We start from the raw sequence: 139,311 nt of genomic DNA, 5'->3' as shown, positions 1-139,311 counted from the left end.
TTGAGCATGCGCACTGAGTAGCTGCCCCCACACTAAAGGCTGGAGCGCCACCCAGAGGCCTCAGGGCTGAGTGGTTTACCAGCTTTCCGGCCCAAGGCGGAGCTGACTTAGAGGGCCCAGACCACGTGGGTGGGCGTCTTCGTACGAGCACTGGGGCTACGTGGTGAGTGAATGCATGAGGCTTCAGTAGGGCCATTGTCAGTGGGAACCAATCGTGAGGCAGGACCAGGGTGCATTTGCACAGGCGCTCTGCTGATGCTGAACTGCAAATTTCACTACAGGGATAGGATCTGTAGGGACTGTTCAGTCTCTCCCACCGTGGAGGGGGGGAGAGAGTGGTTCAAGATAGAGTATGCGGCACACAGTGAAGGAGTCACGAGGGCAGCCGATGAAGACGCAGGTGCCATGGCCTTTGCAGTGGGCACAGAACATGGTGGTCACAGAGTGCCAGGTGGTGCTGGTGGCCCAGATGGCCATCATGACCCAGCTGGCCCTGGTGATGCCATCAGTCCTGGAGTCCCTGGCGGCTCCGGCCACCTGGCTGATCCCAGGGCCCCAACACTGCAGTAGAGTCAGGTGGCACAGCCAGTGCCATTCTGCAGATCCCAGGGGCCTCCCAAGCACCAGGGCCTGGTGGAGACGCTGCACCCAGAGCTGGAGTTCTGAGTAACCAAGCCCTCCAGTCGTATCCTATTCCAGGAACCCCAGTGGGCTGGGCAGCCTGGGGAGTCGAGGTGCAGGCTAGGGGTGGTTTAGGGGGTTGCAGGTGGTTGGGACTAAACTGTAGGAGGAGGGTACTCTGGGGGGCTGCAGGGTATGGGTCAGGGGTGGTCTGGCTGTCAGGGGAAGGTAGTGAAGAAAAGCAACCTGAAGGGAACCAGAGGGTCGGGTGGTGATATCCAGGGTGTCCAGCAGCAGCCTTGTGGGAGAAGGTGGGTCTCCGTGAGCAGGGAGCCTGATGTACGGGAAAAATGACTAGTGAGGATGATGGTGAGGAAAAGCAACCTGAAGGGATCTAGAGGGTCAGAGTGGTGATATCCAGGGTGTCCTCAGGGTATAAGCTGGGAGGTCCGGACAGCCCAGGCGGCAGCCTTGTAAAAAAAGGCAGGTCTCAGTGTGCAGGGAGCCTGACAGACAGGCAAAATGAGTGATGTGGATGGTGCCTTAACCATATCTCCACCAGCAGCCTCACCATGCCTTTCTCATCGCTCGTGCAAGTGGAAATCGCTGGCCTCTTCCTGTCTTGAAGAACTCCACTGCGAGGGCAGATTTGGAAGGAGCTCAATGTTAATGGCCGCATGCTGGTTCTGTCAGTTCTAAAGGGGGCCGGGGCCGGGGAGGGAGTGGAGGGCGGTGACCAGTCTCAGCCCAGGAGGAGCCATAATAGAGCGTTAAGCCTAGAGGAGAAGTGTGGTGCTCCGGGCTTGTCAGTGTGCGGGGACAGAGGGAGGACATGCTCCTCTTCCTCTGTCTCAGTGGGAATTTGAATTTCGTTTTCCCTCCCTTTTAGCCAATTGACTACTGAAGACCCTGGCTTGTTCCAGACGTCCATTGCCTTTTGTCTGGAGCAGCTTTCCCTGGTGATCCGGATCTTGCAGCACTTTGTGCTCCCCGTTTTTGCTAAGTCTCAGAACAGAAGAGGGGCTTAAACCCAGCCTATCTGCCCTAACTTCAAGTGATCTTCCCCAGGGCATTGCTTTCTACGGTAGTTTGATCAGGCTTCATGTTGTGCCTGTGGTGTTGCTTGGGGGCTCAGGATCCACATAGCTTGTTTGGTGATTGTTAACTGCAGAAAATAAAACTGAGCTACTGTGCTGTCTCTGACTTTGTTTTTAGTGTGTTCACTTCCTAATACTGCATTTGTCTTTTAGTTGGAGGGGAGGTTCTGAGATCCAAATATTCAAGGAGTACAACATAAGTGAAGACAATGTAAGAAATGGGAGAATAAGAATGTTGTGTACTGCCATTCAGTATTGATTTTGGAATATTTTGTCAGTTTTATAGTTACATTTATATATAAAACACCAGAATGTTGTTGTTGTTGTTCAGTCTCTTAAGTTGTGTCCAGATGATTCTTTGCGATCCCATGGACTGTAGCACACCAGGCTCTGGGTCCCCGCTGTCTCCTGGAATTTGCTCAGATTCATGTCCATTGAGTCGGTGGTGCTATCTAACCATCTCTTCTGTGGCCCCTTCTCCTTTTGCCTTCAATCTTTTCCAGCATCACAGTCTTTTCCAGTGAGTCAGCTTTTGGCATCTGCTGGCCAAAGTATTGAAGCTCTGGCTTCAGCACCAGTCCTTCCACTGAATATTCAGGACTGATTTCCTTTAGGATTGTCTAGTTTGATCTCCTTGCAGTTCAAGGCACTCTCAAGAGTATCCTTGTATCATGAAACCTTGCTAAATACACTAATAATTGTAATAGCTCTTTTTTAGATCCCATTGAACTCCCTCTTAGACAATCCTTTTGTCTGTAAATACATGCACATTTGTTTCTTCCTTTCCAGTTAATGGATTTTAACTGATTTCTGTTAAAATGAAATCTCCCAACACTTTGGCCTCCTGATATGAAGAGCCAACTCATTGGCAAAGACGCTGATGCTGGGAAATATTGAAGGCAGGAGGAGAAGGGAATGACAGAAGATGAGATGGTTGGATGGCATCACAACAACGGACATGAGTTTGAGCAAGTTCTGGGAGATAGTGAAGGACAGGGAAGCCTGGCCTGCTGCAATTAATGGGGTCAAAAATAGTTAGACATGACTGAGCGACTGAACAACAACAACACACTGATTTCTGTCTTAATGGATCTGACTTTCCTGCTTCTTTGCCTCCTGGTAATTTTAGATTGGATGCCAAGCAATATCAAATTTCCCTTGCATGCTTAATATTTTTCTATGCCTAAACTTATTCCTGAGCTTTATTCTGGAATCCTGTTAAGTTGCTTGGAAACAGTTTGATCTTTGGGGGTCTTACTTTTTAAGATTGACTCTATAGGACTAGAGCAGATCTTAGTGTAGGATGAACTTAACTGAAATTTTCACTGTCCAAGAAGGCTATGGCTGGTAACGGGGACTCTTTTTAAAAGTTTTTATTTATGAAAATTCTTTATTTTTGGCTGTGCTGCGTCTTGTTAAGTGTGTGCAGGTTTTCTGTTCTTGCAGCCAGCAGGGGCTACTCTCTAATTGCTGTTCTCAGGCTTCTCACTGCAGAGGTTTCTCTTGTCGAGGAGCACAGACTTTAGATAGTGGTGAGCTCAGTTGTTGTGGCACACGAGCTTGGCTGCCCCAGGCATGTGGGATATTCCTAGCCCAGGGATTGAACCATGTGCCCTGCATTAGCAGGCAGAATCTTTACCACTGGACCACCAGGGAAGCCAAAACAAGGACCCTTATACAGTATCAGAGTGCTAGTAAAATCTATCTGGACATTTCTTTGGCACTTTCTATTACATGTAAGATGCACATATCCTTTGACCCACTTTTGGAGTCTATCATAGGAAAATTCTTGTATATGTGAACAAGGCAGAATCGACCATAGTATTAATTACTGCATTGTTTGTCATTGTGAAAATTTGGTAGAATGTAAATCCAGGGGGAAATGTTGAGTAAATCAGGGGAAGTCAAGCCTGCTGGAATAACATGTGGCAATCAGAGAGCAAATCAGATAGCTGGGAACTAATATGGAAAAATATGAAAGCAAATTGCAGAATTCTGGGTCTTGCATATTTCTGTCTTTCAGTACATTCTGACCATATGAACATGCGGGATAATGCTGAGTACAACCACCCAGCATGAATCCCCCTCAACTGTCAATGTCATCACTGGACATTAGGGAAAAACATTTAAGTATTTAGGTTTCCATGTTGATTAAATAACTTCATAAGCAATCATGACTTTTGAAATGATGTTGCTTTGGAAAATAATGGTCTGCTCCATTTCCCTGTTGAAAAAAAAACCTCTTCCTTAGAAACTTTAATTCAGCAAAGGTCTGTGAGGGAGCATTGGGAAGATGACACCCCCAAGAAGTGGATGTGGACCCCCAGCATCAGGGAACGGAAGCTGATGGGAGGGCCTGTAGCAGGGCCCATGCTTGCATTAATGAAGAATCTTTCCTATCTCACTTAAAAAAAATAAAATTGATTTTTGAATTTGAGGAAAAGTCTATACCAACTTCGAGCACATCTATGGGTTTTGTCACTTGGCATCCATTTTCCTTCTCTTGGTTCTGGTATCCTCCTGTCACCCTGGGAAATCACTCCTTTCCTTTTCTCTCACCCATTATGATTATCATAGAGTTGACTTCACCCCTGATTCCAGGAGTGGGCAGGTGGCTCATCAGAGCGCTGCTTTCCTCCAGCCATGGTGATAACATCCAACCAGTGACAATTTTGGGAGCTGTAGGGGAGGCAGGCTGGCAAGGGACAGAAGGGGAGCTGAAACAAGAAGGCAGATCTCAGAGAACCAAATGGTGGATCCAGCCTTGCCTGAACCTTGCCTGAAGACAGAAACTACCTCTGTACCTTGTAGTTACATAGACCCAGAAATTCTTCCTTTGGCTTAAACCAAGGTAGTTATTTTTTATTGATTTCTTCCTTTTTTTGTAATAGCAAAGTCTTCACTATTATTGAATTGAGGTACCACAGTTTTATGTATTAATTTTCTTGCTAAGGGACTCGCTCTCTCTCTCTCTTGCTAATAGGATCTCACTAAGGCATAGCTAAGAGACCACCAAGCCATATGGTAAAAAAGGAGACAAATGAGAGTTTTTGTTGGTAAATCGCCAACGGGGGAGGGAAGTATTTACAATGGGCAGATGGAGGAAAGAGCAAAAATTGGAGAAGGGGCACTGGGGACAGCCCTTTATAGACAATGCTCCCCAAAATGGCCCAGAATGGTGAAGTCAGTTCACCAGGGGGATGGGACTCTCTGTCTGATTCTCCCTTCTTCTGTCAGCAAACTTGGAATCATTCAGCTAAATTTGACCCCATACATGGACTACTGAAGCTGCTAGGTTGCTTTAAAACCTGTCAGGTCCTGTAATTACTCAGTTCCAAATCCTCCAGTAGGCTCCCTCTCAGAGTTCAAGCCACAGCCTTTCAGTGGCCTGTTAAGTCCTATGTGCTCCAGCCTGCATCTTCTCTGGCTTCATAACTTCCCTTCCTCATACCCCGTTGCCTACTTGGATCCAGACACACAGGGCTCCTTTCCCTTTATGAAACATTAAGGTCCATTTAAGAAAATTGGTCACACACAAATTTTCGTGTGAAAACCATGGGAGAAATTGAAGAAAACCTAAAAATACAGAGATGTATCACATTCATGTTCTTCAATAATGTCTGATGAGAAGAATTGATATTGTTCAGGCCTCAGTTTCCCCCAAACTCATCTGTAGACTCCCTCAAAATGCCAGCAAATATTTTTGTAGAAATTGATGAGCTGATTTCTTAAACAAATATTTTAGTTTTTTATTTCTCTGCATTGGGTCTTACTTGGGGGATGTGGAAACTTCATTGTGTCACACAGGATCTCTTGTTGAAATGCACAGGCACTCCAGTCGAGATGCTGTCTCAGTAGTTGCTCCACCGCATGTAGGATCTTAGTTCTCCGACCAGAGATTGAAGCATTGTCCCCCACATTGCAAGCAGATTGTTTTTTAAAAGAAGTCATTTGTTTGTTTGTTTTTGCAATTTTGTTTGGGCTGGGTCTTTGCTACTGTACACATGGGGCTTTTCTAGTTGTGGTGAGTGGGGGCTATGCTCTAGTTGCAGCAGATAAGCTTCTCATTGTGATGACTTCTCTTGTTGCAGAGCACAGGCTCTAGGTGCTCCAGCTGAGTAATTGCAGCTCCCAGGCTCTAGAGCACAGGCTCAGCAGTTGTGTTGCTCAGGGTTAGTGGCCTTGTAGCTTTTGGGCTCTTCCCAGCTCAGGGATTGAACCCGTGTCTCCTGCATCGGCAGGTAGAATCTCAACCAGTGGACAACTGGAGAAGTCCCTCATGAGCTGATACTGCAATTTATGTGAGATCAGAAGCCCGACGATAGCCTAAAGAATTGTGACTATGCACAAAGTGAAAAGACTAACACAGCCTAATTTCATAGCTTACTCTACATGTCCAGTACTGGAGCTGTGGATCCATGGGACAGGACTGACAGTCCAGAAGCATTTCCAGACATATGTATGTGGTCAATGGATACTTGGCAGAGGAGTCTAGATAATTCAATGGAGGGGGGATAGCCTTTTGTTGAACAAATGGTTGTGGAATATCCATATGGGAGGAAGCAAACCTCCATTTCCTTGTGTACTTACCTTGCATCACTCACAAAGATTACATTCAAATGCTCAGAGATCTACATGCAAGATCTAAAAGTATAAAAAATCAAAGACTCAGATGAGAACTTTGTGACCTTTCAGCAGGCAAGTCTTTCACGTTTGAAGGTAATATCAATAAGCATGAAGAACAAAAAGAACAATATGAACCCAGACATCACCAATCAAAAATATCAGTCAGATTATATCACTCTATACTACTATTATATATATATATATATATATATATATATATATATATATATATATATACACACACACCACTCTATACTACCATTATAACACTCTATACTAATAGAGTATCACTCTATACTCTATTGATAATTGTATGAGGTTCCTAGGGCTTCCATCATAAAGTACCACAAAGGAGATGCCTTCAGACAAGAGAAATGTATTCTCTCACAGTTCAGGAGGCCAGGAGTCTGAGACTGTGAGGTTGGCGGGGCTGATTCCCTCTGATGGTTCCTACGGAGAGTCAGTTCCAGGCCTCTCTCGTAGATTCTGGTGGTGGCCTGCAGCACCTGGCCTTCTCTGCCTTGTAGAGGCTTCACTCCAACTCTTCCTCTATCTTCACATGGCCTCTCTGTGTGTGTGTTCACATGGCTCTTTTATAAGCATACCAGTCATTTGATTAGGTCCACCATAACACAGTGTGACCTCATCTTAACTAATTATATTTGCAAAACCATATTTCCAAAGCAAGTCACATCCACAGGCTCCAGGGGTTGGGATTTCAACATTTTTCTGGGGGTCACAATCCAACCCACAGCCACCCTCCACCACCTCCCACTTCACTCTGAGCACAAGCCCTCAGCATGTCTCCTGAGGCCTCCACATCCAGTCCCTGTCAGCTCTCAGCCCCCTGTCCTGCTGCTCTCCTCTTCACCCACTCTGCTCCAGCCACACTGGTCTCCTCACGCTCCCAAACCTCCCTCAAGTCTTCACTCAGTCTCTGATTCACAACAGAGCCGACACTGACCACCCGGTTGAAAATGGAAAACTACTCCTCCAAGCGCTCCCTCTCCCTCTCCTGCTGCAATTCCAGCCAGACTTCTCACCACCTTCCCATAGGTTACATAGTGTAGTTACTGTTTTCATTTGTTTTCCTTTCACATTTTAAAAAAATGTTATGTATTCTTCTTGAAGGATAATTGCTTTATAGAATTTTGTTGTTTTCTATCAAACCTCAACATGAATCAGCCATAGGTATACATATATATCCCCTCCCTTTTGAACCTCCCTCCCATCTCCCTCCCCATCCCACCCCTCTAGGTTGATACAGAGCCCCTGTTTGAGTTTCCTGAGCCATACAGCAAATTCCCATTGGCTATCTATTTTACATATGGTAATGTAAGTTTCCATGTTACTCTTTCCATACATCTCACCCTCTCTCCCCCTTCTCCCCATGTCCATGAGTCTATTCTCTGTCTGTTTCTCCACTGCTGTCCTGTAAGTAAACTCTTCAGTACCATTTTCCTAGATTCCGTATATATAAATATAAATATGTTAGAATATGATATTTCTCTTTCTCTTTCTGACTTACTTCACTCTGTATGATAGGCTCTAGGTTCATCCACCAAATTAGAACTGACTCAAAGGCATTCCTTTTAATGACTGAGTAATATTCCATTGTGTATATTTACCACAACTTCTTTATCCATTCATCTGTTGATGGATATCTAGGTTCCTTCTATGTTCCGGCTATTGTAAATGGTGCCTGCAATGAACAATGGGGTACGTGTGTCTTTTTCAATTTTGGTTTCTTCAGGGTATATGCCTAGCAGTGGGATTGCTGGGTCATATGGTGGTTTTATTCCTAGTTTTTTAAGGAATCTCCATACCGTCTTCCATAGTAGCTGTATCAATTTACATTCCCACCAACAGTGCAAGAGCATTCCCTTTTCTCCACACCCTCTCCACCATTTATTGTCTGTAGACTTTTTGATGATGACCATTCTGACTGGTATGAGGTGATATCTCATTGTAGTGTTGATTTGCATTTCTCAGATAATGAGCAATGTTGAGCATCTTTTCATGTGTTTGTTAGCCATCTGTATGTCTTCTTTGGAGAAAGGTCTGTTAAGCTCTTTCCCCACTTTTTGATTGGGTTGTTTGCTGTTTGCTTTTTTGGTATTGAGTTGTATAAGCACCTTGTATATTTGGGAAATTAATCCTTTGTTGGTGGTTTCATTTGCTATTATTTTCTCCCATTCTGAGGGTTGTCTTTTCACCTTGCTTAGTGTTTCCTTTGCTGTGCAAAAGTTTTTAAGTTTAATCAGGTCCCACTTGTTTACTTTGTTTTTAGTTCCATTACTCTAGGAGGTGGGTCATAGATGATCTTGCTTTGATATATGTCATCGGGTGTTCTGCCTATGTTTTCCTCTAAGAGTTTTATACTTTCTGATATTCCATTGTCTTGCAAGTGATTTCTGCTCTTGAATCCATTTTGAGTTTATCTTTCTGTATGGTGTTAGGAAGTGTTATAATTTCATTCTTTTACATGTAGCTGTCGTTTTCCCAGCAACATTTATTGAAGAGGCTGTCTTTGCCCCATTGTATATTCTTGCCTCCTTTGTCAAAAAATAAGGTACTCATAGGTGCATGGGCTTATTTCTGGGCGTTTTATCATGTTCCATTGGTCTATATTTCCGTTTTTGTGCAAGTACCATACTTTCTTGATGACTGTAGCTTTGTAGTATAATCTGAAATCAAGAAGGTTGATTCCTGCACCTCCACTCTTCTTTCTCAAGACTGCTTTGGCTATTTTGGGTCTTTTGTGCTTTCATATGAATTTTGAAATTTTTTGTTCTAGTTCTGTGAAAAAATGTCATTGATAATTTGATAAGAATCATGTTGAATCTGTAGATTGTGTTTGGTAGTATAGTATAGCATTTTCACAATATTTATTCTTCCTACCCAGGAACATGGAATATCTCTCCATCTGTTTATGTCATCTTTGATTTCTTTCATTAGTGTCTTAAAATTTTCTGTGTACAGTTCTTTTTTCTCCTTATGAAGTCTACTCCTAGACATTCAATTCTTTCTGTTGCAGTGGTGAAAGGGATTGATTCCTTAATTTCTCTTTGTGATTATTTCTTGTTAGTATATAGAAATGCAAGTGGTTTCTGTGTATTGATTTTGTATCTTGCTACTTTGCTAAATTCACTGATTAACTCTGATACTCTCTTTAGGGTTTTCTATGTACAGTATCATGTCATCAGCAAGCAGTGAGAGCTTTACTTCTTCTTTTCCAATCTGGATTCCTTTTATTTCTTTTTCTTCTCTGATTGCTGTATCTCAGACTTCCAGAACTATGTTGAATAATAGTGGTGAAAGTGGACACCCTTGTCTTGTTCCTGATCTTAGGGGGAATGCTTTCAGTTTTTCACCACTGAGAATAATGTTTGCTGTAGGCTTATCATATATGGCCTTTACTATGTTGAGGTAGGTTCCTTCTATGCCCATTTTTTAAGAGTTTTAATCATAAATGGGTGCTGAATTTTGACAAGGCTTTCATTGTGCATCTATTGAGATCATCATATGGTTTTTATCTTTCAAGTTGTTAATGTGGTATATCACATTGATTGATTTGTGTGTACTGAAGATTCCTTGCATCCCTGGAATAAACCCAACTTGATCATGGTGTATGAGCTTTTTGATGTGTTGCTGAATTCTATTTGCTAAAATTTTGCTGAGGATTTTTGCATCTACGTTCATTGGTGATATTGGCCTGCAGTTTTCTTTTTTTGTGTTGTCTTTGTCTGGTTTTGGTTTCAGGGTGATGGTGGCCTCGTAGAAGTGTTCCTTCGTCTGCAATTGTTTGAAAGAGTTTTAGAAGGATAGGCATTAGCTCTTCTCTAAACGTTTGATAGAATCCTCCTGTGAAGGCATCTGATCCTGGGATTTTGTTTTTTGTGAGACTTTTAATCACAGCTTCACTGTCAGTGCTTGTAAATGGGTTGTTCATAATTTATATTTCTTCCTGATTCAGTCTTGAAAGGTTGAACTTTTCTATGAATCTGCCCATTTCTTCCAGGTTATCCTGACTCTTTGCAACCCCATGGACGGTAGCCTGCCAGGCTCCCCCATCCATGGAATTTTCTAGGCAAGAATACTGGAGTGTGTTGCCATTTCCTTCTCCAGGGGATCTTCCCAACCCAGGGATCGAACCCAGGTCTCCCACATTGGAGGCAGATGCTTTACCATCTGAACCACCAGGAAAGCCTTATTACCATACAGTTGTTCATAATATTCTCTTATAATCCTTTGTATTTCTCCATTGTCTGTTGTAATGTCACCTTTTTCATTTCTAATTTTGTTGATTTGATTCTTCTCTCTTTTTTCTTGATGAGTCTGGCCAAAGGTTTGTCAATTGCTTTGTCTTCTCAAAGAACAAACTTTTAGTTTTATTAATCTTTACTATTGTTTCTTTCATTTCTTTTTCACTTATTTCTGCTCTGATCTTTATGATTTCTTTCCTTCTACTAATTTTGGGGGTTTTTTTCTTCTTTTTCCAGTTGTTTTAGGTGTAAAGTTAGGTTGTCTATTCGATATTTTTCTTGTTTCTTGAGGTAGGATTGTATTGCTATAAACTTCCCTCTTTGAACTGCTTTTGCTGCATCTCATAAGTTTTGAGTTGTCGTGTTTTCATTGTCATTTGTTTCATGAATTTTTTTTATTCCCCTTTTGATTTCTTCAGTAACCTGTTGCTTCTTTAGAAACGTAAAGCTTTAATCTCCATGTGTTTGTGTTTCTTACAGTTTTTTTTTCTTATAGTTGGTAACTAGTTCATAGCACTGTGGTCAGAGAATAGGCTTGATAGAATTTCAATTTTCTTAAATTTACTGAGGTTTGATTTGTGACCCAAGATGTGGTCTATCCTGGAGAATATTCCATGTGTACTTGAGAAGAATATTTATTCTCCTGCATTTGGATGGAATGTCCCAGAGATATCAATGAGATTCATCTCATGTAATGTATGATTTATGACTTGTGTTTCCTTATTAATTTTCTGTTTTGATGATCTGTGTGTTGGTGTGAGTGTGGTGTTAAAGTATCCTACTATTATTGTGTTACTGTCAATTTCTCCTTTTATGTCTGTTAGTGTTTGTCTTATGTATTGAGGTGCTCCTATATTGGGTGCATAGATATTTACAATCATTATGTCTTCCTCTTGGATTGATCCCTTGATCATTATGTAGTGTCCTTCCTTATCTCTTGTAATTTTCTTTTATTTTAAGGTCTATTTTGTCTGATATGAGGATTGCTACTCCAGCTTTCTTTTGCTTCCCATTTGCATGGAATATATTTTTCCATCCTCTCACTTTCAGTCTATATGTGTCTTTAGATCTGAAGTGGGTTTCTTGTAGACAGCATATATATGGGTCTTGTTTTTGTATCCATTCAGCCAGTCTGTGTCTTTTGGTTGGAGCATTTAATCCATTTACATTTAAAGTAATTTTTGATATATATGTTCCTATTGCCATTTTCTTAACTGATTTGGGTGGATTTTGTAGATCTTTTTCCTTCCCTTGTATTTCTTGACTATACAAGTCCCTTTAGCTTTTGTTGTCAAGCTGGTTTGGTGATACTGAATTCTCTTCACTATTGCTGGTCTGAAAAACTTTTGATTTCTCCATCAATTTTGAATGAGATCCTTGCCAGGTACAGTAAATTTGGTTGTCGGTTTTTCCCTTTCAGTACTTTAAATATATCCTGCCATTCCCTTCTGGGCCTGCAGAGTTTCTGCTGAAAGATCAGCTGTTAAACGTATGGGGTTTCCCTTGTATGTTACTTGCTGCTTTTAATATTCTTTCTTTGTCTTTGGTCTTTCTTAGTTTGATTAGTATGTGTCTCGGTGTGTTTCTGCTTGGGTTTATCCTGTATGGGGCTCTTTGCGCCTCTTGAACTTGATTGACAGTTTCCTTTTCCATGTTGGGGAAATTTTATAATCTTTTCAAAAATTTTCTCATACCCATTCTTTTTCTCTTCTTTTTCTGGGACCCCTCTAATTTGAATGTTGGTGCCTTTGATATTGTCTCAGAAGTCTCTGAGACTATCCTCAGTTCTTTTCATTCTTTTTACTTTATTCTGCTCTTCAGAAGTTATTTCCACCATTTGTCTTCCAGCTCACTGATTCGTTCTTTACTTCAGATATTCTGCTATTGATTCCTTCTGGAGTATTTTTAATTTCAGTAATTGTGTTGTTTGTCTCTGAATGTTTATTCTATAATTCTTCTAGGTCTTTGTTAAGTGATTCTTGCACTTTCTCCATTTTTTTTCAAAGTTGTCGATCATGATTACTATTATTATTCTGAATTTTTTTTCAGGTAGTTTGTCTATTTCCTCTTTATGTATTTGGACTTCTGTTTTTCTAATTTGTTCCTTCATTAGTGTAGTATTTCTCTGCCTTTTCATTATTTTTTTTTAACTTATTGTGTTTGAGGTCTCTTTTTCCCAGGCTTCAAGGTTGAATTCTTTCTTCCTTTTGGTTTCTGCCCTCCTAAGTTTGGTCCAGTGGTTTGTGTAAGCTTCATATAGGGTAAGATTTCTGCAGAATTTGTTTGTTTGTTTGTATGTTATTCATCTGATGGGCAAGGATGAGTGAGGTGGTAATCCTGTCTGCTTTGACTGGGTTTGTATTTTTGGTTTGTTTGCTGTTTACAGGGTGCTGCTGGTGGCTGGGTGATGCCAGGTCTTGTACTGAAGTGGTTTCCTTTCTGTGAGTTATTGCTATTTGATAACTACTAAGGTTAGTTCTCTGGTAGTCTAAGGTCTTGGTGTCAGTGCTCCCACTCCAAAGCCTCCGGGCTTTATCTCAGGTCAGGAGTGAAGATTCACACTTGGTTTGTTATGGCATTAAATGAGATTGAAACGAATACCCCAAAAGGAGAAGCCAAAGATGAACCCCAGATAAATGTCAGTTATAAAATCAGCAAGTAATATTTAAAATAATGGAATATACACATATACATATATACCCACAAGCAAAGTCAAAAGAGTCCAACAAAAATAAAGTACAGCAGATGGACCTGGCGAACAGAGGAAATCAAAATTATATCTACCAGTTAACAAAATTAACTAAAGCACAAACTGGAAAACAAAACTAAAGCAAGGTGCCAAGTGGTGAATAAAGCAATGAAAAAAAAAAAAAAACTAACAAATATTGAGAGAAAAGGAAAGAAAGAAAGAATAGATATGCCAAGTAAAATATAAGTAGAGAAAGAAAATTTATATACATTGAATTTTAACAGCAAGGGGAAAAGAAGAGTAAGAAAAACAAATAAAAGAATATGTGTAAAAAATAGGTTTAAAAATTAAATTAAAAAAAGAGAAAAGAATAAAAAGGCAAACTCCACAGAACTGCAAAAGCCCAACATACATGCAGAGCTTCTAACAACAATAAAAAGTGTGACTTAGTATACACATATACATATACACCCATAAGCAAAATCAAAACAGTCCAACAAAAATAAAGTACAATAGATTGACCCAGAAACAAAGGAAACCAAAAATTATATCTACCAGTTAAGAACAAAACTAACTAAAGCACAAACTGGAAAACAAAACTAAAGCAAGGTGCCAATTGGGGAATAAAGCAATGAAATGAAAGTAAAACTAACAAATTTGTTGAGAGGAAAGGAAAAAAAGTAAAGAAGGAAAGAATAGATATGCAAATTTAAATAGAGGTAGATAAAAAAGATTTATATACATTGAAGTTTAACTGCAAGGGGAAAAAAACAATGGAAAAAGCAAACAAAGGAATAAATGTAGAAAAACAGTAATAGGTTTAAAAAGTTAAAATTAAAAGAAGAAGAAAAAAAGGAAAACTCAACTGAACTGTAAAATCTGAACGTAGAGACAGAGGTTTATAACAATAAAAAATATGACTGAGGGGGAAAAAAAAACTCAAAAGCTTAATTAGATTCCATAGTGCCAATAAAATCGACAACTAAAACAAAGGGGGAGAAAAAAAGGAAAAAAAAAGAAAAAAAAAACCCTTAAGCATCCACAGAACAAGTGAAAAGATCCAGCTCTCACATCCATACATGACTACTGGAAAAACCAAAGCTTTGACTAGGTGGACCTTTGTTGGCAAAGCAATGTCTCCACTTTTTAATATGCTGTTTAGGTTGGTCATAGCTTTGCTTCCAAGGATCAAGTGTCTTTTAATTTCATGGCTGCAGTCACCATCTGCAGTTATTTTGGACGCCCCCCCCGCCAAGAAGTCTGTCAATGTTTCCACTGTTTCCCCATCTATTTGCCATGAAGTGATGGGACTCGATGCTGTAATTTTAGTTTTCTGAATATTGAGTTTTAAGACAACCTTTTTCACTCTCCTTTTTCATTTTGTTCAAGAGGGTCTTTAGTTCTTCACTTTCTACCATAAGGCTGGTGTCACTTGCATATCTGAAGTTATTGATATTTCTCCCAGTGATCTTGATTCCAGCTTGTGCTCATCCAACCTGGCATTTCTAATGATGTACTCTGCATATAAGTTAAACAAGCAGGGTGACAAAATACAGCCTTGATGTACTCCTTTCCCAATTTGGAACCAGTCCATTGTTCCATGTTCAGTTCTAATTGTTGCTTCTTAACCTGCATACAGATTTCTCAGGAGGCAGGTCAGGTGGTCACTTCCCATCTATTGAAGAATTTTCCACAGTTTGTTGTGATGCACACAGTCAAAGGTTTTGGCATAGTGAATAAAGCAGAAGCAAATGTTTCTATGGATCTCTCTTGCTTTGTCAATGATCCAATGGATGTGGGCAATTTGATCTCTGATTCCTCTGCCTTTTATAAATCCAGCTTGAACGTCTGGAAGTTCACAGTTCATGTACTGTTGAAGCCTGGTATCAGGAGCTGCCGGGACGTGCCCAGACCGTGACAAGGTCACGGGATGAGAGAGGAACCTGCAAGGCAGCTCTTCCCCTCGGGGTCGCCCCGGGGACCCAGTTTGTCCCCTTTCTCTTTCTGTCTTACTGTTATTGTGCTTTCTACTAAATCTTGGAAATGTAATATGTAGTAATCAGGCCTCCCCGGAATAGCCCAAGCTGAGGGTATGGCTATGGGCAGAAAAAGGAAAAGGCCACAGGCATAGTTTGGCTGCTTGCTTAGAAGATTATAATGTTCTAGATTAGAAAAGAGTAGAGACATTTAGATTCAGAAGTAGATGTACTGCTTCAGTTTACTTGCTCCTTGGTTGAGAGGGTTTTCATTGTTGCTATTTCAGTGCTGCTATTTGTCCACTGTTTCCATTCCCTTAATAAACATAGAATATTACGGGTATTTTTGTAGAGTTAGGAAATGTGTTACATAGGATTTCAATAGAAGATTTATATTAACCAGCCTCACTGCCATTACCTCACTATTAATAGAGGTGTTTTGCTGCTTCATAGTTAAAGATTGTAGACTGAGGTTTTGTGGTCTTAGACAAAGAAAAATATCAAGGTTTTCTCATGGTACTATTCTCAGAAATGTCAAACATGTTTTTCATAACCCTTCCCATGTATTGTTTTATTGTCCAAAGAATTCATACTATATCTGGAATCTATGGAACATTGTTTTTGTCAGAGTGAAAATGTTAGGCCATTGAGGCAAGAAGACTATGTACGGGACATTCAAGGAAAAAACCCTGTAATCGGGATTGTTCCAGATGAAGTCATTGGGAAAGATATGAGGGAAAATGTTGACGGAAGTATGAAACCAACATCTGATGTAACATGGGGTGATGGTAAGGGGGAGGCAAGAAAAACAATTCTATATAATCTGAGCTGTTAAAAAATAAACAGAGAGAGTTCTTGCATTGCAACCAGAGTCCGTGCACTTCTTTTCGCTGATGGCATTCAGCCCTTGGGTATTACTGTAGACCCCGGCAGCCTGGTTTGGAGAATTTTTAGCATTACTTTGCTAGCATGTGAGAGGTGTGCAATTGTGTAGTAGTTTGAAGATTCTTTCACATTGTCTTTGGGATTGTAAGGAAAACTGACCTTTTCCAGCCCTGTGGCCACCGTTAACTTTTCCAAATTTGCTGGCATATTGAGTGCAGCACTTTCCCAGCATCATCTTTTAGGACTGGAAATAGCTCAGCTGGAATTCCATGACCTCCACTAGTGTTTTTCTTAGTGATGCTTCCTAAGGGCCACCTGACTTCACATTCCAGGATGTCTGGTTCTAGGTGAGTGATCACACCATCGTGATTATCTGGGTCATGAAGATCTTTTTTAGATAGTTCTGTGTATTCTTTTTTTTTTTAATTTTTATTAGTTGGACCTTCTGTGTATTCTTGCCACCTCTTCTTAATATCTTCTGCTTCTCTTAGGTCCATATGATTTCTGTCCTTTATTTTCCCCATCTTTGCATATAATTTTACCTTGGTTTCTCGAATTTTCTTGAAGAGATCTCTAGTCTTTCTCATTCTATTGTTTTCCTCTATTTTCTTAGCACTGATCACTGAGGAAGGCTTTCTTATTTCTCCTTGCTATTCTTTGGAACTCTGTATTCAAATGGGTGTATCTTTTCTTTTCTCCTTTGTCTTTAACTTCTCTTCTTTTCTCAGCTATTTGTAAGGCCTTCTCAGAAAACCATTTTACCCTTTCGCATTTCTTTTTCTGGTGGATGGTCTTGATCCCTGCCTCCTGTACAATGTCACTAATGTCCATAGTTCTACAGGCACTCATCTATCAGATTTAATCCCTTAAATCGATTTGTCAATTCCACTGTATAATCGTAAGGGATTTGATTTAGGTCAAACCTGAATGGCCTTTTCCCTACTTTCTTCAACTGAAGTCTGAATTTGGCAATAAGGAGGTCATGATCTGAGCAACAGTCAGCTCACAGTCTTCTTTTTGCTGACTGTAGAGTGTTTCTCCATCTTTGGCTGCAAAGAATATAATCGGTCTGATTTCCGTATTGACCATCTGGTGATGTCCATGTGTAGTCTTCTTCTGTGTTGTTGGAAGAGGGTATCCACAATGACCAGTGCTTTTTCTTGGCAACACTCTGTTAGCCTTTGCCATGCTTCATTTTGTTTTTCACAGCCAAATTTGCCTGTTACTCCAGGTATCTCTTCACTTCCTACTTTTGCATTCCACACCCCTATCATGAAAAGGACATCTCATTTGGGTGTTAGTTCTGGAAGATCTTGTAGGTCTTCATAGAACCGTTTAGCTTCACCTTCTTCAGCATTACTAGTCGGGGCGTGGTTATGCCATCAATGGTTATGGCCTTTTCTGAGTCTTCTTTTGAGCTCTTGCAGCTGGTGATCAGAAGGCCTCTTTGGCCAGTCTTTCTCCATAGCCCTGCCTGTTCAGGCACTTAGTGCCCTCCCGTGCCTGGGGTCCTTCTCTGTTGTTTGGCCCGTCAGGCACATTGAGGGTCCCCACTGGCTGGAGTCCTACTCTGTAGATCAGTGCATCAGGCACTTAAAGGGGCACCCTGGGTGGGGTCCTACTCTGTAGTTCAGTGCATCAGGCATTTGATGGGCCAGCCTCTCTATTGTTCAGCTGCTGATGCTGGCATGTGGGGAGAGAGAGGCTATGGTGATGGCTCCACCCCATACCCATGACTCTGCAGTATCATCTTGCTTCCTTGGCTGCTCGACTTTCCTCCAGAGGTATTTCCCACCACAATCTCCTCCCTCACATCCCTTCAATTCGTCTCTCTGTAGTCAACAGCAGCCCTCGCCCTTGGATTATTCCACATTCCCTAAATTTCAGCTCTGAATGGCTATGCCTTCCAGGGAACCTGCATCCCAATCTGGGCTACCTATGGCGGCAGCAAGGACTGTCTGATTCTCATTCCATTTAGGCTGCAAAAGATCAGCTGTTTTACTCCCAGCCTTAGATGTTTCTCCCCTAACTCAGACAATTGCCTGGATATGGGGATTGGTCCCATGCATCCGTTCCCCCACCCACTGAGACCAGTTCTAATCCTACTAACACTCCTGTTTTCCCCCTAGTTCCTTTGTCCTACCAAGTTTTGCATGGTTCTATATACTCTTTTCTGCTGCTCAGGTACTTCTGTCTGTTCTCAGCCGGTGTTCTTCATGCACTTCTGTGTCTGAAAGTGTATTCCTGATGTATCCATGGGGAGAGATGTGCTCCGTGTCCACCTACCTCTCCACCATCTTGTTCTCCCAAGTTTTTTTGTTTCTTGACAGTCTCTCCCAGCTACACTGTAACCGCCATGGAGACCTGGAACGGTGTCTAACAAAAAATGTTCCTTGAGTTATCAAATAACTAAAGCTACTATAGAAAATGTAAGAAAATATCCTTGTGAGCTAGGAGTGGGGAAGTACTTCCTAAACATTGTTTTAAGCCCACAACAGAATAATATCAAGAATATACTGATATTTTTCATATCCTCTGATCATCAAGTAGATAAATGCAATTCTAATTTGTAGAAATGGGCAAAGGGTATAAATGGGTTAATTATAGAAGAGGACACCCCCAAAGGTCACAGGATATGGTAGGAGTGCAGAAGGGTGGCAGCCATTGCAGTGAGCAGCCTGGCACGACTGAATCCAGTGAAGCCTGCACATCCCTGAACCCCAGCATTTCTGGTCCTGGGAACTGTGACCAGTCCCCTCAGTGGGGGTGTATGAGGGTGTCCTCACAGTGTCACCTGTGGAGGCGGGAGTCAGTGCCACCTAGAGGTCCCACTGACTGTTCTTCTGCTCTAATGTCAGACCCTCAGGTGCATCTGGTTAATTCATGAGTTTCCACTTGTGTATGGATGACAGCAGAAGTCAACACGCTAGACCCTTGCTCAGTACGTTCTTTGGGCTTTCCTCCCACATGTCTGACCAGAGTGTCCACACCTACTCTATGTACCCATGTGAATCTGGTTCTGCCCTGACACAGTTTTCTCCAGGTATTGTGGTGATCCCTATTAATATCTGCTAAACCAACAACTAAAACTGTAACAATGCCTGCAAATGCTCCTGCTTTGCAGCACCCACAGAGGAACCTGGGATGGAAAGCTCATTTAGTCATCTGTAAGCGCCTGCAAGGCTGTACTTCACACTTGGCTTTTGTACAGGATCCCTAGTCCAACTCCGCACTGCCCTTTAGTCAGAGAAGCTGGCCTACTCTCTTCTCCTCGGGTTGATTTTATTTATTTTTGCCTGTGTTGGGTCTTCCTTGCTGCATACAAGCTTTCTCTAGTTGTAGGGAATGGAGGCTACTCTCTAGTTGCTGTGCACAGGCTTCTCATGACGGTCACTTCTCTTATCACAGAACATGGGCTCTAGAGCACATGCTCAGTAGTTGTGGGGCATGGGCTCAGGTGCTCCATGGCATGTTGGATCTTCCCCGACCAGGCATCGAAGCAATGTCCCTTGCATTGACACATGGATTCCTATGCACTGAACCCTTCAAGGAAGTCCTTCTCATGTTTTTTCTCACTCTGTCCTGAATTGTAACCACTTCTTTAACCTCTGCTTTCTCCTGGATTAGATATGTGTATATGTATATGTGTATAAGTATATGTGTATATGTATGTGTGGGCTTAATCGTATCTGACTCTTTGCAACCCATGGACTCTAGCCCACAAGGCTCCTCTCCTAGGAATTTTCCAGGCAAGAATACTGGAGTGGGTTCCCATTTCCTTCGCCAGGGGGTGTTGCCCACCTAGGGACTGAAACTCTGTCTGTTGCGTCTCTTTCTTGGGCAGGAGGATTCTTTACCACTAGCGCCACCTGTCTTTCAAAAGCCTGAACGAAAGTGTGGGGCTTTATAAATTGGACCACCTGAATCATTTCCTCTACAAGTTCACTGACACCATCCACTCATGCCTGCTGCCTGTCCTTTCCCACTCCTTTCAAACAGGTGGAGCTTAGCCTCTGCATCTTTTGACACATCCCCCTTGACATGTGTTTCAACCTAAATATCAGCTTTATTACTGATGAATCTGATCGGCAAGACCGTGGCTTGGGCAGTTTTTGTTGTTCAGTCGCCCAGTCATGTGTCGACTCTTTGCAACCCCATGGACTGCAGCACATCAGGCCTCCCTGTCCCTCACTATCTCCTGGAGTTTGCCCAAGTTCATGTTCATTGGATCCCTGATGCCATCCAGCCATCTCATCCCCTGATGCCCTCTTCTCCTTCTGCCCTCAAGCTTTCCCAATATCAGAGACTTTTACAGTGAGTCAACTGTTCCCATAAATGACCAAAATAATGGAGCTTCAGGTTCAGCATCCGTCCTTCCAGTGAATATTCAGGGTTGATTTCCCTTAATATTGATTGGTTTGATCTTCTTGCTGTCCAAGGGACTTTCAGGAGTCCTCTCCAGCACCACAGTTTGAAGGCCCAGATTCTTTGGGGCTCTGACTTCTTTATGGTCCAGCTCTCACAACCATATGTGATCACTGGGAAGACCATAGCCTTGACTCTATGAACCTTTGTCGCAGAGTGATGTCTCTGCTTTTCAACACCCTGTCTAGTTTTGTCATCGCTTTCCTGCCAAGAAGCAATCATCTTCTAATTTCATGGCTGCAGTCACCATCCACAGTGATTTTGGAGCCCAAGAAGAGGAAATCTGTCACTACTTCCACCTTTTCCCCTTCTATTTGCCATGCAGTAATGGGGCCAGATGCCATGATCTTAGTTTTTTAATATTTAGTCTTAAGCCAGCTCTTTCACTCTCCTCCTTCACCCTCATCAAGAGGCTCTTTAGTGCCTCTTTGCTTTCTGCCATTAGAGTGGTATCATCTGCATATCTGAGGTTGTTGATGTTTCTCCCACCTGTCTTGATCCTGCTTGTAACTCATCCAGCCTGGCATTTCTCATGATGTGCTCAGCATATAGATTAAACAAATAGGGTGACAGAAGACAGCCCTGTCATACTCCTTTCTCGATCTTGACCAATCAGTTTTCCCATACAGGGTTCTGTTCCTTTTTGACCCGCACACTGGGTTCTCAAGAGGCAGGTAGGATGGTCTGCTATTCCCATCTCTCTAAGAGCTTTCCACAGTTTGTCATGATCCACACAGTCAAAGGCTTTAGCCTAGTCAAGGAAACACTGTGAGGTGATTTTCTGAAATTCCATTGATTTCTATATAAGCCAGTGCATGTTGGCAATTTGATCTCTTGTTCCTCTTCCTTTTCTAAACCCAGCTTGGACATCTGGAAGTTCTTGGTTCACATAATGCTGAAGCCTAGCATGCAAGATTTTAAGCATGACCTTACTAGCATGGGAGATGAGTGCAATTTGTCTGATGGTTAGCACATTCTTTGGTACTACCCTTCTTGGGAATTGGGATGAGGATTGACCTTTTATTTATTTTTTTTTCCATTTATTTTTATTAGTTGGAGGCTAATCACTTTACATCATTACAGTAGTTTTTGTCATACATTGAAACGAATCAGAGGCTTGACCTTTTAGAGTCCTGTGGTCTTCCAGATTTGCTGACATAATGAACGCAAATCCCTGACGGCATCCTCCTTCAGGGATTTGCAAAGTTCTGCTGGAATTTCATATAGATATGAAATCATCTATAATTTCACTATAGATATGGAGTGGGTAGAGGGGGAATGCTGCTGGGTTGTGTGGCTTGGCCCCTTGCCCTCGACTCCCAACTTAATCTAGTAAGACCCTTCTGTGGCATATGTTCGAGAAATCAAAGATGCTTTGTGGAACTAGCTTTATGCCTTGAGACTGGAAAGCCGTCATTTGTGTCTTGGTGGTGTCTCTGTGGACACTTGGCAGGGTCCATTCCACACCGTCTGGACCAGCCCTGGAGGGGCTCTTGTGTGCAGGCGCATTGGGCCCAGCTGAGAGGAGCGTGGCTTCGCGAGCAAGCCGAGTCCCTCAAGTCCCACGGGGTCTGCATAGCAGCCTGGTGGAGGCCAGCAGGCTGGGCGGTAACCAATCCAGTGCAAGGAGGCACCCTGAAGGGTGTCTGCAAAAGCACACTATTGGCGTCCTTGCGCAGAGGGGGAGGGACTTGGTGAGCGGCTCAGTCTCTCCGCCCCTTCCGTTGGCGTCTGATCGAGACGGACGGCCGCCATGCGAACCACGGTTATTTCCACCCGTGGCGCACAGGCCCGAGATGACCAGCAGAGCGCCAGGACGCGTCCTTTCCGGAGGGGTTCAGGCAACGCTGAAGGTGAGGATGGTCACCGGGCCCCACAAGGCCAGGGTGGCCCTAACAGAGGAAGAGCCATGATGGAAGCTGCTAGAGCTCGTCCCCGAGGTGAACGGGCCCCACGTGCCCCAGGACCTGGTGGAGACGTAGCACCAGTGGCTGTAAGGCATAGACGTGGAGTGCTGGTGTTGTATCCTTTTCTTTAAAAAAAAAAAATTATTTTAATTGGAGGCTAATTACTTACAGTATTGTAGTGGTTTTTGCCATACATTGACATGAATCAGTCATGGGTGTACATGTGTTCCCCATCCTGAACCCCACTCCCACCTCCCTCCCCATCCCATCCCTCAGGGTCATCCCAGTGCACCAGCCCTGAGCACCCTGTCTCATGCATCGAACCTGGACTGGCAATCTATTTCACATATGATAATATACATGTTTCAATGCTATTCTCTCAAGTCATCCCACCCTTGCCTTCTCCCACAGAGTCCAAAAGTCTGTTCTTTACATCTGTGTCTCTTTTGCTGTCTCACATACAGGGTCATCATTACCATCTTTCTAAATTCCATATATATGTGCTAGTATACTGTATTGGTGTTTTTCTTTCTGGCTTACTTCACTCTGTATAATAGGCTCCAGTTTCATCCATCTCGTTACAACTGATTCAAATCCATTCTTTTTAATAGCTGAGTAATATTCTATTGTGTATATTTACCACAGCTTTCTTATCCATTTGTCTGGCATTGGACATCTAGGTTGTTTCCATGTCCTGGCTACTGTAAACAGTCCTGTGATGAACATTGGGGTACATGTGTCTCAATTCTGGTTTCCTCAGTGTATATGCCCAGCAGTGGGATTGCTGGGCCTTATGGCAGTTCTATTTCCAGTTTTTTAAGGAATCTCCACGCTGTTCACCATAGTGGCTGTACAAGTTTGCATTCCCACCAACAGTGTAAGAGGGTTCCTTTTTCTCCACACCCTCTCCAGCATTTATTGTTTGTAGACTTTTGGATAGCAGCCATTCTGACTGGCGTGAGATGGTACCTCATTGTGGTTTTTATTTGCATTTCTCTGATAATGAGTGATGTTGAGCATTTTTCATGTGTTTGTTAGCCATCTGTATAGTCTTCTTTGCAGAAATGTCTGTTTAGTTCTTTGGCCCATTTTTTTAGTGGGTTGCTTATTTTTCTGGAATTGAGCTGCATGCTGCTGCTGCTGCTGCTGCTAAGTTGCTTCAATCATGTCTGACTCTGTGCGACCCCATAGACAGCAGCCCACCAGGCTCCCCCATCCCTGGGATTCTCCAGGCAAGAACACTGGAGTGGATTGCCTTTTCCTTCTTCAATGCATGAAAGTGAAAAGTGAAAGTGAAGTCGCTTAGTCACGTCCCTCTTAGGGACCCCATGGACTGCAGTCTACCAGGCTCCTCTGTCCATGGGATTTTCCAGCTGCTTGTATATTTTTGAGATTAATTCTTTGTCAATTGCTTCACATGTTATTGTTTTCTCCCATTCTGAAGGCTGTCTTTTCACCTTGCTTATAGTTTCCTTTGTTGTGCAAAAGCTTTTAAGTTTAATTAGGTCCCATTTGTTTATTTTTGCTTTTATTTCCATTACTCTGGGAGGGTGGGTCATAGAGGATCCTGCTATGATTTACATCAGAGAGTGTTTTGCCTATGTTTTCCTCTAGGAGTTTTATAGTTTCTGGTCTTACATTTAGATCTTTAATCCATTTTGAGTTTATTTTTGTGTATGGTGTTAGGAAGTGTTCTAGTTTCATTCTTTTACAAGTGGTTGACCAGTTTTCCCAGCAGCACTTGTTAAAGAGATTGTCTTTTCTCCATTATATATTCTTGCCTCCTTTGTCAAAGATAAGGTGTCCATAGGTGCATGGATTTATCTCTGGGCTTTCTAGCTTGTTCCATTGATCTATATTTCTGTCTTTGTGCCAGTACCATACTGTCTTGATGACTGTAGCTTTGTAGTATAGTCTGAAGTCAGGCTTCTTTCTTAAGATTGCTTTGGCTATTCAATGGTTTTTTTTTTTGTATTTCCATACAAATTGTGAAATTATTTGTTCTAGTTCTGTGAAAAATACTGTTGGTAGCTTGATAGGGATTGCATTGAATCTATAGATTGCTTTGGGTAGTATACTCATTTTCACTATATTGATTCTTCTGATCCATGAACATGGTATATTTCTCCATCTATTTGTGTCATCTTTGATTTCTTTCATCAATGTTTTATAGTTTTCTATATATAGGTCTTTTGTTTCTTTCGGTAGATCTGTTGCTAAGTATTTTATTCTTTTCATGGAGCCTCCGTGGGCAGGGTTAGTGGTATGGTGGTGGGAAACATGCCGGGAGCCTGAGGAAGGGATAGAAGGGAGCACGGGGACGATCCGGGGCAGCAGGAGTAGGCAGCCTGGCAGGAAATGGGGTTGTCAAGGCCTGAGGAGCCTGGAGGGCGGGGAAGACGGACCGAAGGGTTAGGGAGGCAGCTCAGGGTGGTCTCAGGTTATGGTCGGGAGCATGGGCATTCTGGGATAAAAACAGGCCTCTGAGGTGTGAGGAAGCCTGAGATACCAGCAAATTCAGTAATGGACGGTGCCTTAACCGTGTCTCTCCCAGCAAAGTCAGAGTGCCTTTCCAATCCCCGCTGGAGGCATGCTTGGCTCGCAGGTCTCTGCTCCGAGATGTCCAGCGCCACCAAGGAATTACTCAGAAGGAATTTGTAGTGAATGGCAATGACCTGATTGTGTCAGTTCCAGATGAGTTTGCCTTGTGGAGTGGGGGGAGGGCAGCGGGTGCTGTTTTCTGAGCTCTCTCTTAAGAGTGCTATGATGGAGACACTGAGGGGATTGGTATAAGGAGGTGGGCTGGTACCCTGGACCTATAGGAACATCTCCCCTTAACCTTATTTTCCCCACTTTTAGTAGATGGACTGCTGAAGACCTTGCTTTCATCCGAATTCCCATCAACCTGTTCCTCGATCAGCTTTCCCAGGTGATTCAGAACATTCGGAGCCTTGGGATCCCACCTTTCCTAGGCTGAGGAAAGAGGGTGAAGCCTAACCTTGTGCCCCCTACTCGGCAATGCATAGGGCATTCAAACTTAAGAGTCATCACCACTTTGTTATTTGAGTGTAAGTTTTTGCCTTTACTGGCCTTTGGTATCTCTTGGTTCACTTTGTTTCCCTGCTACTTGAGGCATGGGATGCTTCAGTGTTTATTACAGCAGAAAATAAAACTAAGTCACTTTTTGTGCCTCAGTTTCTTTTCAGCTAATGTGCTTCTGGATTTAAAAAGAAAAACTTTTTGTCTTTGTTCTCGTGTTAGAGGGAAGGTTCTGAAATTCAGATATTCCAGTAGGACAAGGTAATTGAAAACAATTTAGGAAAATTAAAATCGAGCCCTATGTTCACTAAATACTGTCTACATTAAGAATATTTTCTAGTTGTACCTGCACATAAAATTTATAACAGCATGTAATGTTCAGTTCAGTCGCTCAGTCTTGTCCAACTCTTTGGAACCCCATGGACTGCAGCACACTAGGCCTCCCTGTCCATCACCACCTCCCTGAGCCTGCTCAAACTCATGTCCATTGAGTCGGTGATGCCATCCAACCATCTGATCCTCTGTCATCCCTTATTGCCATCTATCAAGTTTAGCATTAAAGATTTTCCTGACTTTTTTTCATTTAATATACTAACTTTTCCACTTTCTAAAAGCTCATCAAAAGTGTGTTATTGACTAGATATAAATGCATCATAATTAATTATTGGGGACTTCCCAAGAAGTCCAGTGGTTAAGACTTTGCATTTCCAGTGCAAGGGCTGTAGGTTCAATTCCTGGTAGTGGAACTAAGATCCACGTACCATGTGGCGTGGCGAAAAAATTAAAATTGGGTCTTTAAAATAAAAACAATAATAATGTAATTATTGAACATTTAAGCTGTTTACAATTTTTTCATTACTGTGGTTAATGATTCAGTGGAATTCATGTATATAATTCTTTCCGTTAATGGTTCTTTCCTTAGAGTATTAATATATTCCAAAAGCCAGAAATATTCACAGATGTTTACTTCTCCATTTCTTTTTTAAGAGCCTTGATCACAGGGAATTCCCTGGCTGTCCAGTGGTCAGGACTCCAGGCTTCCACTGCAGGAGGCATGGCTTTGGTCCCAGGTCAGGGAACTAAGATCCTACAAGCCATGAGATGCAGCAAAACAAAACAAAAGACAGAGAGGAAACAGATTCTCTTTAAAAAAAAAAAAACACAAAAACTCTTGATCACAATTTTTCTTCAGAAAATATACCTGCTACCAGATTTCTGGTTTCCCAACATCCTTGTCACAATAGACTTGGTTTCCTAATAAAATAAAACACTTACTTTGCATGAGGAGAGAAAACACCTAGGCACACTAAAATAAGAATTTTGTGGCTGACTGTACTTAAGTCAGTGAAGAAAAGTGTTGGGACAATTAGTTGAGTGATTGGGCATGGGGAGTTAGCTCTCTCTTAATATATCTTTTATTCTGCAAACTTGCTAAATTCACTGATTAGTTCTTGTCAATATTTTGTAGATTCCATTTGATTTTCTGCATAAACAAGCATGTCTGCAGATAGTTTCACTTTCCCCTGCCAATCAAATTAATCTCAAAAACATACAAGCAGCTCATGCAGCTCAATTCCAGAAAAATAAATGAACTGTTCAAAAAATGGGCCAATCTAGATGTCTTTTATCAATTGATTTCTCTCCTCATAATGGCTTGAATATTTCTCATTCTTGGCATACTCTTTTCCTTGGGTGCTGGGTATATTTTTCCCTAGGTATATTCCACAACTTTTAAAAATGTTTTAAAGCTTACTTACTGTTTACTTACTTAGAAACACTTTGATCCTGTTGAGTCTTGCCTTAAGGGTTGATCAGTGGGAGTTTGAGACAAGAGCCTTCTGAGTACTGTATATGATGTCACCTGAATGAAGAGTTTCTGCTATGGCTCCAGCAGACTCTCTGCCCACGTGCAGGGTTCTCTCCTCCCTCTGCCGCCCTCTTCTCTCTGGTCCACTGCCTGCCAGCTCCAATAGCCTGTGCTCTGCAATTCCCCCTTGACACCCAGGGGGACAGCTGGACATGGCCTGGGCAGTCTGTGTAGATAGCAAGCTGGGGCAGCTGCACAGCTCGTCTCTTCCGTGTTTCAGCTCCCAGAGATCACTGCTGATCCTCCCTGGCCTGATGCCCAGTTTTTTCACAGCCTGAGCTTCATATATTTTGGCCACTTTTAAGGGGATCTTTGAAGCCAGTGGCAGGGCACAACCTTTCCTGTTCCTCCATGTGCATGAATAGAGACTGCCGTGACAGAACCCAGAGAGCTCTGACCCTGTGCACTGGAGGGAGGCAGGTGCTGCTGCCAGGGATGGTGGCAATGGTCCTGGGGGTGACGGTGATGGAGTCTCTCACCCGCCAGCACCCAGCAGCTCTGGTGGGTGGCTACAATGATCCTTCCTTTCAAAGTGTGAGCCAGATGTGTCTCCCCTGTTCAGTTCCCTTCACTGGCTTTATTCTCGCTCAGAATATGAGCCAGAGGTCCTTCTAATGCCCAGAAAGGCCCCACATTCTCATCTGTGAAACCCCATTCCCTCCTTACCTCCTCTGCTGTGCACACTCTTGCTCACTCCATGCCAACCACACTGGCCTCTAGGCTGCACCCTCAACATTCCAGGTTTTCAGAGGACTTAGTGCTTTTGCATAGTCTGTTCTCCCTGCCTTGACTACACTCTCAAATATAGCTCCTGGTCACCCATCATTTCCGAGTCTGCCCAGGTCTCATCTTCTCACCCGACTTCCCCCTGCAGCCACCCTCCCCACAGCCCGGTGGGCAGTCAATCCTCTTCACGCTGTTCTTTGCTTTCCCACACCACTCATCACCTTCTATGATACAGTATAATTTACAAATGTGTTTTCCTTCCTGCTTCTTCCCAATAGAGAGAATCACTATTCTGACTTCTATCACCATAGAGTATGAAAATGAATTAAAAGTCTTATTGAAGACCAAAGAAATGGAAATATTTAAAATTTCAAGACAGATATAAAACAATTAGGTTGTGCTCCTTTGTGTGAAAGTAAACAGAGGCTAAAACTCATTCAAATAAGAGGTTTTGACCATGAAACACACCATGAGAACACAGTGCTGGACAGAAGCCAAATGGAGGGACACATCCCATGGATTGGCCTGCCTTCCCCACAGAGGTCTCCCAGGAAGCGATGTCTGTGTGTGGTGCCAGAGTGGGACTGGGTTCACGATCAGCCTCGTGGAGTTCCAATGACAGGCAGCCTTGATTGGAAAGGCCACCTGTCCATTAGGCTCTCCAGTGCCCCATCTGCCATCAGTGAGGTGCCCATGTGGGAGGGGTCTCTGTCTCAGCTGCTCTCTCCCATCGGGCCCCCTGCTCAGCCTGCACAGTGCCACTCTGTCTCAGAAAATAAAAACTAAATTTATAAAAACAAATGGCACAATTAAAATAAAGAAATAATAATAAATGCAATTTAAGAGCAAAGAAAATAAAGTAGAAAGCTGGAAACTTAGGAAGGTGCCTGGTGAAGTAAAGGGGCCTGTGTTCAAGGGGCCTGGGGCTCAGAGACCTTCAGGTTAGGTTTCCCAGCCCTAGCTTCTCAGGTGAGCCTTGTGGGCCAACATACCCTTCTTTAGATCAGGGGCTTGGTCTGGAGTGTCAGGAAAAACCATTCGTGGTAACTGGCCTGTTTCTTGACCAGGGTGAGGAAGTTCACTTGGCTTCTCCTCCTTTCTCTCAGCACCAGGATTCCCCTTGACTGTAGGGTCTGTGCCTTTGGCCTGGTTCCCTGAAACCTGAGCCCCAGCTACTCTGGTTGTCTCTGCCTTACATCATGGCATAGAGACGCTGCTGACCTGGCACCCAGGGCAGCTGGGAGCATCAACTGTGGGGAAAAGAGACGTGAGAGCACAAGAGGCCCCTGCTGTGGGAAAGCAGGCTGGGTTCTGTTGCCTTTTAATGTCAGTAGCGAAGTTCACCTTATCTGTGGTATCTGGCAGAGCCGTTGATTTTATTGTCAACTACTGAAGCTAGTTTCTGACCCAGAAAAAAGACGTGGTTTGGCTGACCAGGAGCAGTGCCTGTTACAGCCACCTGCTGAACTGCTTGCAGCAAAGTAACATGGATGTGGGGCATTCCATGTGAGTCAGGTTAGGCCTGTTGTACTTGATAACAGCAGGGAAGTCTATTTTCAACCCTCAGCTTTCAAAACGTGTTCCAAGGTCATTACTTAAATAAGAGGACGCTTAGGTCATGATTCTTCCTTGTAACTTTTATTAATGCCAGAAATGAAATAGTAAAAACAGTGAATTTTTCAAAGTGGCATCATTTTTTCACATTTCACAGGCTCCAGGGGTTAGGACTTCAACATCTTTTTCTGGGGCACACAATCCAATCCACAGCCACCATCCATCACCTACCCGCTTCACTCTGAGCACAAGCCCTCACCATGGGCCCTAAGGCCTATACATCCAGTCCCTGTCAGCTCTTGGCCCCCTGTCCTGCTGCTCTCCTCTTCACCCACTCTGCTCCAGCCACACGTCTCCTGACCCTCCCAAACCTCCTTCAAGTTTTCACTCCGCATCTACTTCACAACCCGACCACCCAGTTGAAAATGGAGAACCGCTCCTCGAAGCGCTCCCTCTCTTTTCTCCTACTGCAGTTCTGGCCAGAGTTCTCACCACATACCCAAAGGCTACCTAATGTAGTAGTTATTTCGTGTCTTGACAGTCTCTTCTGGCTATACGACTCACCACTCACCATACACGTTAAGTTATCATCTGTCATCTTGGGGGCTCGCTACCACTATCACTATCACTTGCAACTTGGTCGCTTCCCATCATATTCTGTCTTTTTAAACTCCTGTCCGAATCACACATTCAGTCTGTCACACTCACTCAAAACCATTCACCTGTCACAGTGGTAAAATCTCAAACTCATTCTATCACACACTGTCTTTTCTTCATACATCTGTCACTCTCTTGCCACACGTATTATTTGTCATTGTCATTATCATTTTCTGTTGCAGATCTCACAATTCAGACCCAACTTAGGTCCCATGCCTGATGGAGCACTGTAGTAATCAGACTTGAGAAATGGAGCAATCAAAATGCACAAGACTTTGAGCTGCTGGTGTTGGGGAGAGAGTGGGTTTATATGATTTGTTTGGAGAGCTGCATCATGGGAGACCAGAGACAAACATGGTAATACTGTCTGAAAACTGACCTGGTGGACCAACACATTGGAAAGCACCTAAAACAGTGCATGGACCATAGCAAGTGCTAGCTTTCACTACGGAAGAGCACAAGTATAGATGTGGTGTGGGCAGACGGGGCACACTGGTGGGTCTTATGTCTTGGCTCTTCACCCTCTAGTCCATCGTAGTCTAGTGAGCCCCCTTCTACAGCATGACTATTCGTACAAATGTCCCCCCAACCTGACAGTGAGGCCCTGAGGGAGAGATGTGTCCAGGCTCCCCACTGGGGTCCTCTTGGCCACAGAGCAGGGGACAGACACAGGCAGTAGACCAGGTCTACCAACACCCTAAAAATGGGAGCCAGAATCGACAGAAACTGGGAGGGTTGGAAGGTGGGAAAGGGATGCCCCACCCACAGGGAAGGGTCAGCCATTGCTGGTGCCTCCCTTCTCCAAGGGGGTGGGACGGAAGGCTGCTTGCCTTGGATCTGGAGGGCCGAGAGGATTCTCTGGCCAGGGTGTGGGGCTCAGGGGCCAGATTGAGTACAACTCCTGCTTCAGTCACCTTCTGTGCCAGCAGTGGCCCCTGGAAGATGCACCTCACACACAGGCAGTGCTGCTACAGCCTGGTCGTCACTCCCAGCTGTACCTTGCCTGTTGTCTTGAACCCCTTTCAGACACAGAGGTAAACAGCACCCAGCAGGCCAGCAGACACAGGATCACCTCCCATTTGAGGTCCCCCGGTACCTCCAGCCCTCCGGACAGCCTTAAGACATTGTTCCTGGGGAGGGAAAGGCCATGAGAGTTGTGCCAGCAGAGGGCAAGACACTGCGGGTGTCCAGGGCAACATGGCCCTTCCCTCTGCCCTTGAGTCTAGCTGGTTCCTCTGGTGCTTCTGAGGGGCCCAGGGCATGCCCACAGCCTGGAGTTCCTGCAGTCTCTGTGCCCGGACCCCAGGCGGCCCTGCACCGTGCCTTCCCCAGTGGGCCCAGCAGGAGTCCCCGCTTCCCTCTCCAGGTGGACAGGAACAGCCCACTCCACATCCCTGGTCTCGCACCCCCATATGCATGCACCTGCACATGCCCACATGCACAGAAAAGGACGCAGACTTGAGCTATGTGTGGGAGACAAATGGGATCGACCAGGCCTGGCCCTGGTGCTCGACTCCCTTCCAGAAGTTGAAGTCAGCAGGATGGTCACAATGTGAACATGGCAGCAGAGGTGTAAAGGGAAGGGGCTCAGTTGATGTTTCCACATTTGGCAGGAAACACTGACGTGCTCATAAACACTTAAGAGGGACATCCGGGGACCTGCGTCAGGGCCTGATTGCGCAGGTGTCCTCAGTGCCCATAGCGACGTCACCCGCCCAGGGGCATGGTTTCCTTTGGATACCTCAGACGGTCCAGGTGGCAGTGGTGGGCTGACCTGCAGCGTGAGTGGTCATGGAGGCCGCAGACCCAGGTGCTGGCAGGGGTGGTGTGGCGGGAGATGCTGAAGGCCAGGGAGGTCTGGATGGGCCTGGTGACCCAAATGGCCCTGAAGGGCACGAGGGCCTCGAAGGCGCGGGAGAGGCGGGTGCAGCCATAGCTGGAGCCCCAGAGCTGGTGCAGGCACCTCATGCTCCGGGACCTGGTGGAGACGCCATGCCAGTGCCGGGTGGTCACGCCGCTCCAGGACCAGGTGGACATGTGGCGCCAGGACCTGGTGGTACACCACCCTGGGGCCAGGAGGACACGTTGGTCCGTGGCCTGGTGGACATTCTGCATTGGGACTTGGTGGGCATGTGCCACCCGTGGCCGGAAGGCCAAGAAGCCACCTTCTCAGTTTGTATCCTATTTGAATAGAGGAGAGGGGTTGGACCGGGGAGGAACGGGCCTGCTATAGACATTGGAATGGAGAGAAAGTGGTCAGCCTGGGGATAGGAAAGGCTGTGGGGAGGGAGACCAAGAAGACGGCTGGAGGGTCTGGCCTCAGGAGGTATGGGTCAGGGGTGGCAGGGAGAGATGGAAAGGGGAGATGGCCTGAGGGACTGGAAGGGCTGGGAGCAGACTTGGAGTGGGGATAGAGACAAGTGAGAACTGCCAGAAGGAAACAGAAGAGTTCCCTTCAGAAGGCCTCCAAATGAAGAGTAGGCCTGAGGTACAGGCAAGGTTGATGTGAGATGGTCCCTTAACCTCGCCGTCACGAGCTCCAACATAGTGCTCTTCCTGTTACCCATGGAGGCAGAGATGGCCCGCTAGTTCCTGAGCCCACACGCCCAGCCCTACCACAGGGCAGTAAGGAAGGTGCTCACAGTGAACAGCAATATCCTGGCAATGTTAGCTTGCAAAGGGGCCTGGATGGGTGGCAGGTGTCTGGGGTCATTCTAATAGTCAACTGGAGACCCCTGAAAGGCGAAGTCTAAGGATGTAGATATGTGCACTGAGCCTGTCACCAGCTGAAGGGGCAGAGAGAGGAACAGTTCCCACATTTAATTTGATTTTCTTTTTCCCTCCCTTTTAGCCAGCTGGCTGCTAAAAAAGGTGGCCACCTCCAAATTTCTATCATCTCCTGTCTCAGGCAGCTTTTCCCGTTGGTTGAGATCAACCAACCAATTACAGGGTAGTTTGTGTCCCTGGTTATCCCTAAGCCTAGGCCAAGAAAGAGCGCCTAAGATTAACCTAGGCAGTGCATCCTTCCCCAGGGCATTGATTCCTACACTGGTTGCTGATTTATTAAGGGGGCCTAACTGTTTGCCTATATTGGCCTTTGGGCACTCTTGGCCCTGTTGTTTTCCTCTGGCTGGAGGAGGAGGGTGTTTCAATATTTCTTGTAGCATAAAATAAAGCCAAAGTATCATTCTGTGTCTGAATATATTTTCAAATACTGCACCTCCACAGTTTCTTGCCTTTGTCTTGGTTTCAAGGGAAGGGTCTGGGCTTCAGATAGTCTAGAAGTACAGTGTAACTGAAGACAATTTAAGAAATGAGAGAAAATTAAAATGTATTGTGACTTCTCATTCAGCATTAACTGTGGTCAGTACTTTGGAATATTTTCTTAGTTTTATACAGGCATTTATATGGCTCAGGTGGTAAAGAATATGCATGCAATGCAGGATACCTGGGTTCGATCCCTGGGTTGGGAAGATCCCCTGAGAAGGGAAAGGATATTCACTCCAGCATTCTGGCCTGAAGAATTCCATGGATTGTATAGTCCATGCGATCGCAGTGTCGGACACAACTGAGAGACTGTCACTTCATATATAACAATAATGTAATTGTTGCATGTTCAGGATTAATTTTTCCTCAAATTATTTTTATTTAACATGTAAGCATTTTTCTCTTTCTAAAATTTCTTCAAAAACATTTACTTGGATACATAAAAGAAGTACTATAATATAAGTGTTAAACATTTAATATGTTTCCATTTTTCCTTATTAATGATTCCGTGGAAATCTTCTGCATAAGTCTTTGCATGACTGGTTATTTCCTTAAGATAGATTCCAAAGGGTAGAAGTACGGAGTTAAAAGTCCACATTTCTATTTCCTTTTAAGGCTATTGGTCTACAGTAGGTGGCTGCTACTCAAAAGTATGCCCCCCCACCAGAATTCTAGTTTGCCCACCACCTTTTATCAGTAGGTCTGATTCTTCCCAAAGTAAAAAGCTTAGCTTTCAGAAGATCAAACAACTCGGAGACACTAGATCTGTAAACTACAGACCTTGTTTTAGAGCAATGTAGAAAAGCTTAGGGACAATTAGTTAAGTATTTGGGGAAGGAGTTAGCACCCTCAAATATCTAGTGTTTCCTGCAACATCACCAGATTTGCTGATAGTTTTGTAGTTCTGTGAATTACACTGTATTTTCTACATGTATGATCAGGTTATCTGCAGATAAGTTGTGCTCAGTCACTCAGTTGTGTTCCACTCTCTGCAACCCCATGGATTATAGCCTGCCAGGCTCCTAAGTCCATGGAATTTTCCAGGTAAGAATACTGGAGTGGGTTGCCATTTCTTCTTCCAGGGGATCTTCCTGACCTAGGGATCAAACCCCTGCGTCCCCTGCATTGGCAGGCGGATTCTTTACCACTGTGCCACCTGGGAAGTGGCACAGTGTTAAAATTGAAAGAAAGTAAATATGCATCTTCACTGAGTAAATATTCAGTAAATTGGAGTAAATCCCATAGACAGAGGAGGCTGGTGGGCTACAGTCCATGGGATCACAAGAGTTGGACATGCCTGAGTAACGACACCACTACCACCAACACATTATGTTCAATGATTCTGATTTAAGAAGGAGCATTGTTGGGTCAAAAAGTAATCTCTTTTTAAAATGTTTTATACATGTTACCAAATTGCCCTCCAAAAAGGTTGCTTCGATTTGACTCCAAACAATTGGGCATGAAAGTGTCCATTTTCTTACTTCCTACCCTGTATTTGTCAGCTTGTTGTTTAGTCTCTAATTTGTGCCCAGCTCTTTTGCAACCCCATGAACTGTAGCCCACCAGGCTCCTCTGTGTATGTCCGTGGGGTTTTCCAGGCAAGGATAATGGAGTGGGTTAACATTTCCTTCTTCAGGGGATCTTCCTGACCCAGGGATCCAACTCCCACCTCCTGCTTGGCAGGGAGATACTTTAACACTGAGCCACCTGGAAGCCCATTTGGCAGCTTAGCCTGACATGATAAAATAATAATAAAATACCACAGACTAGGTGGTTTAAGGGCTTTCCTGGTAGCTCAGCTGGTAAAGAACTCACCTGCAATGCAGGAGACCCCAGTTCCATTCCTGGGTTGGGAAGATCCCCTGGAGGTAAAGAATCCACCTGCAATGCAGGAGACCTGGGTTCCAATCTCTGGGTTGGGAAGATTCCCTGGAGGAGGGCATGGGAACCCACTCCAGTATTCTTGCCTGGAGAATCCCTGTGGACAGAGGAGCCTGGCAGGCTACAGTCCATGGGGTTGCAGAGTGTCAGACAGGACTGAGCGAGTAACCACAACACATTAGGAACAAGGTTTGTGAATAAATTTGCCAATTTAGATGAAATTAACAAATTCCTTGAATGACACAAATTGCCAAAACTAACTGAAGAAGAAAGTGGAAAACCTAAATATCCCTAAATCTATCAAAGATATGGAACAGAAAACTCCAGGCCCATGTGACTTAACTAGTGAATGCTATGAAATACGTAAAGGAGAAATATCACCAACCCCATACAAATTCTTTCAGAAAGGAGAGGAGGGGAAACACTTTTCAAATCATCTCATGAGGCCAGCCTTACAAAATACCAAAACCAGATGAAGAGATTGCAGGAAAAGAAAGCCATAGAGCACTATCCTCATTAAGTTAAGCACAAAAAATGAAATGTTAGCAAATTTAATCCAGCAATATATAAAGCATTATGACCAAATGAGATCTATCCCAAGAATGAAAGATTGGTTATGCATTAAAAACTCATCAACCAGTGTTATTCATCATATTAAGCAAACACAGGAGAAAAACCATGTTATCATTTCGATAGATGCCATAAAAGCATTTGATAATATTCAACAACCACTATGATAAAAGCTGTCAGAAAACTAGGACTACAAACAGACTTTCTTAATCTGATCAAGGTAAACTACAAAACTCCTACAGCTAACGTGATAATGGAGGAAAATCTAATCCCTCCACCGAGGGTGGGGGAAGGCTGCTGGCCTGGGATTCAAAGGGACGTGGAGAGGCCTATCCAGCCAGGGGTTGGGGATCAAGGGGCCTGATTGAAGTACCTGTCCCCTCCTTGGGCAGTGGCCCTGATCCAGTCACCTCCCGTGGCACCAGTGGTTCCACCTCCCAGGCAGTGGTGCCCCAGCCCCATCATCAACCCTGGCTGTACTGTGTGGGTTGATGTGACCCCTTTCCAGACCAGAAGCAGACCAGCACCCAGTAGGCCAGCAGACACAGGGTCACCTCCCGGTTGAGGGTCCCCGGCACCTCCAGCTCTCCGGAGAGCCACAAGACTTTGATCCTGGAGAGGGAAAGCCCATGAGTTTTGTGCCAGCAGAGGCCAAGGGACTGGGAGTGTGATGGGGGACATTGCCCTTCCAGCAGCCCTTGAGTGCAGCCGGTCCAGCCGGTGCTTCTGAGGGGGCCTGTTGTTCGTTCCCAGCTTGGAGTCCCTGCAGTCTGTGTGCCTGGAGCCCCAGGTGGCCCTTCCCCATGCCATCCCCAGTGAGCTCAACAGCAGTCCCGGCTTTCCTCCCCAGGCAGGCAAGCACATCACACTCCACATTCCTCTTCTCTAGACTCCAGGACCGGGTCCCCATGCACCACCACGCAAAGGCACCTGCACATGAACACAAGCACACAGACGCCAGTGCGCATGCCTCTGACTCGTGCTCTCTTTCACACACACACACACACACACACACATCCACGTGCATGCACCTAACCACACGCTCTCTTTCACACACATGCACATGCGAACGCCCATTTGCAAGCATCTCCACAAACACACATGCACAGACCTATGTGCGTGCACCTCTGCACAGGCACTCTCTCTCTCGGGCACACAGAGACATGCACAGCAGATGCCCATGTGCATGCACTTGCCCACGTGCACATGGACACACATGCACACACACACACACACGCACACTCACACACACACACACACACACACACGTGAGCTATGTGCGGGACACCAGAGGGACAGACCAGGTCTGACCCAGGGGTTCCCGACTCCCCTCCAGAAGTTGAAGATAAGGACCTGCGCTCAGCAGGATGCTCACCTGTGAGCATGGCCAGGTTGGCAGCAGTGCAGTCTTGGAGGTGCACAGGGACCGGGGCTCACTTGGGGTTTGCAGGCTTGGACCGGAAACAGGGACGTGCCCTGAGGAGTGGGGCATGGTCTGTTTGAGCATGCGCACTGAGGAGCTGCGGACACACTAAAGGGTGGAGCGCCACCTAGAGGCCTCCTGGCTAAGCCATTTACCAGGTTTCCGAGCCTGAGGCAGGGCTGACTTAGAGGGACCAGACCACGTGGGTATGTCTGTGCAGGCTCACTGGGGCGACACGGCACGTGAACGTGTGAAGCTTCTGCAGAGAGTGCCTATTGCCTGAGAGACTGCAGCCACCGTGGGATCCAATGGTTGGTGGGAACCAATCGTGAGGCAGGACCAGGGTGTGTTTGTGCAGGCGCTCTGCCGATGCTGAGTTGCAGGTCGCACTACAGAGCTGGGTTCTATAGGGAGGGTTCAGTCTTTCCTGACGCACAGGGAGGGAGAGAGGGGTTCAAGATGGAGTCCGAGGCACATGGTGGTGGAGCCATGAGGGCAGCCGATGAAGACGCAGGTGCCATGGGCTCTGTAGCGGGCATGGCACATGTCAGCCAAGGTGTACGCGGTGGTGATGGTGGCGGCGATGGCCCTGGCAACCCAGCTGGCCCTGGTGACACCGTCAGTCCTACAGTCCCTGGCAGCCCCGGAAACCCAGGTGATCCCAGAGGCCCCAGCACTGCAGGAAAGTCACGTGGCGCAGCCGGTGACATTCTGCAGATCCTGGGGTCGCTCCACGCACCAGGGTGTGGAAGAGACACTGCACCCGGAGCCAGAGTTCTGAGTAACGGACCCCTTCAGTTGTGTCCTATTCCAGGAGCCTCAGTCGCAGGGGTTGGGGTGTGGACTAGGGGTGGTTTGGGGGATTGCAGTTGGCGGGGCCTAAAGTGTAGGTGGAGGGTACTCTGGGGGGCTGGAGGGTATGGGTCAGGGGTGGCCTGGCTGCCCGGGCATGGTGGTGAAGAAAAGCAACCTGAAGGGATCCAGAGGGTCGGGGCGGTGATATCCAGGGTGTCCGGCGAAGGCCTTGTGGGAGAAGGTGGGTCACCATGAGCAGGGAGCCTGACAGACAGGCAAAATGAGAAATGTGGATGGTGCCTTAACCAGATCTCCACCAGCAGCCTCACCGTACCTTTCTAATTGCTCGCTCAGGCAAAAATTGCCCACAACTTCCTATCTCAAAGTACTCAACTGTGAGCGCCAGTTCAGAAGGAGCTCAATGTTAATGGCTGCCAGTTGGTTCTGTCAGTTCTAAAGGGGGCTGGGGAGGTGGTGCTGGGCAGTGGCCAGTGGCCAGCGCCAGTCTTGGCCCAGGAGGAGCCATAATGGAGGGTTAAGCCTAAAGGAGAAGTGTGGTGCTCTGGGTTTGTCAGTGTGCCGGGACAGAGGAAGGACATGCTCCTCTTCCGCCTTCTCATCGGGAACCTGAATTTCATTTTCCCTCCCTTTTAGCCAATTGAGTGCTGAAGACCATGTCATGCTCCAGACGTCCATCGTCCTCTGTCTGCAGAAGATTTCCCTAGTGATGCGGACCTTGCAGCACTATGTGCACCCCCCACCCTTTTTACCAAGCCTCTGCACGAAAGTCGGCGTTAAATCTAGCCTACGTGCCCTAGCCTCAAGTGTCCTTCCCGAGGGCATTTATTTCTGCAGTAGATGGATCGGGCTTCATCTTGTGCCTCTGCTGCTGCTTGGGGGGCTCAGGGTCCACATAGCTTCTTTGGTGATTGTTAACTGCAGAAAATAAAACTGAGCTACTGTGCTATCTCTGACTTTAGTTTTAGATTCTGCACTTCCTAATACTGTATTTGTCTTCTGGTTGGAGGGGAGGTTCTGAGATCCAGATATTCAAGGAGTGCAACATTAGTGAAGACAATGTAAGAAGCAGGAGAATAAGACAGTAGTGTATTGCCATTCAGTATTAATTTTGGAATATTTTCTCACTATATGAAGTGTAGTGAAGTGAAAGTCGCTCAGTCGTGTCCAACTCTTTGCAACCCCATGGACTATACAGTCCATGGAATTCTCTAAGCCAGAATACTGGAGTGGGTAGCCTTTCCCTTCTCCAGGGGATCTTCCCAAAACCCAGAGATCAAACCCAGGTCTCCCACACTGCAGGCGGATTCTTTACCAGCTGAGCCACAAGGGAGGCCTGAGCCATGGAAATACTGTCTGAAAACTGACGTGATGGACGAACACATGGAAGCACCTGAAATAACGCATGGACCATAGGAAGTGCTAGCTATCACTATGGTCAAAGAGCACAGGTATGATGTGGAGTGGGCAGAGAGGGGACGCTGGTGGGTCGTGTGGCTTGGCCCCTAGCTCTCGACTCCCACCTTAGTCCAGTGAGACCCTTCTGTGGCATACGTTGGAGAAATCAAAGTTGCATTGTGGAACTAGCTTTAGGCCTTGAAACTGGAAAGTTGGCATTTGTGTCTCAGTGGTGTCTCTGTGGACACTTGGCGGGGTCTCTTCCACGCTGTCTGAGCCGGCACTGGAGGGGCCCGTGTGCGCAGGCGCATCGGGGGCACCTGAAAGGAGCGTGGCATTGTGAGGGAGCTGAGTCCCTCCAGCCTCACGGGGTCTCCATAGCAGCCCGTGGGTGGCTGGGGTGTATGCGCAGGCGCAATTCTGGCGTACTTGCGCAGAAGGGGAGGGACTTCGTGAGGGGCCCAATCTCTCCGCCCCTTATTTTCCGTCTGAGAGAGACGCGCGGCAGCCATGCAGGCGTCGGGTGGTGGCGCGGGTGGTGCAGAGGGCCGAGATGACCAGCATAGCTCCAGAACACCTGCTTCCCAGAGTGGTTCAGGCAGGGCTGAAGGTGAGGATGGTCACCGGGCCCCAGAAGGCCAGGGTGGGCCTGGCAGAGGAAGAGAGGCGATGGAAGCTGCTGTAGCTCGTCCCCGGGGTGAGCGGGCACCAGGTGGCCTAGGACCTGCTGGAGATGTGGCGCCCTTGGCTGTAAGGCCTAGACGTGGACAAGTGGTGCTGTATCCTTTTCATGGAGCCTCCCTGGGCACGGTCAGTGGTATGGTGGTGGGAAACTTGCCGACAGCCTGACGAAGGGATAGAAGGGAGCATGTGGGCAACCCGGAGCAGCAGGATTGGGCCACCCATTGGCCGGAATGGGAATTGTCAAGGCCCGAGGAGCCTGGAGGGTGGGGAAGATGGACCGAAGGGTTAGGGAGGCAGCTCAGGGTGGTCACAGGTTGTGGTCGGGAGCATGGGCATCCTGGGGTAAAAACGGGCCTCTTAGGTGTGAGGAAGCCCGAGATACCAGAAAATTCAGTAATGGATGGTGCCTTAACCGTGTCTCTCCCAGCACACTCAGAGTGCCTTTCCAGTCGCCCCTGGAGGCAGACATGGCTCGCAGATCTCTGCTCCCAGATGCCCAACGCCACCAAGGATTGATTTGGAAGGAATTTGCAGTGAATGGCAGTGACCTGCTTGTGTCAGTTCCAGACGAGTTTGCCTTGGGGAGTTTGGGGTGGCAGGTGCTGTGGTCTGAGCTCCCTCTTAAGCATGCTATGATGGAGACACTGAGGGGCTTGGTCTAAGGAGGGGGGCTGGTACCCTGGACCTACAGGAGCACTCTTCCCTTTCATCTGATTTTCTTTTCCCTGCTTTTAGTAGATGGACTGCTGAAGACCTTGCTTCCATCCGACTTTCCATGAACGCATTCCTCGATCAGCTTTCCCTGGTGATTCGGAACATTCGGAGACTTGGGCTCCCACCTCGCCAAAGCCTAAGCTGAGGAGAGGGGCTGAGGCCTAACCTTGTGTCCCCTACTCAGTGGGCATAGGGAATTCAACCTAAGAGTCATTGCCACTTTGTTATTTGAGTGTAAGTTTTTGCCTGTACTGGCCTTTGGCCTCTCTTGGTTCACTTGCTTTGTTTCCCTGCTGCTTGAGGAGTGGGATGCTTCAGTGTTTATTACAGCAGAAAATAAAGCTAAGTCACTTTTTGCGCCCCAGTTTCTTTTCAGCTAATGCCCTTCTGGATTTTAAAAACACTTTTTATCTTTGTTCTCGTGTTAGAGGGAAGGTTCTCAAATTCAGATATTTGAATTCAATTACAAAGGAATTGAAAACCATTTTGGAAAATGAAAATCGAGCCCTATGTTCAGCATTAAATACTGTCAACATTTAAGAATATTTTCTGGTTGTACTTGCACATCAAATGTATAACAGCATGTGATGTAGAAGTTACAAAGTTTAGCTTTAAATTTTTTCCTAAAAAAAAATTTTTCCTAAATTTTTTTATTTAGTGTACTGGCTTTTGCACTTTCTAAAATCTTCTCAGAAATGTGTTATTGAATAGATAGAAGATGCATCATAATGTAATTATTGGGACTTCTAGGCAGTCCAGTGGATAAGACTCTGCACTTCCAGCGTAAGGGCTGCAGGTTCAATCCCTGGCAGCAGACCTAAGATCCCACATGTTATGTGGCATGGCCAAAAAATTAAGATTGGGTCTTTAAATTAAAAAAAAGAATGTAATTATGGAACATTTAAGTTGATTCCACTTTTTTCATTACTATGGTTAATGATTTAGTGGAATTTATAAATCTTTCCATTAATGGTTATTTCTTAAAAGTGTTAATGTATTCCAAGAGTTAGAAATACTGACCTAAGTGTTTACTTCTTTTTTAAATTATCTTTTCATTTTTAATATAAATTTATTTATTTTAATTGGAGGCTAATTATGTTACAATATTGTATTGGTTTTGCCATACATTGACATGCCCAGGCACCCCACTGGGGTCCTCTTGGCCACAGAGCAGCGAACAGACACAGGCAGTAGGGCAGGTCTTCGCACACCCTAAAACTGACTGGGGGCCAGAATCAACAGAAACTTGGAGGGTGGGAAGGTGGGACAGGGATGCCCCACACACAGGAAACGGTCAGCCATAGCTGGTGCCTCTTCCCCTCCAGTGGGGATGGGGACGGCTGCTGGCCTTGGACTTGGAGGGCCGAGAGGACTCTCCCGCCAGGGCGTGGGGCTCAGGGGCCAGATTGAAGTACAATCCCTGATGCAGTCACCTCCCGTGGCACCAGTGGTTCCCTGACAGATGAAGCCAGTGCCCAGGCAGTGCTGCCCCAGCCCCGGGGTCTCGCCTGGCTGTACCTTGCCTGTTGACTTGAACCCCTCCCAGACACAGAAGTAGACCAGCACCCAGCAGGCCAGCAGACACAGGATCACCTCGCATTTGAGGTCCCCCGGTACCTCCAGCCCTCCGGACAGCCTTAAGACATTGTTCCTGGGGAGGGAAAGGCCATGAGAGTTGTGCCAGCAGAGGGCAAGACACTGCGGGTGTCCAGGGCAACATGGCCCTTCCCTCTGCCCTTGAGTCTAGCTGGTTCCTCTGGTGCTTCTGAGGGGCCCAGGGCATGCCCACAGCCTGGAGTTCCTGCAGTCTCTGTGCCCGGACCCCAGGCGGCCCTGCACCGTGCCTTCCCCAGTGGGCCCAGCAGGAGTCCCCGCTTCCCTCTCCAGGTGGACAGGAACAGCCCACTCTGGCATCCCTGGTCTCAGGACCCCAGGGATGGGTCCCAGCGCACTCCCATGTGCACGCACCTGCACATGCCCACATGCACAGACAAAGACACAGACTTGACCTACATGTGGGAGACGAATGGGACAGACTGGGCCTAGCCCTGGTGCTTGACTCCCTTCCAGAAGTTGAAGTCAGTAGGCTGGTCACCTGTGAACATGGCAGCAGAGATGTAAGGTGAAGGGGCTCACTTGGTGTTTCCACTTTTGGTGGGAAACAGTCATGTGCTCATAACCACCTAGGAGGGCCATCCAGAGACTGCTGTCAGAGCCTGACTGAATAGGTGTTCTCGGCCCCCACAGTACCGTCACCTGCCCAGGGACATGGTTTCCTTTGGGTGCCTCAGCCCCTCATACAGTCCAGCTGGCCTTGGTGGGCTGAACTGCAGCATGAGTGGTTCTGGAGGCCACAGACCCAGGTGCCAGCAGAGGTGGCGTGGCAAGAGGTGCTGAAGGCCAGGGAGGCACGGATGAACCTGGTGACCCAAATGGCCCTGAAAGGCACCAGGGCCTCACAGGCATGGGAGAAGCAGGTGCAGCCTCGGCTGGAGCCCCAGAGCTGGCGCCGGTACCTCACACTCCAGGACCTGGCGAAGACACCTTATCGGGCCTGGACGGACAGGCCGTGCCTTGGCCAGGTGGACAAGCCATGCCAGGGCCGGGTGGCCACACCGTCCCATGACCAGGTGGACATGTGGTGCCAGGGCCTGGTGGTACACCACCCTGGGGCCAGGAGGACACGTTGGTCCGTGGCCTGGTGGACATTCTGCATTGGGACTTGGTGGGCATGTGCCACCCGTGGCCGGAAGGCCAAGAAGCCACCTTCTCAGTTTGTATCCTATTTGAATAGAGGCGAGGGGTTGGACCGGGGAGGAACGGGCCTACTATAGACATTGGAATGGAGAGAAAGTGGTCAGCCTGGGGATAGGAAAGGCTGTGGGGAGGGAGACCAAGAAGACGGCTGGAGGGTCTGGCCTCAGCAGGTATAGGTCAGGGGTGGCAGGGAGAGATGGAAAGGGGAGATGGCCTGAGAGACTGGAAGGGCTGGGAGCAGACTTGGAGTGGGGATAGAGACAAGTGCCAGAAGGAAACAGAAGAGTTCCCTTCAGAAGGCCTCCAAATGAAGAGTAGGCCTGAGGTACAGGCAAGGTTGATGTGAGATGGTCCCTTAACCTCGCCGCCACCAGCTCCAGCATAGTGCTCTTCCTGTTACCCATGGAGGCAGAGATGGCCCGCTAGTCCCTGAGCCCACACGCCCAGCCCTACCACAGGGCAGTAAGGAAGGTGCTCACAGTGAACAGCAATATCCTGGCAATGTTAGCTTGCAAAGGGGCCTGGGTGGGTGGCAGGTGTCTGGGGTCATTCTAATAGTCAACTGGAGACCCCTGAAAGGTGAAGTCTAAGGATGTAGATATGTGCACTGAGCCTGTCACCAGCTGAGGGGGCAGAGAGAATTAGAGGAACAGTTCCCACATTTAATTTGATTTTCTTTTTCCCTCCCTTTTAGCCAGCTGGCTGCTAAAAAAGGTGGCCACCTCCAAATTTCTATCATCTCCTGTCTCAGGCAGCTTTTCCCGTTGGTTGAGATCAACCAGCCAATTACAGGGTACTTTGTGTCCCTGGTTATCCCTAAGCCTAGGCCAAGAAAGAGCGCCTAAGATTAACCTAGGCAGTGCATCCTTCCCCAGGGCATTGATTCCTACACTGGTTGCTGATTTATTAAGGGGGCCTAACTGTTTGCCTGTATTGGCCTTTGGGCACTCTTGGCCCTGTTGTTTTCCTCTGGCTGGAGGAGGAGGGTGTTTCAGTATTTCTTGTAGCATAAAATAAAGCCGAAGTATCATTCTGTGTCTGAATATATTTTCAAATACTGCACCTCCACAGTTTCTTGCCTTTGTCTTGGTTTCAAGGGAAGGGTCTGGGCTTCAGATAGTCTAGTAGTACAGTGTAACTGAAGACAATTTAAGAAATGAGAGAAAATTAAAATGTATTGTGACTTCTCATTCAGCATTAACTGTGGTCAGTACTTTGGAATATTTTCTTAGTTTTATACAGGCATTTATATGGCTCAGGTGGTAAAGAATATGCATGCAATGCAGGATACCTGGGTTCGATCCCTGGGTTGGGAAGATCCCCTGAGAAGGGAAAGGATATTCACTCCAGCATTCTGGCCTGAAGAATTCCATGGATTGTATAGTCCATGCGATCGCAGTGTCGGACACAACTGAGAGACTGTCACTTCATATATAACAATAATGTAATTGTTGCATGTTCAGGATTAATTTTTCCTCAAATTGCTTTTATTTAACATATAAGCACTTTCTCTTTCAAAAATTTCTTCAAAAACATGTACTTGAATGCATATAAGAAGTAGCATAATGTAAGTGTTCAGTCAGTTCAGTTCAGTTGCTCACTCAGTCGTGTCCAATTCTTTGCAACCCCATGGACTGCAGCATGCCAGGCATCCCTGTCCATCACCAACTCCTGGAGTTTACCAAACTCATGTCCATTGAGTCAGTGATGCCATCCAACCATCTCATCTTCTGTCATCCCCTTCTCCTCCCACCTTCAATCTTTCCCAGCATCAGGGTCTTTTCAAATGAGTCAGTTCTTCTCATCAGGTGGCCAAAGTATTGGAGTTTCAGCTTCAACATCAGTCCTTCCAATGAACATTCAGGACTGATCTCCTTTAGGATGGACTGGTTGGATTTCCTTGCAGTCCAAGGGACTCTCAAGAGTCTTCTCCAACACCACAGTTCAAAAGCATCAATTCTTCAGCACTCAGCCTTCTTTATAGTCCAACTCTCACATCCATACATGACTACTGGAAAAACCATAGCTTGACTATATGGACCTTTGTTGGCAAAGTAATGTCTCTGCTTTTTAATGTGCTGTCTAGGTTGGTCATAACTTTCCTTCCAAGGAGTAAGCGTCTTTTAATTTCATGGCTACAGTCACCATCTGCAGTGATTTGGGGGCCCAAAAAAATAAAGTCAGCCGCTGTTTCACTGTTTATCCATCTATTTGCCATGAAGTGATGGGACCGGATGCCATGATCTTAGTTTTCTAAATGTTGAGCTTTAAACCAACTTTTTCACTCTCCTCTTTCACTTTCATCAAGAGGCTCTTTAGTTCTTCTTCATTTTCTGCCATAAGGGTGGTCTCATCTGCATATCTGAGGTTATTGATATTTCTCCTGGCAATCTTGATTCCAGCTTGTGCTTCTTCCAGCCCAGCGTTTCTCATGATGTACTCTGCATCAAAGTTATAAAAGCAGGGTGACAATATACAGCCTTGACATACTCCTTTCCCTGTTGGAACCAGTCTGTTGTTCCATGTCCAGTTCTAACTGTTGCTTCCTGACATGCATACAGATTTCTCAAGAGGAAGTTCAGGTGGTCTAGTATTCCCATCTCTTGTTAAACATTTAATGTTTCCATTTGCCCCTAATAATGCTTCAGTGGAATTCTTCTGTATAAGTCTGCCTGACTGGTTATATCCTCAAGATATATTCCCAAGGGTAGAAGTACTGAGTTAAAAATTTACTTTTCTATTGATTTTTTAAGGCTTTTTGCCTAGAGTAGGTGGTTGCTACTCAAATGTGTGCCTCCCCCTCCCCCCAGAATTCTAGTTTGCCGACCACCTTTTATCAGTAGGTCTGATTCCTCCCAAAGTAAAAAGCTTAGCTTGCAGAAGATCAAACAACTCAGAAACACTAGAACTCTAACTTTATGGCCTATTTACCTCATTTCAGATCAATGTAGAAAAGTTTGGGGACAATTAGTTAAGTCTTTGGGGGAGCAGTTAGCTTCCTCCAATGTCTAGTATTTCCTGCAACCTCACCAAATTTGCTGATAGTGTTAGTAGTTCTCTGAATTACACTGCATTTTCTACATGTATGATCAGGTTATCTGCAGATAAGTTGTGCTCAGTCACTCAGTTGTGTCCAACTCTTTGCAACCACATGGACTATAGCCTGCCAGTTTCCTCTGTCCATGGAATTTTCCAGGCAAGAACACTCAAGTGGGCTGTCATCCTCCAGGGGATCTTCCTGACCTAGGAATCGAGCCCACATCTGCATTGGCAAGCAGATTCTTTACTACTGTGCCATCTGGGAAGTGGCACAGTGTTAAAACAGAAAGAAAGTAAATGTGCATCTTCACTGAATAAAGATTCAGTAAGTTAGAATAAGCCCATCCCTTGGTGGCTCAGTGGTAAAGAACCCACCTGCCAATGCAAAAGACTAAGATTCCATCACTGATTCAGGAAGATCTCCTGGAGTGGGAAAGGACAACTGATCCAGTATTCTTCCCTGGGAAATCCCATGGACAGAGGATTCTGGTGGGCTGCAATCATAGGGTTGTGGAATAGAATACAATTGAGAAACTAAACAACAAAACAATAAAGAAATCAGAAGTTGAGAATCTGTGTGAAGAGATGATACATTCCTGTTTTAAGAGTATGCTCCCACTATGTGACTGGGTATTACTTTTGACCTTTTTTTAATTTGTGTGGGTCTCAGTTGCAGCATGCAGGATCTTCAATGCAGCATGTGGGATCTAGTCAGCTCACAAGGAATTGAACCTGGGCCACCTGCATTGGAATTGTGGAGTCTTATCCAATGGACCACCAGGGAAGTCCCTGAAGTAAGTATTTTCTTTATTTCGGATAATAATCATCTGCTCTGTTAGATTAATGGGCTTCCCAGGTGGCACAGTGGTAAAGAATCCGCCTGCTAATGCAGGAGATGCAGTTTCAATCCCTGGATCGAGAAGATCCCTTAAAAGGAAATGGCAACCCACTCCAGCATTCTTGTCTGGAAAATTCCAGGGACAGAGGAGACTGGTGGTCTACAGTATATGGGGTAGCAAAGAGTTGAACATGACTGAGTGACTAAGCATGCCTGCTCTCTTAGATTAAGAAATAATCTTTCCCAGTCTTTCCTTTAGAACATTGGAAATTGATTTTGAACTTGATGAAAAGTGTATACCACTGTCAAGGACATGTATGAGTTTTGTATCCCAGCAACCATTTTCCTTCTCATGGTACTGGTATGCTGTCACCCTGGAAAATTGCCCCTTTCCTTTTCTCTCGGCCATTGTGACTGTGATAGAGTTGACTTCACCTCTGATTCCAGGGGTGGGCATGTGGCCCAGGCCTGCCCAATTGGAGCACTGCTTTCCTCCTGCTGTGGTGATATCATCCAACCAGTGACACTTTGGGTCTCTAGGGGAGGCAGGTTGGCAAAGGACAGAGCGTGAACTGGAGCAAGATGGTAAATCTCAGGGAACAAAATGCTGGATCCAGCCATGCCTTTAGACAGAACTACTTCTGTACCTTGTAGTTGCACAGACCCAGAAATTCTCCCTTTGGCTTAAAAACCAATGTGGATGTTCTTGGTCATTTTGTTCTACTTGTTTTTCACTTGCAATAGCAAAGTCTTGACTATTAGTGAATTGAAGAATCATAATTTTCTTTCTTACTTAATTAACGTGGTCTGAAGACTTGGTCCTTCTTTATTACTTCAAGGGAGAAATAGACCTATTTTGTTGCTAATGGATTAGCTCCTTGCTGATCAACTCATAACATGGTGGAAAAGGAGCCCAAAGAGTCAAAGGAGGGGAGGGACACTGCAAGGGGCAGCTAGAGAAAGGGGACAAGGAGGAAGACCATCCTTTTCGAGAAAGGGCACCCAGAATTGACCCAAAACTGGGCCATATAGTAGATACGGCAAAGCCTGTGTCATCCATAGTACTTTAAGAGCTGTATAATATTCCTCAGAATGCGTAATCCATAGTTATTTTAACCAATCTCTTGTATATAGGTCTTTAGGCTGTTTGAAATTTCAGTATTATAAACAAACCTGAAATGGATATCCTGTACATTTGCTTTTGTGTAACATATTATGTGGAGAAGGAAATGGCAACCCACTCCAGTATTCTTGCCTGGGAAATCCCATGGACAGTGGAGCCTGGTGGGCTACAGTCCATGGGTTGTAAGAGTCAGACATGCCTGAGTGACTAAATGACTACTACCAACACATGATGTACAATAATTCTGAGTTAAGAAGGATTGTCAAGACAGTATGGTACTGGCACAAAGACAGAAATATAGATCAATGGAACAGAATAGAAAGCCCAGAGATGGATCCACGAACCTATGGACACCTTATCTTCGACAAAGGAGGCAAGGATATACAACGGAAAAAAGACAACCTCTTTAACAAGTGGTGCTGGGAAAACTGGTCAACCACTTGTAAAAGATGAAACTAGAACACTTTCTAACACCATACACAAAAATAAACTCAAAATGGATTAAAGATCTAAATGTAAGACCAGAAACTATAAAACTCCTAGAGGAGAACATAGGCAAAACACTCTGACATAAATCACAGCAGGATCCTCTATGACCCACATCCCAGAATTTTAGAAATAAAAGCAAAAATAAACAAATGGGACCTAATGAAACTTAAAAGCTTTTGCACAACAAAGGAAACTATAAGCAAGGTGAAAAGACAGCCCTCAGAATGGGAGAAAATAATAGCAAACGAAGCAACAGACAAAGGATTAACCTCAAAAATATACAAGCAACTCCTCCAGCTCAACTCCAGAAAAATAAATGACCCAATCAAAAAATGGGCCAAAGAACTAAACAGACATTTCTCCAAGGAAGACATACAGATGGCTAACAAACACATGAAAAGATGATCAACATCACTCATTATCAGAGAAATGCAAATCAAAACCACAATGAGGTACCATTACATACCAGTCAGGATGGCTGCTATCCAAAAGTCTACAAGCAATAAATGCTGGAGAGGGTGTGGAGAAAAGGGAACCCTCTTACACTGTTGGTGGGAATGCAAATTAGTACAACCACTATGGAAAACAGTGTGGAGATTTCTTAAAAAGCTGGAAATAGAACTGCCATATGACCCAGCAATCCCACTTCTAGGCATACACACCGAGGAAACCAGATCTGAAAGAGACATGTGCACCCCAATGTTCATCGCAGCACTGTTTTATAATAGCCAGGACATGGAAGCAACCTAGATGCCCATCAGCAGATGAATGGATAAGGAAGCTGTGGTACATATACACCATGGAATATTACTCAGCCATTAAAAAGAATTCATTTGAATCAGTTCTAATGAGATGGATGAAACTGGAGCCCATTATACAGAGTGAAGTAAGCCAGAAAGATAAAGAACATTACAGCATACTAACACATATATATGGAATTTAGAAAGATGGTAATGATAACCCTATATGCAAAACAGAAAAAGAGACACAGATGTACAGAACAGACTTTTGGACTCTGTGGGAGAAGGCGAGGGTGGGATGTTTCGAAAGAACAGCATGTATATTATCTATAGTGAAGCAGATCACCAGCCCAGGTGGGATGCATGAGACAAGTGCTCGGGCCTGGTGCACTGGGAAGACCCAGAGGAATCGGGTGGAGAGGGAGGTGGGAGGGGGGATCGGGATGGGGAATACATGTAACTCCATGGCTAATTCATGTCAATGTATGACAAAACCCACTGAAATGTTGTGAAGTAATTAGCTTCCAACTAATAAAAATAAATGAAAAAAAAATTTTTTAATAAATAAAAAAGAAAAAAAAAAGGAGGGGGATTGTTGGGTCAAAAAGTAATTTCTTTTTAGAGACTCAGATGTATAGAACAGACTTGTGGACTCTGGGAGAAGGCAAGGGTGGGATGTTTCAAGAGAACAGCATTGAAACATGTATATTATCTAGGGTGAAACAGATAACCAGCCCAGGTTGGGTACATGAGACAAATGCTCGGGCCTGGTGCACTGGGAAGACCCAGAGGGATCGGGTGGAGAGGGAGGTGGGAGGGGGGACTGGGACGGGGAATACATGTAAATCCATGACTAATTCATTTCAATGTATAACAAAAACTACTGTAATGATGTAAAGTAATTAGCCTCCAACTAATAAAAAAAATAATAATAAAAATTAAAATTAAAATTTAAAAAAAAGCAAGTTGAAAGGAAAAAAAAAAGTAATTTCTTTTTTAAATGTTTTATACATGTTACCAAATTGCCCTCCAAAAAGGTTGCATCAATTTGACCCCAACCAGTTGGGTATGAAAGTGTCCAGTTTCTGACTTACTACCCTGATATTGTCAGCTTGTTGTTTAGTCGCTAAGTTGTGCCCACCTCTTTTGCAACCCCATGAACTGTAGCACAGCAGGCTCCTCTCTGTATGTCCATGGGGTTTTCCAGGCAAGGATAATGGAGTGGGTTGCCATTTCTTTCTTCAGGGGATCTTCCCGAACCAGGGATTGAATTCATGTCTCGTGCTTGGCAGGTAGATGCTTTATTTTGCCACTGAGCCACCTGGGAAGCCCATTTGTCAGCTTAGCCTGGCATAATAAAATAATAGTAAAATACCACAGACCAGGTGGTTTAAGGGCATCTCTGGTAACTCAGCTGGTAAAGAATCCTCCTGCAATGCAGGAGACTCTGGTTCGATTCCTGGGTTGGGAAGATCCCCTGGAGAAGGGATAGGCTACCCACTCCAGTATTCTTGGGCTTCCCTGGTGGCTCAGATGGTAAAGAATCTTCCTGCAATGTGGGAGACCTGGGTTCGATTTCTGGGTTGGGAAGATCCCCTGGAGGAGGGCAAGGCAACCCACTCCAGTATTCTTGCCTGGAGAATCCCTGTGGACAGAGGAGTCTGGCAGGCTACAGTCCATGGGGTTGCAAAGAGTTGGACATGACTGAGCGACTAAGCATAGCACATTAGGAACAATGTTTATGAAAAAATTTGCCAATTTAGGGGCGGTCCTAAGATGGCAGAGGAATAGGACAGGGAGACCACTTTCTCCCCCACAAATTCATCAAAAGATCATTTGAATGCTGAGCAACTTCCACAAAACAACTTCTGAACACTGGCAGAGGACACCAGGCACCCAGAAAGGCAGCCCATTCTCTTCAAAAGGAGGTAGGACAAAATATAAAAGACAAAAAGAGAGACAAAAGAGTTAGGGATGGAGACCTGTCCTGGGGAGGGAGTCATGAAGGAGAAGTTTCCAAACAGCAGGAAACCCTCTCACCAGGCAGGTCTGTGGGGAGTTTTGGAATCTCAGAGGGCAACATAACTGAGATAAAGAAAACAAAAAGAAAACCCACAATACGCACCTAACCACCACTCCCAGCAGAGAAGTAGCCCAGATGCTTGCATCTGCCACCAGCAAGTGGGGGACAGGGAGGCACGGGTTGCATGCTTAGGGTAAGGACCAGGCCTGAATGCCCTGAGGACAATCTGAGGGAGCTAACATGAGATAGCAACCCAGCCCCAGAGATGGCATCCTCCACCAAACTGTGAGCAAGCCTCCAGTTGCTAATCACATCTTCCTGGGATCCTGGACAGTTGACATCTGCCAGGAGTGTCACAGCCTGACATCAGCTCCCCAGAGGAGACACACGGCACACCAGAAACGGCGCTCTCATGGCACACCTGGGACACCGAGCAGCTGGGACTATGGAGGAGACTAAGATGCATGGTCCACCTGGGACAGTGCACTTGCCAAGCACCTGGTTGCATGAGCTGCTTGGACCTGGGAAGGGCAAAAAGCGCACACCCAACCAAGTCCGTGCCCTTGCAGAATGCCTGAGAACCTGAATCTGAGCAGCTCAGACCTGGGAAGTGAACAAAACACAGGGCCCGCTTTGGACAGTTCCCCTGCAGAGCAACCTGGAGCCTGAGCAGTGTAGACCGGGAAAACACGCCACCGTGAGCTGGGGCAAACCCCATGTGGTCCATACACTATGAACACTCCCTACACATGCCAGTGATATTTGTTTGCAGTGTTCTTAAAGAGATGGGAATACAAGACCACCTCACTGCCCTCTTGAGAAATCTCCATGCAGGTCAGGAAGCAACAGTTGGAACTGGACATGGAACAACAGACTGGTTCCAAATAGAAAAGGAGTATAACAAGGCTGTATATTGTCACCCTGCTTATTTAACTTACATGCAGAGTGCATCCTAGTGAAATGCCGGGCTGGATGAAGTACAAGCTGGAATCAAGACTTGCTGGGAAAAATATCAATAACCTCAGATATGCAAATGATACCACACTTATGGCAGAAAGCAAAGAAGAACTAGAGAGTCTCTTGATGAAAGTGAAAGAGGAGAGTGAAAAAGTTGGCTTAAAGCTCAACATTCAGAAAACTAAGAGCATGGCATCTGGTCCCATCAATTCATGGCAAATAGATGGGTAAACAGTGGAAACAGTGACAGGCTTTATTTTTGGTGGCTCCAAAATCACTGCAGATAGTGACTTCAGCCATGAAATTAAAACATGCTTACTCCTTGGAAGAAAAGTTATGACCAACCTAGACAGCATATTAAAAATCAGAGACATTACTTTGCCAACAAAGGTCTGTCTAGTCAAGGCTATGGTTTTTCCAGTAGTCATGTAAAGATGTGAGAGTTGGACTATAAAGAAAGCTGAGCGCCAAAGAATTGATGCTTTTGAACTGTGGTGTTTGGAGAAGACTCTTGAGAGTCCCCTGGACTGCAAAGAGATCCAACCAGTCCATCCTAAAGGAGATCAGTCCTGAATATTCATTGGAAGGACTGATGTTGAAGCTGAAACTCCAATACTTTGGCCACCTGATGCAAAGAGCTGACTCATTTGAAAAGACCCTGATGCTGGGAAAGATTGAAGGCAGGAGAAGGAGATGACAGAGGATGAGATGGTTGGATGGCATCACCGACTCAATGGACATGAGTTTGAGTAAACTCCAGGGAGTTGGTGATGGACAGGGAGGCCTGGCATGCTACAGTCCATGGGGTCGCAAAGAGTCGGACATGACTGAGTGACTGAACTGAACTGAACTCCCTCGCCACAACTGAACAAGTGAGCCTAAATAAGTGACCACCTTCGCCCCCTTGTGTCAGGGTGGAAATTAGACACTGAAGAGACTTGCAAACAGAGAAAGCCAAAATAAACAAAGAAGAGGGAACTGCTCTGGAAGTGACAGGTGCAACAGATTAAAACCCTGTAGTTAGCATTGACTAAGCATTGGAGGGGCCTATAGACCTTGAGAAGAAGTATAAGCTGGAACAAGGAACTATCTGAAACTGAACTGACCCCACACTGCCCTCAACAGCTCCAGAGAAATTCCTAGATACATTTTTACTATTATCATTTTTTAATTTTTTTAGTTTTTTATTTTTTAGTTCTTTATTACTCCTTTTTCATTTTTATAACCTACTATTACCTTTCAAAAAAGACCCTACTATTAAAGCAAATTTCATAGATAAAGATAGATAGATTTTATTTTGTATTTTTAATATGGTATTTTTGAGAATCTAACCTGAAAATCTACACTAGAGTTTCAATCTTTGCTCTTTGGTATTGTTATTCATTTTGTACCTTTAAGAATACAATCTTCAGTGAGCATTTTCACTTAGGGGTGTGATTACTGGCTAGATTGCTCTCTCCCCTTTTGACTCCCCTCTTCTCCTCCTGGTCACCTCTATCTCACCTCCTCCCTCTTCTCTTCTCCATGTAACTCTGTGAACCTCTCTGGGTGTCTGCTCACTGTGGAGAATCTTTTCACTATTAACCTAGATGTTTTATCATCTGTGCTACATGGATGGAGAAGTCTTGAGGCTACTGTAAGAATAAGACTGCATGCCATCGAAACATGTATATTATCTAGGGTGAAACAGATCACCAGCCCAGGATGGATGCATGAGACAAGTGCTCGGGCCTGGTGCACTGGGAAGACCCAGAGGGATTGGGTGGAGAGGGAGGTGGGAGGGGGGACCGGGATGGGGAATACATGTAAATCCATGGCTAATTCATTTCAATGTATGACAAAAACCACTGCAATGTTGTAAAGTAATTAGCCTCCAACTAATGAAAATAAATGGAAAAAAAAAAAAAGACTGCATGCCAGAGGTAGGAGGCTTAAATCCAAAACTTGAGAACACCAGAAAACTCCTGACTCCAGGGAACATTAATGACAAGAGCTCATCCAAAAGCCTCCATACCTACACTGAAACCAAGCTCCACCCAAGAGCCAACAAGTTCCAGAGCAAGACATACCATGCTAATTCTCCAGCAACACAGGAACACAGCCCTGAGCATTAAAAGGCAGGCTGCCCAAAGTCACGCCAAACCCATAGACACCCCAAAATTCACACTGGACACTTCACTGCACTCCAGAGAGAAGAGATCCAGCTCCACCCACCAGAACACAGACACAAGCTCCCCTAACCAGGAAACCTTGACAAGCCACTCATCCAACCCCACCCACAGGGAGCAACCTCCACAATAAAGAGGAACCACAAACTTCCAGCCTACAGAAAGGCCACCCCAAACACAGCAATCTAAACAAATGAAAAGGCAGAGAAATATTCAGCAGGTAAAGGAACATGATAAATGCCCACCAAACCAAACCAAAGAGGAGGAGATAGGGAGTCTACCTGAAAAAGAATTCAGAATAATTATAGTAAAGATGATCTGAAATCTTGAAAACAAAATGGAGTTACAGATAAATAGACTAGAGACAAGGACTGAGAAGATGCAAGAAATGTTTAACAAGGACCTAGAAGAAATAAAAAAGAGTCAATCCATAATGAATAATGCAATAACTGAGATCAAAACACTCTGGAGGGAACCAACAGTAGAATAACTGAGGCAAAGAGAGGATAAGTGAGGTGGAAGATAGAATGGTGGAAATAAATGAAGCAGAGAGGAAAAAAGAATTAAAAGAAATGAGGACAGCCTCAGAGACCTCTGGGAAAATGTTAAATGCCCAACATTCAAATCATAGGAGTCCCAGAAGAATACAAAAAAAGGGGGGGGGGGGCATGAGAAAATACTTGAGGAGATAATAGTTGAAAACTTCCCTAAAATGGGGAAGGAAATAGCCACCCAAGTCCAATAAACCCAGCAAGGATCTCATTCAAATATGAAGGAGAAATCAAAAGCTTTACAGACAAGCAAAAGCTGGGAGAATTCAGCACCACCAAACCAGCTCTTCAACAAATGCTAAAGGATCTTGACTAGACAGGAAACACAGAAAAGGTTTATAAACTCGAACCCAAAATAACAAAGTAAATGGCAATGGAATCAAGCTGTTGCTAAGTCGCTTCATGCCGGGGTCCAGTCTCGGCAGGATCCAGGGGGTACCCTCAGGATGAACGGCGTCGGCGAGAGAGAGAGAAGACACGTGAGACCAGCCTTGATAGGGCCAAGTCTCAGGATGAACGAGAGAGAGAGAGAGAAAGAGAGAGAGAGAGAGAGTGACCAGACGGGGGTGTTTGCAGGGTCTGGCAATGCTTTATTTTTTACCATAGCTTTTATACCCTTACTCAGAACGTTTTCAAGGTACAAGATGCTTACTCATGCTTACACAGGATTAGTATTACATCATTTTGTTTTTTAGGAAAAGCAGGATGTTTTTTGCTTTCTAATTCTATAGTAAATCTTAGCACATGATCTTCTGGCCTTGGGGCTTATTAACATTTTATGCAGGTCAGGTGAATGTAAACCTATTTTCCGTTTCTATGGTGACCTTAACTGAAAGGTAGCAGTCTCATAGGGCAACAGTACAGAGTAGAAGTATAACCTTGTTAATATAAAAATTAATCCTTCTGCAGAAGTTGTCAGTTGCGTTTATCTAAGAAGTTTACCCCACACTGACTCTGCGACTTTGGTGAGGCAGCCCCTGCCTAGCACTCCTGACTAATAATTAACAACCGTTTCATTGTTACCACACTAGGGCTAAGCTCTTATTTTTCTAGATCTATAACTATATTAACAATGGTTTCTATAACACAACCTTAGCACATTAAAAGCAAAAACACAGCAAGCAAAACACAGCAAGCAAACGTCAACCCAATAACCACCTTTATTTTTTTTTCCCATTTATTTTTATTAGTTGGAGGCTAATTACTTTACATCATTACAGTAGTTTTTGTCATACATTGAAATGAATTAGCCATGGATTTACATGTATTCCCCATCCCGGTCCCCCCTCCCACCTCCCTCTCCACCCGATCCCTCTGGGTCTTCCCAGTGCACCAGGCCTGAGCACTTGTCTCATGCATCCAACCTGGGCTGGTGATCTGTTTCACCCTAGATAATATACATGTTTCGATGCTGTTCTCTTGAAACATCCCACCCTCACCTTCTCCCAGAGTCCACAAGTCTGTTCTATACATCTGAGTCTCTTTTTCTGTTTTGCATATAGGGTTATCGTTACCATCTTTCTAAATTCCGTATATATGTGTTAGTATACTATAATGGTCTTTATCTTTCTGGCTTACTTCACTCTGTATAATGGGCTCCAGTTTCATCCATCTCATTAGAACTGATTCAAATGAATTCTTTTTAATGGCTGAGTAATATTCCATGGTGTATATGTACCACAGCTTCCTCATCCATTCGTCTGCTGATGGGCATCTGGGTTGCTTCCATGTCCTGGCTATTATAAACAGTGCTGCGATGAACATTGGGGTGCACGCAATAACCACCTTTAGAATAATTTTTCTTATGTTTTCTAATAGGACTCCTTCACCCCTCAAAAAGGCTCTATGTCTATTAGGACTTTTATATAATCAGGTTCTTTATGCTATTTTATGATTAGGATATTATAAGCAATCATGCATATTAGTACCAAGGGCATAAACGCATTTGGCAAACAAACTACCAGCAAAGGAGTTTAAATTAAAACACTCCTTTCACCCTGGATAATCTCATAAAATACCACCACCTGGGAAACTTATTGATTAAAGTTCTAAATTGATTCTTATTTGGGAAGAGATCAGGGAAGGCCTTCTGCCTGTGTCACAGAAATTAGGGAGTAGTCTATTGAAGCAAGCATCAGAAAGACAGATATCATCTTTAAGGTGAGCGCCGGGGGCAGCTTTTCAGAATCCCTGAAAACCTGATCTGCCTTGCCTGTCAGGCTTTCTCCTCGTGACCTTGTCATGGGTGGGATCTCGTGAGCTGGCCTTTTCGAAACCCCTGAAAACCTGATCCGCCTTGCCTGTCAGGTTTTCTCCCTCATGACCTTGTCATGGGTAGGGTCTCGTGTGTTGGCTCCCAGCAGGTTGAGTCGTGTCCAACTCTGTGCAACCCCATAGATGGCAGCCCACCAGGCTCCCCTGTCCCTGGAATTCTCCAGGCAAGAACATTGGAGTGGGTTGCCATTTCCTTCTCCAATGCATGAAAGGAAAAGTGAAAGTGAAGTCGCTCAGTTGTGTCTGACTCTTAGCGACCCCATGGACTACAGCCTACCAGGCTCCTCCGTCCATGGGATTTTCCAGGCAAGAGTACTGGAGTGGGTTGCCATTGCCTTCTCTGCAATGGGCTCATACTTATCAATAATTACCTTAAATGTAAATGGGTTGAATGCCCCAACCAAAAGACAAAGACTGGCTGAATGGATACAAAAACAAGACCCCTATATATGCTGTCTACAAGAGACCCACCTCAAACCTAGGGACACATACAGATTGAAAGTGAAGGGCTGGAAAAAGATATTTCATGCAAATGGAGACCAAAAGAAAGCAGGAGTAGCAATACTCATATCAGATAAAATAGACTTTGAAATAAAGGCCGTGAAAAGAGACAAAGAAGGACACTAACATATTGATCAAAGGATCAATCCAAGAAGAAGATATAACAATTATATAAGCACCCAAAATAGGAGAAGCACAATATGTAAGGGAAATGCTAACAAGTATGAAAAGGGAAATTAACAGTAACAAAATAATAGTGGGAGACTTTAATACCCCACTCACACCTATGGATAGATAAATCAAACAGAAAATTAGCAAGGAAAAACAAACTTTAAATGGACTAGTTAGACCTAATTGATATCTGTAGGACATTTCACCCCAAAACAATGAATTTCACCTTTTTCTCAAGTGCACATGGAACATTCTCCAGGATAGATCACATCCTGGGCCATAAATCTAGCCTTGGTAAATTTTTTAAAAATTGAAATCATTTCAAGCATCTTTTCTGATCACAATGCAGTAAGATTAGATGTCAACTACAGGAAAAAAAAAAAAACTATTAAAAATACAAACATATGGAGGCTAAACAACATGCTTCTGAATAACCAACAAATCACAGAAGAAATCAAAAAAGAAATCAAAATATGCATAGAAACAAATGAAAATGAAAACACAACAACCCAAAACCTATGGGATTCAGTAAAAGCAGTGCTAAGGGGAAGGTTCATAGCAATACAAGCTTACCTCAAGAAACAAGAGAAAAATCAAATAAATAACCTAACTTTACACCTAAAGCAACTAGAAAAAGAAGAAATGAAAAATTCCAGGGTTAGTAGAAGGAAAGAAATCATTAAAATTAGGGCAGAAATAAGTGAAAAAGAAACAAAGGAGACTATAGCAAAACTCAACAAAACTAAAAGCTGGTTCTTTCAGAAGATAAATAAAACAGACAAACCATTAGCCAGACATATCACGAAAAAAAGGGAGATGAATCAAATCAACAAAATTAGAAATGAAAATGGAGAAATCACAATAGACAACAAAGAAATACAAAGGATTGTAAGAGACTACTATCAGCAACTATATGCCAATAAAATGGACAACTTGGAAGAAATGGATGAATTCTTAGAAAAGTATAACTTTCCAAAACTGAACCAGGAAGAAATAGAAAATCTTAACAGACCCATCACAAGCACAGAAATCGAAACTGTAATCAAAAATCTTCAACAAACAAAAGCCCAGGACCAGATGGCTTCACAGCTGAATTCCACCAAAAATTTAGAGAAGAGCTAACACCTATCCTACTCAAACTCTTCCAGAAAATTGCAGAGAAAGGTAAACTGCCAAACTCATTCTATGAGGCATCCATCACCCTAATACCAAAACCAGACAAAGATGCCACAAAAAAGGAAACTACAGGCCAATATCACTGATGAACACAGGAGCAAAAATCCTCAACAAAATTCTAGCAAACAGAATCCAACAACATATAAAAAAGATCATACATCGTGACCAAGTGGGCTTTTATCACAGGGATGCAAGGATTCTTCAGTATTCACAAATCAATCAATATGATACACCACATTAACAAATTGAAAGATGAAAACCATGTGATTATCTCAATAGATGCAGAGAAAGCCTTTGACAAAATTCAACACCCATTTATGATAAAAACTCTCCAGAAAGCAGGCATAGAAGGAACATACCTCAACATAATAAAAGCCATATATGATAAACCCACAGCAAACATTATCCTCAATGGTGAAAAACTGAAAGCATTTCCCCTAAAGTCAGGAACAAGACAAGGGTTCCCAATCTCAGCACTACTATTAACATAGTTTTGGAAGTTCTGGCCATAGCAATCAGAGCAGAAAAAGAAATAAAAGGACTCCAGATTGGAAAAGAAGTAAAACTCTCACTGTTTGCAAATGAGATGATCCTCTGCATAGAAAACCCTAAAGACACCACCAGAAAATTACTAGAGCTAATCAATGAATATAGTAAAGTTGCAGGATATAAAATTAACACACAGAAATCCCTTGCATTCCTATACACTAACAATGAGAAAACAGAAAGAGAAATTAAGGAAACAATTCCATTCACCATTGCAATGAAAATAATAAAATACTTAGGAATATATCTACCTAAAGAAACAAATGAAAGCCCAGAGATAAATCCATGCACCTATGGACACCTTATCTTTGACAAATGAGGCAAGAATATACAATGGAGAAAAGACAATCTCTTTAACAAGTGGTGCTGGGAAAACTGGTCAACTACTTGTAAAAGAATGAAACTAGAACACTTTCTAACACCATACATAAAAATAAACTCAAAATGGACTAAAGATATAAATTTAAGACCAGAAACTATAAAACTCCTAGAGGAAAACATAGGCAAAACACTCTCCGACATAAATCACAGCAGGATCCTCCATGACCCACCTCCCAGAGTAATGGAAATAGAAGCAAAAATTAACAAATGGGACCTAATTAAACTGAAAAGCTTTTGCACAATGAAGGAAACTATAAGCAAGATGAAAAGACAGCCTTCAGAATGGGAGAAAATAATAGCAAATGAAGCAACTGACAAAGAATTAATCTCAAAATATACAAGCAGCTCATGCAGCTCAATTCCAGAAAAATAAATGACCCAATCAAAAAATGGGCCAAAGAACTAAACAGACATTTCTCCAAAGAAGACATACAGATGGCTAACAAACACATGAAAAGATGCTCAACATCACTCATTATCAGAGAAATGCAAATCAAAACCACAATGAGGTACCATCTCACGCCGGTCAGAATGGCTGCTATCAAAAAGTCTACAAACAATAAATGCTGGAGAGGGTGCAGAGAAAAGGGAACCCTCTTACACTGTTGGTGGGAATGCAAACTAGTACAGCCACTATGGAGAACAGTGTGGAGATTCCTTAAAAAACTGGAAATAGAACTGCCATATGACCCAGCAATCCCACTGCTGGGCATACACACTGAGGAAACCAGAACTGAAAGAGACACATGTACCCCAATGTTCATTGCAGCACTGTTTACAATAGCTAGGACATGGAAGCAACCTAGATGTCCATTGGCAGACAAATGGATAAGAAAGCTGTGGTACATATACACAATGGAATATTACTCAGCTATTAAAAAGAGATGCATTTGAATCAGTTCTAATGAGGTGGATGAAACTGGAGCCTATTATACAGAGTGAAGTAAGTCAGAAAGAAAAACACCAATACAGTATATTAATGCATATATATGGAATTTAGAAAGATGGTATATGCCATATGACCCAGCAACCCCACGCCTGGGCATACACACTGAGGAAACCAGATCTGAAAGAGACACATGCACCCCAATGTTCATCGCAGCACTGTTTATAATTGCCAGGACATGGAAGCAACCTAGATGCCCATCAGCAGACAAATGGATAAGGAAGCTATGGTACATATACACAATGGAATATTACTCAGCCATTAAAAAGAATTCATTTGAATCATTTCTAATGAGGTGGATGAAACTGGAGCCCATTATGCAGAGTGAAGTAAGCCAGAAAGATAAAGACCTATACAGTATACTAACGCATATATATGGAATTTAATAAGATGGTAACGATAACCCTATATGCAAAACAGAAAAAGAGACACAGAACAGACTTTTGGACTCTGTGGGAGAAGGCGAGGGTGGGATGTTCTGAGAGAATAGCATTGAAACAAGTATACTATCAAGGGTGAAACAGATCACCAGCCCAGGTTGGATACATGAGACAAGTGCTCAGGGCTGGTGCACTGGGAAGACCCAGAGGGATGGGATGGGGAGGGAGGTGGGAGGAGGGATCGGGATGGGGAACACATGTAAATCCATGGCTGATTCATGTCAATGTATGGCAAAAACCACTACAATATTGTAAAGTAATTAGCCTCCAACTAATAAAAATAAATGGAAAAAAAAAAGAGAGAGATGGTAACCATGACCCTATGTGCAAGACAGCAAAAGAAACACAGATATAAAGAACAGACTTTTGGACTCTGTGGGAGAAGGCGAGGGTGGGATGATTTGAGAGAATAAAAATAGATCGCCAGTCCAGGTTCAATGCATGAGACAGGATGCTCAAGGCCAGCAAACTGGGACCACCCTGAGGGGAGGGATAGGGAGGGAGGGAGGTGGGAGGTTCAGGATGGGGGAATACATGTACACCCATGGCTGATTCATGTCAATATATGGCAAAAATCACTACAATGTTGCAAAGTAATTAGCCTCCAATTAAAACAAATAAATTTAAAAATGTAAAAACAGAACTACCACATGACCCAGCCATCCCACTACCGAGCATATACCCAGAAAAAAACATAATTCAAAAATATATATGCACTCCAGTGTTCACAGCAGCACTTTTTATATCCAAGACAGGGAAGCAATCTAAGTGTCCATCAATAGATAAATGGATTTAAAAAGATGTGGTATATATATATACAGTGAAATATCAGCCATAAAAGAGAAAAAAAAACTATGCCATTTGCAGCAATATGGATGGACCTAAAGATTGTCATACTGAGTGAAGTCAGTCAGGGAAAGACAAATATCATATGATATTGCTTATATGTGGAATCTAAAAAATGGTACAAATGAACTTATTTACAAAACAGAAATAGAGTCACAGATGTAGAAAACAAACTTATGACAACCAGGGAGACAGGGGAAAGGGTGGGGATAAATTGGGAGATTGGGATTGACATATACACACTACTATATATAAAATAGATAACTAATAAGGACCTACTGTATAGCACAGGGAACTCTACTCAGTACTCTGTAATGGCCTATATGGGAAAAGAATCTAAAAAAGAGTGGATATATGTATAACTGAATCATTTTGTTGTACACCTGAAACTAACACAGAATTGTAAATCAACTATTGTCGTTCAGTCGCCTGGTTGTGTTCGACTCTTTGTGACCCCATAGACTTTAGCACACCAGGTCTCCCTATCCCTCACCATCTCCTGGAGTTTGCCCAAGTTCATGTTCATGATGCTGTCCAGCCATCTCATCCTCTGACGCCCTCTTCTCCTTCTGCCCTCAATCTTTCCCAGCATCAGGGACTTTTCCAATGAGTCATCTGTTCACATCAGATGACCAAAATACTGGAGCTTCAGCCTTCAGCATCAGTCCTTCCAGTGAATATTCAGGGTTTTCCTTTAGGATTGACTGGTTTGATCTCCTTGCTGTCCAAGGCACTTTCAGGAGTCTTCTCTAGCACCACAGTTCGAAGGCATCAATTCTTTGGCACTCTGCCTTCTTTACAGTCTAGCTCTCACAACCATACGTGACCACTGGGAAGACCATAGCCTTGACTATAGGGACCTTTGTCGGCAGAGTAATATCTCTGATTTCAACAGCCTGTCTAGGTTTGTCATCCTTTTCTTGCCAATTATCTTCTGATTTCATGGCTGCAGTTGCCATCTGTGGTGATTTTGAAGCCCAAGAAGAGGAAATCTGCAACTACTTGTACCTTTCTCCCTTCTATTTGCCATGCAGTAATGGGGCTGGATCATGATTTTTTTAAATATTTAGTCTTAAGCCAGCTTTTCATTCTCCTCCTTCACCCTCATCAAGAGGCTCTTTAGCTCCTCTTTGCTTTCTGCCATTAGAGTGGTATCATCTGCGTATCTGAGGTTGTTGATGTTTCTCCCGCCTATCTTGATTTTGGCTTGTAACTCATCCAGCTTGGCATTTCATGATGTGCTCACCATATAGATCAAACAGACAGCATTTAGATTAAGCAGACAGCCCTGTAGTTTTCCTTTCTCAATCTTGAACCAATCAGTTGTTCCATACAGGGTTCTAACTGTTGCTTCTTGACCTGCATACAGGTTTCTCAGGAGACAAGTAAGATGGTCTGGTATTCCCATCTCTCTTAAGAGCTTTCCACAGTTTGTCATGATCCACACAGTCAAAGGCTTTAGCACAGTCGATGAAAGAGAGGTAAATGTTTTTCTGAAATTACCTTGCTTTCTCTATGATCCAGCAAATGTTGACAATTTGATCTCTAGTTCCTCTTCCTTTTCTAAAATGGACTTCTCTGGTGGCTCAGATGGTAAAGCATCTGCCTACAATGCAGGAGATCTGGGTTTGATCCCTGGGTCAGGAAGATCCTCCTGGAGAAGGAAATGGCAACCCACTCCAGTACTCTTGCCTGGAAAATCCCATGGATGGAGGAGTGTGGTAGGCTACAGTCCATGGGGTCACAAAGGGTTGGACATGACTGAGAGACTTCACTTTCACTTCACTTTCACTTTCTTTCTTGTGGACATCTGGAAGTTCTTGGTTGCATAATGCTGAAGCCTAGCATGCAAGATTTTAAGCATGACCTTACTAGAATGGGACATGATTTGGCCCCTTTCATGGATCATAGCCTTGTTGTGGCAAAGGGGCTTGCATAACTCAATGAAGCTATGAGCCATGCCATGCAGGGCCACCCAAGACAGATGGGTCATAGCAGAGAGTTCTGACAAAACGTGATCCACTGGAGGAGGGAATGGCAAACCACCCCAGTATACTTGCCATGAGAACCTCATGAACTGTATAAAAAAAAAAAAAAGGCCAAATCAACGATACTGCAATATAAATTTTAAAAAAACATGTCATTTGCAAATATTTTCTCCCATTCAGTAGGTGGCCTTTTTGTTTTTATCAATAGTTTCCTTCACTGTGGAAAATTTCCTGTTTGAATAGGTCCCATTTGTGTATTTCTGCTTGTATTTCTGTTTCCTGGGATGTCCCATGCAACCTGTCCTGTTCAGGGTGCCTTGTGGCATTGAGTGCTTGGTGGTTTAACTTTATACTGTTCACTGCCCTTAAGAAGTTGTTTTGTGGGGATTCTTTGGCACCTCCTTTTGCTAGACATTTAATGGTACTATTATGGGGTGGATTATGCTGCAGACTGAATGTTTGTGTCCTCTCAAAATTCATGTGTTGAAATCCTGACCTGAAAAATGATGGAGTTTGGAGGTGGGGACTTTGAGAGATGATCTGGGTCATGAGAGTAGAGCCCTCATGAATGGGATTAGTGCCCTGACAAAAGAGACCCCAAAGAGCTCACTCACCCATTCTGCCATGTGAGGACACAAGAAGGTGGCTGTTTATAAAGCACAAGTAGGCCATCTCCAGACACAAGTTCTGTTGGTATCATGACCTTGGACTTCCAGCCTGTCTGGAGTAGACTGTGCTAGTCTGCGATAGCAGCCCAACCTGACTAGCCAAAGTGTCCCCCAAAAGATGTTTAAGACCTAAGCTCCACTGCCTGTAAATGTGACCGTATTTGGAAATGGGGTCTCTTTAGATGTAATCAAGTTAAGATGTAGTCATACAGGCTTGGGATGGCCCTAATCCAATGATTGGTGCCCTTATAAGGAAAGAAAATGAGACACAGAGACACACAGGGAGAAGGCCATATAAAAACTAGGCAGAGACTGAAGTGACACATCTAAGAATCAAAGAACACCAAGGACCACAGACCACCAATGTGAGGCTGGGAGCAAGATGTGAAACAGGATTGCCCTCAGAGTCTGAAGCACGAGGTGCCCCTGCTCCCAACTGGATTTCAGAAAGAGAATAAATCTTTGTTAAGCCATCCAGTTTGTGGTCATGGGTTACAGCAGCCCTGAGAAAGTCACATGGGTGCCATCAGCCCAGGAACTCTTGGAACCAAATTTAGGCCTTGAAGTCCCTAAAGCACCCCAGCTATTCAAACCCAGACAGCACAGAGCCAGGCCCACAGCCCCAAATTCATGCTTTGCTCTCCTGTGTCTGTGAGCACCTCATCAACACTCCCTGCAGCCCCAGCACCGGGGTGAGTTGGGTTGACTTTCGGCCTCCCTTGTGTTCATTTCCAGAACCAACATCCTTGGGGCACAGTAGCCTCAGTGGCCTCTTTCTCAGACTCCCATTTCCTCTCAGCTTTCACTCTCTTGTTGGTTCTCAACTGCTTTAACAGATTTGAAGAATACTTCATCTGTCATCTGTAGTTATTTTCAGCAGAAAAATCTGACTACTACTGCCCATGGTTAGAGAAGCCCAGGCTTGTTCTCTCACACTCCTAGATGCTGACAGAATCCTCATTCTGGTACCGCAGACATCTACGTGAGTCTGAGAGATCAATCCCCACCTTGCCCCAGACCCACAACGCTCAGACACAATGGAACCCGCAGAATTCACAGAACAGCCCCATCCCTGGGTCTCCCCGCTTCCAGACGCCCAGTCCTACCACACGCCCTGTGCTCTGCTCCACCCAGGATGAGTTAGTATCAGCTGTACCTGCACCCTGCCCCTGACACACACACCCCTGTCTGTGGGGGGTTCTCCTCTAAGGAAAGGACAGACCGGGGGCACCTGCATTGAGAGACCAAGGCAGACAGTCTCCTGTTCTCTTCTGACTTGCGGTGAGTGCACACGGGGCTTCTCAGCAAGCTCATTGCCTATCCTCGTGCTGGTCCAGGGGTTCCGCCCTCTAGTGGACAGAGATGTAAAACAAATCAGAAATGATTGGAGACTCCAACACGGCAATGGATTTAGGATGGAGACTTTAAATGAAGGTGATGTTTCAACTCCAAGCTGAACAACAGAAAGAAACCAGTCACGCAAAGATTTGGGAAAGGGCATTCCCTGCCATACGTAGGGCTGGGGAGGAGGGGGGCAACAGGGGCAAAAGCCTAAAGATACAGTCAAGAAAGGGGAAGAGGGTGACATTGACTCTTGGTAAGAACATGCCATTCAACCTCTGGCACTCAGGGATGGCCAACTGTGGCTGACTTCTTGCAGCCTAAGGTCGGGACCCTGGGCTGATCCAGCTCCCTTTTGAGTCCCTGTCTGAGAAAACAGGGCTGGCAAGAGAATGTAGTTTGTTCCAGCTAACATTTGAGTGAACAACCCCCCCTTTCTCCGAGTCTTTCCTAAGAAGGCTCCCCACATGTGAACCCCTACTCTGTCCCTTTGAGATGTCCATGTACCTCCAACAACTCAGGAGAGGCCTTCTTGGGGACCTGAGAGCCATTCCTTTCAAATGGAATCCTCAGGAAGGACAGGGCCTGAGTCTTCCCAGCTCTGAGTAGGATGGAATCATAACATCCAAAAACTGACCCCGGGGACAGATGCTGCTGACCTCACCACATTGACCCTGACCAACCCGTCGTGAGTTTTCACTCGAGACCCTGCTCACTGACCCCACCTCACTCTCCCTTCAAATCACTGGGACCCCTGTGCCTATCAGAAGGGTGCCCGGCGCTTTCACCTGCTGACAGTGGTTATGAAATAAAACCGGTTCCTACCCCTTTACCTGAAGGCCGGCTGAGCTGCTCCTCGACTGCATATCCTAATGCTGCTGACACAAGACAGACTGGGAGGGCAGAGATGTGGAGTTAGTATCTATTGGGGACCAGGTTTCCATTAGGGAAGATGAAAAAGTTCTGGGAATGGATGGTGGGGTGGTTGCCCAACCATGTGAATATGCTTCTTGCCACTGAACTGTGCACTTAAAATGGTTAAAATGGTAAATCTTATGTGTATTTTACTACAAAAAAAAAAAAAACACCTGCACCATGAAGTGTTTGGGGAACACCTTTGAAAATAAACTTTTAACAATCAGCTTTTAAAAACATAATTTGCACCTTGGAATTACATGCTTTTAGGTTTAAAGAGTGAGTCACATTATCTTTGAAGTTGTAGGAATTAACGAGCTGTTAGCAGTCAGTATGTGTGTGTGTGTGTGTGTGTGTGTATCTGTGTTTTGTTGTGAGCACCCAATGCAGTCCCTGGGGATGTGCTCAGAGAAGTGCAACTGTTAGGAAGTCAGTGCTCACCAATGACTGGGTAACACAAGCACAAAAGCCAAGGGTGGCCACCCCTGTGGTTAGCAGAGCAGTTAATGCAACTGAGAACATGGCACCTCTGCCATAGAGCACTGTTTATGATGCTTGTGGCAGCCCCACACCACCACTAGACTCTTAGGAAATCACTTTTGCTTCTCACCCTATGTTCAGTTGATTGCACTTAACTGCTCTCAGAGTCAGCAGGGAAGGTCACAGCACAGGTCAGTGTGTGGTCAGCACATTTTCTCATCCCATTTCTGAGTACCCACACAATGGTAACCTCGATGGGGCTAAAGAAGCCTTTGCAAAGAAATGAAGAAATGCAACGAAGGCTCATGATGGTTCGCCACAAGCAAAACAAATGCAGATGGACTGCAACTGAGTCCCATCGGCTGCAGCAGGGCCACCTAGCCCACCCCATGGATGCAGTAGCAATGTGCTCCAAATTGTACCCACTTGGATTTGGGGGGCCGCCCCCACACACACAGTGTAGTGTGCAGTTTGACCCTAGGTTGAGATGTCTGCCTTGGAGTCTTGTGGTTTCTATCTTGACTCCAGTTCTAGCTCTGCCCTGGCCAAGGCTGTTCAAGCGGCCCCCTTGCCATAGCTTCACCACCATGAAGGAAGGAGACACTCGGCTACGTCAGGGCAGAGGTTGCAGAAACCATGAAGCAGCCACACTGCACACCACCCGCCTGCAAAACACGGCTGCTGCAGTCCTATTTCCTTTCCTCTGATTCTCCATCCAGCATGCAAACAACAGTCTGCTCTCAGCAGCGACTGAAATGGAAGTCAAACCTTGGATGGTCTCATTTTATGGATGAGCCTGAGACTCAGAAAGGTAGTCACCAATGCAAGCCTCACACCGCAGACGGGCCTAGGGAACACACTGCCGGGCTCCAGCTTCTCTCCAAGGAGCCACTGCTGCTCTCTGTGCCTCAGCAAAGCCCACCGAGGAACATGTCAGGCCTGGCCCTTCCAATGATGTCCTTTTGCGGCCAAGGAAGCCACTCAGCCCTGACCCCTTTCTGACCCATCAGTGGGTAGGGGACCACAGGCGGCCTCCAATTCACCACGGAGGTGGAGCAGCAGCTATTTTCTAACAGCAGACTCCTATATGCTGTCACCTAAATGCTGTCTTCGGCCTCCTATCAAATAGAGCTAGGGACTTCTCTGGTGGTCCGGTGGGTGAGAATCCGCCTGCCAGTGTGCGGAGCCCTGGGCCGGGAAGACCCCACATGCCAATGAGCAAATACTGAGCCTGCGCACCTACAGCCCAAGCTCTGCAACAAGAGAAGACACTGCAAGGAGAAGCCGGCACACAGCAACTAGAAAAAGCCCTCGGAACAACAAAGACCCAGCACAGCCGAAAAGAAAGAAGTAAGACGTTTTTGAAAAAAAAGACAGCTAGGCATCCCACATTATGGGTGGAAATGTGTTCCCTCCAAGGCACCGGGCAGTCCTCACCCGCTGGCCCTGAGGATGCCGCCGCATGTGGAGACTAGGTCTTCTCAGGGGTGATTGAGTTAAAGGGAGGTCACGAGGGTGGCCCTAATCCAATGGGACTGTGTCCTTATAAAAGTGGACACTTAAGAGACTCAGACACGCACAGAGGGAAGACGACATGAAGACACAGGGCGCAGACAGCCTCTCCCATCCCAGGAGAGAGGCCTGGAACACACCCTCCCTCACTGCCATCAGGAGAAACTGACCATGCCCAGGCCTGGATCATGGACTTCCGGCCTCCACGACTGGGAGACAATACGTTTCTGTTGTTTGCAGCACAACTCCCCCAAGTGTGCACACACAGCTTGGAAGCAAGGAGTCTGCCCTCGTACCATCTGCTGCCAGCCACTCGCAGGCAAACCCCTTGGCTGCACCCACCCCGGACCAAGTTCACAGGAACATACATTCTCTATCAAAGTAATACATACAAATGAGGGGCATCTGGAAAATACATAAACATGTAAGGCAAACTTAATCACTAGTAATCCTACCACCACAGCTATCCAAATGGTAGCAGGGCGCGCACAACAGCTCTCCCTCTTTTATTGGGGTCACACTTCATACATCACTGCATCTGCTGGCTTTTTCACACCCACGTGATCCAGAGTGGGTTCCAGGTGATGAGGTATCCACCACTCCAGAAGTGCTGCCTCCTACTCCACAGCCTTTGGTGGCTACAGATGCTGCTGCAGCCAGCACCCTGACAGTGCCGAAGTCGCCAGGTTAAGGAGGCTGGGACACTCCCTATGTGCTTGTCCATCCCGCCCGACCAGCCCCATGGCAATGGGTCCCCACGCCTTGTCAACAGGGCACAAGAAGTCAGCATTTGTTGCCATTTTGAAATCACTTTTTGTCTAGTTTGAGTCTGTGTTGTTCTAGTCATTCACGAGGAAGAAATGCTTTTGTATTGTGCTTATTCGATTGCTCTTAACATGCATTTTCTTAACCAGGTAATGGAGCAGGGTGTGTGGAAGCAATGGGCAATGCCCACATGGAGGTCCTATCTGTCCATCTCCACCACCCAAACCCACAGTCGTGAGGGTCCAGGGGCCACAGCTGACCCTGCAGGCAGGCTGCTTCCCTCACGGGAGGAATCCAGCCCCTTGTTTCAGAAGGCTGGTTGAAAACCCTCAGTCTCTCACATCCCGTCAGCCCCACAGGAGGCAGGAGGCCGGGTGTGAGGGGTGCCCAGCCTGCAGGAAGAGAAGGTTCCAGACAATAGAGGGTCCCAGCCGGTGCCCGGTCCCCGCCAGCCCCAAAGCAGCTGCTTTGGGGCACAGGTGGAACGTGTGTGAAGCTCCCACTACAGCCGCTGTGCTGCCTAGGTGAGGGCGTCTGCCCGAGCCGTAGCAACACTCCTGGGTTGAGGGGGCAGAGAATGTCCACCTCACACCACTCTGGGGTCTCCCCTTCTTTCAGCCCCTTTCAGAGGAGGCTGGTCAGAGAAGCACTCTGGTGCAACTGTCATCATCTTAGAAGCACGAAACCAATCCCTACCCAGCCAGGAGCCACCATCCAGGATGCAAGTGGTCCAACAGAGCCATCCTCTTTCTTTTTCCTAGCTGCGTGCATCAGCCCCAGCAGCAGGGTCCAGCTGGAGATGACAGGGTCTGAAGCTCAACAGTCCCCGAGCCTGCAAGGACCTACTCCCAACTCTGTTTTTCCTCACCTCAGGGTCACCTGCCTCTGCAGAGCGAAGCGGTCACCATCACCCCAGGAAACAAGCCCTCTGACAGATCTGCCAATCCCAGAGATGCCTGCCTTCGAACACATCTGTCCTCATCTGTAGGCTCCAGAAGATGACCCTGTGCTGGGCTGAACGGTGGCCAACACAGATGCACACGTCCTGACCCTCAGAACGTGTGACTGTGATCTTACTTGGGAAAAGGGTCTTTGTGGATGTGATGAAAGCAAGCATCTGGAGACAAGTCATCCTGGATGACTCAGGGTGGGGGAGGCTCCAAATCCAGTTAAGTGTCCTTGAAAGAGAAGAAAGACATGCAGACAGAAGTGGAGACCACGTAGAGACAGAGTCAGACGCTGGAGAGACACGTCCACCTACCAAGGAACACTGAGGAAGACCACTGGGAGCTGGAAAAGAGGCCTCTAGAAGGAACAAAGCCTGCCCACACCTGGATTTCAGAGTTAGGCCTCCAGAAGTAGGAAAGAATGAATTCTAGCTGGTTTAAGCCACCAAGTTTGTAGTCACCTGCTCCAGCAACAACAGGAAACTAATACATTCCCCCGAAATGGCAAGTGCTCTTGTAGAAAAATTGCAGGATACGGTTTGAAAGAGCATTCATGAGCAGAGAACCTATCTGTGCCTTTAACATGTTCCTGAGGCCCATTTGCAACTGAACACTTGGGCTTCAGGAAGTAGATCAGTCTACCCCTGCAGATGACAAGAAAGCCCCCAGCCCAGGCTTATTTTCAGAACAGGATGCTGGCTGGGCCATCATCCAGCCAGACTGATATCCCAATCCTAGTCTGCCCTGGCACTGCCAGATAGCAGGGAGTCCCACACAAAACCCAGGGACGGGAGTCTGTGCCATCCCGTATCCAACCAGGCAGCCCCCGGGGCACAGAGGGATGCTGGGCGCTGAGAAGGAAACCACAATTACAGGGTTGATGCCCACAGCATTGACATCCTCGGAAATATCCAGATTCTTGCAAAACTATAAGGAAGAGTTCTCTGGTGTTGGTACTCTGCCAGAAATGGTGAAGTGGCTTCTGTTGGCCAGGCTGGGGCATCTGGGGCTGGCACAGGGAACAGCATCAGACTTTGGTGGCAGCGCTCCTGGGGAGGACCAGGGTGAACTGCAGCGTCAGGCAGCACGGGGCAAGTGTACCTGTGACATGCATACCTCCTCAGACCAAGAGGTGGTGACAACGCTGTGCAGGATAAACGAAACGACAAGAGAACAGGTTCCAGTGCAAACACACCAGTCCCAAGTTAGGAGGAAGAGATAACCACGTTACATCACACATGAAAAGAGTCGATCCCCCTAATGACCAAAGAGCTCTTTAAGTCAAGGAATAAAAGACTAACAGCCGAATAGAAAAATATGTAAAAAAATCCAAGCAGGCCATTTATACCAGAACTGAAAAGGACCCTTCAAGCTCTGAAGAGATAAGTCAAGCTCACTCTTAACAGAGAGGAGCTCACCTGGTTGGGGGGCACATGGACACCCATCATTCATGGCAGAGCTGTGGGGAGAGCAGGAAGGCACACCAGGGTAGGGGCCCCACCGCTGTCTAGCCCCAGTGGATACTCAATGGTGCTGCTTCGAAGGATCCAACCCAAGGTACGTATGAGAGATGCACAAGGATTTTGTACCACGGCGACCCCGACGTCCATTAGAAGCAGACAGTGTCAGTCCCATGTGCTGCAGCTGCCAAGGGAACAGCACCCAGCTTACAAGACCTGCGCCCCGGGCACTGTGCCAGGTGGCTGGGAGGAAGGCTCTGCCCACCTCAGCCTGGGAAGCCGGTGTCCAGGAGCTCCAGCTGTGGCTTGTGACCTTCCCAGCAAAGGTGGAAAAAGTGTGAACCCCAGAGCCAAGCAGCTCAGGCAGGCAGAACGAATCAAAAGGGCACAGTGGTGGGCCATGCTGGGGCTCCGTGTTGCCCTAAGAGAGGTGAACCTGTGGATGAGGGTGTAGAAGCATGGGGCCCTGTGGCTAGGTCTTGGGGCTCAGAGAGGGCGCCCACTCTGTGTCAGCTGCCCCTAGTTCAGGCCCAGGCAGACAGGAGAGGAAAGCAGCAGAGAGCACAGTCCTGGGCTGCCTGGCAGCCTGCAGCCCTACTCGATGCACTCCATGACGTGTATCTGCAGGGTGTCCATGTCAGGAGCCTGATACTGACACTTGGGGCAGCAGAAGTTGGGCGGCTCCTCAGGGGGGCTTCTCCTCTGGCTGGGCAGGGCCAGGTGAAAGGAGTGATGAGCTGGGGAAAGAGATCAGGCACCAGTTGGGGTGGGCTTTGTGTGTGTGTCCCCCTGCACCAACTGTGGGGCAAGGCGAGGACCAACACCTGGGCTATGATCACCCGAGTCACCAAGGCTAGCATCTCCCCTTTCGGCCTGCCCCTGGGGTACGGGTGTACTGATGGGGAGAAGGGGGCCACTTCCAGTTCCCTCTTCCCCCATAGTATTGGGATCCATCATGCCTCCTCCCTGCTGCTCGCTCACCTGGGGCAGGGGCTAAGGGGGGCTGGGAGACCTCAACGTGCCGTTTCCTCATGTCTTCAATCCTTTGAGAAAAGAAAAGAAAGCATCCAATCAACACATCTGGGTCACGTCTCCAGCATGCACGAGGCTGGGGGAAGGATGGGATGCAAGGCAGGGAGGGGGAGGCCACCTCCCCTTGACCCAATGGGCCCAGGACCCAGCGCCACTGCCTGTGGGGCCTGTGCTCCGACCCCCACCTGGCTGACTCCTGACAGCTGGTCTTCAGCCTGCTGTATTCCCTCTGCAGCTGCTCCAGCTGTTCTTGTAGGAATTCCTTCTTCTCAGCCAGCTTCTCCCGGGCCTGCCTCTCGGCCTGGAAGTCCGCCTTGTAGATATCCGCCTGGCAAAACCAAGAGAGGGGCGGCGTGTGCTGTCCATCGGCCACTCTGTGCCAGGCCCGGGGAACAGACAGGGGACAACAGAGCCCCTCAGCACAAAGACGGTCCCCACCAGGGCGTTGTGAGTTCAAGGAACGTCTTGAAGGGTTCAGAGGCTTTCTAAGAGGTCACTGCCAAATGACGCCCAAGACGCACCAAGTCCTAGCCCTCGTGTCCTACTCTGCGCCCCCCCAGGCCAGCCACAGGGGTAAGCCCTCACCTGGGCTTTTAGCACTGGGACAGTCTCCATCACGATCTTGTGCTGTTCCGCCTCCTCCTTCAGCTTGTCGATCACTTCCTGTTTGGCTACCAGGGCCTCCTCGGCCTGCTGGAGCTGCTGCTTGAGATCTTCCAGCTGCAGTCCCTAGATGTGGGGGACAGGGAGCTGACGGAGCCTCATCCGGCCCAGCCGTGGAGGCCGGGCCATCCCCAGGCCGGCTGCTGCTCCTGGGGAGGAGGACCAAGAGGAACCAAAGACAGGGTGCTGTGCAAGGCATGGGAAAGGCAGAGGAGGCCAGAAAGAACCGCTGGGGTCACCTGACACAACCTCCCCCAGGCTGACGTTCCATCTTGAGCTGTACAGTCCTCCTCCAACCCTCCAAGGGACAGGGGCCACCCACTCCACGCGGACCAGTCTCATGCCCTAGTGCTCCACTATGTGCCTGCTAAGCCAAGTCTCATAGGTCCTCCTGCGACGCCACCTCACAGATGCCCCACAACCCCCTTTCCTGCCCGGGCCTCCACCCCACCCACAGAGACACACTCACACACACACAGATGCACACACACACACACACACACACACAACACCCAGCCTTCCCTCTTGAGGTCAAAGGGCCACGGTTTTGTAACTAACTCTTCATCATGTGACCCAGTTTCAGGCTTTACCCTTATAAGTCTCTTCCAGGTATGTTTCTGTTTTAACTATATCCTTGAAATGTGATCACTAGAAACTACACTCAGGATAGGTCTGATGATGACCAACGAGGCACAGGGCTCCCAGATACCTTCAATACTGGTACGGAAACATTCCCAATGGACGCCTGGCAGGTGGAAGCAGCCACGGAGACAAGCGTGATCCTGCTCAGAGCAGAGCATCTGGAGCCCCGCCCCCAGTCCACCATGGGCAGCAAACAACACAGTCCAAGCATCTCCACCTCCCCCCAATCTGGTCTGACCTGTCACTCCAGGGCCCTGACCAAGCTCTAGGATGAATCGAATATCCCTCTCCAAAGCTAGCTCTGTGAGTCTGTTAAGGTAGGGCCTTGACTTCCAATATCCCGGATATGGGGGGAGGGGATCAGCTCCCAGACTGCAGGGAGAGGAGACAGGGGCAGGTCAGTCCCCAACACCCTGAGGACACCTCTCCTGTACTCACTCGGTTCCGCTCACTGCTCACCATGCTGCTCTTGATGTGGTTGTCATACTCTTGGAAGAGCTGGTGATAGGCCACCTGTAGCTGGGCCAGCTTCCGCCTGAGGAAAAGAACCCACGTTGTCCTGATCCAGCCACAGAGTTCAATTCCACCCCCTTCCTTCTCCTCAAGGCCAAAGGCCAGAATGAGGCTTTTGGGGTGCCTCTGGGTCTTGCAGGCTGTCAGCTCCGAGGCAAGCTTTGCTACCTAGTTCATATCCTTTTCCTTAAATCACACGTTTTCAAAAAAGTATAGAAAGCAATGTGTATCACAAAGCAGAGCTTTGGTCCAACTACACATCTCTGTGAGGTTGGCTTTTCTTCATGTACTTCAATCAAAACATATCACAACAAAAACTAAGTAAGTTCAATCAAAACATTATCACAACAAAAAAGAAAGAAAAACAGTAAAAAACCTGTCACAACAGACTGACCGCAGCAGCAGCAGACAGGAGAGTCCAGCAGTTTTTAGTGAACCAGAGACAATAATGAATGAAATTTATAAAAATGTAATACAACGCCAGTCTCGAAGTATTTATTCTGGAAGACATAGTTCTTTTTCAGAAGAATACGTATTTTTATGTGCAAAAAATAAAACTAAAGACAGATATCCTGTCCCCTTCAAAAAAGTCAACTTCATGAAAATCCAGAAAAGCAGGACGGTTTAAGATGAAAGAAGACTCAAAAGACACCCCAACAAAGATAAAGCAGGATCTTCAACAAGACACTGTGAACATGTGGGCCAGAGGGTGGAATCAGAATGTGGACGGGAGAGTGAAGGATGTCACCCTCTCCAGGACGCCTCTCTGGGGTGTGACGACGGTCAGGGACAGCGTTGGGCTCCCCCCCACCGCGGCCCACTTACTTCTCCTCCGAGGCGGCCTGGCGCTCCATGCGCAGGGCAGCCTCCATGTTCTGGTTCTGCAGACGCAGCTGGTCCACCTGCACACTGTGCCTCTGTTGCAGGGCCTCCCGCTCGCTCTCCAGCTGCCGGGCCTGCTCGCTGGCCACCCGTGCCCTGCAAAGAAGCGCAGGTCACAGGCAGGCCCGGGGCAGGGGGCTACCGGCCAGCCCAGCACCCCCACCACATGGTGCTGAGACAGACACCAGGGCAGGGGACCAGTCCTGGCACAGGGCGATGAAGGGGGAGGACTCCGGGTGACACTGGGATGTGCGCTGGCCGGGGAGACAGGGATGACTGCGAGGTGCCTGGCTCAGAGTGGATTTGGGCTGGGGACAGCCATCCGGGAAGGCTGTTCTGAGGGTGAAGGTGGTCCCAGGGGAAAGGCGCGCCCCAGGAACTGCCCATGAGGTTACAACAGGCGGGTGCTGGGTGTGCTGGCCAGGGCCGTCTAGTGGACGGGTCGGGAGGGACTGCGAGGAAAGAAGCAGAGACAGCCAGCCTTGATAGAATTTCTAGAAGGTGGGGAGGGAGAAGTAACAAATGGGGGGGAGCAGGAAAGGGGCACTGTTCCAGAAACCATGCAGGCTCCACACCTGCCCAAAGAGCCTCCAACTTCCTGCCTGCGGGGACACAGCACTGATGGCCCAGCACCCCCCACCGACCCGGGTCTCCTATGTCCACACAGCGCCCTGCACTCTGGGTCCAGGCTTCGGCCAGGCCACCTGCTGGACTGAGGCTGCCTCAGCCCCACTGCAGGGTGATGGTGGGGCGCTGCTGGAGATCAGCTCTGGTCCCAGCATCTCTCCAAGCCTGGGCCAGTCTATCAGATGCAGATTCCGTCTGTGAGCTGACAAAACCCAGCCCTGTCACTGCCATCATCGGATGGGACTGCCACCTGCCAGGGGCCCAATGAGAGAGGCCTCCTGCCCTGAGCTGTCTAGCTCAGCACGTATGTGCTCAGCCAAGGGGGTAGGAGTAGAGGTGGAGTGATAGGAAAGCAGGGCACCCAAGAGCCTATAATTGCTGGAATAACAGCCCTCCAGGGTCGTTAGAGGACCAAAAGCAGTTACAAAACTGCACTGACAGCGTCCCAACTCCAGCAGCTTCTTTTAGGTGCAAAGAAAAAAAAGATAGGCAGAGAAGATACCAGAGTGTCCTAAAAATTACATGTGCCTTTTCGCAACATGGAGTGACAGAGGCATGTCTGGGAAGATGGCAGTATGCAACAATTCCAGAGCCAGCAGGCTCAGCCTTGAGTGGCCTCCCCGCTCACCGTCTCTTTCCTCAAGGGCAGCAAACTCACACGTGCTTACCTCCTGCCTGCTCCCCCCAGCCTCCTTCAGGAAGGCATCCCAGACACTGCCTGGGGCACCCTGATCACCTCTCGTGCTGCGAGAGCTGGGGCCACCCTGTAGCCCAAACCCATCAGTCTGGGGCACCTGCAGTGGGGCAGCGTGAGAACCACAGAAACATCCATGCCCCTTGACCCAATAACCTCACTTGCAGGAACCTCCCTCTGCAGAAGAGACCAACCAGAGGACCTAAGGATGCTAACTACAAAGGGGCTGGCGTGCAAGGCTGGCCCGGGGGTGGTGCCTGGGCAGTAGGTTGGTGCGAGTCCTTGACATAAATGAGACACTTTCTCTACTGCTAAGAGTGGTCTCTGTGCCTCAGCTGTTGGCACCACAGGGTGGTTTATGGGGCGCACCTGCTTTCCTCTGGGAGTCGGGAAGTTTGGCACGTGAATGGCAGCCATCAGCCCTTAATAATACTCGTGGCAGTGAGTCTCGAGTGGGTTCCCTAGGTCTCCAGGGGGGCATCTGTTGCTGCCAGATAAGGGAGCAAGCTGGGGGCCCCCCAAAGGAGGGAGGGAGGGAGAGAGGGAACCAAAGGCATGGGGTCTTCACCCCTGACCTGTGTCTTCTGCCCCCTGGGGGTCCCAGTGTGTGCCCTTTCCTTGGGGGAAGCCTGGAAACATGATGACAGGCCTCCTGAGGGCTGCCCTCAGCAGCCCCCCTCACCTTACCTCCACCTCTGGAAGCATCTCCCCCTCATCCAGGCAAATGAAGCGGTGGAAAGAGATCCCGTCCTGTGAGCCCCCCGTCCCAGGCTTTCCTCATCCCCGCAAATGGGGGGAAAGGAGAGGCAGGGACGTGGGAGCCTTTCCACCTCTGAGATTCAGTGCTGGGGAAGGCAAGACTCAAACAGAGTGACAAAGATACACACTCCACTCCACGGGCCCCAGGCCACTGGAAGGTGATGTGGACTGACACCATTTCCAGAAGACTTGTACAAGAAACAAGATGCAAGAGTTGGCCCAACTCCCCTTTGCCTAGCTCCCCTCATCAAGCTGTCCAGACTACAGTCCCCTGAGACGGAGGCCTGCTCAAGCCCTGGATCAAGCCCCAGTCCTCGGCTTTCCCCGCCCCTCGGTACCAACCACCACACAGACCTCCCAGCCAGGCCTGGGGGCCTGCACATGCGCACTGATGCACTCGCACACGTGCACCCAGCCCCATCCACCATTCCTTCTCAAGGGCAGTCTCAAGCCCATGACCCTCTCCATGTACATGCATGTGAGGATGACCTGCTCTGTCTTAAGGCCTTCAGTACCCTCCACAAGCTGAGAGTTTCCACAGTCCCACCTCCAGGACCGACTTGTCTCTTGCAACCCAACTTAGCTATCTGACTACCTGTCTAACTTCTCCACCTTGAAGCCCATGGGCACACCCTATGGATTAACGCCCACACTGCAGCCCACCACTGGGCCCAGCCTGCTGAGAGCCCCTTGCTGGGCAGCTGCAATAAGCTTGCCCAGGCTCCCAGTTCCACCCCTGTGTCTGTAGGAGTTCCCCAAGGCTGCCCAAAAGGACCACAAATTTGGCAGGCGGTTAAGATAACAGAACAGATTGCTTTCTAGAGGCCAGGAGCCCAAGAGCAAGCTGTCAGCAGTGCTGGATCGTTCTGAGGGCTTTGGGGGAGGATCAGCTCCAGGCCACTGCCTTGGCTTCTGGGGGTGGCCAGCGGTCCTTGGTATTCATCAGCTGTAGCTGCATCACTCCATCTCTGCCTCCATCATCATGTGACCATCTTCCCTGTATGTCTGTTTCTCTTCCAAGGACACCAGTCATTGGATTTAAACCCATCCTCAGCTACTGTGACCTCACCTTAACTTGGTTATATCTGCAAAGACCTCATGTTTAACTAAGGTCACATTCTGAGGTACTAGGGGTTAGGATATGGACATTTCTTTGGGGGAAACATAACAATCCATAATATCCCCCACACTCCAGAGGAATCCACATAGCACAGCTCCTTCCCCCGGTTCCTGTCACACTCAGGATCAAAGCCTGAATCCTTCCACTGGCTTACTAATCCTACATGACTAGTCCCCACCATGACTACCTCCTCAGCCCCTTTCCATTCTGCCCCAGCTATGCTTGCCTCTTTAGTCTTCCCTGAACATTACAGGTATGCTCCTGCCTCAGGACCTTTGCACATACTTTCCTCTCCTCTAAAACAGTCTTTCCCCAGATATCCATATCGCTCATGTCCTCACTGTCTTCCAGGCTTACTCGATGGCAACTTAGTGAGGCCTTCCCCACCTAAGAGTGCAAATAGCCCACACCACCTGTCCTGTTAGATGAATATCTCCACTTGGATATCTAGTCATCCTCTCAAAACTAACCTCGGTAAAACTACAGTCCTGATCATCCCCAGAGGCCAGTTCCACTCATGGCCTTCCTTGTTACCAGTAGATGGCTAACCCATGATCTAGTTGGCAGGACAAAACCTTCAAGTCCTTCTTGAGTCCCATCTATCTCTCACTGCTCATGTCGGATCCATCAGGAAATCCTATCAAGATGTATCTTAGAATCTATTTGATGACACTTAGCAGGTCGGAGAAGGCAATGGCACCCCACTCCAGTACTCTTGCCTGGAAAATCCCATGGACAGAGGAGGAGCCTGGTAGGCTGCAGTCCATGAGGTCGCTAAGAGTCGGACATGACTGAGTGACTTCACTTTCACTTTTCACTTTCATGCACTGGAGAAGGAAATGGCAACCCACTCCAGTGTTCTTGCCTGGAGAATCCCAGGGACAGGGGAGCCTGGTGGGCTGCCGTCTATGGGGTCTCACAGAGTCGGACACAACTGAAGTGACTTAGCAGCAGCAGCAGCAGGTAATGGTACTATTTTACGTGTGACAGTGCTGTTGTGGTTATGTTTCTTTCAAAGTCATTTCTTAGAGATACACATGGAACTTTTTATGGAAGAAATCACACGGTGTCTGGAATTTGGTTCTAAAAAATGGGTGAAATCCTAGGTACCTACCTGAAAGAAATGAAAACTCATGTCCGCACAGGAATGTTCATAGCAGCATTACTCCTAACAGTCAGAATGGAAACGACCCACATGTCCATCAAATGAAGACTGAATAAAAAAATACGTAGTCTCTCTCTATACTAGAATATCATCCAGCCATAAAGTGAAATGAGGTACTTGGACAAACTACAGCATGGATGAACCTCAAAAACATGATGCTGAGTGAAAGTAGCCAGACACAAGAGCCACACATTGCAGGATTCCACTCACAGGAGATGTGCAGGTACCTGGGGCTTGGGGGGATGGGACTGCGGAGTGACCACTCATGGGGACACTGTTTCTTCCTAGGGTTTCTTCTTGTGGTTTTGGAACTACATAAAGGAAAGAGATGGTTGGCCAACTCTAAGACTATACCAAAAACTATTGAATTCTACACTTTCAAGGGGGGAATTTTATGGTATATGAGTTTTATTCTGGTTTCTCCAGGGTTAGCATCTTACCCCCATCACCTGCTGTCCATGTGCAAGAGTTTCTCTTATGTATACACCTGGGGTACAACTGACGAGGTGAGGGTAACCTGAACTTTCAACTTGAAGAAAAAATGCCAGATGGTTTTTCAAAGCAGTGTCACCAACTGATGCTTCTAGCAGCAACATGAAGCCACGGCCTCTCCAATACCCACTACTGTCAGACTTGTCAGCTACCAATAGGGCTTTGGCAGTGGCTCTGATCGCTACTGTGAAGACAGCAACCCATCCCTTGAGTACAGGGCAGGCAGATGCTCTGCAGGCATTCTGAGAACAGCAGCCTTCTCCTCCTCCCTTCTGCACCAGTTCAGGGTGGTAGTGGCTTTACTGGTGGCCCCAAGGTGGTATGGCCATGGCCTAACCTGCAGTTAGGCCTAACTTGAGCACCGAAGAATTGATGCTTTTGAACTGTGATGTTGGAGAAGACTCTTGAGAGTCCCTTGGACTTCAAGGAGATCCAACCAGTCCATCCTAAAGGAAATCAGTCCTGAATGTTCATTGGAAGGACTGATGTTGAAGCTGAAACTCCAATACTTTGGCCACCTGATGCGAAGAGCTGACTCACTGGAAAAGACCCTAATGCTGGGAAAGATTGAAGGCAGAAGGAGAAGGGTGATGACAGAGGATGAGATGGTTGGATGGCATCACTGACTCAATGGACATGAGTTTGAGTAAACTCTGGGAATTGGTGATGGACAGGGAGGCCTGGTGTTCTGTGACTCATGGGGTCACAAAGAGTCGGAAACAACTGAGTGACTGAACTAAACTAAACTAACCCACAGTACGTGTCAATGGCATCTGATCTGGAGACACGGTCACTGCAGATATGGTGGTGTGACGATGAGGTCATACTGGAGGAGGGCAGGCCTCTGATCCAGTGACTGCTGAGAACTACAAAAGACTCGGACACTTGAGCAAGCTCTACTGTGATTTCTTGCAGCCTAAGGTCACGACCCTAGGCTGATCCAGCTCCCTTTTCAGTTCCCATCTGAGAAAACAGGGCTGGCAAAAGAATGTACAGTTTGTTCCAACCAACATTTCACTGAGCCCCCTCTTTCTCTGAGTCTTTCCTAAGAAGGCTCCCCACATGTGAACCCCTACTCTGTCCCTTTGAGATGTCCGTGTACCTCCAACAACTCAGGAGAGGCTTTCTTGGGACCTGAGAGCCATTCCTTTGAAATGGAATCCTCAGGAAGGACAGGGCCTGAGTCTCCCCATCTCTGAGTAGGATGGAATCATAACATCCAAGAACTAACCCAAGGGACGGACATTGCTGACCTCACCACATTGATCCTGACCAACCCACCATGGGTTTTCACTCGAGACCCTGCTCACTGACCCCACCTCACTCTCCCTTCAAATCACCAGCACCCCTGTGCCAATCAGAAGGGTGCCTGGCACTTTTGCCTGCTGACAGTGGTTACCAAACAAAACCGGTTCCTACCCCTTTACCCAGTTGAGCTGCTCTTTGACACTTGTGTCTTCATAAGAAGATGAGGAAAGATGCCCAGACACCCAGGGTGAAGGCCACGTGACAGTGTGTTTGCAAACCATGGAACACTGAGTCCTCCCAGCCAGTACCTGAGGCTAGGAGACAGGCTTGGACCAGATCCTGCCCTCAGAAGGAACCGACCCTTTCCATGCCTGGATCATGTATTTCTGGCCTCCACAACTGGCAGACTACATGTTTCTGTGGCTTCTGACCACCCTGTTTGTGGTACTCTGTTACAGTAGCCCCAGGAACCTGAGACACTTCCCAAGGGCTCCGCCGGGCTGTCTACGCCGCCAGCAGCATGATTTCTGGCCAGACCCTGGACCACACATACCAGCTTGATCTCCGGAGCCCAAAGATCAAGTACCTAAGGTGAGTCATGCAGGCGCCCCAGGCCTCCAGGGGTGACCCCCCCCCCGGCCACAAGTCCCCAGAGAGCATACTGTCACGCATGGCCCCGTCTCTCCTGGACTTGCCCTCCATTCCTTTAGCTTTGCTGATTTCAACCCATATCCCAGCCAGCGGCTCACCCTAATGCCATAACTGGGAGGACAACAGCTTTCCCCAACTCCAGGAGCCCCCTACCCCAGCACCCCCAGGCAGGCGGCCAGGTCCCTACCTGCTGGCACGTCTTCAGACACTCCACCTCCTGCAGGGCCTGCTCCCTCTGCTGGCGCAGTTCACGTTTCTCCAGGCTCAGCCTCACCACCAAGTCCCGGGCCTCCTGGAACTTCTGCATGAGGAAGGCCTTCTCCTCCCTCTGGTTGCCCTGGAAACGTTGCAGCTCCTCACAGCGCTCGCGCAGCATCTGGTTGCTCTGGCGGATGGCGTCTGCAAAGATGGCTGGCGCTAGGTGAGTCCAGGGCCTGTGGCCCCGCACCACCCCGAGGACTCTCCCATTGGGATGACTCCCCAATGCTCCCTTGTTTTGCCAATCATTTTCAAGGTCAGCTGCACAAATGACATGCCCCCAGTGTCCATGAGAGCTTCACTTAAAAGTACGTGTCACGTGCACCCCAATGTTCATCGCAGCACTGTTTATAATAGCCAGGACATGGAAGCAACCTAGATGCCCATAAGCAGACGAATGGATGAGGAAGCTGTGGTACATATACACCATGGAATATTACTCAGCCATTAAAAAGAATTCATTTGAATCAGTTCTAATGAGATGGATGAAACTGGAGCCCATTATGCAGAGCGAAGTAAGCCAGAAAGATAAAGACCATTACAGTATACTAACACATATATATGGAATTTAGAAAGATGGTAACGATAACCCTATATGCAAAACAGAAAAAGAGACTCAGATGTATAGAACAGACTTGTGGACTCTGGGAGAAGGCGAGGGTGGGATGTTTCAAGAGAACAGCATCGAAACATGTATATTATCTAGGGTGAAACAGATCACCAGCCCAGGTTGGGTGCATGAGACAGGTGCTCGGGCCTGGTGCACTGGGAAGACCCAGAGGGATCGGGTGGAGAGGGCGGTGGGAGGGGGGACCGGGATGGGGAATACATGTAAATCCATGGCTAATTCATTTCAATGTATGACAAAAACTACTGCAATGATGTAAAGTAATTAGCCTCCAACTAATAAATATAAATGAAAAAATAATAATAACTATAAATAGAGTATAACCTTTAAAATTATAAATCACTATGTTGTACATTTGAAATACATATTATTGTAAATCAACTATACTTCAATAAAAAAATTTTAAAGCTTGCAAATAAAAAAATAAATAAATAAATAAAAGCACGTGTCAAGGAGTCCCTAGTGGCCTCATGGTTGGGACCCAGTGCTTTTACTGCCCTGGCCCAGGTTCAATTCCTGGTCAGGGAACTGAGGTCCCACAAGACGCACAGTGTGGCAAAAAAAAAAAAAAAAAAAGTCAAATGTCAGGTTCTTTGTTCTTTGTAAGTGACTCTGGAACTCACCTGCCTTCTGCGTGGGTCAGAGCAGGCCCCTGGGTCACTGCCTTCGGGATCAAGCTGGGGGCAAACTTCCCTGAGCTCTGCTGGCCCCAGACTGAGGGAGGTCTTGGGGGGGGCGGGGCCAGAAGTCTGGGAGCAAGTGAGTTCTATGAGCCTCACCATCCTTGTGTAAACATTCAATGGGGACAAGCATCCCCATTTCACAGAGACAGGACAGGTAACATGGAAAAGCAGCCAAAGTGCCTGGTGCACGAGACAGCTTCAAGAACCACTTTGTCCTCCTCTTCCTGGGCAGTCAGCAAGGGCTGAGGAAAGGAGGGCCACCCACCCGGGGACTTCCCCAGACAGCAGCCCACTGTTGGTACTGACAAAACGGATCCATGGCTTGTGAAGGTGCTAGCCACCACAGAACTGGATTAGAGGGGGCCCCCTCTCTGGTCAGAACCCCTGACGAGCTAAATAGGCCTACTGATGGAACATTCTTTAGCTAGAACTGCAATGGCTCCTGAGCCTGGCTCCAGAGCCATCTTCTACGCACCACTGTCCCTGTGAGACTCCAGCCCTGCAAGGGAGCGAATGATCTGAGACAGGGCTTTCTGCCTCAGGCCCACAGTACCCCCACCGGCCCCCACTGTCCTGGGGATGAGCTCAGACCACACATGTAGCTGTGGAGAGCGAGCTGTCTCCCTGCCCCAAACCTGGCTGCCAGCTCAATGTGGCCCCAACACAGAAACATATTTAACGACATCTGAGGGATATTGTTGGTTGTCTTAACTGGGGGCAGGGGGTGGCGATTGAGAGGCTCATGCTCCACCCACAGTGATCTGGAAGTCCCTTCCCCAAAGCGCCCAAGGGCCCTTCCTAGGAAGCCCCAGCCTAGCCCAGAGCAGACCACGCCCCTTCCAGATAGCCACGCCCCTTTCCAGGATACTGTTTGATGCTTCTGTCCAAGGGGTCGCAGAGAGTCAGACACACGACTGAATGACTGAATGACAACAATGGCTGATCAGTACGGAGGCACAGGGGCCTGACGGTCTTGGCCCGACAGGGACAACCCAGAAAGGTCACCTCAGCTCCAGAGCTCCTTGGAGGGTGGGCAGCCCAGCTTCTCCCTCTGCCCGTCCCTGCTTCTTCACTGCCCTGCCCTTCCCATCCCATCCCCTCCCCTCCTCAGTGTTGGTCCTGACTCTAAACATTCTGGATGGCACTCTGTAGCTAACAGTCACTTCCAGAGAACCCCAAGGGAAACGAAGGAGGAGGCTGGCTGAGCCAGAGCCACGAACTGGCTCTCAGGCGCCTGCCCAACCCAGTCCCAGAAAATGCAGAGGCACTGGGTGAGTGGGGTCAATCCTCCAGCAGGACCTGCTCCCCAGACATTTGACTCTGCCCACCTGCTGTCGCCCTCACCTCGGAGCTCTTGATTCTCCTCCAGACAGCGCTGGAAGGTCTCAGGGGTGCCCTGCTCTGAAGGCACGTGGAGCATGGCTGGCTTCCCCAGAGAAGACTCTTCACCCAGCATGTCCTGGTCCCCTGCTGGGCCACCACTCGGCTGCACCATCTCACACAGTGGACTCTTCCAGGGGGGCCTGCTCATCCAACACGTCAGGGCCTGAAAGAGAGTTAGCAGGGGGAGGATATAAAGAGACCTATGCAGAATTCTCCTACCCTGCAGGATGAGGAGTCCTGGCGTCACACTTCAAGCAGAATATGAGCATGCTGGCAAGTGGAAAAAGATGCTAACATGGGCTTTCTGGTCTAAGAGGTAGCACATAATCCCATTCCAAAGGGAGGTGCAGATTCTTCTGTGGGGCTTGGAAAGGTCATGGTTCAGCACTGCTTGTAAACTGTAAGTTGAAGTTAAGAACATCACCAGAGAGGAGAAATCACAGAGAAAACTGGTTTTGGAGGGATATGTCGGTGTGCTGGAAATCCTACTCCCCCACACACACACTTCCAAGCATGAGTGGAGGTGAGTGGCCCCTCACCTAGTATAGTGAGTTGAATGATGACCCCCAATAAAATATGTCCACGTCCTGACACCCAGAACCTGTGACTGTGAACTGCGGAAAAGAGTCTTTGCAGATGCAATAAAATTAAGGATCTGGAGATAAGATAATCCTGGATGAGAAAGGCCCTATATCCAACATGTGTCCTTATGAGACACAGAAGAGGAGAGACACAGACAGAGGAGACGCCATGTGAAAATAGAGGCAGAGACAGGAGGGATGTGGCCACAAGCCCAGGGACACCTGGAGCCCCCGGAGGCTGGAAAAAGCCCAAAGGACCCTGCCCTGGAGCCTCCGAAGGAAGCATGGCCTTATCAACACCTTGACCTCAGGCTCTTGGTCTCCAGAGCCAGAAAAGGATAAACTTCTGTTGTTTTAAGCCCCTGCCCCCGCTTGTGGCCATCTCTTACAGCAACCCTAGGAAATCCATAGACAAGTAAGAGGGTCTTCACAGAGATCACTCGGAGCCTGGTGAGTGCTCTTTGGAACAGAGGGGCTGAAGTGGATTATCCCGCATTTGATGTGTACTGAGACATCTGAAAGCAGGGCCTGGACTCACAGATGAAGGCAGGGAGGCAGAGAAAGGCTGAGCCATTTGTGTTCTCTTGTGACCTGGAGTACAGAGAGGGAGTCTACACCAGACAGCATCAACCTGGAGCCCTTTTAAGTCCTGCCCAAGAAGACTGGCTACATGAAGAGGAAGCTAATCCCAGCCAGAGACTAGAACACCAAATGAGCTTGGACATTTCACTATTACACTGATGCTTCACTGAACACCCTACTAACCCATTGGCAGTATCTGATGGATCACTGATCCCTGATTCCAGAACAGCCCACTCTCTTGGTTTCCCGCCTACCTCACTGGCTGCTCCCTCTCAGGCTCTTTCACTGGCCCATCCTCATCAACCCAGCCCTTCCTTCAGTTGGTTGTGCCCCAGGGCTCTGTCCTGGGACCTTTTCTCTAACTTCAGTCACTCCAATACTAATTCCATCCAGACTCAAAACTGTAGCCCTCATCTTAATGCTGATGATGCCCCAAATCAGAACTCTTTCCTGAACTCCCAACTCACACATCAAATTCCAGATCTCCACTTGGATATCTAGTCATCCTTTCAAAACTAACCTCAGTAAAACTACACTCTTGATCATCCCTAGAGGCCAGTTCCATTCATGGCCTTCCTTGTTACCAGTAGATGGCTAACCCATGCTCTAGTCGGCAGAACAAAACCTTCAAGTCCTTCTTGAGTCCCATCTATCTCTCACAGTTCATGTCGGATCCATCAGGAAATCCTGTGAAGATGTATCTTAGAGTCTATTTGATGACACTTAGCAGGTAATGGTAGTATTTTACATGTGATAGTGCTGGGGTGGTTATGTTTCTTTCAAAGTCATTTCTTAGAGGTGCACATGAAAATTTTTATGAAAGAAATCACACGGTGTCTGGGTTTGGTTCTAAATAATGGGTGAACTCCTACGTATCTACCTGAAAGAAATGAAAACTCATGTCCACACAGAAATGTTTGTAGCAGCATTACTCCTAACAGCCAGAGTGAAAATGACCCAGATGTTTATCAACTGATGAACAGACAAAATCTAGTTCACTCCCACGCTGCAACATTATGCTAATAAAAAAGAAACAACTCATAAAAGACCAGATATTATGATTCCACTTACATGAAATGTCCAGAATAGGTAAATACATACAAACAGAAAGACTAGTGGATGCTTAGAGCAGGGGTAGATGGGGTGGTGAGAGTGATGGCTGAAGTTTATGGGGTTTCTTTTTGGAGTGATGAAAATGTTCTGGAATTAATGGTGATAGTTGTGTAAGTCTGTGAATGCACTGAAAAACCAGTGAACTGTATACTTTAAACGGATGATTTGCAAGGTATGTGAATTATATTTCAACAAAGCTGTTTTTGAGGAGTATGAATTAAAAATAGCCACGAGTTGGTAACTGTTGAAGCTGGGAAGTGAGTACATTGAATTTACTAGACCATTCTACTTTTCTACGCCTTTGAAATTTTACACAATAAAATGATAAAAGTAATATCACCGTTCACGTGATTACTGTAATAACCTCCTAAAAGTCACCCAGCTCCTACACGTGCCACCCCCATAGTCAGTTCTCCCCACTGCGCCAGACCAGTCATCCTAAAAGGTGATTCTGATCACATCCCTCCGCTGCTGGGATCCCTATCATAGATCTTCATTGCCAATAGCTTAAAACCCAAATTCCCACCACTACCTACAAGGCCGTGCACTATCTGTTCTCCCATTAAAGTGAAAGTCGCTCAGTTGTGTCCGACTCTTTGCGACCCCATGGACTGTACAGTCCATGGAATTCTCCAGGCCAGAATACTGGAGTGGGTAGCCTTTCCCTTCTCCAGGGGATCTTCCCAACCCAGGGATCGAACCCAGGTCTCCCACATTGCAGGCGGATTCTTTACCAACTGAGCCACCAGGGAAGCCCAAGAATACTGGAGTGGGTAGCCTATCCCTTCTCCAGGGGATCTTCCTGACCCAGGAATCAAACCGGCTTCCACTCTAAGTATTCTCCTCGCTCACTCTACTCCAGGTATAGCGGCCTCGTTACTGAGTTCCTCGAACATGTCAGGATGGCTCATTCATCCTCAAGTCACAGAAATGATACGAGATCCAGGAGACATTCATCGTTTTGCAAAGGAGCAAAATGATGCACATGAGGTAAAATACTTAGTCGGCAAGTCATATTTGACGCCTTTTTAAAGAACTTTAACCTGAAATGCACAGACGATGAACAGAAAATGTCTCCGACCTATAAGAGTCATTCACAAACTAGGGGTGTGGACAAGACGCGCTGGCGGAGGAAGGAGAGGCGGAAACAAACCCGCTCGCCGCCAAAGTAACCTGAGTCCTCAATCGGCCTGCCTCCACCGGTGTTCTGGAAGTGCGCAGCAGAACCCGGCCGGACCGAACAGGAGGGAGAAGCCTGGTCATCCGGGGGGAGGGGGTATCGGAGGCGGCAGAACGCCCACCGATGATACCCTGTCTTCGGAAGAGGGCCACACCTGTCAGCTGAGTCGGTCCGACGTGAGAAGGGCGGCAACAGCGGTCCCCAAGCGTTCCTCGGACCCCCGGCGCTCCGAGAAAATCCGGGTTCCGCTGTAGCCCTTCCCTTCTCCCGCTGCCAACTTCTCACTTCCGGCTTCCGGTGTCTAAGCTGTGGGATCCGGAAGTAAAAGGCTCAGGTCCCGCCCCTGCCTGGCCGGCCAACGGAAGGTACAAAGAAGGCTGCCCAAGACGGAAACCTGAAGCTGACAGCGTTGGTTGGCCTGTGGGACATTCCCCAGTAATCAGCGTCGCGACCTGCATTCCTCCTTGTCTCTCCAGCAGGGGCGGCACCCAGCCACCAGACGTTTGGCCGTCCCCCCCTCCCGCTAGGTTTGGAACCACGACGAGGCTATTATCTAAGAGGGCCGGTTTGACCTGCTCCGGCGACCGGTCCGGCGAGGGGACGGAGCTGCAGAAGACCCCACCCACCAAAGGGTCGAGGGGCGGGGTCAAGCAGCTGGCGGAAGTGGAGACCTGCGCAGGACCTCCCCGGGGCCCCGCGCCGAAAGCCGGACTCTAGGGGCGGGGTCGGGCCAGGGATGGGGACGCGGGCGAGCTGCGGGGAGCTGCAGGCGGACTCGCGAGGTAGCGGGGACACGGCGCAGCCGCAGCTGAGACAGCAGGCGGCCCGCGGCTCAGCGGCCGGCACAGGTGCTCGAGGGGCAGGGCGGGCCAGGGCTGGGGCCTCCACGCGGAGCTGGGGGAGGGCCCGAGGCGGGGGGAGGGCCCCGGGCCTGGCCGGGATGCGCGCGCACCTGCCCGCGCCCTCGCCCCTCCCCGCCCCACGAGGGAGGGGCCTGCGGAGGCCACACCCCCATATCTCGCCTGAGGCCGGTCAGCTCAGCCCGGGTTCCCGCCCCCGCCGGTTAAATGGGCTGGCGGGGCACAGCCCGGGGAAACGGCCGGGGACTCGGGGTCTGCGAGCGTGACGGGCGAGAGCGGCGAAGCACAGGTAACCGAGTGGGCGGTCGCGGTGCTGCGAGGCACTTTGATTGCCCAGACTTGGGAACGGGGCAAAATCCAGAGGGTCTTACCGAACTCCTGGTACCCTGCGTTGCCCTCATGGGACCCCCTAGGAGACAGAGACCCCGAGAGGGCCAGGGACTTGCTGGGGGTCTGCCCAGCGTGGCAGGAGGAGGGCTGGAGCAACACTCCCATCAGCTGCACTACCTCGCACGCTCCAGCTCATTGTGGAGTTTCTGCCTGCATCCTGGGCGACATGGTCTTAGGCAGATCGTATGCTGCTCCAGCGGCGTTTTACTCAGTCGCCCCAGAGCTGAGGCCCTAGTAAGAATCCAGTAATGCTTTGGGTCATTTTGTAATATACACCATGGAAGAAGGTTGCCCAGAGAGGATGGCCGGAGCCCAGGGCCAGCAGTTTCTAATCTCCTGAACATCCTGCTCCCTACGGGTATTCACAGTCGGTGGTTTCAGTAATGAAACATCTGCTGGAGGAGAGCCCAAAGGACCCCTCCAGAAAGGGACCAGCTTCTCAGTGCTCTTCACAGCTCCTGCCTTGTCAACTGAGTTTTTCCTTCACTAGAGAGCACTATGGCAGAGCAGGTGGCTCTGAGCCGGACCCAGGTGTGCGGGATCCTGCGAGAAGAGCTGTACCAGGGTGATGACTTCCATCAGGCCGATACGCACATCTTTATCATCATGGGTGCATCGGTGAGTCTCCCCTACCAAGCCCCACAGCTTAAAAGCAGCAGAAGGGACCTCACGGTGCCTGTGCTTTCCCAACTGCTTGCCATTGGGCCCCTCGGGCTCTTGCTCCTGCTCAGGGGCCGCTGTCAACTCATTACCACCCAGTGTACACACACCATGAGGCATTTCTGAAGTGCATGTATAGCCATTGAGTGTAGACCTCTGTCCTGGAGCTGGGAGGCCCTTCGCGACTGTCTGGTTGGACTTCCTCCTCCACAGGGAAGACACAGAGGTAAGCAGGGGAAGCAGTCCATTCCAGAAGGGTGTTTTCCAAACATGTTTCTGACTTGACAGATGTCACACAGTCAGTGCCAGAGGTAGGATCCAGGGCCCAATCTCTACCTTGTCTGTCTACCCTCAAGCTCCCCTAGGACACACACTTGACCCTTCTTGAAACCCCATCTCTTTGCCCTGACTTCCAAGGCCTCCCCAGGAGCTGAGACCAGCCCCATTGTCCAGCTAGTGGAACTGCCACTTTGCTGTGATCAGAAAGACCAGAGACTAGAAGCAAAGGCAGAAACAGAGCGTGCTGACCATACATGTTGGGGGTGACGGAACATGAAGAGGGTGGGTGGGTCCTCGGAGAGCCATGACTGGCCCCCCTCCCCGACTAAAAGCACTCCCTCTGTGTGCCACGTGGAAATAAGATCAACTCAGTGGCAAGACATGAGAAAGGGCTGGAACGCTGTCAACATTTCATCTCAAAGGGAAACTTTTCACCCTAGACAGGACTGAGAATCTGCTCCCTGGGATTACTCTGCTCCCAGAGCATCTCTGCTGGTGACTTACTGTATAAACCTGAAGCAAGAGCTCCACCAAGCTAGTGAGCTCTTCACAGGGCAGGCATGGTCTCTCTGTCCCTTCCATACCCCTGTCCCCTCAGCTCTGGAGGAATTCGGTTCTTCATTTATGTATCGTAACAGGCCAACACCCTTTGCAGAACATGCTTCCTGCCAGTTGTGTGATTTTGGTCAGAACTTGGAAAAAGAGCCAGAATGCAGAGCAGGGGGCTTTGTGTGTGAGGAGGGCTGTGCCGGTGGAAGGGAAGGCTGCCTGAAACTCTCCCCTGACTATCTTATAACCCCAAGAATGTAGGGTGCCCAGGAGGGGCGCACAGGGGGCGGCTTAGCCCCCACCCTGGCCCTAGCCTCGTCCCCTAGAGGAGCCAGAAACCTTAACACCTGGGACTTGGTCCAAGAAATAGGTTGACAAAGAAAGTTACTTGGGATTATTTTTCCTCCTTCCCCCAGCCCCATCCCAGCCTGTCCCAAGACACTCCAGCAGAGGGTCCCCGGCCTCAGTAAATGGCCTATGACCCCAGACCTTCAACTCCGATTAAACACCTCACTGAGAGCATCCAAGTGTGTTCTGTGGCCTGGGCCAAGTGTCTCCTCTCTCAACCCCACGGTCTCCACTTGGCAATAGAAGTCTTTGGAGCACCAAGGGCCCCCGGGGCTCTGCTGAGCTGATTCAGTGACTCCTCCCTGCCTTCATATGTGGCAGCCTTGACGTTGGGCAACACTGTTTCTTTGCAATCCGAGCAGTTCCCCTTTGCTCTTCTCTGCTCCAAGAGCAATCAGCAGAGGCTTCTAGAGCTGAAAGGGGAAGTGCCGGCTGCAGCCAGGCAGGGCGGGCGGGGGAGGACCAGGGCTTACCAAGAAGAACCTTTTTTGTTGTTGTTTTGTTTCTCCCCTTCCTGCTGGGATGTGTGGGGGGCAGGCTGGCGGAACAAACCTGCTACTCTGGGAGACCAAGGAGTTCTCCGCAGCACAGCAGGCACCTGCCCTGAGGTTCCCCCCTCCCGCCCCCCAACGTGGGAGCCGTGCCTGGGGGCTGGGCCCCAAGGTGAGTGCGTGTGACAGCAAACACTGCCAGGCCTTCAAGCCCCTGGCCTTAGGAGGCGCCAAGGTGTGCAGAGCCAGGGCCTCGGAGCAGAGCCTGCGACTCCAAAAAGGATGAGTTGTTCTCCACCCCTCTCCTCCCTGCCGGCTTTGCCCAACCCGCATCCAGCACGCGCCGAGGTTCCTCCCCATCTGAAGGCAGGCCAGACCCGATGGCCTTGCAGCTGCAGCCACTCCCTGCTCCCTCCTCTGGACTCCCACCCTCAGTAGGAGGGCAGTGGAGAAACTTACTGGACCTGGTCTGGAGTCTTCTGGAACCCGAGAACCCATTTCTCCTTCTAGACTGGTGTTGAGAGAGGAACCCTGGGCCTGCCGGGCTGGAGCCACTCTAACCCCCAGCAGAAACAGAGAGAGCGATTGGGATGAGAGAAAGAACAGGCCGAGGAGCCCCCCTCAGGCAGAAGTGGCTCACTGCATGGTCCGCAGGGTGGCCTTTGCCTCTGGGCCTCAGTTTCCCCATCTGGGCCATGGGCTCAATGAGTGCTCCAGGGCCCATCCTGGAGATGGGGTCCCGCCAGGGTTGAGCTGGAGGACCCGGGCCCTCTCTCTCTGGGGGTGCTTCTGGGCTACCTCTCCTCTGGGGGCAATAAGATTCCTGCTGTGTCATGATGATTCTGGCACTCCCCCAAAGGGCTGATGAGTCATGAGCCCCGCGGCCCAGAAGGGAGGCTGAGCAGATCCTTGACCCAAGGGTGATAGAGCCCACCCCTGCCCAGCCTCCCCAGTTCTACTGCTGTGTGCTCCGCCCTAACACCTTGTGAGACCGAGGGCTTATCAAACTGGAGACATGAGATAAGATCGGGGTGCTGGCAGGCCAGATGCAGGTGGCTGGAAATCTGCAGCAGGCCCTGCTCCTGCTAAGTCACCACATGGCCCCAGACTCCTCCAGACCCCACGAGTGCTGTGCTCTCGGCCCACGTTACTTCTGGCAGAGCAATCAGGCCCAGGCTCCTGGGTAGGGGGTGCCCCCTAGGCCTCTGCGCCCCCCCCAGTCCAGTTCCTACCTCACTTCTCCCTCGGGTGAGTGACTCAGAGCCCCAGGCTGCTGGTGGCAGGGCTGAGCTGAACAAGGCAAGCAGGTTCCACCCCTTGCTAATCCCGAAGGGACCAGTGAGGGCAGTCTGGTGTGGGGCGCCATGACTCAGCAGACGGGACACTGGCCCACTGGAATTTGATCGGAAGCAAACATTCCTCTGGGCCAGGAAGGCCGGGAGGTGACCACTGATGGGGGACTGATGGCTTCTCCTGCTGGAGCCCCACAACAGGAGGGGGCGGCAGAAAGTGGGCACTGGGAGGAGAGGGGCCATAGGGTTGCAGCTGGGCTCCAGGGAGACCCTAGCCGGGGGTCAGAGACCAACCTTGAGGTGCTGCTGTCTCCAGGCTTCCCAGGGAAGGTGGCCGGCAGGAGGGGGCCCTGCTCCAGAGCCCTTGGCAATCAGTTTTGAGCGGCTGGCAGACAGGGGGCAGGGGCTGCGACACAGGGCACCCTGGTTTGGGAACCACCCACTGGAGCACTCCAGGTTCTGCTGGAGTCCAGAGGTGGTGGAGAGACTGGCCCATGTGGGCTGGGCACTAGCCAAGACCTGGACTGGAGCAAACATGTGGACTCATCCACATGCAAGTGCCAGCTTGGCCCAGGAGACAAGAGGGTGAAGCCACAAACGGGGACTGAGCGTGCAAACCTCAAAAGTGGCCTGTCCTTGCCCCCAGCCGGAGGGGGACTGGCCCACCTGGTAGCTCCCCGAGTACTTTCCTCACGGCCCATCTAGGGGTACAGGTTGCAATCGGTTCTGGTCCTGGAGCTCCTCTCTGCAACAGTCCACAGATGTTACCGCGTCCAGTGCTGACGTGACTCCTAAAGGGTCATTTTGCCCTGAAGCCTCAGGTCCTCACCCCTGGAGGTGGTTTTCCTGCCCGGGGTGAATTTAGCAGCTCTTCCCAGCAGCCCTCACTGATGACAGGGCAGGGGGCATGAAAGGGTGTCTGCTCTGCACCCAGGCCATGCTCAGGCTCGCCACCTCTTCCACCCAGAGTGGAGAATTCTTTTGTCAGGTCACCAAAAGCAAACAGGTGGCCGCAGCTATGGCAGCTAAACCAGCCTGGGGAGAGGGACTGGGTGACTTCGTGGGATGACCACATTGTTGCTCACAGTTGCTGTGTCTTCACACACTTGCCGTTATCTTGGAAAGTTTCACACAGTCAACAGCAAGTGTGATACGCGGCCAGGGCCGCCATCTGCTCAGTTCTTCTTTTCAGTCTTTTTATTTGTAGGCAACATTCACATACATCAAAAGACATCTTTTCTCTCCAATCAGTTCCGACCTTTATAACCAGAGAAAATGTTTCCATCTCTCCAGCCAGTCCACTTCCTGCTCTGGACTCACTTCTGTCACTGTGGCTCTGTTTTGCCTTTTCTAAAGCTTCCCTTAAATGGACTCAGGGTGTTGAGTCTTGTGTGTCCAGCATTCTGGTTCTGAGAATCACTTGTGCTGTGTAGGTCACTGGCTCATCCCTTTTTTCTTGGTTTGTAATCTTTGTTCTTGTCTCCTGCGCAGCTTGCAGGATCTTAGTTCCCCGACCAGGGATCGAACCCGCAACCCCGTGTGGTGGAGTCCTAACCACTGGACCACCAGGGTATCCCCCTGGCTCATCCCTTGGTATTGCTGAGTTGGTATCCCACTGTGTGGATATCCAGCTTGTCCATTCCCTGTTGATGGCCTTTCACTGTATCCCAGCTCAGGGCTATTGGGAATTATGGCTGCTGTGAACCTTGGTGCAAGTGTTTGCTCCACACTACCTCCAACACCAGATGGGGTTAGTTTTTTTCAGATTACAACCTTCCTGGTGAGGGTCAAGCTGGATCTCACTGTGGTTTAATTTGTATTTTTGTGACAGCTGGTCATCTTGAACATTTTCTTGTGTGTTTAGTAACCATCGATTCATCTTGTTGTGAAGTATGTGGTCAAGCCTTTACCGATCTTGAATTCTTTTTCTGTTTTGTTGTAGAGTGGGTTTTTTTCTTTTTAATTGACCTTTTTAACCATGTTCAAGTGTACTAACCGGTGGCATTTAACACATTTCATGATATTGAGGGGAGTGGGTTATATATTCTAGATACTACATGTGGTGAATGTTTTCTCCCAGTCTGTGGCTTGTCTATTCATCTTGTGTTTTTTTTCCCAATTCATCTTCTTAATAGTGTGTTATGATGACCAGGAGTTTCTAATTTTGCTCAAGCCTTCATTCATTCATTTTTCCAGTTACTGCACTCTGTGTCCTATCTAAGAAATCTGTTTCTACTGCCATCTACTAACTTTTTCAAACCTAAAATCTCATTAATTGTAATAATTTGCATAAAGCTTAGTTTCAAGTGGTTTTCTTTCTTTAAATGGACAGGTGGTCAGCTAGAGACCAGGCCTGCGTGACACTTCCTTCCCACCTTGTCATGTGTCTTGTTCTCTGCCTGCCGCTGGCGGGGCTTCTGGTGGGGCGTTGAGTAAAGAGCCAAAGACAGGCCCTCTTTTCTTGCTCCTGGTTGTTGAAATAGGATTATTTCAACCTTTCCCTACAGTATATGATGTTTGTGGAGTTTTTAACAGGGGCTGCTTAGCAAGGTGAGAAAGTTCCCTTTTATGCCTAGTCTGGGAAAAGGTCCTATCATGCTAGGTGTTTAAATTTCTGGAACATTTAATCTCCGTCTGGTGAGTTTTAACAAGGTTCCTAGATTAAAAACTCTAAAGGAGTAGACATATGGCTTAGAGCTTTTTTTCCTCTAATCTGTTCATGTAGTGAATGTTAATGTTGTTTTTTTTTTTTTTTGCTTTTCAGTATCAAACCAAGCTTTCACTTGCAGGATGATCCCAACTTAGTTCGGACATTCTCCATGTTTGACATTGCAGGGTTGGGTTTGCTGGTATCTCCTGCAGAACTGTTTGCACCTGTATTTGTGTTCTTGATGAGACAGGCTAGGGACCACCTGTGCGCATTTCTCAGACTCTGGCCGCAGGGTCCCAGGGCCACCACACGGATTGGCTCCCCAGTCAGGCTTTGCCTCCAACTGGTGGTCTCTGTGGCATTTTGTGAGACCTGTTGGCAGAGCTGTCTCTGTCAGGGGTGGTTGTCAGGGGCCGGGCTAGACTTGCTGGGAAGGGTGTGAACATCATCCTGTCTCCTTAATGACCATTACCTCCCCAAGTCACTCGCTCCATTGTGGTATATTGGAATTTTCCAGAAAAGTGTCCATTTCATATAACTTGTGAGATGTGGGTTTTCACAAAACCCTCTGCGGTCTTTCCTGTCAGTAGTTTTGTCCCACTGCCCCCATGATTCTTGGTAACTTTTTAAAAAGCAATCTTGCCCAGGGGTCTGTTTGAATTAATTTAATTAGTCTTTTTCAAATACCAAGATGGGGCTTTGTTGAGCTGTTCTTTTGGCTTGTTTTCCATTTTATTCATTTTTACTTTGCAGTGTTTCCTGCCTTGTAATTTGTTTGGCTTTTAAATTTTGCTGTCTATTTTCTAGGGCTTCCCTGGTGGCTCAGTAGTAAAGAATCTGCCTGCAATGCAGGAGACTCGGGTTCAATCCCTGGGTCAGGAAGATCCCCTGGAGGAGGAAACGGCAACCCACTCCAGTATTCTTGCCTGGCGCATTCCATGGACAGCAGAGCCTGACAGGCTGCAGTCCGTGGGGTCGCGAAGAGTCGGACATGACCAAGCGACGATGGATGGTCCTTTTTCAAACTTTTTCAGTTGAATGCTAAGTTCATCAGCTTCGAGCCATTCTTTTTTTTTTTTTTTTTTTTTTTGCTAACATAAGCATTTAAAGTCATACCTCAGTTTTGTCACGTACTACTTCCAGTGCCATTCAGTTCCAGTGAGTGTAGTATTTTCTTTAGCCCATGAGCTCTTTAGAAGCGGGCTTCTTGTGTTGGTTTTGGTTTTGCCCATTCAACCACAAGACGAGTCTCTGGATCATGGGATCAGCAGGTTAATGGGGTATCTCCTGGCCAGTGCGAGGTCTCTTTCCCTTAAGGTGCCCCCCAGCAATGTGCAGGTACTCCAGGCCAGGGTCAAGGGCTAGACTGGGCCCCAGTTCAAGCAGCTCAGGCTGCACACAGGGGGCAGGACAAGCGTGCACAGGTCTCCCCTCATGGGGGCGATCTGGGGTGTGTCCTCAGCTCCTAACCACACCTGTTTCTCTGCCTCAGGGGGACCTGGCCAAGAAGAAGATCTACCCCACCATCTGGTAAGCCTATGTCCCCACTGCCCCCTGTGGCCCCGTGCCCCCTCGCCCTTGCCACAGCCATGCTCTGCCCTCAGGTGGCTGTTCCGGGATGGCCTTTTGCCCGAAGATACCTACATCGTGGGCTACGCCCGCTCCCGCCTCACAGTGGCTGACATCCGCAAGCAGAGCGAGCCCTTCTTCAAAGTGAGTGGCTTCTGGAGTCTCGGCAGATGGCACACCCCCCTCCCCTTCCCATCACAGAGGCCCTTCGTCCCACCCCTCCTGTGCCAGGCCACCCCCTCTCTGGCACCTCCCAGCCCCCTATGACCTGGGCTCACCACTTCCTTCCCGCTGTACCCTGTGACCTCTCAAACATGGAGATGCCTACCTTCTCTCAACACACAGTACTTGGGTGGCATGACTTTGGAGAGAGGGCTTTCTCCCAGGTCCCAATTTGCTGGACTCTGGCTTCTGTCTTAGGGCATTGAGGCCCCCACCCACCACCCCCATGGGCATGCAGAGCTGGAGCTGTGAGTGACCCCAGTGCGAGGCTAGGATGGCTGACCTCTCAGGGAGCCCACTCTGCCTGTGGGCTCACAGGAGAGCAAGGGCAGGGGGCCAAGATCCTTGTGTCCATGTTGCCCAGGCTACCCCGGAGGAGAAGTCCAAGCTGGAGGAGTTCTTTGCCCGCAACTCCTACGTGGCTGGCCAGTATGATGACGCTGCCTCCTACGAGCGCCTCAACAGCCACATAAATGCCCTTCACCAGGGCACACAGACCAACCGCCTCTTCTACCTGGCCTTGCCCCCAACTGTCTACGAGGCTGTCACCAAAAACATCCACGAGACCTGCATGAGCCATACGTAAGGCTGGTCTTTCTCCCTCCCTTCCTGCCTCCAGGGTGTGCCCTACCCTGGTGCGACCTGCCCCAGCAAGCTAAGCAAAGACCCCCGGGGCCAACAGGCCTAGGGAGTCTGAAATAGATAGATGTCCCTGGTTTACTTCCATGAATTCAGTCTGCGGAGAACGGGCATTTTCCGTTTTCTGGAAGTTCCCCGAAAATGCTCGCACCCGTATTTACCATCCAGATCCCTATATAGACCCTCAGGGTCAGCTCCCCAGAAATCCCACTGTCCCTGGCAGCAGTCCCGACTAACACCACAAGGTGGTAGTGTTGCTCCACGATACTTTTTCACTGCTGCCGGCTTATTCTCAGGCTCTCGGCATTTCCCACGGTCCCCTCAACCACCACCAGGGGGCGGTGTTCCTCCATGGGAACCCTGCTGCCTCTGACTCAGTAGCACCTGCGTGCTTGCTTGTGTCCCTCAAGCCAGGGCTGTGTCTGTTTCACTTTGTCCCAGGTTTGGATGTGGAATGGCCGCATTAATTCTCCGTTAGGATAAAGGGGGCTTCCCTTGTAGCTCAGTCGGTAAAGCATCTGCCTGCAATGCAGGAGACCCAGGTTCAATCCCTGGGTGGGGAAGATCCCCTGGAGAAGGAAATGGCAACCCATTCTAGTATCCTTCTCTGGAAAATCTCATGGACAGAGGAGCCTGATGGGCTGCAGTCCATGGGGTCGCAAAGAGTTGGGCACGACTGAGCAACTAACACTTACTTACTTTCCCACGTTCAAACTCTCAGGGGGAGCTTTGCCTTTGGTATCCCCTCCCCCTATTTCCCCACTAGCTCAGGGCACCCCCAGACCCCACAGGACCCCTGCATTGCCAGGAGGGAGCAGAGAGGGCAGGAGGTGCTCCTCCTACTCGCCTGCCGGTCAGGCTAGAAGGCTTCCAAGAAAGCTTTGAGCCGAGCCCCGAGGACTGGGAATTAGAAGGGGTGTCCTCTGGGCAGAGCCTGGAGGAGACCCATCTCTGCAGAATTTGGCTGGCCCAGCTGATTGCTGAGAGGAGGCGGGGAGTCTCTGCCTTCACTCCCTAGGGAACGGAGGGTGGACGGGGATTGGATGCTGAGCCCTGCCCCCCCCCCGGGAGGGTGATGCACATTTGGGCTCTCACAGAGGTTGGAACCGCATCATCGTGGAGAAGCCCTTTGGGAGGGACCTGCAGAGCTCCGACCGACTGTCCAACCACATCTCTTCCCTGTTCCGTGAGGACCAAATCTACCGCATCGACCACTACCTGGGCAAAGAGATGGTCCAGAACCTCATGGTGCTGAGGTGCGCTGGGGCTGGGGCTGGGGGCCAGGGGTCCTGGGCCGCCCCCCTCCGATGCACAGTCAGCCTCCATGTGCCCCTACCCCAGGTTTGCCAACAGGATCTTCGGGCCCATTTGGAATCGGGACAACATCGCCTGCGTCATCCTCACCTTCAAAGAGCCCTTTGGCACTGAGGGTCGTGGGGGCTACTTTGATGAATTTGGGATCATCCGGTGAGAGCCCGGCTCCCTTATCCGGGGAGGTGGGCACAGGCACCATCCCACTCCCCTGCAGGTCCCCCCACCCCACTCTGGGTTCCTGGCCCCCCAAGGTTCAAGTTGGGCAGCATGAGTGTCCGAGCAGTCAGTGGGGACTGTAAAGGGTGGGGTCACTGTCTTCTACCTTTACTTAAGGGGACCTGGCAGACATTGGTGATCAGGAAGAAAGCTCACTGCTTGTTGCTGGAAGGCCAAGTTTGAGGCCCTGAGTGCCCGGAAGGTGGCCGACAGGGAGGGGCTAAGGGAGCTCACACCTCACTCCTTCCTGCCCCCAGGGACGTGATGCAGAACCACCTCCTGCAGATGCTGTGTCTGGTGGCCATGGAGAAGCCTGCCTCCACCGACTCGGATGACGTGCGTGATGAGAAGGTGGGTGGGGCTGCCCCCTCCCTGCCCAGCCCCCTTTCCCTAGCCACCCATCCTGAGCACCAGGTGCCCTGGGCCAGGAGGTGGGCAGCCTGTCAGAGAACTGGCAGGGCCATGTGACCAAGCTTCTCCTGGAGAAGAAGCAAGGGTGGGGTGAGGTGGTCCCAGAGAGCCCTCGTGGGACAGAGCCTGAAGCTCGGCTTTGGCAGCAGGAGCAAAGCTGCACACAGGACACCTCCTGACTATCGGGGCCACTCGCCCATCCAGGAAGGCCACTCCTGGGCATTAACATGGCTCCCTGGCACCCAGTGTCCTCTTTACCCAAGGGGTTTGTCTTCCCGGCTCTCATGTAGGTCAAGGTGTTGAAATGTATCTCAGAGGTGCAGGCGAGCAACGTGGTCCTGGGCCAGTATGTGGGGAACCCCAACGGAGAGGGGGAGGCCACCAAAGGGTACCTGGACGACCCCACGGTACCCCGTGGGTCCACCACGGCCACCTTTGCGGCCGCCGTCCTCTACGTGGAGAACGAGCGCTGGGACGGTAGGTGGTGCTGCCACCCCACGGGGATGGGAGCCGGCCCCTGCAGCCAGCCAAGCACTCCCCAAAGCTGGCTGTGTCCATCCCCCGTCTCCTCACAGGGGTGCCCTTCATCCTGCGCTGTGGCAAAGCCCTGAACGAGCGCAAGGCCGAGGTGCGCCTACAGTTCCGTGACGTGGCCGGGGACATCTTCCGGCAGCAGTGCAAGCGCAACGAGCTGGTGATCCGTGTGCAGCCCAACGAGGCCGTGTACACCAAGATGATGACCAAGAAGCCCGGCATGTTCTTCAACCCCGAGGAGTCGGAGCTTGACCTGACCTATGGCAACCGATACAAGGTGGGCGCCTGCCTGCTCCCTGGGCAGGGGCAGCGGCCCAGGGCTCCGCAGGGCTCAGCACCTTGGTGACACCCTGTGGCCTGCCCACAGAACGTGAAGCTCCCTGACGCCTACGAGCGCCTCATCCTGGATGTCTTTTGCGGGAGCCAGATGCACTTCGTACGCAGGTGAGGAGAGGCTCCCTCCTCCCTCCTCCCCCTCCCTCCTCTCCAGTACCCTCTCCATCCCCTTGCCCCACCATCCCCCTCTTCATCCCCCTCCCTCCCCCCACACCCTCCCTCCTCCATCCCCCTCCCTCCTCCGTCCCCCTCCCTCCGTGGTCCCACTGGCCTCCCATCCCCACCCCTGTCCCTTCAGTGATGAACTGCGGGAGGCCTGGCGAATCTTCACTCCACTGCTGCACCACATCGAACGCGAGAAGGCCCAGCCCATCCCTTATGTGTATGGCAGGTATGTCTAGCAGGAGTTGAGGGGGACAAGACACGGTGTGGATGGGGGGTGATGGGAGCAGGGGGGGCGAGGGGGCACCCTGGGGCTCAGGGCTCCCTCACCGCTCCCCACCACCTATCCCCCTGCCAGCCGGGGCCCTGTGGAGGCAGACGAGCTGATGAAGCGTGTGGGCTTCCAGTACGAAGGCACCTACAAGTGGGTGAACCCCCACAAGCTCTGAGCCGGCCCCCCTCCCATGCACCCTGGCCCTGCCCACCTCTCTCCCTCCACATCCCCCCCACCAGACCCAGCTCCAGAGGACTCGGGACCACCGCTCCCAGCCCCACATTCCTGCCCCGGGCTGGGGCCACCCCGCCACCCGCCCCTCAGCCCAGTCACATTCCTCGGCCAGCAAGCACTGTGACCCCACCCACACCCTGCCCCAGCCAGCCTGAGCAAGCAAGAGGAGGGCTATAGTTGGGGAAGATGGGGGCAAGGTCCTCAGAAGGCCGGGGATGCAGCCCCCGCACCCCTAATCTCGGCGCCACTCCACATTCCTGGTCCCCCCACGAAAGGGACCTCCATGCCGCCCAGCACCCTCCCTGCGCTGGGCCCTCTGAACGTCAGTGTGCCCCCCAGCCCCCCCACCACCATAACTCAGCACTCCACAGCCACCACGTCTCACCCCCACAACCACCCCCCCCACCCCAAGGTGGCACCCTCGCCACCAAAAAAGCAAAAGCAGCAAAGTGCCATTAAATCAGCAAAATTAAGCCACCCGGCTCTGGGTCCTTTCTTGCCTCCTGCGACTGTGGAAGGGCAACCCTGCGGCTGCCTGTCCACCTGCCCTGTCCCCAGCATCGGCTCGCCCCAACGCCCACTTCCCTTGCCACCGGGTTGGGTGGGCACATGGGTGACCTCCGCCCCTGACCACACATCCCGCCCCAACCGAGCTATAGGATCTTATCAGAAGACCACTTGCGGCATGAGAACAGGTCATGTTCCTTTACCCGCCCCCCACTCCTGCCACGATAAAGTATTTAGGAAGGAGTGGCTAAGGGACTTGGGGGCAGAAACCAAGGGGGACAGGCGAGTCCAGGGCACACAACAGCCTGACACCACGGAGAGGCACACAGCTGAGACCAAGGGCAGGCACACTCCAGGGGCTCTGCTGGCTTCCTTGAGCCTGGCCACCTCTGGCTCCGTCTTCACATAAGCTTCTCCCTTAACTAGGACACCAGTCATCCTGGACTGCAGGCCCGATCTCCCCCAGGATAAGCTTAATCTCAACTAGCCGGATTATCTCTGCACATGCCTCATTGCTGAACAAGGGCACGTCCCAAGGGGCCAGGTGAGCCTGCCCACCAAACACAGTGCCGCCCCACCACCCGGGCATCTGTCCAGCCCGTCCCCTCAACAAAGAACCAGGAAGGGGGCTGCAGCCGCTCCTGTGGTCCCTGCCCTGAGCCTGAGTTCTGGGACGTGTGGCTGACCTGAAGCACACAGATAGGATGCTCCTCGTTTGCCAGGATGTTTCATGGAAGGACCAAGCCAGCCGCCCAACATGAGACCTGGGCAGGAAAGGTCCACTCCCCGAGTCCCCATGGCTATCAGGGGTCACGGGGCCAGGGAGGCCTGTGACCGTGGGGCCAGGCCTGCAGGCTGTTTGTTGGCAAGAGTTTGGCCACCGTGGCTCCTCACTTGAGCTGTGTAGGGAGACCACCAGGTTCACGTGGACCTAGACAGAGCAGAAGGACTTGCTGAGCCAGGGACAGCTGGAATCCAGACCCCATGGTGCCTTCAGGTCCTCACGGAGCAGCTGAGAAGGCCCCATGTGGACAGGCCGAGAGGCCACACTTCATTTGGGGTGGGGACGCTGGCCTTGGTTCTCTTCCCTGTGCCAGCCTGAGGAAGGGGCAGTGAGTAGTGAAGAGTCACAGAGGGTGTCCTCTAGAGATCCCTTTGCTCCTCTCTAATGCTCTGGCTCCTGCATAGCTACAGAGAGTCCTGTCCTGTCCTGGACGCTATGGGGCAGCTGTGTGCCCACAGAGGCCAGAAGCTGTGCTTAGTAGCTCAGTCATGTCTGATTCTTCATGACCCTGTGGACTGTAGCCCACCAGACTCCTCTGTCCATGGAATTCTCCAGGCAAGAACACTGGAGTGGGTTGCCATTCCCTTCTCCAGGGGATCTTCCCCACCCAGGGATCGAACCAGGTCTCTGGCATTGCAGGCGGATTCTTTACCATCTGAGCCACCAGGGAAGCCCTCAGGGGAAAAAGCAAAGAAACGAAAGAGCTTTTCTTGATCCTGTTGGGGTCTTTGTGCTCAGGACCCCCTGACACAGCTCCACAGACACCTACAGACTTTGGGGGACCCAGTAGAGTTGAGTGCTGGGGAGAGTCGTCCCAAGCCCCTTGGGAAACCTTCCAGCATGGCGTCACTGAGGAGGACACAACAGCATGGAGGATCCACAAAGGGGCAGGAACTGGAAGTGGAGGAGAGATTAAGCTCCTCCTGGGCCCCCAACATGTGATGACAACGTGGGATCAGGGAGGGTGGGGTGGGGACCCCTGATCTGACCCTCTCTTGAGTGTCCCCACCATGACAGAGGACCCAGGCCATGGCAGTTAGTGGATAGCTCAGATCTGGGCGCTACCCTGTGGCAGAGATGAGAGGGCCCTGGTAAGGATGCTCGACTATCACCGGATGCCCAGTGCTGATGAAGGACCTGAGAGGGACAGTAGCTGTAATCTTGGCTCTAGGAGCTTGCAATGCAGAAGAGGCATGAGATTCTGGTGGTTGTTCATTCACTCAGGCGTGTCTGGCTCCTTGAGAACACATAGACTGCAGTACACCAGGCTTCCCTGTCCTTCACCATCTCCCTGAGTTTGCTCAAACTCATGTCCATTGAGTCGGTGATGCCATCCAACCATCTCATCCTCTGTCGTCCCCTTCTCCTGTCCTCAGTCTTTCCCAGCATCAGGGTCTTTTCCAATGAGAGTTGGCTCTTTGCATCAGGTGGCCAAAGTATTGGAGCTTCAGCTTCAGCATCAGTCTTTCCAATGAGTATTCAGGGTTGATTTCCTTTAGGATTGACTGGTTTGATCTCCTTGCTGTCCAAGGGACTCTCAAGAGTCTTCTCCAGCACCACAGTTTGAAAGCATCAATTCTTTGGCACTCAGCCTTTTTTATGGTCCAACTCTCACATCTGTACATGACTACTAGAAAAACCATAGCTTTGACTAGATGGAACTTTGTCAGCAAAATGATGTCTCTGCTTTTTAATACGCTGTCTAGTTTTGTCATAGTTTTTCTTCTAAGGAGCAAGCGTCTTTTAACTTCATGGCTGAAGGCACCATCTGTAGTGATTGTGGAGCCCAAGAAAATAGTTGGTCACTGTTTCCATTGTTTCCCCATCCATTTGCCATGAAGTGATGGAACCAGATGCCATGATCTTAGTTTTTTGAATGTTGAGTTTGAAGCCAGCTTTTTTCACTCTTCTCTTTCACCTCATCAAGAGGCTCCTTAGTTCCTCTTTGCTTCCTGCCATAAGGGTGGTATCATCTGCATATCTGAGGTTATTGATATTTCTCCCAGCAGTCTTGATTCCAGCTTGTGATCCATCCAGCGTGGCATTTCTCATGATGTACTATGCAAATAAGTTAAACAATCAGGGTGACAATATACAGCCTTGACGTACTCCTTTTCCTATTTGGAACCAGTCTGTTGTTCTATGTCCAGTTCTAACTGTTGCTTCCTGACCTGCATACAGGTTTCTTAGGAGGCAGGTCAGGTGGTCTGGTATTCCCATCTCTTTAAGAATTTTTCAGTTTGTTGTGATCCACACAGTCAAAGGCTTTAGTGTAGTCAATGAAGCAGAAGTAGATGTTTTTCTGAAATTCTCTTTTTCTGTGATCCAACAGATGTTGGCAATTTGATCTCTGGTTCCTCTGCCTTTTCTAAATCCAGCTTGTACATCTGGAAGTTCTCAGTTCACATACTATTGAAGCCTAGCTTGAAGGATTTTGAGCATTACTTTGCTAGCATGTGAAATGAGTGCAATTGTATGGTAGTTTGAACATTCTTTGGCATTGCCTTTTTTTGTGATTGGAATGAAAACTGACCTTTTGCAGTCCTGTGGCCACTGCTGAGTTTTCCAAATTTACTGGCACATTGAGTGCAGCACTTCCAACAGCATCATCTTTTAGGATTTGAAACAGCTCAACTGGAATTCCATCACCTCCACTAGCTTTGTTCATATGATGCTTCCTAAGGCCCACTTGACCTCACACTCCAGGATGTCTGGCTCTAGGTGAGTGACCACACCATTGTGGTTATCTGGGTCATTAAGACCTTTTTGTATAGTTCTATGTATTCTTGCTACCTCTTCTTAATATCTTCTGCTTCTGTTAGGTCCATGCCCATCTTTGCATGAAATGTTCCCTTGGTGTCTCTAATTTTTTTAAGAGCTCTCTAGTCTTTCCCATTCTATTGTTTTCCTCTTTCTTTGCATTGTTCACTTAAGAAGCCTTTCTTATCTCTCCTTGCTATTCTTTGGAACTCTGTGTTCAATTGAGTATATCTTTCCCTTTCTCCATTACTGGTTCTGGTTAAGAGCATTCAACTGTCACCTCCTTTCCAGGTGCCTACAAGGCGCACAAGCTTGAAGCGGGGGAGGACCCTGTGAGGACAGTCACTGGTCCCCTCATCCCTGAATAGTCCTTAGGGCCTCACTGAGGCACACCTTGGTACCTACTCTGGCAGTGGCAGAGGTGGCCTTCCTTGGGTGAGGGCATTCAACTGTCACTGGCGACCCAGTTGCCTAATCTAAGGTCCAGGCAAGAGGTCCCATTTGCAGACAGTCACCTGTTACCTCAGCTCCGGGTGCCTACTTGGAAGTAGAGGCAGGAGATGCCAGCACAAGGGCATGAGCACACAGGCCCCCGTGAGCCCTGTCACTTGACAACTCCGCATGCAGCATCTGCACAGAGAGGGCAACGAGGGATCGGCTGAGGGTGTGGGTTCTGGGTGCCCACAGTTGGCACAAGGAGCCAAGCAAACACCGGAAACTAGCACTGCGGCTATGGGAGCTGCCCTGGGGATGAGCAGGAGGGCCCAGTGGGGATATTCTGCACTGGGGCATGTGGGTTGCGAAGGTCTCATCCTCTCTAAGTCCCTGTAGAAAAATATTCCCAGAGAAACAAAGCCACCCCCTGAAGCACAGAAGACTGGGGAGGAGTCCTGGGCCTCTGGCCCTGCACCAGTGTGGTATCCCTGGGGTTGATGAATGTGTCGTTTGGCCCTCAGGGGGACTCATTAAACCAGCCTTTCCAAAATGTCTGCTCTGAGCAAGAAGTAAACAGAGTCCTCTAAGCACTAGCAGTCTCCTCGCTGCCTGGTGCCTGGCTGGCAGCTCCAGAGTGGGGACCAGCCTCCAGCTTCGGCTATTGGGCACCACAACACCCATCATTGCAGGAAAGACCAGCGAGGATGGCATGGTGCCCAGGGCTTGGTACTCACAGACAGGTGGTGTTGTCCTGTCAGTCATGTCTGACTTTTTGTGACCCCATGGACTGCAGCATCCCAGGCTTCCCTGTCCTTCACCATCTCCCGGAGTTTGCTCAAACTCATGTCCATTGAGTTGGTGATGCCATCCAACCATCTCATCCTCTGTTGTCCCCTTCTCCTCCTGCATTCAATCTTTCCCAACATCAGGGTCTTTTCCAATGAGTCAGTTCTTCGCATCAGGTGGCCAAAGTACTGGAGCTTCAGCTTCAGCATCAGTCCTTCCAATAAATATTTAGGACTGATTTCCTTTAGGATTGACTGGTTTGATCTCCCTGCAGTCCAAGGGACTCTCAAGAGTCTTCAGCACCACAGTTTAAAAGCATCAATTCTTCAGCGCTCAGCTTTCTTTATAGTCCAACTCTCACATCCATACATGACTACTGGAAAAACCATAGCTTTGACTAGATGGACCTTTGTTGGCAAAGTGCTGTCTCTGCTTTTTAATACTTGTCTAGGTTTGTGATAACTTTTCTTCCAAGGAGCCAGCATATTTGAATTTCATAGCTGCAGTCAACATTTGCAGTGATTTTGGAGCCCAGGAAAATAAAGTCTATCACCATTTCCATTCTTTCCCCATGAAGTGATGGGATCGGATGCCATGATCTCAGATAGGTGAGAGCTTGGCAAATGATCAGTACTACATGATCCCAAATACTAATCGCTGACAGCTGCAGCGGGGGACTGAAACATCACCTTGATCTTGTAGGGAGAATGGGGGGGTGGGGAGGAGTGTTGTGGATGCCAGTGTAGAAGTTCCTGTATGCTAACCAGAGCTCTGTCACTTGTCTAGTTCTATCAACTTTCTCTGGTATTTTTGGTTCTTTCCTTAGGGAATTTTCCCATAAGTGAGGTCATTGGGTCAAAGGGCACGAACGTTTCTGTGGTTCTCACGCCGCCGGGCTGCAGACACTCCAGACCGATGGGTTCAGGCTACAGGGTAGCCCCAGCTCTCCCAGCCCGGGAAGTGATCAGGGTGCCCCAGGCGGTGATCAGGGTGCCCCAGGCGGGGTCCGGGGTGCCTTCCTGAAGGAGGCTGGGCAAGCAGGCAGGAGGTAAGCGCGTGTGAGCATGCCGCTCTCAGGTAAACAGACCGGCCAGCAGGGAGGCCGCTCAAGGCTGAGCCTGCTGGCTCCTGGATCGTCGCATCCTGCAGTTTCCCCAGACACGCCTCTGCCACTCTGTGTTGCGAAAACGTACAGATTTGAACTTTGAAAGAATTTCTCATTACGCACCCGAATCCCGCCGCCCATTTGTAGGCTTCAGATCTGAGCACACTGCAGGAGCGTAGCCCCGCCCTCAAAGCCTGGGAAAGGCGGGGCTCTCACCGCTGAGTGAAGTCTCAGGGGAGACGTCAGGGACGGGGCCGACCGTGGCCCCTCCCCTCCGGAACCCTGCCCGGGGGCTCCGCCGGAGCGCGCGTCGGGGGTGGGGCCAATTCGGGCCCCTCCTACCCGGTAGCCGGCTGCCCAGAGCTAGCCGGTGACGGCGGTGGCAGTCGCGGGCCGTGCTCTCGCCTCGGGTTGCCATTGCCGGGCCTCTCGAGCTGCCCCGCGCAGTTCCCTGGCTTCGCCAAGTACAGCGAGGCGGCTGGCCTCACGACGCTGCCCCCGATCCGGCTCACATCCCTCCCCCGCGTCGTCAGGCAAGTCTCCGGCCGGCCCGGCCCGCGTCGCCGGCCTCCATGCCCGGAGGGGTGGGGGCGGCCTCCCGCGGGAGGGACCCGCATCTGGGAGAACCACTTCCACTCTCCAATCCCAGAGGCTCCCGGGGTCTCGATCGTGAGCCGCCCGTTTCCCGCATTCCCTCCAGTCCCAGCCGGGCTCCTCTCCACCTCCCCGAGGGGCCTGACCAGGGAGTTGGACCAGCAAATCCACCGATCACGCCCACACCATAACTGGGGCCCACCACGAGGTCGTCCCTGACCGCCACCCAAACCTGCTGTTCTGCTTTGTTGCCCCCTCCCCAGAGCGCAGGGTCCCCAAAGGCTGCACCTGCCGGCTGCCCCAGCCCAGCGAGAGAAGTGGACATGAGGTTGGCAGGTGGGTGGCTTCCACCGTGAAAGGGAGAGACTTGGAAAGCAGACTCGGCTGGAGGCCCAGCTGCCCGGAGGTCTTTCTGGCAGGGCGGGGAGGGCAGGAGTGAGGGGACCACTGGGTTTGTTGGGTTTTGCAGAAACACTAGTGCAATGACCTTGAGCAAATCCTTTCACTTCTGAGGACTTCAGCTCCCAGCTCTCTCAGTCGTTTGAAGAGTGGTATGATAGTCTGTTTCTCCCAAACGGGGTGACTGGCCACTCTTTGGAAAAAAGAGCTATGTGAGAGACGCCCCAAGGAGTGCAGCAGCTGGGTGGACAGGGAGATGCAGTGGTCTTAGACAAGAAGCTGATCAAAGTGGCCCTGGGCTCTGATGGGAACCCACTGCCAGTTCTGCTGTTGCCTGGACAGTTGAGACAAAGCAGGCTTGGGGTCCCATCAGTTTCGGGGTGGACTTCCTAGTGGCGAAGGTTGCAGCACTATGAATGTATCCAAGGGAAGCTGGCCCATGAGGAACTGGCTGGGAAAATGTGGCCTCAAGAGTGGTCAGGGCTGAGCTGGGAAAACAAGAGTCACTCACTGCTCTGTGAATGTCAGTTCAAGGCTGGGAGCAGAGGAGGGAACTTATACAGATAGTTGCGGCAGGAGGGGAGAGTGAGAGAAGGGTATGGACACAGGATTTGGGGATTCCCCAGTGTCATTCTGCCATGTTTTCACTTGCTGCACTGTATGAATGGAGGGATCATTTGCTGAAAGACAAAATACCGGAAGAATAGAGTTTACTTATTTGGGGTAGAAGAGAGAAGATGAGTTCTGTTTTAATATTTAGTTTGAGACACCCGTGAAATATCCAAATAGCAATAGTAAAGTAGCAGTTGGCTATATAGATATGGCTCAGAAGACAGGACAGAGCCAGAGATAAACGTTAAGGACAAGGAGAATGGATGACATGATCTGGGAAGAGTCCATGGAAGGAGATGAGAAGGCCATGTGGGACAGAAACCAGGACAACACAAGTCTTCAGGGCAGAGTCTCAGAGGACAAGAAGGGTGAGGAGCATCCTATGGACTTCCAGGGTGCCAGCCCAAAAGGGTTTCTGCAGGAGGGCTTCAGCCTGGAGACAACGAGGGCCCACAGATAACCCCGGGGCGCTGACCCCAAGAAGGTCCCGCACTGGGAGCCTTGGCGACAGGCTGTCCTATTGGGCTGATGGAAGCCCGGGCAGAGGGGAGGAGATCGGAAGACAGAGGGACCAGGAGGGAAGTCTATGCAAGGAGGAAGGAACCAGTCTATGTGACTCTGGAGGGGCCTGCGAGGAGAGAAAGGGAGCGGATGGAGGCCAGCAGGCCATCTGGGGACGTAATCCCCAAGGAGGCCTGTCCTCCTGCATCTTCGGAGGATGGGAGATAATGACAATAGAGGACGAAGAGTGAGACAGAGTGAGCTATTCCAAGAACCCTGGGCAGGGTGGGGAGCTGGGTGCCCAGCTCACAGCAGGGGAAGTGAGGGCTGCCTGGCCTTCTAAAGGGGTAGGAGCCTTCTCCTCCATCATTGCAGGAGAAAGGAGGGCAGGGCGGTGGAGACTCAAATGCATGGGGACCTCAAGGGTTAGGGGGCTTCTCCATCAGCACGGGAAGGGGGCAAAGCCCTCTCGAGCAGGGGCTCTGGAAGTCCCCTCCACACCACCAGGGAGAACCAAGCCAAGAGCCTTCCAGGTGCAGTGGTCTTTCCTCCTTCACCCACCAGGAGCTGATCCTCCTCTCATGCCTGGTGGGCGGCCACAGGTCCCCCCCCTTTCTGTTCTCCCATCCCTTCCTCCTCAGGAGATGAGGAGATCCGCTCATGAGAAGGCCTAGGGTCGTCTGGGAGCTCGCTGCCCTCAGAGGTGGCCTTGCTCACGTCTGTCCTGCCTCCAGGTCCCCTTCGCATCGTGGCCCTGGTCATCACCGTGGCTGTCACCTGGATCATAGTCAGCATCCTCCTCGGTGGCCTTGGCTTTCCTCGGATCCAGCAACTCTTCACCAGTGAGTGTGGGACTTTCCCTCGCCCCGCTATGAGGGTTGCTGGCGGCAGGCACCTGGACCTGCAGACTGAGGCTCAGGACAGGGCTGGCAGCGGTCTGGTTTGTCTGTCTCTCCCGGGGGGACACCAAGAGCTTTCCCTGCTGGTCTGCCTCTTGGTGTCCGGCATAGCCTGACCCTTACCACCCAGTTGCTTTGGCTGGACACACCAATCCCCACTCATTAGAATTCATTCAGTTCAGTTGGAGTCACTGGGGCCTGAGTAGGGGGTTGGGGGGGCCTCGGCTGAAACTTGGGGATGACACCCTTGTTGGTCCCCGGAGGCTTTCCACTGGGTTCTGAGATGGGGAGGGAACTTGACCCCTTCTTGCCGGGGACACCTCATCTCTAAGGACTGTTCACGAGTCCCATCTACCCTTTCCTGGAGCAGAGAGCTTTGCATGTGAACGTTTAGACTTGCCCAGAAATGTATGTGCCAGGCATAGACCCTGGCCCCTGATCCTGGCTTGCCCTCCACGTTGACTTCCTGGTACAGGACCAGGCTGCCCTACTAACAGAAACAACTCTCTGTACCCACAGGCCAAGAGAACTCAGTGACTGCAGGTAAGGTTCCTCTCACCACTGCTCCTGCAGTGTGCCTACCCCCTCTGACCACCTTTGTGACAGCCATGCTTGTACCCAGCCCACCAGGGTTTCTCTTCTCCATTTACCCCTCCCCATATTATAGCCCACTGGAGATGCTTGCACGCTGGGAGTCCAGAGAACAAGTTACCTCCTTCCAGAATACCTAGGGGGTCAGGCATAGGGTAGACATCACCATTCTGAAAGGGAGGAATTGTAAGGAATAAAGAGGTCATCAGTCTCAAGCAAGTCCAAATCCCAGCAGGGCAGATCCATTCCATTTCAAAGCCTAAGAAGAATCCCTGGGCCTTTGAGGGGGTGGAGGTTGGTGGGGCTCTGGAACACAGAGGACGATCTTACCCTCCCTCTGGGCCCAAGCCAACTGTGGCCTCTGCAGCTATTGACTTGCCCTTGGAATTATCCTTCCTCCCTTCCATCCTTTGTCTGTCTCTCTCAGTCCAGCCTGGAAGTGTTCCTACTTGTATACAAGTCTTAAAATCCTTGTTGATCTCCTGTGGAATTCATGAGGGTCTAAGCTATAGACTAGAGAGTCCTCCAGATCATTCCTGGATAACGTCGTCTCTCTCTCCTGGTTTCTGCTGACACAGCTGAGTGGGTCCACAAGTCACCCGCCTAGCTCTTAACAAACAGTTGTCCAGCCACACCCTGGGTGTTGTCTCCTGAGCATGCCCTTCTCATTTTTTTTTTTTTTTTTTTTTTTGCAATATGGTTGAGCTGAGAATTTTCCAGACCTTCACTTCTGGTTCTTTCATGTTTAACTGGCCACTCTTCCCTCCCATGTTATTGTGAGTGACAAGGAGAAATCCTCAACACTCTGCTTAGAAATCTCCAAGTTCAGCTCTCATGAGTTGTACCTTCCACAAAACACTAGAACACAATTTGGCCAAGTTCCTTTCCACTTGATGACAAGGGTGGCCTTTTGGCCAGTGTCCTCGAACACATTCCTCATTTCTGTCTGAGAGTTCACCAGAAGCACCTTTAGCATTCACATTTCTAGTGACATTCTGGGCACAGTGATGTGTGTATTCTTCACTAGGGTAGAAGCTTTCTCTACTGTTCTTCTCCCTTCTTTCTGAGCCCTTAGCAGAATTACCTCTAATGGCCATATGTCTACTAACAGTCTCTTCAAGGCAATCTAGACCTTTTCTAAGAAGTACCTCAGAATCCTACAGCCTCTACCCATTACCCAGTTGGAAAGCCATTTCCACATTTTGGGGGATTTATTACAGTAGCACCGCACTTCCTGGTCTCGAACTCTGTATCAATTTCCTGGGGTGGCCATACCAAAATGGCAGAAACTGGGTGGCTTAAACAGTAGAAGGGTATTCTTTCTGTTCCGGAAGCTCCAAGTCTGAGATCTAGGTATTGAAAGGCTACTCTCATCCCAGAGGCTCCAGGGGAGGCTCCTTCTGGCATCTTCCAGCTTCTGGTAGCCCCAGGTGGCTCCTGGCTTGTGACTTCATCCCTTCTGTCTCAACGCCCATCTTCACGTGGCCTTCTCCACGTCTGTGTCTTCTGTCTTCTAAGACCACAAGTCATTAGATTTAAAGTGATTAGTGAAGTCGCTCAGTCATGTCCAACTCTTTGTGACCCCATGGGCTGTAGCCTACCAGGCTCCTCTGTCCATGGGATTTTCCAGGCAAGAGTACTGGAGCAGGTTGCCATTTCCTTCTCCAGTCATTAGATTTAGGGCCTACCCTATTCCAGGGTGATCTCCTCTAAATGAATTATTATGTCAGTAACCTTGTTTCCACTGAAGGTCACGTTTTGAGGTCCTGGGGCTTCAGAGCCTCTTCTGTGGGAACACAGTTCACCTCGTAACACACCATCCTCCTGGTGGCTCTCCTACTATCCTCTGTTCTCCCACCAGTGGCCAAAGAGCCTCCCTGGGGGTCCCTGACCTCTACCTGAGCCATGTCTCCTCCGCACCCCAGTTCCCTGGTCTGTGATCACTCATTCGTCCCTATGGGCTGGGCCTGACCACCCCCTCTCAGGTGTCCAGTGCCTCCAGGGCCAGGCCCAGGAATCACGCTGGTTGTCCCCACAGAGCCGCGGGCCAGGAAGTACAAATGCGGTCTGCCCCAGCCGTGCCCCGAGGAGCACCTGGCCTTCCGTATGGTCAGTGGCGCTGCCAATGTCATTGGACCCAAGATCTGCCTGGAAGACAGGATGTGAGCCTCTCGGGACGGGGCAGGGGTGGGGCAGGGAGGGAAGCAGGGGCTGTGTGCCGTTTATGGGCCATTGGAAAGCTCTGTCCCCCTACCAGGCTCATGAGCAGTGTCAAGGACAACGTGGGCCGGGGACTGAACATCGCCCTGGTGAATGGTGAGTTCCCCACGGAGCAGAGACACAAAGCTGGGTGGCAGCCTGCCACCCTCTGTCCACATGCCCACTCTGGGAGTCCCAGTGGGCCCTGAGGCAGTGGGGGGTGGTGTGTGGAAACTGAAGGCTCCACAGAAGTGGTGACCCGATGGATGAGAGCAGGGTAGCAATGAAGATCTCAAACTTTACAGGGATGGGAGGCTGCTGCCTGGGGAGCCCCCAGAGGGCCACCAATGCCTGGCATTCTCGGGTGGGTCCTGGCATGTGAACCAGCAGCACGGTGGGCATGCACATGTTGGGGGTGTGGCCGGGGGGAGCTTTTGGAAGGGCTGCTGATTCTGGTGGGCTCCAAGTGGCATCACCCTGGCAGCTCCTGCAGCAGTGCCCAATTCTTCCCTCTACCCAGGGGTAAATGGAGACCTCATTGAGGCCCGCGCCTTCGACATGTGGGCGGGAGGTGAGTCAGGCCGCCGCTACCACTTTCTGACTGTGGGAATGACAGCGCCTTTGCCCTGAATGCTGTTCCCTCTGTAGGTTCCCCCAAGCAGCTCAAGCACTCCCTTGCATTCAGTAAAGGTGGGGAGAAGGACCGGTGCACGGTCAGGGATTTGGCCCTGGCTTCTTACTTGTTTTCTGGGCTTCCCTGGTAGCTCAGATGGTAAAGCATCTGCCTGTAATGTGGGAGACCTGGGTTTGATCCCTGGGTCGGGAAGATCCCCTGGAGAAGGGAAATGGCAACCCACTCCAGTACACTTGCCTGGAGAAATCCCATGGACGAAGGAACCCAGTGGGTTACAGTCCATGGGGTTGCAAAGAGTCAGCCACGACTGAGCAACTTCCCTTTTTCTTTCTTTCCTTACTTGTTTCCTAAACTCTTCTATTTCTTCTTATTTGGTTCCTAAACTTACTTGGCGACCTGGCTTGGCATGAATCCCTGGCCCGCTCCCTGCTTTAGTTTCCTCATTTGAAGAACAGGGGTTGGTGAGGGAGGGGTGCTCAGAGGTGGCCAGTGCTCCATGGGACCTATCCCCCCAGATGTCAACGACCTGCTGAAGTTCATCCGACCGCTTCACGAAGGCACCCTGGTGTTTGTGGCTTCCTACGACGACCCAGCCACCAAGTAAGTGATGGCCGAGGCCGACCTCAGCCTCATCCATCTAGGGTCATGGCTCACCTCTCTTCCTTCTGTGCGGCAGGATGAATGAAGAGACCCGGAAACTTTTCAGTGATCTGGGCAGCAAGAACGTCAAAGACCTGGCCTTCCGGGACAGCTGGGTGTTTGTGGGGGCCAAGGGTGTGCAGAACAAGAGCCCCTTTGAGCAGGTATGAGCACAAAGCCTGGTACCCCCACTGCCTGGCCCAGAGCAGTCTTCCCGCCCCTCTGGCCTGCATCCTCCAAGGTCCCCTTCTGTTTATGCCACAGCCTTCCCTAAATTCTGCCCAGCACACCTCCCCCTGCCCCACGGTGGTCCCGGCTCCCTCACCATCTGCACAGGGAGGGCAGTAACTGATCTTCTCTCTCTTGTCTGGATTCCCCCTAAAGAACCTTTGAATGGGAAAGCTTTCACATGAGCAAGAGTCACGGTTAAGACACCTCCTCTTATCTATCTTCAAGATGCTCACCAGACGTCTTAGCAGTCCTTTGGTTAAGACTCCCTGCTTCCACTGTCAGGGGCAGGAGGCAGGGGGCATGGGTTCTATCCCTGGTCAGGGAACTAAGATCCCTCATGCCACATGATACAGTACCACCCCTACCCCCAAAAGACTCTCAGTGATGTCCCATCCCTGCCAAACCCAGGACTCCAGTTCACCCTGTACACCCTGCTCCCCAGCTGCCATAATTGTGAGGCCCCCAAACCCTGCTACCCACAACAGGGCAAGGCAAACAGGCCATTCCAGTGGTTTCTGGAAGGCTCCGGCTGCCAAAAGAGTGGCTCGGCTCCCAGACAAGAAATGTCCCTTTGGGCCTCACTCTTGGCACAGCTTTCAATGGCTCCCTGCGAGTGAGGTGAGGGCTGGGACACACCCCGTCCTTCCCTTCCCAGCACGGGCCAGGCCCACTGGAGTTCCGAGAAGCTGACCCCCTCCAGCTGTAAGGGGACAGCTGCCGCCATCTTTACATGAAAACACTGAGGCACTGGCAGACGGGGCTGGGTGCCCAGAGAGTGCCCGCTTGGTTGACCCCAGCCCAAGGGGACAGAGGGTCTATCTGGCCCCGGTGGCCGAGGACTGAGTCCATGCCTTCTTCTACCCCACAGCACGTGAAGAATAGCAAGCACACCAATAAGTATGAAGGCTGGCCCGAGGCGCTGGAAATGGAGGGCTGCATTCCCAGGAGGCCCGCAGCCAGCTAGGGGCCAGGCTCACAGACGATACTGAGCAAGGCTGCGTGTGCCCGGCCCCTGATGAGGCGCCAGCACAGGGCTAAGGCCCCGACCTCACGCCCAGCACGTTGGGGCTTTGAGGTGGTGACCAGCGACCAGACCGTGACCAGTAGTGGGGCTGCGCAGCAGACCCCATTGCACTTTGTGTCTGGGGGGAACCCCAAGTACCCGTCTCCTGTTCTGAAAGCTGCTCCCAGCCAGGCGGGTCCCAAGCACCTGCAGCCCCGGGTTTGGTAGTGGCTGCCTAGAAGGTTCGGGCACCTTCCAGAACCTCTACATCCCAGAGTGCCTTGCGCCTCCATGGGCCAGGCCTGTTTCCAGCGTTTTTTGTCATGCTGGGCCACCTGGCCACCTCCAGGGAGGGGTGGCCACCTTGGAGCCAGGCCAGCTCTCTGCTCAAGTTGTAGCCTTGATGGCAGTCTCTGGAGTGGCGGGTGGCCACCCCTGTGGTTTGTCAGAGGGCCCGCCTTCTCCTTGACCTCTTAATAAACTGGTGGCCCCAATAGAATGAAGTGTGTTCAGAGGGAGAGTCAGGGTTGTTGGTGTCCTGGGGGAGGGACACATCCTCAAGGCTCAACCGACTTGCCTCCACACCTTTCATAGGGGGCCTGTGTCTCCAGGGCACATGTCGTCCACAGGCCCCTCTGCCCAATGGGCATCCCTGTAGTTTTGCCTGGAAAACTGATTCTGGCTGCCAGAAACTGGCTGAATCCCTTGGACCCAGGCCTGTAGGGACAGGAGTGGAGATTCAAATCAGCCCAGGAGGCTTCCCCCTCCCGCCCCGGCCTCCCTCAAGAGCTGGCATGTCTCCCCGCAGTGCTCAGCTTTAGATAGCTTTGAAATCAGGGCACGAGAGATCAAGGTGGGGGGCCATTTGGCACTTCTCAGAGATCACAGCTCTATTTCCCTGCATTGGGTGAGAACCAGCAAGAAATGATAAGGAGTTTTGCTGGAAAAGTGCACAACGGGGTGCAGAAATGGCCTGGTGTCAGGAAAAGGAGGGAAGGCAGTTTGGACTTCCCAGGTAGAGGAATCCATCAGGCACCAGCCAGGTCGCATTAAGGGTGCCGTGGCGGGGGGCAGTGGACGTCTGAGTCCCCCTCTAGGGGTTAAGTGCTGCCAGAGTATGAGTGCATCATCAGAAAAGGAAGGTATTTAAAAAAAAAAGAAAGAAAGAAAAGGAAGGTATTTAAGGAGGCGCAGAAGAGAGAGAAGCCCGGGATGGCCCAGGAGGAGAGGCTGTGGCTGTGGGGCCACGGTCACGGCCATGAAGGGTCAGGGAGTTGCAGATGTGAGGGCGGCCTGGATTGCTTGCCTGGGAGATGGTGATCACACGAGCTGAAGATCAGCCTGACCCCGTGCCAAGAACTTGAGGTGTTTTCATTTCTACGTCGACTTTGTTTTCTGGAATTTTAGGTTCCCAGCAAAGTTGAGCAGAAAGTCCAGAGTTCCCTCATACAGCCTCCACTGAAACATCATCACCACCCAAAGTCCAGGGTGGACACTGGGGTTCCCTCTTGGTGTCGTGCACTCTGTTTGACAAGTGTTCATAACGACAAGTGATAGTTGAGTCACTAAGTCATGTCTGACTCTTCCGACCCCATGGACTGTAGCCTGCCAGGCTTCTCTGTCCATGAGATTCTCAGTATCAAGGATACTGGAGTGGGTTGCCATTTCCTTCTCCAGGGAATCTTTCCGACCCAGGAAATTGAACCCAGGTCTCCTGCCTTGCAGGCAGACTACCAAGTGAGCTACGAGGGAAGATGCAATGACCAAGTACTTACCATTATAGTATCATCTATGTTATTCATCTTTTTTTAACCTTCTATTATGGACACTTCCAACATCCTCCAAAGTAGAGAGAATAGTCTGATGGATCTGGATGTACCCATTGGGGCTGCCACAAGGATCAACATGTGGCCAGTGCTTCATCTGCATGTGTTACCTGCTCTGTCCTCACAGCAACCCCAGTGAGCAAGTGCTGCTGTGACCCCCGTTTAGAGAAGAAAAATGGTCCCTGGTATGCTTAGGAAAGCTTCCCTGGGGCTGGGAGGTTAGAAGCCAGCTAAATAGGGCCCCACAAAGCTAGTGACTCGCCCCAGATGAAATGCACCTTAGTCAAGGGACAAACTACAAGGCTGGGAGGTGCCTCTTATCTGCTATGCCAGCTGACCTGCCCCAGACATTCATCGCTTATGTTGGATTCACACAGATGGAAGCGGCAGGCCAGCTTTATCCCCCACATGGCCCAACACACACCAGGATGCTGACAATGGGGTGGTGTGCAGCCCACCAGACCTTCCAAAGTAGTGGGCCGTCTTTCTACACCCAGTGGTCCTCCACCAGGGTTTTGTCCCCCAGGCCTACCCTCAGGAGTTAAGACATCCTCAGTTACAGTTACAAGAGCCAGGGTCCCAACCCAACTGGCACATGCAAAAATAAAGCCATGATAGCAGAGGGAGGCTGAATTTTCCTGTAACAGACCTCCAACACCTACAGGTGACTCCAGCTCCAGTCATGTCCTCAGGGCTCTCGTATGTTGGCTCCCCTTTTTTTTTTGTATTCTTGTCATTTTCAAATGTGCTGTCTTCCCGGGCAGGGGGAGCACCCCAGCAAGAAAGAATTCCCATCTTCCCAGTCCCTAGGGAACTACCTCTCATTGGTCCAGATTGGATTATGGGTTTATCTTTGCCTCAATCTGTGTGGCCCTGATTGGTTACCTCTGTGTCATGCACCCCCAGAGGCCAGCATTGGGGTCATCCACATGCAAACCTTGTGTACTGAGCGAGAGTGGAAGAGAGATGGCCCCCTAAAGAAAACTCAGGCACCATGACCTGTAGCTGGGCTTGTAAAAACGCCAATAGTCACTACATTTCCCGGTAAATACCAAATGCATCCCATACTCATGCTTGTATAGAATATGCCTTCCATGCCTGCTTATTTATTGCACAGTCTTCCTGGAGGCCCCTGCCCGGAGAGCAGGAGGTAAGTCCACCTCTCAGGGTCATCACTGTGCTCTCTTAGCAGGATGGCAGTGGTTCTCCCATCTGAAGTGCCCTGATGTTCTTTTAGATGTAACTATCATTTGTTCCATCTGTTTCTTGGTCCAGATGACTTCTCCTTTGGAACTAGATATCCTTGACTGACTCATAGAAACCTTCCTTCTCTAGGGTAAATTATTAATCCTCGAAACTAACTACAAACATTCTTATTTTTTGTTGTTGTTGTTCAGTCACTAAGTCGTGTCCAACTATTTGTGACCCCATGACTTTTAGTCACCCCTTTTTCCTGGAGGGAAGGCCTCCAAATTCCTTCAGGTCAGACACCCCACCAGACCCTCTGGCTTTTCAGGGAAGGCTGGAGAGACTGACGATAACGGGGAGCAGCCTTCTAACTACATTTGTTCTCCTTGACCCCTGACACCAATTCTCATCCAGTTGGGAATATAAAAATGAAGGGCTCCTCAAGGGTGAACACATCGTTTAGGTTTTCCATCCCCAACGTTCAGCTGATCCATCCCCCTTCTCCCTCTGGCCACTTTTACCCCATCCTCAGATGACAGCACCACTGCTCCTTTGCAAAATTGCAGTCTTCAACCTAGCATGTGCCAAGCTCAGCCCTCTCACCTGTGCCAGCCTGCTTCCATCAGGACCTCTCAACCCCATTTGAGGGGGACAGTACAGACTTTCTGGAATACCAAGTCCACACACACACAAAAGGTTTATATCTTAACTGAGGCCAAAGAACAGCCTAGAGCTACAGCTCTGAATGTTTCTTGATCACTGACATAAACCCTCTTGAGTGTGCACCCCATCATGTGTGTCTATCTGCTTACACATCACATGCATGTACTAATCTGAACTTTATAACACACATACACAAATACAGTTCTCAAAAAATAAGGCTAAATTAAAATTAATAGGTTTCTTTTTAGATGATTACAGTTATTATTTATTGGGAAAATAAATAAAAATAGAGATGCTACAGGTCTTTTTGGACATTCTCTACAATGTGTCTTAGGAATCTTCTTGGGGCAAGAACCTGCAACTTTGGGCACCACTGGCCTCCATCACAACCCTGACAAGAGGTTCCTCCAGAGCAGTGGGTAGCTATTGTCCTGCTGCCTGAGTGTGGTTGCCCAGCAGCCTTTGGGAACATACAAATCTCCTTTGATTATACACTTGCTCACTGTCTTCCCACATCCACGTTCTACACCCTCACCACCTTTTTGCCCTTCCTTAAGCTGTGTGTTTGCACTCCTCCGTAAAACCTTAGGACCTTGCTGGTGGCCCCAAATAGTTTTGAAACCTCCGGACCTTACTGGTGGCCCCAAATAGTTTTGAAACCTCCGGACCTTGCTGGTGGCCCCAAATAGTTTTGAAACCTCCGGACCTTGCTGGTGGCCCCAAATAGTTTTGAAACGTTCAGAAATCCACTGATCTTACACAGGGTGGAAATAGGCGCTTGGTTGATGCTTGAACGTAGGAAGGTGGAACATGGCCGAGACTGGGTCCCAGAGTATGGCTCCGTCGGAGTCGGCCCTCTGGCCACAGGGCTAGCGCCCTGAGCAGGCACGTGACAGAAACCCTGATTCCTGGGTCCCGCCACTAAGCAGCAGCTCCCGGGCGTCCTAGCTTGGCTAAGGGCTAAGCATGTGTCCCACTGACCCCAGAGGTCGCAGCGTGGTTGGGAAGGACTGGGATGCCTACCCGGTGCGGGTCGCCCCGGCAGCGACCACAGAAGACTGTGATACGCGTCTCGCTAGCCACACGAGACAGTCACCCGACCCACCGCGACCCGGAAGGTGGTCAGGATGGCGCGCGCACACGCAGAACCGTCACTCCCATGTTACGTCACAACCGGTCTGGGCCCGCCCCGGCGGTGAGAGGTGAGGGGGCCGCCCTGGGGTAGGCGGGGCGGGAGTATGGGGCGGAAGTGGAGGCGGTGCTTCGTCGAGCTCGGGGCGGGGCCCCGGCTGGCCGTCTCTCGGGCGTCCGCCGGCCCGGCGGGCGCTGGCTCCGGCGCCGAGCTTCCGGGCCGCCGAGGCAAGGGAGAGCCTCAGGCCGGAAGGGCGGGTGGAAGGCGGCTTCTGGCTCTGGCCGGTTTCCGCCCTCGCTTGCTGTGGCTGCCGGGTGCCGCGGAGAAGGGTAGCCGCCTGGCGTTTGTGCAGCCGTGGGGACCGAGAGTGGCGTGCGGGATCCCAAGGCCGCCCAGGCGGGTCGCCGGCCTGCCGGCTGCAGGGCGCTCCTCCCCGCCTACCTCCCCAGTTTCTGCCCGAGCTCTGATCTGCCCTGTCCGACAACTTCCGGACTCCCAGGTAGGGAGGAGCCCCGGGTCAGCACTGCCAACTGCACCGACACCGAACACTCGGCCAGTGTGAGAAAAGCTGCTGACCCGGGGTTCCCTCCCTCGTCTTGGGGAGTATCTGCCCAAGCTCTTCCTGGCACCTGAAATGGTGGGATCTGGGCCAGATCCCCCACACAGTGACTCAAAGCCACCAGCGGTACTGGAACGACGGGGTGCATGGCCCTTCTCCTCCTCTGCCTTCTGAACTGGTTCACAACAGACCGGTGGCTTCAGTCTCAGGTGCCTTCATTTCTTCCCTGTGAGTCCCCTCCACTGTACTTCTCCTGCTCCCTCTGGTTTTCCTGCCTCCCTCTTCAGTGGTGAGACCCAAGGCTGGATCAAGGCCTCCAGGGTAAGTGACCCAAACGCCAAGCCAGGAAAGGCTATGGCATCCCAGGGTGGTAGAGGATGAGTTTCCCAGGGATGAGCCTTCTGCTGAACCAGCCCTCCACCACCTATTTCCACTGCTCCCCAGTCTCAAATGAGACTAATAGGATCTAGAGACGCGGGGGCCTCTTCCAAGACTCAGACAACACCAGGCATGAGTCAGTCAGCAGTAAGGATGAAGAATTACTGTGTCCTCATCTTGGTTGCCCCAGTTCCTGCAGGACAATAGGGTGCGGGCTGCCCAAATTGAGAGGGAAACGTCCTTCTTTCCCCTTGAAGCAGCCCGCCCCTCTAGAAACACTCCTCAAGCCTAGTTCTAGGCTCTTGTAGGGGTCTGCATGGGCATGGGAGGAGTCCCTGAACTATGAGCAGAGCCTCTCAGATGTGGCACAGTGGCTCTAGGAGCTCCAATTCTGGGCCTGCCAGGGGAGTGAGAGCTCTGACAGAAAGGGGAGAAACCTCTCAGTAGACACATGGACCTATCTGATCCCTTTCTGCTGCCCTTTCTGGCAACTTCCCTGGGGAGAGAGGGACCTGCTTCCTCCCAGAACCTCCATCTTGCCACTGTCAGCAGGTAGTTAGGCCAGATGGTCACACACAGCAGCACCGTTCACATGGCAGTGGTGAACGTCAGCACATGGGGCCTTTGGCCTGGGGGTAACCCGCTGCCCACACCACTTTGCCGGCTGCTCTCTGCCAGTCAGATGACACTCAGATGCCATGAGCTGGCCTGCTCTCATCGGGCCTGCTTCCTGAGCATCCCTGGGGCATCCTTCAGAGATTTCCTCCTGGTTGTGGTACTGCCACAACTGTGCCTCTCAAAGCAAGTGGGGCACAGGCTAGTGGTGACAAGATTGGGGCTGGCTCTCCCTGGTGGCTGATCATGGCTGATCCCCTGGTGTCAGGCCATCTCTGAATTGTGGAAATCAGCCCGAATCAGCAGGCCGAAGGCGAGGTGGCCCTTCTGGGGAAGGGACACCCCAGTGGCACTCAAGGGCCAGCACTAGGCATTCCCTTTCCATCCTCAGGCTTGCAGCAAGGGACCTTGCCAAGTCTCCCAGCAGTGGCACTTCTCAGTCATGTTCCTGGGCCCACAGCTGCTTGCCCTCACCAGCCACCACCATGTCCCTTCTCTTCTCAGGAAGAGCTCTACCATCAAGAAAGGCAGCCCAGCACCAGGCCTCGCCCATGGACCCTTCTCAGGACCACCCAACGGCACCAGCAGGGCTGGTCTCCTAAGCCGCAGAGGGCCTGCACGCCCCACCCTTCGGAAGGAGCCATGGTGTTTAGGAGTGGTGAAGGCCGCTCCCTTCAGTGGCCTGGCCCAGAAGGGGGCACTGGTTGCACGGGCCCCCAAAGCATGCTCAGGGCCACCCTACTGCTTATCAGCTTGCTCTGGGGGGCCCGGGGAACAGCCAGTGCCAGTCTCAGCCCAACTCTGGGCCATCCCATGCACCTGACCAGGGCCCACTACCTGAGCATTGGAGATGGCTCTGTGATGGAGTTTGAGTTCCCAGAAGAGAGCGAGGGCATCATTGTGATCACAAGCCAGTACCCAGGCCAGGGCAACAGGACGGGGCCCAACCCCGTGCTGAGGGTCACCTCCCTGGACCCAGAGGTGCTGACCATCAAGAATGTGAGTGCTATAGCCTGGGGCAGCGGCGGCAGCTTCGTGGTGAGCATCCGCTCGGGCCTGCCTGGGATAGCTCCACTCCACATCCAGCTCACGGACCCCCGTGAGGCCCCGCCCAGGCTGATCGAGGAGCGAAGAGATTTCTGCATCAAGGTCTCACCCGCTGAAGACACCCCCACCACCCTCGGCACTGACCTGGTCCACTTCTCAGAGAACCCAATCCTCTACTTGCTTCTGCCTCTTATCTTCGTCAATAAGTGTTCATTTGGGTGCAAAGTGGAGCTTGAGGTGCTGAAGGGGCTCTTGCAGAACCCCCAGCCCATGCTGCTGGGCCTTCTAGGCCAGTTTCTAGTCATGCCCTTCTATGCTTTTCTGATGGCTAAGGTCTTCATGCTGCCCAAGGCCCTGGCTCTGGGCCTCATCATCACTTGCTCGTCGCCTGGCGGCGGGGGGAGCTACCTCTTCAGCCTCCTCCTTGGAGGGGATGTCACTCTGGCCATCTCTATGACTTTCATCTCAACGGTGGCTGCCACTGGCTTCCTGCCACTGTCCTCAGCCGTCTACAGTCGCCTGCTCAGCATCCATGAAACACTCCATGTGCCCATTTCCAAGATCCTGGGGACCTTGCTGTTCATTGCCATCCCCATCGCAGCAGGCGTGGTAATCAAGTCCAAGCTCCCCAAGTTCTCGCAGCTACTGCTGCATGTCATCAAGCCCTTCAGCTTTGTGCTGCTCCTGGGTGGCCTCTTCCTGGCCTACCGCATGGGGGTCTTCATCCTGGCAGGCGTCAGGCTGCCTATCGTGTTGGTAGGCTTCACGGTGCCCCTGGTTGGCCTCCTGGTGGGCTATGGCCTGGCCACATGCCTGAAGCTGCCAGTGGCCCAGCGGCGGACTGTCAGCATTGAGGTGGGGGTGCAGAACAGCCTGCTGGCCTTGGCCATGCTGCAGCTGTCCCTCCGCCGCCTCCAGGCTGACTATGCCTCCCAGGCCCCTTTCCTTGTGGCACTTAGTGGCACCTCAGAGATGCTGGCCTTAGTAATTGGCCACTTCATCTATAGCAGTGTGTGCGCCATTCCCTGAGGCCCCCTGGGTCAAGCTTTCACCAGGCACCCCTATCCCCCAACCTCCACCAACTGTCCCCACCATTCTTGTGTACCAAAGGCCTTTAGTTCTCATGCACTATGCACAAGGAAAAAAAATCCAGGCTTATTTTTTTTACTTGTTTTTTATTCTCCAGCTTTCAGTGCCAAAGAGGCCATGCTGAATACTGTAGGCAGGCACTGCCCAGAAAATATATTTCAATAAAACAGAGAAGCAAGCTTGGGTCCCTTTCTGTCTTTGCCTTCTGAGGCCTGCGGGTCGGGGAAGGAAAGGCGTGGTGTGGCCAGGTAGGTGTGGGTCAGGGTGGAGGGCTGGCTTGGGCGACACAGTGACCTCTGGCCAGAACTAGCCCTCCTCGCCCCTGCATCGCCTCTGAGAGCTGTTATCTCTCTGTTCTAGAAGGAGCAGTGGGAAGGGCAGAGGCCAGACTCTCCCCGCCAGATATCAAGCTCAGTTGCTTTTCCACATGTGGACTAAAAAGGAGGCCAGCGGGTGGCGAAGTGAGCTCGGCGGGGCCGGGTCTTCTGCGGGCTCCTTGAGAGGCAGGGGATGGGATGGGCATCAGCGTTGACCTGCTCTGCCCGCGGGCAGGGGCACGCGAACTCCCGGCACGCCGTCTCCTCAGGCCCAGCTCGTCCCTCCACCCTTTCCCCTCTCCGCGGGCTTCCCGGCTCCGTTGCCCCGGGGTCCGCGGAGGACGGTCCAGATTATGGGGGGAGGGGCCTGCGACGCCGAGGGGCGGGGCTGCGACGCCGGGCGCGCCCCTCGCGAGGCTTCCGGCGGCGGCGGGCGGTTCCGGCGCGCGCCCAGGGCGGAGGCGCGCGGCGGGGGGCCTTTAGGGTGCGCGCCGGCCCTAGTGGACGCCTCGGCGGCCGCCATGCAGCTAACGGTGAAGGCACTCCAGGGCCGCGAGTGCAGCCTTCAGGTAGCATCGCTGGGCTGGGTCGCGCGGTCGGCCCCGCGGGCGCGGGATCGGGCCGCGGGCGGGGACAGACCTGGCGGGCCGGCCGCCCCGGGAGAGATCGGGAGAGCCGTCCTCCGCGCGGGCCGCGGCCTTACCTCCCGCCCACCTTTCTCGGCCGGGACAGGTGTCAGAGGACGAACTGGTGTCCACGCTGAAACATCTGGTCTCCGAGAAGCTGAACATCCCTGTCTGCCAGCAGCGGCTGCTGTTCAAGGGCAAGGCCCTGGCAGGTAACCAGGGAAAGGGGACGCCGGGGGAGATCCGTGGGAAGTCAGGGGACAGGGCGTCCAGCCCAGGCCCGGGCAGCAGTGTAGGTGGAGGGGGCTCTGGCTAGGTGACCCTCCCACCCCGGGAGGCCACCGCGGCGCTTCACCTAGGCTCCCCGAGGCCTCGCAGCGCCGTGGGCAGTGCGACCGTGGGCTTCATCAGGCTCTCTCTCTCTCTCTCTCTCTCGGACAGATGGGAAAAGACTCTCCGATTACAGCGTCGGGCCGAATTCCAAGCTCAACCTAGTGGTCAAACCTCTGGAGAAGGTGTTACTGGAAGAAAGCACCGCGCGGAAAACGGCCGAGGCCCCGGCCCCACCGCCCGCCGCCTGGCCGCTCATTTCCAGAGTCCTGGCCCGGCACTTCAGCGCCGCCGATGCCAGCAGAGTCCTGGATCAACTCCAGAGGGTGAGAATCGTGGCCCGGGACCTCTGCGTCCTGCTCACCTGCCTCTGTCCCAGCGCCCCCCACCCAGTCGCACCCCTGAATCCTTCTGGCTTTCTCTCTTCAGGATTATGAGCGGTCCCTGAGCCGCCTGACGCTGGATGACATTGAATGCTTGGCTGGCCACTTCCTGCACCCCGAAGCAACTGAAGCTAAGGAGAAGTGATTCTCCAAGTAGGATTCTCAGAGTGTGGGGAGGAGCCTGGCCGGGCCACAAGCTGCATGTAGCATTAAATGTCTTCTCGTATTGCAACTTGGCTCATAATACTGCCTGGCGGGTACCCGGGTACCTGTATCTGGCTCATGTTAGGTGCCAGGCCCCACTCAAAGCTCTTGACCTGGGTTGGCTCCCACATGTTGCACAAAAGGTGAGACAGCCAAGGCTCCTAGCGGGGAAATTGAGGAGGCAGATTCTGAGTCCAGCCAGCTTCCAGAAGTGCTTCAGGGTGAGAGGGAGAAAGGGGTCGTTCAGACGGGTTCTGAGGGCACGGGCGGCCATGAACATTCCAGGTTTAGCCCACTGAGGAGAAACCCTCGAGCAATACCTTTTCCAGGCCTGGAAGGGGAAGCAGCTAGCCCCTGATGCCCAATCCTGTCACCTCATCCTTGGCAGGTCCAGCATTGGCAAGGGTTCAGGTGACGGCCAGCCTTGGGCCCCCTAAGCAGCTGCAACCCGTGTGCACTCAGAGGGAAGGCGGGCCGGGGAGTCTGGGATGTCACCCGGCTCTGGGGAGTGACCTTAGGCAAGTCTCTGTGCTTCGTTGGTCCCCAGCCATCGACTCTGCCTAGTGAGGGCTCCTCTTGAGACTCTCTCAGTTTCCTTTAGCTCCAAAGCCTGGGGTTAGGAGTCTGCAGGCATCCTACCCCTGTGTCCCAGATACAAACTGAGGCCAAATGCTGAGTGATGGCCAAGCGTGGCCCAGAGACAGAGTGTCCTGGCCCTTAGTGTCACAGTTTTTCTCTGGGCACCCCCTTCTGCTTGTCTCCTCTCAGACACAAGCGGTCCGTGACCTTTAGAGATGACAGGTGACGGTCTCGAGGTGACTCGAGCAGGCCCCTGTACCCTTTGCCCATCCTCTGCCACATGTGGACAGGGCCTCCCACTGTACAAACTATTCACTGTCTGAGAGGGAACCTGGGTGGGGGCAGAAACTGGGGGGTGGGCCGTAGAGATCGTCCAGGCACCTGCTACTCGGAGGAGGGCACCTGGGCCACCCTCCAGCCTGGGCCTCATGGGGTAAGTGCTGGGTCCCCAGATGGGGAGGATGGACAGTGGCTCGAGGGCCCAAGGCTTTGAAGAGCAGGTGGAAGTCCATGGTTCCACCCAGGAGCTGGGCATGCACTGCCGCAGGGCCCATGCAATAGACTTCCCTACGCTTTCATTTCTTTGCAGTCAGGAAATTTTATATTGACCTTTTCAGTCACACTAGAGGTGTATGTGAGACTTTGATCTGAAAGGAACTCTATTAGCTGAGCTGCTTTTGGTTTCCCCATCATTGATTTAACCATTACAGGACATTGGTTTAAGCAATAAAGGAAAGATATTGGTTTGCGAAACTGAGAAGTCCAGGGGTATTGGCAGCAGATAAACGATTTCCCCAAATACCCAGTTTCTTCCTACCTCCCCTCTGCACTCTGCAGTGTCTGCTTCATCCCAGGCCTCTACCTCAGGATCAGAAGATGGCTGCCTGCAGCTTCCACCGAACCCCTCGGTCACAGCCAGCATGGAGCACCTTCCCGTCCTCTAGCGTAGCTTCCTCCTCAGCTGCCCCAGCAAATAAATGTTGTCCCTTTTGGATGCTTAGAACCGAGTGCCTCCATCATTTTGTCGGGGGCTTGGGTGGGCTGTGGAAGGGAGAGGGCGACTCTCTCAGAAAGGGCGGGTCCTCGGGGAGGGCTGACGCCTACAGACAGGTCTTGTCGACAGACACAAGAGACAGGTGGTGAGTCTTGTGTGCCTCCCAGCTGAGCGGTGTCGACCCCATGGTGACTAGGAGCCATCTTCTGGGTGCAGGAAGTCGTCGGGGACCTCAGGCTGCCCATGGAGACAGGGGTGGCATCTCCCAGGTGTATAGCAGGTGCCTTGCTGACCGACGGGCCCGATTCCACGGCCCTGTGTGGCTTTCCACAACGTTCCAGAGGGCCTGTGGACACACTGTCCCAGACACTGCAAGGATGCATGAAATTACTTCCCAGGGAGCATGACCGAAGAAAGAGGGGAAAGGACTGAACCTGGGGGGACTTCACCAATTGGAGACATTGCAGAGGCCGAGGCGCCCCTGCAGACGCAAGGCCACAGGGAGAGCTTGGTGTCAGAGGCCAGGAAGGCCCCTCCAGCCAGGGTACAGAGTGTCTAGTGCTGCCAGGAAGCAAAAGCGAGGGCAGCCTCCTCTCAAGCTAACAAGGTCATTGTTGATGTTTTAGGGCAAGAAGTCACTGCATGGTGGAGAGGGGGAAAGGTCTTGCCAGTGACTGGAGACCCCCGGTTCCAGAAACTTGTCTGGGCAGGAGTGTGTAGCTACAGGGGGTAGGGGGGAGACAGGGAAGAGGCGCTAGGATGAGAGATGGGAGGCCGGTGGGAAGGGGCCATGGAGGCTCTGGTCTAGGCCTTGTGCCATCATGACAGGATAGAATGGCCACGGGCTGCACCCTGCCTTTGTCCTTAGGTTCTGGGGGGGGGGGGGGGTTGTGCCCCCATGTACCCTGCAGGCTCCAAATGCTGCAATATCCTTCCACAGGGGCCGGAATGTTTATGGCCAGCACTGTGCCCCTTGAGCCAAGTGTCTGCCCCAGAGGTGGGCACTGACCCCCCCCCATTACCCCCCCATCCCCTGGCCTGAGACCACTCTCTCCTCCTCGTGGAGCGGCCTTGAAACAGCCCCACTAGGAGATAGCAGGGCGAGTCAAACGCCTAGCTGAAGTGGCCCCAGACAGCAACGGTCTGGCACCTGGAATAAGATGCCTGTGGTGCCACTTGCCATGGGCACACTGGCAGAGGGGCAGGCTCAGAGGAAAGCAGCGTTTCCTTTGGAGTGGGGCTCGCTGAGCTGGAAAATGCCCAGAAAATGATCAGCTGCTGCGCGCACGATTTGCTGGCACCTTGCTTTCCATGCAGGCCTGGACAAAAGCCAGCCTCACCAGGTCCAGTAGGTCTGACAAGTGCTGCTCAGGACGGGTCAGGCCCTGCCAGCAGGAGGTGTGAAGGCCATGGCAGCCTCTGTGCCCTGAGCCTTGGAAAGCCTGTAGGAGAGATGCTCAGCCCTCTCCCCCTGTCCGCCTCCAGGGTCCAGCCAGAGCGGCCTCCCGGAGCTACTGGGGGCCTGCCCTGGGCCACCTCTTCTGCCTGCCTTCTCCAACTTTTCTTTTTTTTTTTATTGTATTTAATTTTATTTTTTTCCTATCCAACTTTTCTTTTTTTTTTTCCTCCCCAACTTTTCCTTCCACTTCCCCTAGCTCTGGGCTTCCCTTTTGCTCAGTTGATAAAGGATCCGCCTGTATTGCAGGAGACCCCGGTTCAGTTCTTAGATCGGGAAGATCCGCTGGAGAAGGGACAGGCTACCCACTCCAGTATTCTTGGGCTTCCCTGGTGGCTCAGCTGGGAAAGAATCTGCCTGCAATGAGGGAGACCTGGGTTTGATCCCTGGGTTGGGAAGATCCCCTGGAGAAGGGAATGGCTACCCACTCCAGTATTCTGGCCTGGAAGATTCCATGGACTACAGTCCATGGGGTCACAGAGAGTCGGACACGACTGAGCGGCTTTCACTTTCACTTTTCACCTGTGCTGGCTCTCCCCCAACACACCCATCTCCTACTCTTGGGGGACCCTGAGGCTCCGTCCCCAGATCTCTTCTCTGGATCTCTCACTTCCTGGGGAACCTGTCTGCCTTCATTGCCATTTCTGTGCTTTGTGTCCATGTCTGCAGCTCACCCCAGACCTGTCTCTGAGCTTCAGGCCACAGCTCTGGGTTGTGACTCTGAAACCGTGCCCAGCTTCCCTGCAGACACCTCCTGTCACCCCTTTAGTGCTTGTGATGTCGGTGGCACGGGGACTGGAAGACACAGTTCCTTCCTGCCTGGCACCCATGTGCCCAAGGTGAAAGGCAACACCACTGGGTCAGGCTTTTGACAACAGAAAGTGGGAGGCCACCTTCGCCTCTCCTAACTCTCCCTTGTCCACGGGCAATCAGGCAACAATGCTTTTGGAAGAGTCCAGGGCACTGGCCTCATAGCAAGTCCCAGGGTCTGGATTCACCTCCTTCCCTCCTGGTTAGATTCAGCTTAGGCTTTCTGAGGAGAGCGGCCACCCAGGGCAGGCTGTGTCCCTCCGCACACAGTGTGAGGGAGGCCCGGTTTGATCACTCGATCTCTCCCTTGTAAAGCTGCCTTCTCCCTTCCTAATGCACAGGTCATCTGGGTGATATCTTGAGACCCAGGGACTCTCTTTTCCCCAACAACCTCCCTCTCATGGTCTTACCACTCAAGGATGCTCCCCAGCTGTATCAGTTCAATTGGACGAATTGCACTGGTGGTTGCAAAATGGTGATTTTCTTGTGCTTTCTTGCTTTCTACAATTGCTAGTTGGCATTTCTCTACAAAGAGCTTTCCCTTTTCCCTGTTGTCTTTTCTTAGTTTTCACGGTGGACACTTTTTTTTTTTATTCAATAACTTAGAATCTAAGAGTGTCATTTTGGGGACAGTTTTTACTGGACTGTAGCATACATACAGTAATAGGCATAAGTCATCAATATACAGCTCAACAGAATTTTACAGTGAATACACCCATGTGTGCATCCCCTCCAGATTGAAATATATACATAATGTCTGCATATATATTACCTTCCCTGGTGCCTCCTCTCCAAAAAGTTTAATAACCTTTTGGGTGCTCAAATTGTTCTAGCTTTGGTTCTTTCCAGTTGGCTCCCATGTCTCTTTCATATACCCCATCCTTTTCCTTTTCAAGCATATCCTTCCTTTCTGACACTACAAGGTGCTCCAGGCTCCTCTTGTATTTTTTCCGGACCCATACCTAGAATCTTCCATTTCTCCAAGGAGCTCTGGTTCCTTTTAGTGGAGACTGGTGTTGAGAACCAAGTTCTGGGTACAGGGAACATTCTTTGCTACTGGAGTGTCATTGCTTCTAGACTCTCACTGGACAAAACTAGGCAATCTATTTTTTTAAGAATTCATACTGTGATCCCCAATTCCAGTCTGGTAGCACAGTTCTATCTCAGCTTCCCTCATTCCACATTGATGTTCCTAACAACAACAACAACAACAACAACAACAAAAACAGTATATGGATATGTTTACTCATCTCTTCTAGTGGATACATTCTACCTTGCAGTATACCCAAAGTAGCTTCACAATCACCTCAGGACTATCATTACCAACAATATGCATACTGAGAATAAAACTGATTCTTTCTGTCCTTAGAATATATCCCATAAAGGGAGCACTGTCAGAGAGTGAGTTTGAAAGTTTCCTGACTTATTTTCTCTGTGTGGCTTTGTTACTAACTGGATATGCAGTTAGGCTCACTTACTTTTGTTTTTATTCCATTTTAGCATTTTTCCCCTCTTTCAAATGTGTTTTTGAACATATAAAATATGTTATGGTTCAAAGTCAAAACTACACAAAAAGATATTAATATATTATAAGATATCCTATACCCATCTCAACCCCGTATCAGTGAGAATTTTCACTAGTTTCAGGGTTCTCTGTCCTCTATTTTTTTCCCAATAAGCATGTGCATCTGTGAATGTGTGTGCACAGGTCATTTGCACTCAGCTTTTTTTTTTTCTCACATAACAATATATCTTGGAAATCATTTCATTTTTCCTTTTTTATTTCATTTCTCATTAGAGATTTTCATTGTTTTTCACTGCTGCTTAGGACTGTTGTATGAATGAACCACAGGTGATTTCACCAATTCCATCCTGATGGACATATGTGTTAAGTCCAGTTGTTTTTTCTTTTTTTGGGGGGGGGGGTACCAAATTACTTTATTTGAAGGAATGGTACTAAAGAAAGAACTTAAGTAGATGTTTTGTTACAACTTATAGAAAAGGTGAAGGTAACCCAAATATGCATGCACTGCCTTGGTGACCAGGAGTCACCCCTGTGGCTGTGGGAAGCCAGCCTGAGGCTTAGCGCTCACTGTGTCCCAGGGTGTGCTTGTCAAAGAGGTACTCTGCCATGCCAGATCCAGGGGCCCCCATCTTGCGCAGGTTGGTTACGTGGTCACCCAATTCTTTGATGGCTTCCACCTGCTCATTCAGGTAATGAGTCTCAATGAAATCACACAGATGGGGATCGTTTTTTTCAGTGGCCAGTTTGTGCAGTTCCAGTAGTGATTGATTCACACTTCTTTCCAAGCACAGCGCACATTCCATTGCATTCAGCCCATTCTCCCAGTCATCACGGTCTGGTTTCTTGATATCCTGAAGGAAGATTCGGCCGCCTCGCTGGTTCTGCAGCTTCATTAGTCTCTCAGCATGTTCCCTCTCCTCATGAGATTGGTGAAGAAAGTACTTGGCAAAGTTCTTCAAAGCCACATCATCGCGGTCAAAATAGTAGGACATGGACAGGTACACATAGGAGGCGTAGAGCTCCAGGTTGATCTGGCGGTTGATGGCGGCCTCCGAGTCCTGGTGGTAGTTCTGGCGCACCTGCGAGGGGGATGCGGTCGTCATGGCGGGCGGATGAGAAGGGGCGGTGGCGGCGACGGCGACGGCTGCGCTGCGCTGGAGCGGCGGCGGGGACCTTGGGCCGGTCGGAGGGTGTTGTCAAGTGGTGACGAGGGCTGGCTCTGAGTAGCCTGCCGGGGCTGGGGGGGGGACGAGCAGCCGGGTTCCGTTCAAGCACTGTTGAAGCAGGAAACCGCGGCGACTCTCCGCGAAGACTGTCTGTTTTTTCTTTTTTAAAATTTTTGGCTGTGCTGGGTCTTTGTTGCTGCACGTGGGCTCTCTCTAGTTACAGTGCAAGGCTTTCACATTACCATGACTTCTGTTGTTGTGGAGCATGGGTTCTAGGGTGCGTGGGATTCAGTCATTGTGGCACAGGGGCTCAGTAGTTGTGGCGCACCGGCTTAGTTGCCCCACAGCATGTGGAATCTTCCCAGACCAGGGATCGAACCCATGTCCCTGCATTGGCAGGTAGATTCTTAACCACTGGACCACCAGGGAAGTCCAATGGACGTGGACACCAAGTCCATGTCCAATAGTTTTCTATTACTATTTATATTACGCTAAGTAACAGAGGATAAGGTGGTTGGATGGCATCACCTACTCAATGGACATGAGTTTGAGTTGGTGATGGACAGGGAGGCCTGGCGTGCTGCAGTCCATGGGGTCTCAAAGAGTCAGACACAACTGAGCCACTGAATTGAACTGAACTGAAGTAATTTTGTGTATATATTGTTTCATATTTGTGAAGTAACTGGTACATGTGGCATTGCTAGGCCCAAGACACTGAGTTTTTGAGGGGAGGAGAAGGGGGCGACAGAGGATGAGATGGTTGGATGGCATCACCGACTGACAATGGACATGAGTTTGAGCAAACTCTGGGAGATGGTGAAGGACAGGGAAGCCTGGTGTGCTGCAGTCCATGGGGTCACAGAGTCAGACACGACTGAGCACACAGAATGCTGTTTCATCCAACAAGAAACAAACCACCTACTGCATAAACTACACAGAAAAGATATCAGAGACAATACAATGACAGTATAGAAGTGAACAAACTGATAATTTCAGATTATTAGAAATACAGCAAACTGAAATGGGCAAATGTGATGAAGAGTGCCTGGCGGTAGTATGTTAGATTGGTGATCCCAAAGGCCTCTTGGAGTTGACACTGGAGACTAGATCTTAATGACAAGAAGGAACCAGCCACGGGAATGTCTGGAGACAGTCTTCCAAAAAGGAAAAGTAAGTCCAAAGGGATGGGGGCAGGCCACCCTTAGTCAGGAGCAGAGAGAAGTCCCTAAAGGCTGCACAGAGCAGGGAAGCAAGCAGGTAGAGGAATCCTGAGCCGGGTCACACAGGCCTTTTATAAGCTACAGGAAGGAGTTTGTCTTTGGTTTCAAAGACAACAGGAAACTGTTTTAGTACTTTAAAAGGGACATGATATGATGTGATATATATTAAAAATTAAGAAAAAAATTAAGAACTGATTCTACTGTGGAAAACAGGATGTAGAGGAGCAAGCATAGAATAAAACTAGTCAGAAAGCTGTTAAAGGGGCTCCCCTGGTGAAAAAAAAAAAAAAGTGAAAATAGTAGTCACTCCGTTGTGTCCCACTCCAGGCTCCTCTGTCCATGAAATTCTCCAGGCAAGAATACTGAAGTGGGTAGCCATTCCCTTCTCCAAGGGATCTTCCCCACCCAGGGATCAAACCCGGGTCTCCTGCACTGCAGGCAGATTCTTTACCATCTGAACCACCAGGGAAGCCCACCACAACTACTGAGACTGTGCTCTAGAGCCCACACGCCCTAGAGCCTGAGCTCCGCCAACAAGAGAAGCCACTGCAATAAGCCCACTTGCTGCAACTAGAGAAAAGCCCTCACAGCAAGCAAGACCCAGCACAGTCAGAAACAAATAAAATTATATGTGAAAAAAGAAAGCTTTTCAAGGAGTTCAGGGAGATAGGGTGGCCACCGGTGGAGACTAGCAATGAAGGGGGAGAGGGTAGGCTGATTCAGGATGGATTTTGAGGGGTGATCCAACAGGCTTTGATAACCTACTTCACCTTTATGCCCTTCCTTATGATTACAAAGGAGGAAAACAGAAAACTAACAGGCCTATCACCATCAGAAATCTCATGTCACAAAAACTTATTTTTGATTAAAAATGCCGTATAAGGTTACTGTCAAAAACGTGAAGGAGAACAGAAAAGGGAAGCGAAAATCGAGTCATGCAGTTTGCGAATGGCCCGAGCTGTGGGAAAGAAAGTGTTAGTCGCTCAGTCGTGCCCGACTCTGTGGTTTAGTCAGTAAGTTGTGTCCGACTCTTGCGACCCCACGAACTATAGCCCACCAGGCTCCTCTGTCCATAGGATTCTCCAGGCAGGAATACTGGAGTGGGTTGCCATTTCCTCCTCCAGAGGATCTTCCTGACCCAGGGATCAAACCCGGGTCTCTTGCATTGCAGGCAGATTCTTTACCCACTGAGCTACAAGGGAAGCCCCGAACTGTGGAAGGGAGACTTTTCTCTGCGGCCAACGGAGACCGCCCCCTCGGCCGGCCGGCTCCACCGAACCTGTTTGCGCAGGCGCGCGGGGCGGGGTCGACGCGCGGGGCGGGGTCGACGCGCGGGGCGGGGTCGACGCGCGGGGCGGGGTCGACGCGCGGGGCGGGGTCGACGCGCGGGGCGGGGTCGACGCGCGGGGCGGGGTCGGCGCTTCAGGAAGGAGCCGCAGTTTCTCAGCCGCCTGCGGAGAGGGCGGGCGACGCCGAGCCCGGAGCCCATGGGTACAGTTGGAGGCGGAGCACGGCAGCCATGCAGGAGGCTGGCGGGGGCGCAGGCGGAGGCAGCCGGGCGGGTGGCGCGGAAAGCCAGGGCCGGCGGGGTGTCGGGGTTTGCCGGAGTGGACTCCGCAGCACGGGTGCTGCTTCCGCTGCAGACCACGGAGCTCCGGGTGTCGCGCCGGCCCAGCACTCTTTGGGGCTGGGCGGAGACCCGTGGTCCCCGGCCCAAAGGCCGGGAAGCCGACCATGCGTATTGTATCCTACTCGAGGGGCAGTGCGGATTGGGCTGGGGGCTGCCTGCAGTAGGAGGTGGGACAAACGGACCGGCGGGTCAGGGGCTGTTGGGGAGAGGAATGGCCGGGGTGCCTGGGGCGGGCAGAGAATAGAGAGTTGAAGGGAGACTGGAGGCGGGGATGGGCCGGGGTGGCTTGGGTCGAGGGGAGAAATGGGATCACGGGGCAACGGGGTGGCTGGGCTGGGTTAGGGCTACGAGTGGCCCGGAGAGGCTGGAAGCGGTTCTGAGACAAGGCCCAGAGCTCCAAATCCTTGTGGGTGGTACCTTAACCGAGTCTCCATCAGCACCCTAAACGTGCCCTTCCCGTCCGCCTTGGAGGCAGAGATTGCCCGTGGGTCCCTGGCCCCAGATGCCGAACCTCACCGTGGGGCGGTTGGGAAGGAGCTCAGAGTGAGCGGCAGTGTCCTAGCGGTGTAAGTTGGAAAAGGGGCTGGTTGGAAGTGGTAGAAAGTGACCAAGCTCGCCGGGGGTGCTCTATTTGGACACACTTCAAGGGCTGCGTTTATGGAGGTGACGCAGTGCGCTGGGCCCATCTCCACCTTGATTTTCTTTTTCTGTCACTTTCAGCTGCTGGAGAGCTGAAGATTGCCGCCTCCTTCGAATCTCCATTGTCAACTTTCTGGACCAGCTTTCTCTGGTGATGCGAACCATGCAGCGCTTTGGGCCCCTTGTTGCCCACTAAGCCAGGGCTAGGGAAAGGGGGGTTAAGGTCTGACCTGGTGGCCCTTCCTTGACAGTGCATCCTTACTAGGGCAGTGATTCCTGCATTAGTTGCCGAATTATTATGAGGACCTCATCTTTTGCCTGTACTGGCCCTTCGGTGCTCAAGGTCCACTTGCATTGTTTGGTGCTTAAATGTCTCTTAACTACTGAAAATAAAATTGATGTATGATGAGTTTATTTTCAACTATAGCACCCTCAAAATTCTTGCCTTTGTCCTTAGACTGGAGGGTTCTGTGATTCAGATAGTCAAGTAGTACAGTGTAAGTGAAGATAATCTAAGAAATGGAGGAGAATAGGTCCTGTCTCATTCAGTTATTTACTACTTTCAATATTTTGGAGCATTTTCTGAGTTTTATAGTTACATAGTAAACATGTAACAATAATATTTGATATTGTGCAAGTTTAGCATTTTTCCTGGTATTTCTCATCTAACATGAACTTTTTTCTAAAAACTCTTCAAAATCATTATTGAATGTTTAAATTATTTTCAGTCTTTGCCATATTATAGGTAATGATTCAGTGGAATGCTTGTATATAGATCTTTGCATGAATGATTAAGATTACAAG

At 49.6% G+C, this 139,311-nt stretch overlaps 7 protein-coding genes, 2 long non-coding RNA genes and 1 other non-coding gene across 15 annotated transcripts; 8 read left to right on the top strand and 2 right to left on the bottom strand.

Annotated features, from left to right (window-relative positions):
• Positions 1-22,331: 22,331 nt before the first annotated feature.
• On the top strand, positions 22,332-25,876 carry LOC110152673 (uncharacterized). Its single transcript, XR_002318458.2, has 3 exons — positions 22,332-22,606; positions 25,046-25,174; positions 25,351-25,876. It is a non-coding gene; the product is annotated as an uncharacterized lncRNA (long non-coding RNA).
• Positions 25,877-37,551: 11,675 nt separating this feature from the next.
• Positions 37,552-41,442, top strand: LOC110144973 (uncharacterized). Its single transcript, XR_011486114.1, has 4 exons — positions 37,552-38,130; positions 38,925-40,465; positions 40,798-40,926; positions 41,106-41,442. It is a non-coding gene; the product is annotated as an uncharacterized lncRNA (long non-coding RNA).
• A 31,402-nt stretch (positions 41,443-72,844) lies between these two features.
• IKBKG (inhibitor of nuclear factor kappa B kinase regulatory subunit gamma) lies at positions 72,845-95,365 on the bottom strand. The gene is made up of 7 exons (XM_070462920.1): positions 95,186-95,365; positions 86,528-86,729; positions 83,802-84,013; positions 74,744-74,887; positions 74,344-74,486; positions 74,108-74,169; positions 72,845-73,863 (listed from the first exon to the last, which is right to left on the bottom strand). Exons 2-7 carry the CDS (start codon positions 86,712-86,714, stop codon positions 73,721-73,723), a joined length of 891 nt encoding a protein of 296 aa, XP_070319021.1. The 5' UTR covers positions 86,715-86,729; positions 95,186-95,365; the 3' UTR covers positions 72,845-73,720.
• G6PD (glucose-6-phosphate dehydrogenase) lies at positions 90,190-103,925 on the top strand. Of its 3 annotated transcripts, none has more exons than XM_070462916.1 (13): positions 90,190-90,870; positions 91,763-91,890; positions 99,034-99,071; positions 99,146-99,254; positions 99,697-99,914; positions 101,069-101,227; positions 101,313-101,438; positions 101,759-101,852; positions 102,203-102,389; positions 102,488-102,723; positions 102,814-102,890; positions 103,081-103,173; positions 103,303-103,925. In XM_070462916.1, exons 1-13 carry the CDS (start codon positions 90,759-90,761, stop codon positions 103,391-103,393), a joined length of 1,668 nt encoding a protein of 555 aa, XP_070319017.1. In that variant the 5' UTR covers positions 90,190-90,758; the 3' UTR covers positions 103,394-103,925. The 3 variants fall into 3 exon arrangements, with proteins under 3 accessions (XP_070319017.1, XP_070319018.1, XP_070319019.1); XM_070462917.1 differs by lacking the exon at positions 90,190-90,870 and adding an exon at positions 91,053-91,171; XM_070462918.1 differs by lacking the exons at positions 90,190-90,870; positions 91,763-91,890 and adding an exon at positions 91,917-93,771.
• TRNAC-GCA (transfer RNA cysteine (anticodon GCA)) lies at positions 100,463-100,534 on the top strand. Its single transcript has one exon. It is a non-coding gene; the product is annotated as a tRNA-Cys (tRNA).
• A 6,218-nt stretch (positions 103,926-110,143) lies between the features above and the next one.
• Positions 110,144-118,630, top strand: FAM3A (FAM3 metabolism regulating signaling molecule A). Of its 2 annotated transcripts, XM_020893805.2 has the most exons (10): positions 110,146-110,362; positions 110,687-110,759; positions 112,670-112,777; positions 113,354-113,377; positions 115,464-115,587; positions 115,683-115,741; positions 116,145-116,195; positions 116,774-116,858; positions 116,935-117,061; positions 117,997-118,630. In XM_020893805.2, exons 2-10 carry the CDS (start codon positions 110,747-110,749, stop codon positions 118,090-118,092), a joined length of 687 nt encoding a protein of 228 aa, XP_020749464.1. In that variant the 5' UTR covers positions 110,146-110,362; positions 110,687-110,746; the 3' UTR covers positions 118,093-118,630. The 2 variants fall into 2 exon arrangements, with proteins under 2 accessions (XP_070319076.1, XP_020749464.1); XM_070462975.1 differs by lacking the exon at positions 113,354-113,377 and having other exon boundaries at positions 110,144-110,362.
• A 4,470-nt stretch (positions 118,631-123,100) lies between these two features.
• SLC10A3 (solute carrier family 10 member 3) lies at positions 123,101-126,806 on the top strand. Of its 2 annotated transcripts, none has more exons than XM_070462953.1 (2): positions 123,101-123,708; positions 124,997-126,806. In XM_070462953.1, exons 1-2 carry the CDS (start codon positions 123,646-123,648, stop codon positions 126,566-126,568), a joined length of 1,635 nt encoding a protein of 544 aa, XP_070319054.1. In that variant the 5' UTR covers positions 123,101-123,645; the 3' UTR covers positions 126,569-126,806. The 2 variants fall into 2 exon arrangements, with proteins under 2 accessions (XP_070319054.1, XP_020749446.2); XM_020893787.2 differs by having other exon boundaries at positions 123,101-123,820.
• A 561-nt stretch (positions 126,807-127,367) lies between these two features.
• Positions 127,368-130,070, top strand: UBL4A (ubiquitin like 4A). Of its 2 annotated transcripts, XR_011486119.1 has the most exons (5): positions 127,368-127,514; positions 127,678-127,783; positions 128,013-128,227; positions 128,331-128,631; positions 129,905-130,070. XR_011486119.1 is itself a non-coding variant. In XM_020893790.2 (4 exons), the coding sequence occupies exons 1-4, from the start codon at positions 127,467-127,469 to the stop codon at positions 128,427-128,429; spliced, it is 468 nt and encodes a 155-aa protein (XP_020749449.2). In that variant the 5' UTR covers positions 127,368-127,466; the 3' UTR covers positions 128,430-130,070. The 2 variants fall into 2 exon arrangements, 1 of the variants encoding a protein (XP_020749449.2); XM_020893790.2 differs by having other exon boundaries at positions 128,331-130,070.
• Positions 130,071-134,250: 4,180 nt separating this feature from the next.
• LOC110137463 (ferritin heavy chain) lies at positions 134,251-135,164 on the bottom strand. The gene has a single exon (XM_020893807.2). The coding sequence runs from the start codon at positions 134,953-134,955 to the stop codon at positions 134,410-134,412; it is 546 nt and encodes a 181-aa protein (XP_020749466.2). The 5' UTR covers positions 134,956-135,164; the 3' UTR covers positions 134,251-134,409.
• Positions 135,165-137,972: 2,808 nt separating this feature from the next.
• LAGE3 (L antigen family member 3) lies at positions 137,973-138,928 on the top strand. Its single transcript, XM_070462929.1, has 3 exons — positions 137,973-137,981; positions 138,211-138,434; positions 138,589-138,928. The coding sequence occupies exons 1-3, from the start codon at positions 137,973-137,975 to the stop codon at positions 138,701-138,703; spliced, it is 348 nt and encodes a 115-aa protein (XP_070319030.1). The 3' UTR covers positions 138,704-138,928.
• Positions 138,929-139,311: the final 383 nt, after the last annotated feature.

Source organism: Odocoileus virginianus, unplaced genomic scaffold, assembly GCF_023699985.2.
Source record: "Odocoileus virginianus isolate 20LAN1187 ecotype Illinois unplaced genomic scaffold, Ovbor_1.2 Unplaced_Scaffold_18, whole genome shotgun sequence".
NCBI classification, from domain to species: domain Eukaryota; kingdom Metazoa; phylum Chordata; class Mammalia; order Artiodactyla; family Cervidae; genus Odocoileus; species Odocoileus virginianus.
This window is presented reverse-complemented; position numbering and strand designations above follow the sequence as displayed.

What these genes read in the sequence shown, in the direction of transcription:
- FAM3A (XM_020893805.2), top strand. An exon ending in GATCCAGCAACTCTTCACCA is followed by an intron (nt 112,778 to 113,353) that starts GTGAGTGTGGGA and finishes CTGTACCCACAG; the next exon opens with GCCAAGAGAACTCAGTGACT. An exon ending in ATCTGCCTGGAAGACAGGAT is followed by an intron (nt 115,588 to 115,682) that starts GTGAGCCTCTCG and finishes TCCCCCTACCAG; the next exon opens with GCTCATGAGCAGTGTCAAGG.
- UBL4A (XM_020893790.2), top strand. Translation starts at nt 127,467, where the DNA reads ATGCAGCTAACGGTGAAGGCACTCCAGGGCCGCGAGTGCAGCCTTCAG. An exon ending in CAAGGGCAAGGCCCTGGCAG is followed by an intron (nt 127,784 to 128,012) that starts GTAACCAGGGAA and finishes TCTCTCGGACAG; the next exon opens with ATGGGAAAAGACTCTCCGAT. An exon ending in TCCTGGATCAACTCCAGAGG is followed by an intron (nt 128,228 to 128,330) that starts GTGAGAATCGTG and finishes TTCTCTCTTCAG; the next exon opens with GATTATGAGCGGTCCCTGAG.
- G6PD (XM_070462916.1), top strand. Translation starts at nt 90,759, where the DNA reads ATGGGGACGCGGGCGAGCTGCGGGGAGCTGCAGGCGGACTCGCGAGGT. An exon ending in GGAGAACGAGCGCTGGGACG is followed by an intron (nt 102,390 to 102,487) that starts GTAGGTGGTGCT and finishes GTCTCCTCACAG; the next exon opens with GGGTGCCCTTCATCCTGCGC. An exon ending in ATCCCTTATGTGTATGGCAG is followed by an intron (nt 103,174 to 103,302) that starts GTATGTCTAGCA and finishes TCCCCCTGCCAG; the next exon opens with CCGGGGCCCTGTGGAGGCAG.
- LOC110137463 (XM_020893807.2), bottom strand. Translation starts at nt 134,955, where the DNA reads ATGACGACCGCATCCCCCTCGCAGGTGCGCCAGAACTACCACCAGGAC.
- LAGE3 (XM_070462929.1), top strand. An exon ending in AGCGGCAGTGTCCTAGCGGT is followed by an intron (nt 138,435 to 138,588) that starts GTAAGTTGGAAA and finishes TGTCACTTTCAG; the next exon opens with CTGCTGGAGAGCTGAAGATT.
- SLC10A3 (XM_070462953.1), top strand. Translation starts at nt 123,646, where the DNA reads ATGGCCCTTCTCCTCCTCTGCCTTCTGAACTGGTTCACAACAGACCGG. An exon ending in ACCGGTGGCTTCAGTCTCAG is followed by an intron (nt 123,709 to 124,996) that starts GTGCCTTCATTT and finishes TTCTCTTCTCAG; the next exon opens with GAAGAGCTCTACCATCAAGA.
- IKBKG (XM_070462920.1), bottom strand. Translation starts at nt 86,714, where the DNA reads ATGAGCAGGCCCCCCTGGAAGAGTCCACTGTGTGAGATGGTGCAGCCG. An exon ending in GGAGAATCAAGAGCTCCGAG is followed by an intron (nt 84,014 to 86,527) that starts GTGAGGGCGACA and finishes CCATCTTTGCAG; the next exon opens with ACGCCATCCGCCAGAGCAAC. An exon ending in AGCTGTCAGGAGTCAGCCAG is followed by an intron (nt 74,170 to 74,343) that starts GTGGGGGTCGGA and finishes CTTTTCTCAAAG; the next exon opens with GATTGAAGACATGAGGAAAC.